Genomic DNA, 144,179 nt, shown 5'->3' on the forward strand with positions numbered 1-144,179 from the left:
TCTATCTATTTATTCAGTTATTCAGGTTTTTTTTTCCTATTTTTTTTTTTGTGACAAAAATAATACTCCCACCCAAATACCCAATTACCTCAAAGTAGTTCAAAATTTTATATAGGCGCATTTTTGCTTACGTCTAACGATTACCTATCTCCTTCTTCATACTTACAAAACAAAAGAAAAAAAAACACTTGTGCCGAAAATGGAGCAAAGTATAATGGAAGGACCTAAAATATGCCTTTAGATTGCTTTAAGGACCTGGAATTTATCTGCGAGGCTTTAAGGACCTCTGTTAAGTTACGCCGCTAACTTTTATGCTTTCCGTCTACTGTCTATACAAATAGCTAACCTTAACAATTTAAGATTAATTAACTTAGTGGACTCAATCCACCCCTATTTCCCGATCCTCTTCATTACTTTTCTCTACATTTCCTCTCACAAACTTATTTAATAATATTCTCCTCTATACTTTATTAACCCTTTATTTTTTATGCATAAATCGTAAACCGTTCGATATTGATCAGGTATAATCTGGACTGTTGATAGGTAATGACCTCTTTATTTCTTTTTAGAAAATGGAGAGGATTTTGACTCCAATTAATGTACAAGTAAAATTGGTGATAGTTTTTCACCAAATAACTAAAATGATTTTTTGTATAGATTATTGATGAAAACAAAATAGTTAGTAAAATGAGATTTGATGAGACATCAACAAATTTTTATATTTTTAAATCAATAATGATGGTAAAGATAATTCAAATTTATTTTTACAGAGAAATTTAGGTCTCTTTTAAATTATTTTACAATAAAATGTTGTAAAATCATTTTCAAATTATTTTGATGCCCTTAACACCAAAACATGCGTATTAGTAGAAATTATTTTAGTGGAATTAAGTCTCCTAATGAGACAATCTCATATGTCATTTGATTATGACTTTCTTTGTATTACGAGACAAATTAAAAGAAACGTTAATAACTAAGTAACTAACCAAAAAGAAAAAATAACCACTTCAAATAATATAAGAGGTCCAACGAGTTCCAAACTCGTCAAACTTTTTTTTCAAATCGTCGGAAAGATGATCGATTTGAAAAAAAAAAAAAAATCTCCACTTTCCGAGTTCGTAAACACGAGTTATGGCCTCTTTAAGTTTTTCGGTTCAAAATTTTGGTTATTTTGTGCAAAGTGACCAACTTCAAGAGTACCGCGTGAATTATCCGTAAATTTTAATTTGTGAAAAAAAATTTACTTAGTGAAATTAACATTAAAAAGAAATATTCACCCCACTTAGAGGAAATTAATGAAAACACAAATTCTCACCTTGGACGGATACTAGATTACTATCCGTCTAAAGCCATAGATGGATAATATCTCTCTCACAAAATAAGAGTGGATAGTGCAAGTGGATGGGCAATGAATACCCCACATACCCTCCTACTTGCATTTTAAGAGGCCACTATCCGTTTATAACTTTAGACGGATAGTATCGTCTAGAATGAAACGGATTGTTAAGCCAAAGTTCTCGCGTGAATCATATTCAACGTGGTACCTTCATTAGCTTTAAACTTTTAAATGAATTTTTGACGGGCTTTTATCTCGGGTCCTCAAAGCTCTCAAAAATTAGTTGGAGTATAGCTACTAAAGTGCATAATTCAGGTCCTACAGTGTAGTAAACTCGCCGAAAATGACAATTATGCGTGTAATAATGAGGATTGAAAAGATCGTGCTTGATGCCGAGTGTTTTAGACTTGCAGTTCACACAGTGTACAGTGGGACGTTGGACAAGACTTGCAGTTCACACAGTGAGAGGTTGGACAAGACGGCACTGTCTCAAAACTGTTTTTTTGTTTAGCTTACATATGACCCATGTATATCACTATTGACCAATAGGTATTACAATGAGTCAAAAGGATACTGATTACAAGAGACAATTCTTTCAGATCACTGGTTTTCAGACATTTTTATCAAGCAAACTCTTTTGTCTCATAAATTCTTATTTAAATAAGTATATCCGTCTTAAACTTAGTACGAGAAAAATAGATAGATGTGACAAGGGCAGATTGCCTAGGGACTAGGAAATAGCTCGTCTCATTTGTCTAAACGGGATACAATTTGACTAATTTCAAGCTTATGTACGGATATACCCGTCTTAAGAAAGACCAAATGCTTTTGTCTTTTACTACTTTTCTTGTTCTAAGAACATCTAATGGTTGGGAAAAAGGGACTTACTTGCAATTTTAAGAAATTGCAAACTAGTGTCTCAACCATTGGAGTAGTCCAAATGGAATAGCTTTGTTCAAAAAAATTTGAGCTAGTTCAAAGGCTTTATAGAAAGCCTACTTTGCTTAATGACCCACAAAAAGAACATAGTCAATAGGAAAATAGTGGTAATAGTGTTTTAATTTTATATTTAGAAATTTAAAATTGAATAAAAAAATAGAAAAGTGTGTTAGGTGGGGTCACATCAAGCTAGTAGGAAATCGGCTTCACCGTTGGAGTAAATTATAGTTTGAAATGATTGTAGCTCAAAAAAATGATGTGACAAAGATAAATTGATATCAACTAACTTACCATTGTAGATGCACTAAGCCGATATTTTTGCCCATGAGTCAAGAACCGTCTGAAAGTTTTCTTCCTCGGAACAAGATTCTTGCTTGCTGCTTATTGTTGCTTGCGTAGCCTCTCCTTCTGGAAATTTTTCTAGAAAAAGCTAAGCAATGAATTAAAGATGAGCCTATAGTCAACTCTTGGGAGTGTAGAGGATAGGCTATGGTCACTACTCACTATCAGCTGAAAATTCTTAATACTATGAACTTGATAATTTTGTTTCATTTATATTGATAAGGAAATGACACAAGCTTAATCATCCATGGTGGGACTAATTTATGTCACCCTTGTTGGATCCTCTTCATTTCTTTCTCTCTATTTCCTCTCTATTTTCTCTCTTAAACTCATTTAATACGGAGTAATATTTTTCCTAAAAAACCTCATTATCCCTTTATTTTTAGCCATAAATTTTGAGCCGTTCGATGATGCCAGAATTCGATCTAGACTGCCGAAAGGAAATGACCTCTCCATTTCTTTTTAGAAAATGGAGAGAAACTCTCCTCATAGATGAGTGAGAAGAGAGAAAATCAAGGGATTTGGAACCAAATTCACCTTGAAAGAGTTGGGTAAGAATATCCTAAGTTAGTCATATTGTTATAAAATTGGCGACTTTTTTAAGATTTATAATAACAACGTGAAAACATAATGCTTCGAAATATAATTAGTCAATTTAACTCTCAAAGTATTAGAAAGAGAATCATAACGCCTTTTCTCTCTTTCTTATTCACTGAAATTATACTACTAATTAAATATATGTGAGCAGTATTTTATTTACGGAAAATTCACGTGGTACCCTTGAATTTTGTCATTTTGCACGCGGTACCCAACTTTTTAAGTTTGTATACATGATACCCTACATGATTGATTTTCATGTACAACATGCCCTTTTTGTCGTTATAAAAAAACTCAATTGCGCATAACTCCTAGATCAGAATTCAGAATCGGACAAATTTTTTTTCTAAAATGATTATCTCCTCATAATCTACGATTTGAGAAAAAAAAATTGCCGACTAACATTTTATAGGTTTTTTTTAAAACGAAAATCTCAAATCAGCCGTATTTTCAATCTTAACAAATCATCCCCTCAAACCAAGGACCATCATCTTGACTCGTACCTTGACCTCCGTGGAGAACTTCAACTTCCACACCCTACAGCTCCAACTTTCTAACTTTCTTCTAGACAGCCCTTAGCATTACCAAGACTTAACTGTGTGCTACACTTGCGTGAGAACTTCAACTTCCACACCCTACAGCTCCAAATTTCTAACTTTCTTCTAGACAGCCCTTAGCATTACCAAGCCTTAACTGTGTGCTACATTTGCGTATCAAACTCCTCCTTTGCATCCAATATAACCCTGGACTGACGATCTTCTCTTAGATTGCCTATCGTCTCTTGCCTCCACTAAGCCTCAACCCTACGGATTTGATACCACTTGACCAAATGTTGCCTCCACTAAGCCTCAACCCTACGACTTTGATACCACTTGTTATGTGGAAGCGTGAATATCCTTCTGTTGGGTCTCTCCTGCATCTGTGTCGACTTTCTATAATAGTACGATATTGTCCGCTCTGGGCCAAGTCCTCACGGATTTACTCTTGGGCTCCTCCCCAAAAGGTCTTGTACTATTATATTCTCTAGACACTTATAAAAATGATCTTTCATCTTTATTCTACCGATGTGGAATATGAGTTTACACCCTAACAAAACACATTTCTTTGTGTTTTTTCATTGTGTGAGTTGATTTTTTTTTTCTAAGCATGCCTATCTATAATTATCATTTGTACGGAGAATTTGTGATTTTGTATGTTCTTGTTACCGTGAAGTATCAGCCCTGTGAAGTACATTAATTGTCGACTAATATTTGACTTTTATGCATAGTTACCACCGGATTAAGGTTGCTTATGTAATAAGATCTATCACAAAATCTCATTGAAGACGGCAATATCCGTCACAAGCTTGTGACGGATACCATTTCCTCTCACAAAATACCCATAAGAGGTGAGTGGGGAAGCACATAGGGGGTGCCCCACCTGTGTCCCTCTCCTTTTTGTGAGAGTGCCTTCACCAGAATTAAATTAAATTCGTCACAAGTTAAAGACGCTTTGAAGATCTATTTAGTATTTACCCGTCATTGTCATTTGTGAGAGCCTTCGAGACATTGGGCCAATATTATTGTATATTTGTATGTATTGACCTAGCTACCTTGTTTAATTATTGGTCCCTTGTCCACTTAACTTCTCTCACTTCTTCTACCCTTATCCTTTTCTCCAAACCTTGTATACTCCCAGTAACTCTCCTTATCTATCTATATATGTATTTGCATTGGTTGTAATTTATCTCCAGGGCCCCACTTATATGCCCTGTGTGTGCCACTTGACTGTTAAGAAAGTAATAATAAGTGGGACTTGACTTTTTTTTTTTTTTTTTTTTTTTTTTTTTAAGCTGAGACTAAGAGAGGCTTGCACTGAAAATAAGGAGGAACAGATGCTATTGATGCAACATGAGATGCGAAAGAAGATGTTGCATTCTGGTGCTCAGAGAACTATGGTCTATATAAAGCGTTAACTAGGCTCTCCACATTTATCATCTTGGCTTCCTTTCATATTTAGTAATTCTCATTATATCCATCATCCAAGAAATAAAGAAATTAATAAACTTGTCCTCCATGCCTAGGGTTGTAAGAGATCCACTTGTTGTAGGTCGAGTCATTGGGGATGTCTTACATCCCTTCAACAGGACTGTTCCCTTAAGAGTCACCTACAATGGTAGGGATGTTTATAATGGATGTGAATTTAGGCCCTCCCAAGTTGTCACCCAACCTAGGGTTGAGGTTGGAGGTGATGACTTCAGGACTTGCTACACTTTGGTATGTTAAACAAAATCACTTATTCAACGTTTTTCGTTTTCTTTTCCATTACAATGTAATTTTCGGCTGCGTACACCTAAAATGCCTTAAGTAATGAATTCGCCATATGCACTTATGGCAGACTCATACCCACGAAAGACTTTAGATCAACTGCGAGGGTTGTTTTTAACAGAGGGAGGTTTCGTGTTTAACGCAGGAAGCGAGTGTTAAAACTCATGAGTGAGAGCTTTACCACCCTAGTGGTCCTACCCGGCTCGAATGACCAAAAAAAAAAAAAAAAAAAAAAAAACTTATGGTAGACTGATAGTACTAATAAGCTAAAGTCCTCTTGTATATAATAATATAGGTGATGGTGGATCCGGATGCTCCAAGCCCAAGTGATCCAAATCTTAGGGAATACTTGCACTGGTAAGCTTCTGGTTGTATGACTGTATCACAGGACACTGCAAAACCTCAAAGGCTTCTGATTTTTTTTTATTAATATCTATTGCATATGCTTCGTTAATTGTGGGGTATGTAGTGACATTTTATGTAAATATTAAATGGGTATAAGAATAATTTGGTAATGTTATGGGCCAAATAAGGAATGTTACCATTGATATGATACGGCCGTATTAGGTAAGTGTTACCATTAGTCTTATACGTGGGAGAGGGAGTATATATATTGACATGTGCATGTACGAGGAATAACAAGTAGGTATACCGTTTACTACTATTTTTGTTCTCCTACCTTTTTTTTATGTCACCGCACCACCTTTTCACTAGTTATGTTTCTTTTTTATATCTTTAGAGGAGGTTCGTAATCAATTAATCATCCTTTTAATTTCCTCCAAAGAGTGAGTATTCCCTCCCCACTTTTTTTTTTTTTTTTTGCGACTTTCCCCTTTTTTGAATGTTTGCTTGACTAAAATTGCTGACCTAATAATGATGTGGTACTAAACGTGTTTGTACGCCATGACAATAACAATTGGAAACGACATTAAATACCGTTAGTAGAATAGTACTCCGTATTAACTTTGTGATGTATTTTTATTTTTGTGGTTGGCGGCTGGCTGTAAGTGCTATCGAGTTTATAATTCTCTTGAATATTTCGCTATTGTTAATAATTGATATATTTGTATTCCGTGGGTTGAAGGTTGGTGACTGATATTCCTGGGACCACGGGTGCAACCTTCGGTGAGTCCTACCTTTCAGTTTCTTCTTCCATATATATACATGCGCATTAAGCTGCTGGTTTTTACGAAGTTCCCTCTCTTTAAATCCAAGTACTCGATCTGATCCCGCTGTTTATGTGACAGGTTTTTTTTTTAAAACATAGGGTACTTGAATTTAAAGGTAAAGAGAAATTTACAAGTGAGCTACTAAATACAAGTATATCTTAGTCCATAAGACCATAACCCACAATATATTGAGTTTTCTTCATTTTTTAGAATTTTTATTGTCATTTATGTCATACGAGTAGTCTATGGGTGACTTAGATTAACAGATTTCTTTTTTCCCCAAAATAGAAATCTAAAATAAAAAATATAGATCTGCCGTCGTGTAGTTCAAAATTTTGGCTCATATTATATTGAACATTTGAGTAAGTAGGATTTGGAATACAGTAACCCCAATCAAAACTTTTAGAATTATGAACAAATACTAGTGCTGAAACACAAATTCTCCCTTATGACGAAGGGTATCCGTCGCAAACTTGCGACGGATACCATATCGTCTCACAAAAAACCCATAAGGGTGAGAGACAAAGCACATGGGGTGGGTGCCACCTGTCCCTCTACCCATTTCCACTCACATAATACCCGCCGCAATATCCGATCCGTCAGCAAGGGAGATCTACTGGTGCTGAAATTACCATAATTTTGAAGATAAAGCGCAACAAACAAGTGTATGGTCTGTGTAGAGATAAACAATAAGGTATCAAAAGTACAAGTAATTTTTTTCAAATAAAAGTTTGTGTTGGGTCCATTGATAATACCGAATTGGAACCAAAAACTGCACACTGATTGGTCACTACACTCCTCTTTTCGTGGTGTCAATGTCAATCATTTCCTTACCTAGTACACTTATCTGGAAAACACTTGTATTAGTCTAATCAATACTTGGTTGATTAATAAACAATTTTCAAACCGTGTTTTTAGTTTTGAAACAGTAGAAACCATTTTAACAATCACAAATTCTCATTATAGACGGACACTATCCGTCTATACGTATAGACGGATACCATTTTCCCTCATAAAATACCCATTTACCATAAAGTGGGAAGCACATGGGGTTGTCCCACCTTATCCCCCCTACCCATTTTATTAGAGGTCTTTACCCGTCTTTTCGCCACACCCGTCTATACCAAGACCTATTGTTTAACAATAACCATGATATTATCAGGTGATTTGAGGATTACAATTTTTTTTTTTTGAGAATTACAAAATTTTGGAATAATGAAGTCACACATAAAGACAAACAACTTTTTATAATCTTTTGAGAAATCCTTCAATTAGACCTGACTAAATAGACTCGGCCCCAATGACTTGACCTGAATAATGCAACCCAAACCCAACCCGACACCCGAAGTGAGGACCCGAGCATGACCTGAAGCAGTATGACTTGACCCGAATGTTTATTGTTGCAAACTGATAAGTGTTTATTATATCTATAAGAAACTTGATAATAATAAGCTCAAAAAATGACTCGAACCCAAATTGACTTAACTCGAATTATTTCAAACCTGAAATTAACCTGCCCCGTTTATCATGTCTAGCCGCTTCAATCTTTTATGTATTGTAATTTAAAGGTAGTAACACATATAGATAAAACAATTACTATTTTTAACTGGTAAGTGTGACCCGAGGTTTCTATGACTACAAAAAAACATGAAATGCCCTTGCGGGGTCCCCATAATATGAGTGAATATGATTCTCTGTGAATCAATTTATTACTAAAAATGAACAAACCACAAGTTGCGGCAAACAATAGATGTTATCGTATTTATCATCCTGTCTTTTACTTGTATAATGAGCACCCACAACCATGAGTATTATATTCTGCTAAAAATTGAGGAAGAGAGAAAAAGGTGGTCCAATGATGAGGATATATCTTCATGTTACTATGTTAGTGAGGATGAAGCGATGCAGCGACAAACCGAGAAAACAAACGCTGCGTGTGAATGTCCGCTATCATGTCCTTTCCATGCATTTTTCAATTTTTTATTCTAAAAAAACGCGGTGTAATTGCATTTTACATATACACACATTTACCTAACTAATTAATTTTACACCGATGAGGTATTATTGTTGGAGAGTGATGAGAAATAAGTGTAAATTATTGTTGCAGAAGTATTTTGGTTGTAAATTAAAAAGTTGAGGAATAATTAGGTGGATGAGTAAGAAGTGATAAGAGAGAGTGAGATGAGGAAGAGTGTTGAGTATGGTTGGAGACGGTCTAAATGTCCGAGTAGTGTGTCTAGTGTATATAGTCTCTTTGTTTCACGTCACAAGCTGGTGACGGATTTTATCCGTCACAAATGAGAATTTGTGTTGATTGATTATATAGGGACTAAACTCTTGTTACTTTGTTGTTGTTGTTGTGACTACTTAATGGTATAGGCCAGGAGGTGGTTTGCTATGAGAGCCCTCGCCCATCAGTCGGGATTCACCGATTCATATTTGTGTTGTTCCGGCAATTGGGTAGGCAAACTGTGTATGCCCCAGGCTGGCGTCAGAACTTCAACACTAGAGACTTTGCTGAGCTCTACAATCTTGGTTTGCCAGTTGCTGCTGTCTACTACAATTGCCAACGTGAGGGTGGTTCCGGTGGTAGGAGGTTGTGCTAATTCTCTTCCCTTTTGCTTTTATAATATAGATATACACTTGTTTCATGTTTAATTCTGTACTTAATTTATGTTGGTAACATTAATTACTCTCTCTGTTTCGGTCATTTCAAACAATGATAACTACAGATAGGGAAGGGGAGGTACTTAAGTAGGATATGACTGAACATATCCTCTTCATACTGGCATTAAGATTAGCTCTATTTGTTGGTCTGAAACAAACTCTGTAACTTTGGTATTTTGACTGAACCAATTGTTTTATGTGTTCCCTTTAAAAATGTGCAACTTTTCTCAAAGATCTAGAAGAGAAAAAAAACTATTTTTGGATATAGACTTTTGTCCTTGACCGTAACGGCATAACATGTAAGATATAAGGACGATGTTATTGTTGTTGTTGACAAACAATTTTATTATTGTTTGTTGCCTTATTTGTTATATTTGATGTTGTGTCAGATTGCGTGACTAAGTATTGTCATTGGAAAAATGGAGCGCCTCACAAATTCTGCCTCATTTATAATCGCAAATGAATAACATAAGTTTTATAGCTTATATGGATTGTAATTCCCTAATATTGATATGAATTGTACTTCTCTTATGTATAATATATATAATTTGAATAAAGCAAACCACATTTTTCTTTTGTAAGACTTGTATCTAATCATTTGAAGGTTGTGGAAAAATATGAAAATGTGACGAAGATATTTTATAATCCATTTTTTGTAGGACGCCGTTGGACAATGATGCATTGTTCCTCGCTAACTCAATTGGGCCATTGGCCCAAAACTATCACAAAAGGAGCAGATGAAGCAACCTCTCACATATTAGCTCATTGGGCCAATCCTCCTTGTGTCACAACCCACAAGGGTAGCTTGATTCTCATGGTCAACAATTCCAACGGAAAAGCCACCTTATTTAAGGAATAATAGTAATAATAAAATAATAATAATATATTATTATTATTATTACTAGTTTGCGGTGAAAACTGAGTCCTAAATATATTATGTAGCTTTTAATGAATTTTAAGAATAAAATTGTTGTATTTGCTTGCTACAAAAGTATTCTGTTTTTTCCCCGCTTTTTAGTAGACAAACTCTTTAATAAACTTAGATGATTAGTGCTTTAAGTAGTGCTGTTCAAATTTGGGCTTGGACCGGGCCGTGAAGAAAAAAAAGTTGCCCTTTAAGACTAGTGTGGGCGGGCCGGGTTAGAATTATGGGCCAATTATCCTTATCCGCCCTTTAGGGTCCGTTTGGATTGAAGAAATTGGAGAGAAGGGGAGGGGAGGGAAAGGGAGGGATTTAATTTCCTTTGTTTGGATAAAAAATATGGGAGAAAGGAAATGGAATGGGAGAGAAATGAGAGGACTTATTTTCCCTCCTATAGAACAAATTATAATCTTTCCAAGGGTGGCAAGATTTGGAAAGAAAACATTATTTGGACTCTAATTATACCACCACCATCCTTCAATCCCCAATCCATTCTTCATCTCCCTCCTTCCTCCCCTTCCATTTCCCTTCATAATTTTTGTTATCCAAACACCCACATTCCATTTGCCCTCCCCTTCTCTCCCCTCCCTTCACCTCCCCTCACTCCCCCTCCCCTCCCTTTCCCTCCTAAAATTGTATCCAAATGGACCCTAGTCAAAAATCGGAATTGTTGGAATAAGGTGGCTTTTCAGTTGGAATTGTTGACCATGCTACCCTTGTGAGTTGTGACACAAGGAGGATGGGCTAATGGGCCGTAACACTAAACTTTATCTGTTAATTACGTATTCGGTATAGAATGACTTCAATTTAAAACTACTTTTTATATCTCATACCTTATTTCAAATTTGAGATAGGTATAGGTAAAGATTGGATGTATATACATTAGTAATTTATTTTCACAGTACGTTTTTTACCCAAATTTTTCATTTGTTTACCCCTTCACTAAAAAAAAAAAAAAACCTTAAACCTAATTCTCTCTAATATTGAAACCTTAACCATCTTCAAGCACATTAAAATTCTTCAATTATGAACGATTATTCAAGTGACGAACGGGTAATTAATTAGTTTATCCTATATTACTTATTAATTTGAATATTTTTTATAATTTAGTTTCTTTTTTAATTAGGGTTTAGAGTGTAACTTAATTAAGGATCTGATTTTTTCAATCATATCAATTTGCGAAAGTTAAACATTTACTCAATTTTCTACCATTACAGTGTACTATTACAAGCAAAAATACTACTGCAAACAATCAATGCAAACAAACAAAATATTCAATGTAGTACTACTACAAACAAAAATAATACTGCAAATAATCCATCGTACTACTCCAAACACAAACCAAATACTCAATGTAGTACATCGTACCCGCCATCACCACACAGAGGTCATGATATCGACGTACCACCACCACGTCATCACCACCGGCGCATTCCCCTCTCCCAACGCACCACCACCGGCGCATTCCCCCTCTCCCGACACATGTATTAGCGCATCTCATCTCCCGACTAACCACCACCGGCGGCGACCAACGGTTGGTATCTACCCTATCCCGATTGTAATTACTCATATCAACAAAATGTGTTGAAAAAGACCATGTTGATAATCCATCGTACTACTCCAAAAGGATTTCTTTTTTCCGCTCTTTAGTAGACAAACTCTTTTTAATAAATTTAAATGACTAGTGCTTAAAGAGATTGTAATTACTCATATCAACAAAATGTGTTGAAAAAGACCATGTTGATTTGATGAGTTATCATGAGTAACCGCTCCAAGTGCACATTATGCTGGGATGTTACAAGTAGAAAGAATATTCTTCCAACTATGTAGTACTCCCTCTATCCCGGTCATTTGTTGTCCTATTCAATTTTGGGAGTCTTAGTTAATTGTTGTCCTTTCTATTTTAAGAATAAATTTAATGAGCAATTTAATTATTCACACAATTTGGTTCACTTGTTATTTAGTAATTGCCCTCTCCTCTTTCGTTGGTCTTTGTGCCAAAATCAAAGGACAACAATTAACCGGAACGGAGGGAGTTCCTTTTTTTATCTAGTGTCTACTATCTAAGCAAGGTAGAGATTCAACAACAATTAAATAAATTTTGCTGGAAAACCCGAAGTAATACATTTTCGAAAGGCGAAACACTGAGGCCCTGTTCTTTTGGACTTGAAGTCACTTAATTTAAGTTTAATTCAGATCCTATAAGTTCGATTCGATTCGATTCGATCGATCCTATAAGTTCAGACATGATCCTATAAGTTCGATTCGAGTTCGAGATCCTATAAGTTCGATTCGAGATCCTATAAGTTGGGATTCGTTTAGTTCAGATCCTATAAGTTCAGTTCAGATCCTATACGTCACTTAATTTAATTTCAGTTCAGATCCTATAAGTTCAGTTCAGATCTTATAAGTTCAGTTCAGATCCTATAAGTTCAGTTAAGTTCAGATCCTATAAGTTCAGTTCAGATCCTATAAGTTCAGTTCAATTCAATTCAGATCTTATAAGTTCAGTTCAGTTCAGATCCTATAAGTTTCAGTCCAAAAGAACAGGGCCTGGGTGCCTTGAATTAGGCACGGAGATGACAAGGAAGATTTGAATAAACTAAGGGTAAAATTATTGGTAGTTTTGAGACAAGACTTTGGTGAGTCTTAAAACAAGACTCACTCAAGATTAACAATAATCTATCATAGTCTTAAATTTTTAATAAAGTCTTGACAAAGTCTTAAGTTGAGTCTTGAAAATCCAAGACTCAGCTTAAGACTCTACATGAGTCTTGACCTCACTATTAAAAGAAGACATCCAATGAAAGAAAGGCAAGTGTTATATTATTTTTTTTTTTCTTAAACCCCACATTTTCTAAAGTAAAGTGAAAAAGTAGAGTATGAGGTGAGTCTGAACAATAATAAATAAATAATAAAAGTTAGTGGAAAATTGATGTGACAGAGTCTTAAGACTTTGGGAAGTCTTACCAATAATCATACCCTAAACATTAATGTCCCATCCTTTTCTCGACATCGTCTGTGGGAAGGTTCATTACTTGCATGGAAATATACTTGCCCTCGAACAATTAACAGTAAAACTGAGAATAAATTCTCAAGGCCTCAAGGGAGAGATAAAGATGATGATAAAAACCGAAAATTAAGACCTCTTTTGTTGCCAAAAGAGAAAATTAAGACTGAGATACTTAAAAAATCAAATACAAGGGAATGTCTTCTGCAAAATTGTCACCAGACAGCAATTGTAAGACCAACTGACCAAGGGAATGTAAAAGTGTAAGCCCATTCAGATGAGATAAAGAGCAAAATTGAGGCGTAACACGAAAAATGAGTCGTGATCCTCTCTAGTAACTGATGGGTCCAGTTCCCATTGTTATATCGTGTAAATGATCCAGGTAAGAATCAGAGTAAAGGGAAAAGTAGTCGGTCTGACACTGAGACACGCACCCTCGTCTGACATCTGTAGTGCAACATAGTCCATCTCTACCTACCAAGAACTCTAGGGTAAAATCCTTTAAAGGTGGGTCAGGCAACGCCACCCAACAAATACCACAAACACTCCTACTAGTAGTAGCCCATACCTCGAAGGTGTACATGGGATTCAGGTTACATTCGACAGGCGGGTTACTCAAAACAAAAACCAATCCATTATAAGCAACAAGGTGAGGATCTGGTTTAACAGACTGCATAGATGGCCCACGTTTCCACGTGTAAGGATAATGTTGGTTCAACAAATCACATACGTGTACATCGGATGGATGGCCGTCACCCACCATGTATAACTTACCGCGGTGGAATAAGAAGGCGATAGTTACAGATTTGACCATAAAGGGACGATGAGTATCAGGGAAGTCCATAACGTCGTACATCTCTAGGGTATCCTTATTAAGTAGGTACACCGTGTACACAACATGGCCTTTCCTCACTTCCTCCATTAGGAAGAATGCCATACTTTTTTCGGATTCGAACTTGCTTGACCAATCGTCTCCTAGTTTTGGCGGTCCCATTATCAAATCAAATCAAATTGAATTCTAAGAGATTGTATTGTATTATTGAATATTGATTGATTGTGTTCCATCATATCAATACGCAAGTCCTTATAGTATAACGCAAAACGGCAATTTACCCTCTTAACTCTGTTCAATGGTAAAATTAGATCCCTTAAGTTTTAATTGAGCCCCTTAACTTTAATAAAAAGTGAAATTTAACCCCGATTTTTATTTTTCAATTAAATCTCAACAAAAATTCATTTTATATTATATTATAACTAATAATACATATAAATTACTAATTTTAACTTTATTAATCTATATAAATTTAATTATTCATCTAAGAATAAGCTTACATTCATCTATAATAAACAAAATAAAAATATCATAATTTTTATGAATTATTCTTACATTTATAATAAATTGTCTAAAAATTGTAAAATTATAAAAAAATACTCGTTATTAAAATTATATTCCCTCCTATTCATTTTAACTCTCCCCTTTCAAAATGGCACGCAAATTAAGGGGAGGATTAATTTATTGTAAAGTATTGTGGTGGTGTAAGATAATTGGAGAGAGGAAGGTATTATTGTGGGTAAGATGATTAAAATAAGTATTGTTGTGGGGTAAGGTAATTAAAATAAGATAAAGTATGAGTATTGTGGGTATTATTGTGGGGTAAGGTGATTAAAATAAGTATAAAACTTTACTAAATAAGGAAAGGGGGAGAGTTATATGAATAGATGAAAAAGGAAAGGGGGAGAGTTAAAATGAATAGGAGGGAGTATATTGTGTAAAAATTATAAGGTTATAAAAATTAAATTTTTTATTTGATTAATTGGATTATAAAAATGAATTTTGGTGGAATTTCATGAAAAATCAAACAATGGGTTTAATTTCACTTTTAACTAAAGTTAAGAAGCTTAAATGCTACAATTGAAACTTAAGGGGTCTAATTTCACCCTTGAACAAAGTTAAGGGGGCAAATTGCCACTTGATAATGATAGTATAGTCTCATGCCTTATGAACTAGGATTCTAACAATATTTCCTAATTCGTAATAAGGAAAATAATTCCAAATCTTATCTTATTTTATAAAATCACAATATTTATTATATTATTATATTGTATATATTTCCTAATCATACTCTAGTTAATTAATAGCGCCATTGCTTTCCACTTTCAATTGGCAATGTTTAGTATGATTCAAAGCCAGATATTCTCCGAGGCTGGAATATGGATTCCGCACATTAGCGACACTACTGAATTTTGACAATGAAGTTGTGTAAGACCATTTATATTGGACTGGGAGTATGAGGTCTCATAGAATAAGACCGTCTCATCCTTGGACTTCATTGTTCAGGATGATAATAACGCTGACACAACAAAAGGTCTGCCCTGTGTTCATGACAGAAGTTACCGAGTTGCTGAAAGAGCTGCATTTTTTACATCATCTGAGATGAGTTTGTATCTTAGAACTAAAGCCTTGATTTTATGTTGAGCGGATTTATGTTGTACATGACTCCGAAGTTGGTTTTTCAGCAGCAAAAAGTCAGGCAATTGCCACTATTCAGATAGCTGCCGTACTTCCATCTCAGCATCGGAAACATGCTCAGAAAGTTTTAAGTAAATACGAGTACTGATCTGTATTACTTAAAGCTGACATCTTACTGATCTGTACAGTTCACAGACTTACAGTAAGATGCCTAATGAAATCCATGGAGTCTCTTAACAATGCGAATGATGCTGCCGTACTGCCATCTCAGCATCGGAAACATGCTCAGAAAGTCTTAAATAATATCTATAAAGCTGACACTGAAGTACTGATATGTACCGATCAGTCGTTCACAGACTGAATCTGATACAAAAATGTACGGAGAATGAAAATATCAGTTACAAATTGAATCTGCAAAATCATTGCATCAATTGTGGTATCATTATTAGTCTGAACATGTCTTAGCATAATCAGCTATTCTCCTATAGGCCGTTTACGCAGAAATTGTGTAAAACAGATATTTTATGCAAATATCATGACCCATTTGAATGAAAAGTTAGTTACTAAAGTACCCGTTTTACAAACTTCTTGTATAAGTCCGTCTTAGATTTTGTGTAGTATAATAATAAACTTAACAATATCTGAACATGAAGAAAAACAAGATAGAATGAAGAAACCACCCAACAGGAAACAGTCACTGGTATTGCGGGAGGATGAGCGTTCAAAAGAAACCTCGCATTACTGGCTTCATGATGATCCCAACCACAGTCATCGTCATTAGTCCACAGTATATACTCATTCGTAAATTTAAAGCCAATACTACACTTTAAATAAGCGAATGCTTCAAATACACAAATTGTTGTATAAGGCGAGTATTAAACGGGTCAGTAATAATAGATGAGACAAAAGCATAATGCATAGAGACCAACCAAAAGTGTGTGACTGTTTATGGTCGGTCAAACTGTGGATATCAGGACTTCTCTCCAAACCAGTTGATGCCTGGTAAAGAACAGTTTACGACTGTTTAGGGTCAAAACTGTGGAAAACAGGACTTCTCGACACACAAAATTAAAAACAGGCGTAGCATAAACCGCGAGGAGAGCAAATGAGCAATCAAAAAGGACATAAATCCAATATAAATTCTCATTTGATTACGATTAGCAAACTTGGAGAATCCAAACAGGCGATTTCTAGGTTTTGCAACTCCCTAATCGCAAGCATTGTATAGCAAAGTCCTTGATCAAGTATATATATATATACTTTTAACTATATACATGGGCATTCTTTGAACATCTAATAACTCAATCTTCACTAAATTTCACTTCATCAACAACAAGAGAACACCCAACAAATTGCAGGAGGGTGGATGTTCTCAAAACCAGTTATCTTCATTGATCCAAGTCTCTGGAATAACACGTCGTTTGTAACATATATATTCATCTAATGAAGTCCGAATACAAGTGAGGGGGATGTGTTGGATGAGGGGCCAATCCTCTCCATTTGGTTGTTGGCATCTTTCCTTGAGCCTCTTCGAACATACTCGGGAGTTGCAGTTTCCGGAGAGAGGTGAGTTTGGGCATCCATTCAGGCAGACATTCCAGCTTTGGGCACCCGGTAATTTTGAGAGATTGGAGGGAAGTGCAGTACTGCATCCCCTCTGGTAGTTCCTCCATCTCTTCAGAAGAAGTCAAAGACAAGAATTTGAGACTCCCAGGGAGGTGTTGCCATGGGATCCCACCCTGCAGCAAATAAGGACAGTTGTAGATACGCCAACCCTCCAAGGCAAAAAGATGCTCCACCCATCCTACCACGCTCCTTAGTTTGGGGCAATGTTCGGTGTTTAGGAATCGCAGGGATGACAATAAGCAGGTTGGTAACAATTCGTTTGTTTCTCCCAAACTCTCCAATTTATCCCCACCCTCTATGTCTATTGCAGCAATAGACTGATTATACTTGGTCAGCAATGACTTGGCCCACTCCAAGTTATTGATTTAGGAGTTCGGAATATGACTGATGGCCAGGTGTAGACCTCATCATTGTCCAACTCAGCTCTCTCACGGAATCGCAAACTACAAGATGTTCAAGACGGGAACAGAGAGGAACATGCGTCATCTTTTCGCAGTAACTTATAAAAAGATTCGTTAATTGAGGGAAACAGGGAGATGATACCCACACTATATGTGGTTCTTGGTTGCTACCCCCATTATCAGGTTTGACCGCATGCAACCCAGATTCTGAGCTCCAACACCAAGCTTTCAACTTAGGCAGAAGACTAAAGTTGATTGCAACAAGGCTGGAGAAGAACAAACCTTCACTTGAGCCAGGCGTTCCTGGGTCCACAGCCACCACGTACTCCAGATTCCCCAATTCCTCAAGATGTAGCCGTTTAAGGTGGGGCATTTTTGCGATCTCCCAAGGCAGCCATTTCAACTTCCCACAACTATAAATATTCAAAGTGGTAAGATTAGGTAGATCAAATAATGTCGAATTATCTCTCCTCCCTAGCCATTTGGGCATTGTCTCACAATGATATCCACTCAAGGTCAAGTTTCTAACATCATGATGAGGCTGCATCTCTTCTAGCAATGCTTGCTCATACTCCTTGCTTCCATACTCTTCGTCCGTTGTAAAATTTATAACTATATTCTTCAGGTGTTCTTTATTTCGTAAGCAGCCCCCTCTGCCGTGTTCTTCCTTGATAAATTTTGCATTTTTTAGAACTGCTATTTCAATCTTCAAACTCCCTTGTAATTTATTCAGGTGCTGTAGGTCTTTCAACCCATTAAAACATTGCTTTGGATTCAAACCTCCTCGCACACCCACCACAAATTGGCATAGAGTACGCAGACAGGTCAACATACCTATGTCTGAAGGCATACGAATGAGCGATTCACATCCAGCTAAATTTAAGGTACTTAGATTAGCTAGCTTGCTCACATCATTTGGTAATTCGTGTAACCTGAAGCATTCTTGTAAATCTAAAGTTTGTAAATTAACAAGTTTAGTTATTGATTTTGGAAGAATTCTGAGCTGGCTACACTCTGAGAGATCTAAACATCTCAGATGCAACAGTTGACCTATTGATTCTGGTAAACTTTCAGCATGTGATCTTCTCAAGTCTAGTGACCTTAAGCATGTCCATTTGAGCACTGATTTACTAGCTAGAAATTGGTCTGCACTACACATACGTGTCACACCATTATCCTCAATAACTTGAAGGTAAGTACGAATATGAGTCTTATTGAAGATATCGTCTGTATAATAGTCATCCATAAGAGAGAGATGGCGAACTCCTTTACCAACATTAGAAGTGTCAAAATCCAATCTAGAAATCTCCTCGCCCGCTACTTGTTCAGCAATATCATGGAAGAGATCATGCATCTTGAACCATTTGATCTCACCATATTCATTTTCAAGGACATCTTGGAAAAAACACCTTTGTAACAACATAAGAAAGTATTCCTCACCCTGATTCTCTAAATTGATATAGCCTTGTGCCATCCAAAGGTAAATCAACATTTGCTTGCTTATCCCCCAATCCTTGGGAAAGATAGCACAGTAGGCAAAACAAATCTTTAAGGAGGGCTCAAGTTGATCGTAACTTAGCTTCAATATGCGAGTCATAGAATCATTACTTTCATTGATAGTCTCTAACCCATTCTCATGAAATGTCAGCCACATAGACTTGGATTGACCACGCAGAAGACTTCCTACTACTCTAATTGCAAGAGGGACATTGGTGCACTTTTTAACTATCTCTTTCCCAAGTTCAACCAACTTATCATCCCTTTCTTTCACATGAAACGCCATCCTTTCAAACAAATGCCATGACTCCGTTTCAGACAAACCTCGAAGCTCATGCACTTGATCACCTCCAATCATTTGGGCTGTTGTTTTTGAACGTGTAGTTACAACTATCCGACTCCCCCTTTGGCCTACCCTCAAAAACGCTTCAAACTGCTGCCATTTATCAAAACTTTCAGTCCACACATCATCTAACACCAGCAAATATTTCTTTCCTCCAAGTTTTTCTCTAACTTCATGATGTATTTGCTCCAAAGACGTTAATTCATGCTTGTTATCAACAGGTAAGTCTTTCACCACCTTCCCTAAAAACTCTCTCAAGTTCCACTTTTCCTATCCTGATCAGCAATGCAAGTCCAACTCTTCAATTCAAATGCATCGGTAATCCTGGGATCATTAAAAACAAGTTGGGCAAGAGCGGTTTTCCCCAAGCCTCCCATTCCCACAATCACTAGAAATGAAACATTTGATTGTTCACCATTATCTGAACCCAATAACATACCAACAATCCTCTCCACATCTTCGCCCCTACCGATGATTTCATCACACAAAAAAGAAGACGTCTCTTCCTTTGTAAACTTGGTCGGCGTATACTCAACCTTAAAACTAAACTTACTACTTTTAGCAGCAATGCCATCTAACCTCTTGTTAACCATTTTAACCTTATTAGAGATACTGTGAGTAAGAAGCTTAAAACGAGAAAAAAAGGACTTGACCTTGTCAGAGACTCTATCACCAGCCTGAATGAGCTGCTTCCGCTTGGCAAGGGTGAGGAACTCATCTAACACATCGTCAGCGTCGTAAACAGCATCTTTGAGCTCTTTGATGTAATGCTTCTCCTGACTGTTCAGCGAGTCCTGCTTGGCATCAGCATCTTCAAGAACAGCTTTGACGGTTTGGACAGTGTTTTGGAGATCTTCAAGCTCGCGCTTGCAGTCAGTTATAGAGCACATTGCCTGCATCTGATTCAAAGTTTGGATAACAGTAAGTATAGTTTGAACTACAGACAAAGTTGTTGACAGGTCCATATTGTGGAACATGAAAGATTACAGTCTTGATTCCTGATGTTTGTAAGGAAGGTTTAAGTAATAGTTAAAGAGAAAATCCTATCAGATTATTAAATAATGGAATAAAGAAAACAAAAGTTACACTAACCCATGTTTTACGCTTGCTTTTCGCAAAAGTATAATTATTTATGTTTAACAAGGAGACCTACAGAAACGACTTAAATGTTCAAATAAAGAAAATGTATGAAATGAAATGATCGGAAGGAAGGGAGTCGTAAAGTATTACTTTATAAAAGATGGGTGCCCCATTTACAAGAAAACCAACCCCAAATGATCCAAAAAGTGTTAAATGAAGCTCCACCCATAATTTCTCAAGCATTTGTTTGAAACTGAATAATAAGGTGAGAAGTTTAGGATTTAGTGCTGAATTAGGCCGGAATCGGGAGTATGGTGTAGGGATGTCAACTTCACCCACCCGATCAAAAACCGATCCATCCGACTTTAAAAGACGGATGAAAACCCGACTTAAATGGATGATGGATGGATGACGGATGGAACGGATGACGGATGACGGATGGGTTGGATGATGAAATTTCACCCGTCATCCATCCATCACCCGATTTAATTACTTTTTATTTAATTTTTTTGAACATATAATACATTATTAAGATACAAAATATTCAATTTTTCAATTTTTTCTATTCTCAAAATATATATTTTGTGAAACTACCCATTAGAAAGTTAAACTAAAATAATTATCTAACATTTTTTTTTGTATAGAATAAAAAATCTATCACTTTTTGTAACTTGAAACCTATAAATACAACACATCCATTTATCACCCGATCCACCCATTTCATCCATGGATGATGGATGGATGGATGACGGATGATAGGTTTCACGGATGACGGACGGGTTGGATGAGATTTTAAAAAGACGGATGGATGGCGGATGAGGCTCCACCCGAACCGAACCCGATCCATTGACATCCCTAGTATGGTGTGACATGTGTAATAGATGACGTAAGATGGTTTCTGTTTTATAATTTTCTAAAAGAAAAGAAATATATAACTACTACCTACTAAACAAGTTTTTGATAACTACTACCTACATAAAAAAATAAAAAATAAATAAATAACTTGAAAAACTACTACCTGACACTTACTCAGGTGATAATCTGCAAGAACATCATCCACATTTGCCGGAAAGCATGCATCTGCGTCTTACATCCATTCAAAGTGCAATCAGATTGCAGTAATAGAGATAAGCATTCATAATATTGATCAAAACAGAGATATCGAAAACCTCACGATGCACAAACTATGAACAACTGTAACTTAATCCACGAAGAGAGCCAAAAAACACAAAACCAGTATAAATTCTCACTAGAATACAATGTGTAATATTCAGGAAATTTAAAGTTTCAAATTATTTATTGCTTTTGCTGCTCTCTAATCACAAGCATTGTACAGAAAGTCAGAAACTATCTTGATCAACTGCACTTTAATTTGTTGCTGAATCACAATGGGAGTTCTGGCTTTGTGATGGTCTCAACACCAATAATTTTCGTTGGTCCAGGGTTCATGATCAGATTTCTTCATCTCCCGTTCTTGTAAAAAGGATAGAATATAAGTGAGGCGGATGTGTTGTATGAGAGACCAGTCCTCCCCATTTGGTTGTTGGCATCTTTTCTCAAGCCTCTTGGAACACATGCGGAGTTGCAGTTTCTCGAGAGAGGTTAGTTTGGGCATCCATTTGGGCAGACATTCAAGCTTTGGGCAGTCTCGGATTTCAAGAGACTGTAAGGAGGTGCAGTACTGCATCCCCTCTGGTAGTTCCTCCATCTCTTTAAAGCTCTCCAAACACAAGGATTGAAGAGTCTCAGGAAAGTGTTGCCATGGGATCCCACCTTGCAGCAGATTAGGACAGTCGTATATACGCAAACACTGCAAGGCAGAAAGATGCTCCAACCATCCTCCCATGTTCCTTAGTTTGGGACAACTTTTGATGCCTAGGAATCGCAGGGAAGACAATAAGCAGGTGTATGTTAAACTCCCCTTGTTTGTGCCCTTCTAAGACAATATTTTCTTTACTTGTTATTTTGACATTTGGTGGTGTATGTTAAACTCTATTTAGCCGTGTTGAACTCTGATTAACTTATGTTTAATCCTTGTTTATGTTGACCTTGTTACCCTGTCACGATTACATGTGTCTTTTTGTGTTTTCTTGTGAATTATTTGCACTCTAATGCTTTTGACATCCCTATCCGTTTGATGATGTCAAGAGGGGAAAAAGGTAAACTCATGCTCGTAATCTCTTTGCATATTGATTAACTAATGTCTTTGTAACGCCCCCGAAAAGCAGACAGGCAGCTCAAAATAGCTCTCTTTATTAAAAACAGACAGCAGCGGAATTACAAGGGCGTCACCGCCGTATTCCCCCTCCGGAGAATACAAGGCTAATACAAAAATAAAGATACATAATTCTTTAAAGATAAAAACTAATAACTCTTTTACTTATTCGTCCTATTAGGTCATCTGAAAATCCTCACACTTGACCTTCCCCGCTACTAATGTACCTGAAAAAGAATGAAAGTAACGGAATCAGCCAACCACAGGCTGAGTATGACTCCGGTCACCTCCACCGGCCCTACTTACCTGCTTTTAATAATTTACTCAATTCACATCTCACAAGTATATAAAATAGGTCATATGAATACAGTCAAATAATTATAAATAGACATGCATAACCTGTCATTTTATCATAATATGCAAAATATAGGTTACCGGTCTACTATTACTGAAATGAGACACATTACGGAGTAAAAACTCCCCGGGCTAAGCCCTCCTCCATGTACACAGGATCCCGAGTCTAAGACTCGTGTAAACCCCCTGACATTTTTACCAGTAATAATCAGAACCGTAGTTCACATGGGGACGTGCCCCCTTCCATGTACACAGGTCAAATTTGTAATGTTGTCCCCCTCCCGTAATCGTATCCCGAATGCTACAATTGGCCAATAGTACATTATAACAGAAGTATTGATATGACAATCATGTGTTCAGATAAAGACAGTTAATATATCATGTGAGTACTATAATGATAAATTAACATGATACGGTTTATAATAGTATAGAATAATCACAATATTATTACTTATTTCTACGACGAAGGGTCTCAAAATCATACCTATATTTATCAAGGTGGACTTAATTGCTATGAACTAATAATGAATTTTGTGTGTTAATTAATAAGAATGGAATGAACGGCGAGGGGCTATTTATAGCCAAAATATTACTTGGCCAACAAGGCATTTCAAATCCTTAAGAGTTAAGGATAGTGCCATACAAAGGCACGTTGCAAGAGATTAGTATGTTGACTCATCATCCATATCTTAAAAGCTTACGTGCCATTCATAAACAAAGCCATCTTTCGATCCGATTAATCATAGAAAAGTCATCTCGATATTAACTATGTTTTCGTGTTAACGGACAATATAAAAATATTTCATCTTAGTAATTTAATAAAATAATATATATTTTTTCCGGGTATTACATTCTACCCTCCTTAAAATAAGTTTCGTCCCGAAACTTGAAAATAGAAAATGGAAAAGCTAAAACTTCCTTTTCTCAAAACGTAAGAAAGTTACTCTATATAAGAATTTACTTTAATAAAAGTTTTGCAATCACATTTATGAAATGAGTAAAAAACGTAGGTCTTATATAATGGAAGACACAAATTCCCGTCGCGAACAAGAATTCGAGTAATCCAATTAAAAGACAAACTCAATTAATTTGTTAGTAGGCGCTGAACCTGTTATTAGATATCTCCAATAACAAGTAATGACATCCCAATAACCGCAAGGTAAGGAAAACAAAAAATTTAAAATTTCATTTTCAACTTCTTTAGGTATTTTTTGTAAATATATATATCAAAGACTAACTTAAAGTAGCGAGAAATTTTCGTATACGTGAAACAGTTAAAACTTCGAAATCGGAGGAAAACAACCAAAATTTAATAAGCATAAAGTAAAGAAAACAAAAATTGAAATTTTATTTCAAAGTTTTAGTAAAGCTAATTTTTTTTTTAAAATATACAACATAAAATTTTGGAAAAATACCAATGACTAACTGGAACAAATTTGAACTTTTCTAATACGAGAAATAGCTTGAGTATAAAAACTTCGAAATTTTCAAAACTATATTAAAATATAATGAGTGGAAGGATAGAGTAAAATCTTGAAGGTAAAATATCCCGAAACTTTCTTAACGTATAGCACACAAATAAATATGCATATATCTCATGAGACTCGCAAGTAGCAACTTCATGCAAAAATGTAATGCACGCACAAGAAAAACAATTAGAACATCCAAGCTATACATTATTAAAGCAATAAAAGAATTAGTAAACAAATCACTTAAACAAGTAATCCGAGACACTTTATATCTACCCCACTCTCTTTTAAACGGTTTCTATGTATGTGTTTGATACGAGTTTTAGACTACACCCAAGAATTTATTCCCCCGCTAGACGTATGGCCGAAGGCTCAACACGCGGTTGCAGAGTTGCTCTGATACCATTTTGTAACGCCCCCGAAAAGCAGACAGGCAGCTCAAAATAGCTCTCTTTATTAAAAACAGACAGCAGCGGAATTACAAGGGCGTCACCGCCGTATTCCCCCTCCGGAGAATACAAGGCTAATACAAAAATAAAGATACATAATTCTTTAAAGATAAAAACTAATAACTCTTTTACTTATTCGTCCTATTAGGTCATCTGAAAATCCTCACACTTGACCTTCCCCGCTACTAATGTACCTGAAAAAGAATGAAAGTAACGGAATCAGCCAACCACAGGCTGAGTATGACTCCGGTCACCTCCACCGGCCCTACTTACCTGCTTTTAATAATTTACTCAATTCACATCTCACAAGTATATAAAATAGGTCATATGAATACAGTCAAATAATTATAAATAGACATGCATAACCTGTCATTTTATCATAATATGCAAAATATAGGTTACCGGTCTACTATTACTGAAATGAGACACATTACGGAGTAAAAACTCCCCGGGCTAAGCCCTCCTCCATGTACACAGGATCCCGAGTCTAAGACTCGTGTAAACCCCCTGACATTTTTACCAGTAATAATCAGAACCGTAGTTCACATGGGGACGTGCCCCCTTCCATGTACACAGGTCAAATTTGTAATGTTGTCCCCCTCCCGTAATCGTATCCCGAATGCTACAATTGGCCAATAGTACATTATAACAGAAGTATTGATATGACAATCATGTGTTCAGATAAAGACAGTTAATATATCATGTGAGTACTATAATGATAAATTAACATGATACGGTTTATAATAGTATAGAATAATCACAATATTATTACTTATTTCTACGACGAAGGGTCTCAAAATCATACCTATATTTATCAAGGTGGACTTAATTGCTATGAACTAATAATGAATTTTGTGTGTTAATTAATAAGAATGGAATGAACGGCGAGGGGCTATTTATAGCCAAAATATTACTTGGCCAACAAGGCATTTCAAATCCTTAAGAGTTAAGGATAGTGCCATACAAAGGCACGTTGCAAGAGATTAGTATGTTGACTCATCATCCATATCTTAAAAGCTTACGTGCCATTCATAAACAAAGCCATCTTTCGATCCGATTAATCATAGAAAAGTCATCTCGATATTAACTATGTTTTCGTGTTAACGGACAATATAAAAATATTTCATCTTAGTAATTTAATAAAATAATATATATTTTTTCCGGGTATTACAGTCTTGTCTAACCTTCTTAGTCTTGAATCTTGTTTTGGGGCAATGTAAAATTGTCTTGGCTAGTTTGATTTTAGCTCTTGCCTTAGGTAAGGTAATATTGTCTCTTCTCTCATTTGATCTTGCTTGCCTAACAATCTTGAATCAAGGTGTTTACATTGCTTATACATTCGTTTGGGGCTTGTCATCATCAAAGGGGGAATTTGTTAGGTTCCTTATGTTGATGATAACATGGCCATTTGATTTGTGTTATCTTAGTTTACCTTTTCAGGATTAATGATTAAATCCAGCATGGATTAAGAAGTGTTGAAGTTGTTAATCATCCTCTTGTATTGAGTCTTATTGTCATCTAATGTACAAGCAAGAAAGTAGAGTATATTAGAGTAATAGAAACAGTCCAGACGACTGTTACTTTTACAAGTAAACAGCTGCTTGGATTATAGCCACAATTCGTAAAACTTGAAGTCCCTTTTATCTTTCAAAATGCTTTCACGTGACTCTTATTTTTCAAAGATAAAATTCAGATTTTTAATAAGGAGTTGGTCTTCAATAAAGAGTGGTTTGAATTATTATTATTTTCAAAATGTTTCCTCTTTATGCAAATTCAACCCTTTGATTCTTTAAGAAAACAAAGAATGCTTTTTGCCTTTTTAGTGTTAACTTGTCATCATGTGACTTGTCTTTTCTCTCTTTGTTTTCTGAATTTGCATGACCTTTTAAGGATATCTTTCAAACCATCTTTCTCTATTCTTGCCTTTGCAAAAGAGCCCTTTTTGGTGCAAGTCTTGGTTGGTTGCTATTGCCCTTCACATGTGTGGTCTTTGACCCTTCAAAACCCTAGCAACCTCCTCACCCATTTCCTCTATAAAAGGCGAGTCCCTCCTTCACAAAATCTCAAGACTTCTTTCTGAATTTATTTTCAAGTTTGCAAATTTGTTTTTCAAAGCTTTAAACCGTGTGTCATTTGCAAAACCTTTAAAAAGTCTTCAAGTTGTTACAGTCGTGGCTACTGTTACTTTTATACTAAACTCTCTTGCTTATGAATTGTTGATCTTGTAAAAGTTGTCCATCTCTATTCTTTGCTAAGAATATGTTAGTGGAAACTTGATCCTATAACATTCTAAGTGTGTTAGTAGAGTTTAGGACGGAGTAGTCTTTAACTCTTGGCAACCGGAGTAGGTTGCGAGTTAGCTTGTCATAAGAACGGAGTAGTTCTTGTACTGGCTTTACAACCGGAGTAAGTTGGTGTCTTTTATTGTAAGGGTCTTTTAGTTGTCGGAGTAGATCACTAAAAGAAAGCAATAAAAAGGTAGATTGGACGTAGGCACTTGAGTTTCTTGCCGAACCAATTCAAAAACTCGTGTTTCATTGTCTCTCTTTATTTCCGCTGCAATTTACTTTGTTTGTTTGTCTTGCTTTGCTTAACCTTAGAAGTAACAGTTCATCATACTGTCACATTTGGTCTGCAGTCGTATTTCACAAACTGAGACAAATAGCTACAGTCAGAACGATTGTTACTTTCATATTTCAGCAAACATTCATCGTGATACTTGTTTAATCTTTCAATATCATTCAAAGTATCTTCTCATCTCTTTTGTCCTCGTAACTCACTTTAATTCAATAAAGTTGAAGTTATAAATTTTTAAATAGTACCTAATTCACCCCCTCCCCCTCTTAGGTACTTGAATCCATAAACTCAACAATTGGTATCAGAGCCTCGTGCTCTTGATCGAGGCTAATCGCCTTAGAGTTTGATTCGTGGGTAATGGATTCCGAGAAACACTCCAAGATCCCGGTCTTTACCGGTTCGAATTTTGGATGGTGGAAACTCAAAATGGAACATTACATCAAAAGTATTGATTCTCAATGTTGGAACATCATCCAAAATGGACCTCTCGTTATTGAGGAAACCGATATTCTAAACGGTTTCACCAAGACAAAAGAGGAAAGAAATTACAATGAGAACGACTTCAAGCTTGCCGAAAAGAATTCCAAAGCAATGTCGATTCTTCAACGTTGTGTTGGTGAGGGGGAAGTTAGTCGAATCTCCGGATGTCCTACGGCAAAAGCTATTTGGGATTCCCTTGTACTTGCCTATGAAGGGACGTCCCAAGTAAGAAAACACCGTATTAACCTTCTCATTCAACAATATGAAATGTTTAGAATGTGAAAGGACGAGTCTTTAAATAGTTTCTCTTCACGTTTTTCTTGTATTATTAATGAGCTTAAAAGTCTAGGAAGGAATTTCGAGTCCGAGGACATCATTCGAAAAATCCTTCGTAGTCTAACCCCTAAATGGCAACCTAAAGTCACCGCCATAGAGGAAGCTAAAGACTTGTCAACCCTATCTCTTCATGAACTAATGGGATCACTAATGGCTCACGAGTTTAACCTCGATAAGCATTCTAGTGAGTCATCAAAGGGAAAGAGTCTCGCCCTCACATCCTCTCCAAGTGATGGAGAAGATGAGGAGGAAGACGAGTTTGCTATGTTCACAAGGAATCTAGCCGGGTTGGTCAATAGACAAGGAAATAAAAGGTTCAATAATAATTACTCGAAAAAACGCTTTCCTAAGAAACGACCTAACTCCACCGTGGGATGCTTTAAATGTGGTGATAAAACTCACCAAATTAAAGAATGTCCCAAGTGGGAAGAAATCAAATCTAAGGAAAGAAGAGAAAAGGTTAAAAAGGACTATAAACATAGAGTCATGAGTGCTATTTGGGGAATGTCCGACTCCGAGGAAGATGAGGAACTCATCGAGGAGGAACTTGAGGCTAAAATGTGTCTTACAAATCATTTTAAAGAAAAAGTCTCAAAAACCTCAAAAATTGAACACTTAAGATTCCTCATGGCTAATCCCGACGATTCCAACTCCGATTCCGACAACGAGGTAAATCATCTAAAGGCCAAGGCTAGAACTTACTCCAAAGAGAAAGTATGTAAGCTTCTTGACCAACTTTTTGATAAGTGTCGGTTTCAAAATGATAAGCTTGAGGTAATGCAAAATGAGATTGAGGAAATTGCTCAAGAGAACTTTAATCTGAAAAATGAGCTAAAAGCAACAGACTGCGTCACTGTCACCTCTGAGGCATATGATGAAGTTAAAAGAGTCAACAAGTTAAACAAACATTTGAATAAAGAACTAGAGCGTCTTAGGTCGACACCCACGGACGTCTCTCACCTTGAAAATGTCAACACTACCTTGGTGATGCAAGTTTCCTCACTAACCAAGGAACGTGATGATCTTTTGAAGGACAAAGATGATCTTGAAAATGAGATCTATGACCTTGTAGTTGAAGTTGTAGACTTAAGAGAAACAAAGTGTCTAAGATCGTTGTTGCTTCGACCATGATTTAGACGAGTCAAAAGAAAGGATTAAATGTTTGGAAAATGAAAACAAGTGTCTAAAAGGTGAGGTTGTTTGTCTCAAGAATGAAATAGAAGTCCTCCATGATAGGCTTACTTTCCTTCAAAAAGGTATGCCCGAATGTAGCACTTCTAGGTCTTCTCCTCATCATAGATCCGATGAAATCGTTGATCTAAACCAAAGACTTGACAAGATGACATCTAAGTATGAAGAGTCCAAAGAAAGAATCATATATCTCGTGTCTAAACTCAATAACCACACCCATGACTTCATTGTTGAGAAAAGATTGTCCATAGAAAGTGTCAACAATGATGAACTCAAAAGAGAAAAAGAAAAGAATTTGCATCTCCTCTCACGTGTCAAAGACTTGACCAATGAACTCGTTAATGCTAAGAACATCACTGAAAAGTGGGAAGGAAGTCAAACCGTGTTGAATTTCCTCACGAATCAAACCGAGAAATGTGATAAAGTTGCGGGTTTGGGCTTCAAATGGAACAGTCAGACTGACTGTTGCATCCAGAAGCTTAAAAACGATTTTAGAGGAAGGAAGTACGTAGGTCTTCCCGAATACATCATTTGCAATTATTGTGGTGAAAATGTGTGGACAAGGCCCTCGGGAAATGCGTCCGCGGGATCCACACTAGGCATAATCGACTCGAGGTTCTTTCGAATCGAATTAAGACAAATTAGAGTCGCCACCAAGTTTTTTGGGAACTTGGAACCGTTCAAGTCAACTTTCCACCTTTCATCGAAAAGCATAAAGTCAATCGACTACGAGTGATTAAAGATAAAGACTTGTACCCTATATCACTCGATTTGAATGACTCTCGTAATCCAATGGTATTTAGACGGATCCACAAACCATAGATTTTGAGTAAGGGGTGAGGGTACGTGTTAGGAAGCCCATAAGGACACCTAACCCCGCCCGTCGATAACGGCCTCTACTAAGTCAAGTGTCGGATTTCAAACAAGGTCATAGCTACTACGATATATGATATGCAAACATCGTTTTTAAAACCCTAACATGTGAAGTTTCTATGTCGATTTAGATGCAACTAAACTAACTTTGTCAAAGTTGTAATTTAGCATGTGGGTTGATTGATCTAACAACATATAAACGAAACAAACAAGGCTTGATGGGAATGGGGGAGCCGTTGGGATCTACCCTATTACAACCCAGGCATTTCATGCCGACACAACGATAAATTAAAGATACAACTCGATCTAAAATACAACGCTATACACAAAACCGTACACGACACATTACACGGCCAATTCGGCCTAGAGAAACGTGCACAAGGGGGGTGGCCCACGGCTTACATGACTCACGGCCTTGGGTCACTCCTCGTGATGCGTGCTTTCACTTAATCTTATCGAATTAGACATAGGGCTACGCACCAAAGCATGCATTAGCATAAATCGGGCCATGTTGCTTTAAACAACATGCGATTTACTACGCTTTTACATGCATTGGGGCACAACCATCTAACCAAACAAGACTAAGGTTTTTGGAAGAAGTTTTGACTCGATAAAAGAAAGCTAACTTGAAAATAAAAAACAAACTACCAAACACGACTCGATAAATTACAAGCGACAAAACAAATAAAGAACGAACGATTTAAAATAAACGAAACAAGAAAAACCAAAGGTCATGGCCAAGCCTCACGGCCTAAAACCACGTCCAACCACAGGTCCTAGGTCAGGTTCATTAGTTAGATCGATTGATTGCGAAACAAGTTCGAAAGCGGGCTAGAAAACAAGTTAGAAACGACGTTGATCGATTTGAAAAGATACCGCGCGAGTGTGCATTCTACACGGCCTAAAGGGGGCGAATTAGGTCACGAAGCTACAAGATTAACGCTACTCATCGAGTGTTAATAGGAAGGTGCTAATCACGCACTCCTATGCTAGCGAGAAATCAAGTGAAAAGAGAGATGCGTTCAATTAGGTTATAGAATTGTTAGTTGATTTTTAAAGCTATGTCGATGTACCCTAACGTGTCTAATTAGGTTATTAAATTGATCTAATATCGTCTAATTGAGTCATATGTTAACAATCAGAGGTCGAACTAACATGTGAATGGTCCTACGGTAGGTCGAATTAAACGAAACAAAAGAGGGGTCAAAAGCGAGGAGCGAAGTTAGAATTCGTTTTATTAATGCCCTACCTTGAACACGAGGATATGTAAATGAGACGGGGGTTACGACCGACTGATGTAGCGGTTTCTTTCCCATCTCAAGTCAACGCGGGTGTTCATGGTGGTACTTTAACTCATACTCGGACTAAACTAGTTTCATAGTTAATTATAACAATCGATAAACAAAATAAAACGAAACAATAAAAAAAACAAACATAAAAAACGAAATAAAAGGGAGAAAGAGGAGGATTTGATGCACCCTCAACCTACATGTATCGTTGACACCATCTTGGGTCGTAATCGATGGTAGATTTTATCTCGAGAGGCCGTCGTCGACGAAGAAACAAAGCAAACAACACGTTTTTATCGAATCTGGACAACAACTTTCAAACAGCGATTTCTCTCTCGTTTCACGATGAAAATTCGATTTAAAAGATGTTTTGAAAACTAGAAAGAGAGTAGAACAGAGATCTTAAAACAACCCCTGCTCGTTTTGAGTTATTGGGCACGAAAAACGAGCACAAACAGAACTGGACAGACAGGAAAAGCCGCGAAAACAGAGTGTATAACACTCTGTTTTTCGAGGGAATTCGTGTACTCTCAAGGGCAATTTGGCTCGTAAATCTTTGTCTAATGTGTAGAGGGATGTTGTATGGTTAATTAGGAACAAGAAACTCGAATTTTGATGGAGGTTTGAAGGGGAACGAATGGTTTCAAAGAGGACACACAAACTGATTCTCTGTTTGTATGTCGGTTTTGTCTAGGGTTTTTGGGAGGCAATTAGGGTTTGTTTATGGGGTTTAAAGATTGTGAGTGACGGGAGGATGTGTGGAGAACTTAGAGGAATGAATGTATGGTGAAGGGGGGGTATTTATAAGGAGTTAAGGTAGGGTTTTTAGAGGGGAGAGGCAGACGGGCTCATTCACGCATAGCTGCTGTCCAGCAGCTTTTGTGAGGGTTTGAGAGGGGTTTTCTTGGTGGTTAATCTAAGGTAATATGGGTAGGATACTAGGGTATGGGTTAGGGTTAATGGGTACGGGTTTTGGTGGTATTTGGAGCGGGTTTTGGGCTCGGAATTTGAGCTGCAAAACAGGGGAGCTGCTCGTGTTTTTGTGCGGCTCTTTGGGGGTGATTTGGGGCATGATTTGGGCCGTGGTTATGGGGTTCGAACTGGGGTTGGATGGGTAGAGGCTTAGGTTGGTTAGTGTACTCGAGATTCGTGTCAACTCGTAAAGAAAACGGGCCCAAAAACCGAGCTATAATCGAGCTCTAAAACACGTGTTTAAAACGAGTTCTTTTCGATTTTTAAATCGATTTTTCAAAACAATTAACACCTTAAAATAAATGATTTTTCAAATCAAATATACTCATAAAATGATTTTTCAAATCAATTATTTATTTTATTTTCAATAAAATAAATTTGAGAAAATAAATTCAAAATAAAGCAATAAAATGAATTTATCTTGAAAAAACTTTAATTTAAATATCATTTAAATTAATGAAATACTCCGTCGACAACGCTCATTCTACATCGTAAAATGAACCCAAATAATGACAATGACAACTAAAGAATACATGTGTCCTATCATCATCGGGTGTTTGTCGGGTTCTCTATAAATTCCAATATCGACGGATACGGGTATCTACAGAGCCCCCACTTTGACTGAGGCTTGGACAAGGCGAAAGTCAAAGTATACCCCAGGTCCCTCTCGACCTGAGGATTATGCGGGTCGTTTATAGTCCATTAGACTTGCGTATATAAGCTCACTTGACCATAAGAAGAGATCATACCCAAACTTCGCCGGGATTGACTCTTGCTTCTGTTGTGTCAAATTATCGTTGTTGGTCGTCGACCCATAAAGTTGCATATATGATGGATTGAGCCTTATCCTTAGGCGCCTACGTATCCGTTTCTGACGGAATCAAACCCGCGTCGTAGTTCAGCCACTGCTGACACTTGCCCAAAGTTTATCATCTGCTGGCATTTGTCCGAAATTCGTATCTGCTGACATTTGCCCAAAGCTTATCATCTGCTGGCAAGTGCTCAAATGGGACGGGACTTTCCGAGGAGGTTGCCGCCACTTTCATCATTTGCTTTCAGCTGCGGAATTCTTCCATTTCATACTCTTGTATTGAATTGAATTCTTGGTGGATGTCATCCTTTATATCTTGATGATGGTCTCTGAAGCCAACCGCGCCAGAGCCCCCTGATTGTAATGGCTCTAAAGTCGAAGACTTTAGAGCCCCGTTGAAGCATATCCTGCTACATTTGAAACACAAAAACGTACTAGCAATAATCATCACATAAGCACATTTGGATCATCGATCTTGAAATTGGATCATTTGAAATACTGGGTCATCGACCCGAAAATTGAATTTGAAAATTTTGAATAATTGGGCCATCGACCCGAAGTTTAAATTTGACATCACTTGGTATGTTGGGCCATCGACCCTTCAAAATTGAATTTGAAATTTTGAATGATTGGGCCATCGACCCGAAAATTGAATTTGAAAATTTTGAATGATTGGGCCATTGACCCGCAAAGATTCTACTACTTGGATCATCTATCCACAATTCGCAAAACGTTTTTGGAATTTTGAAATTTTGAAATTTTTTGAAATCGAACCTTGATGGGTGAGCATGAAACACGACACGGACACTCTGTATGACTTGCAAACAACGTGGACGTAGCCCGCTACCGTAAAACAAAAAAAGAAAATAAAACCGTAAGTGTGCACGGGTTTTAATTCAATTATTGACTTGTTGGGGGTAGAAATGGAAATTGGCCATTCTGGCGCCAAAAGATGGCAAATTGGAATCACAAGGCCATCGGACTTGAGACAGATATATCGTATGGCATGGGCGTGCTCCCAAGGGCACATGGGAATCAAGATCACTTGGCATTGACAAGGTGGATTAAACTCACGGAGCAACAACGTTGGCTTCGCCCAGACACTAAACACAGACTGATTTGATGAGAACACTTAGACATCACACATCATTCTTGTTGGGAACATTCTGCCACTCTTCTCCTCGCCTCCTTTCTTTTCAGCGAGTATTCATCATTTCTTGCCACCGCCTTCTTTCTTTTCAGCGGGCTTTTACTATTTTTCTTCCACGCCTTCTTTCTTTTCAGCGGGTTTTTCATATTTTATGTTCCCAACACAAACCTACATCTATATGACTCAGCGTCTTTGCCTAAACCATTAGATAAAGCTCATTCTGAGACTTGAACTATTCATCCGAACCTATATCCTTATCCTAGCCTGCATCGAGTGCTAAGACTGACTCAAACAAGGGTGGCTTCATTTGGACTTGGTTAAGACCCGTAAGAAACCGACAAGATGACAACTTGGTTGATGAGTGGATTGAATCCCTTATTCTGAAGGACTGCCTACGTATTCGCGTGGAGCGAAATCAAATCCGACGTAGTTCGATCATGGTGCATAAACATGGCATTTTGATTGTGTGTACACACTCAAAGGTTTCACCTAAGGTATCATGTCGTATCCCATTCTAGCCTGTAAGGTACCGTTGTATCCCGTGTCTAGGGTTGGTACAAAAGGTTTTGATTCTTTGGGATGTGGAGCTTGGTAAAAATAGGTTCGTAAGGTAAACCATCATTCTGAAGGTTCGTTTTGTGGTGCTAAGGCTAACGGGTTATGGCTTACATCGTGGTTGGAAAAGGTATCTCGGTTTTGACGAAATCCGAGTGCAAATGGGTTGGAAAACAATGTGGGTTCAAATTTCCATGTCTGGACCCTAAAGGCTTGGGTTTACTAACACAAGCTATCTAATTCTCAGAATCCCTAACTATTCCCTCATAAATGCCTCGGGAAGGACTCAGGGGTAAAGAGGTTACTACTTAAGCTTTTGGGCTTCGCCCATTGAACTTCAACTATGGGTACTTGACTTGACTTCTGGCTTCCGTAACTTCGACATTCAACCAAAAGCGTTCTGCAATGACTTCAACATCTTTTTTCTTTTCCTTTTTTCTTTCATCACTTTTCTTTTTTCATTTTTTCATTTTTTTCATTTTTTCATTTTTCTCTTTTTCTCATTTTTTCATTCTTTTTCATCTTTTTTCCTCTCTTTGAAAATGATATTCTATTCATTCTCTTAGTCATAAATGGATACACCTTGAAAACTGGGCTTCGCCAACTAATTTGGGTTAGAACTAACAATTCCTTGTTAGAATGGGTTGGTCTCTTCTTTCTTCGAGATGGGATGATTTTGTTGGGGATGGGCTTGCCTTCCATCATCGATAGGGAAACCAGGAGCTAGTCCGGGTTCATCATAGAATCATCTAAAGGCTTGTGCTAAGCATTGGTTTTGATGGAGGTTTTCTACCGCCAGACATGGAATAGGTAAAGGAATCAAACACGGGATCCTAGTGTACCTTCCATTTTGAAACGGGACATATTTCTACCCCAGGGATGCCTTTGAGTGTGTTGTGCATTTGGTCATGCTTTCGGAATGATTGAGGATTGAAAACAAGACAAATTTAGAAACAAAACTGCAACTTTTTATTGGAATGGCAAAAGTTTAACAGACTCGAAAGAACGATTCCTAGGACACACCCTAGGTCATCGCGGAACAAACGACTCAATTTCAAGAAAAGAAAGTCCTGGACTCGACTCGACTAAGATAAGAAAACAGATCCGACTCATAATTTTCAAATCTAGTTTTGAGCTTTCCCTTGTTCAGTTGTCAACTTAGATGCTCGGCTCTTGTCCTTGATCCCTGTGATGGTTTGCCTCCATCCCGAGGTAGTCCTCTGAGGATCTACGCTAGTGATGGAGGTTGGTGAATCGAATTGTCTTTTATTAACTTCGTTAATGAGAGGAGTACATTCTAGAGCAAGACTCCCGACTTGAATTTCATTCTTCGGGTTTGGCAAGAATTCAAAGCAATCCACAAATATTTTCCCGATAAACACCCCTTTCAAGTGACATGGGCGGATAAGATGGGAATAATCGACATTGTCTTCGACAGAAACAAAGTTGGCGTGATCGCCAAATGGATTGGTGATGTTATTGGGTTTAACAGTTGGGATCGGGAGTGTTCCACTCTCAATCATGTCTTGGATTTCGTGCTTCAGTCGATAGCACCTTTCAGTATTGTGTCCCTTCCCTTGATGAAAGGCACAGTAGGCATTCGGTTTGTACCATTTGCCTTGTTGTTCAGCAGGTGGATCCGGAGTTGGACCAATGGGCTTCAGCTTTCCTTGGGCCATGAGCCTTTGGAGAGCGTAGGCGTAAGTGCACCCGATATCGGTGAATACCCTCGGAGCTTGGCGCGGAGGTCTTTTTGATTGTCCATCTAAGAGATTGACAGTTTCAACAAAGTGGGCCGTTGCAGGTGCTTTTGCTTTAGATGACGAGGCCCCTTGGTATCCTTTTGGCTTCTCAGCTTCTGCCATTCGGACATCATCTTCTACCTTTATCCCGATTCTTATCAATTCTTTGAAAGAACCGAAATTCTGGTATTTTAGAGCATTGCGGTAAACAGGCCGTAAATTCTTTACGAACTTATCTACCATCTCAACTTCATCAGGCTTTTTGGCTAATTTCACGCTTTCAGCGCGCCATCTTGCGAGGAATTCAGTAAAGCCCTCTTTCTCCTTCTGCGTCATTACTTCCAAAGTCCTTATGTTGGTTTGAATCTCAACATTGTCAGCATAGTGCTTACAGAACTCCACCGTAATATCTTCGAAAGTGGGGAAGTTCTTCAGGTCAAGATTATAGAACCACGCCTTCGGGTGTTCATCCAGAGATTGGGCAAAAATTTCGGAGAGCATATCGCGGTACTCCCTTCGGTGCTAAGTACCCTTTATAGGCCTTAACGTGGTGGATCGGATCTTCTCGTGCCCTTAAACTTTGGGATATCGTGAGTACCATGTTTGTGGGCAACTTATCCGAATCGGGGCATAGGCCCTAGCATTTTCATAGTGGATGTTCTTCCCCTGGGAGAGTTTCAAACGGTCTTCGATGAACTTGAACCATTTCTCCAGATCAGTCAGAGGTGGGGTAGATGGGGGGGGGGGGGAATCTTCACTCAGCTTAGATTCGATTGCATCCATTCGGGTCATCATGAGGTTCACGGCCTCAGTGAGCTTGTTAACAGCATCTTCCATTGCTTGACGTCGGGTTTTTGGCGGCCTTTCTACAAGAAAACCCCGAACTGAGTCAATATTCGAATGTAAGAGCCCCTGCACACTTAAGGACACGACACCAATTTGACTCAAACAAAGACTCGACTTGAGATTGACTAACCAAAAGGTTCGACTCACGGTTGGATTTATACCTTGGTTCATTTTGGGATCGACAAAACGACACGACCCAAACCATCATGACTCAATTCTAAACCGGACTTGGTGCGACTAAACCCGTGATTGGACTAACATAGCCCATAGGTTTAAGTGAAACGCCCTAAATGGCTTAGCTTGGACGTTTCTGTGGACTATCTTAGACCAATTGGTCGACCCACATGACTCGAAGCCCAAGAGGTGAGCTTGGGCGACCCAACAAGGTCGTGTTCTAGACACTTGAGACGAGACACAACTAGCCAAACACGGCCAGGACCTGGACACGACTCGACGCATTTCATGCTTGGTTAAGGTTCGAGAGGCATTTTGGATTGATTTTGAAAAACGAAGGATTGATTTGAAAGTGAGTTTTGAAATGGGCATCATGCCGGCTATAAAAGCTCATTTTGGGCCGAAAAATCTAGTCCTATTTGGGCAGCATTCCGCGTTTTTTAAAACCATGCTATTTTGAAAGTAAGTTGTTCAAAAGTTCGGTTTTGAGATCGATATGGAAAATTTTGAAAAGACTCGGGAAAACACCTTGCACATTGTCATTCTCATGTTATAAGGATGTATGCTCCTAGACATCTCTAAGTCTCGGCAAGTCTTCTACAAGAAGGTCTATGCCCTCCCTCCTTTTGCGGTCTTATAGAGCAAGGGCCTTTAGGTAGAGTACCTAGAAGAGCATCCCCACCATCAAGAACCACGCGAGGCGGAGCGGAAGCAAGCAATGTGCGAGTTCCTGGCATAGTGGGACGTCGCCCCCCACGCATCACAAAGAAACGCATTTGGGGACGGCCCGGGAAAATCCTTAAGGGTTTATGCATGAATCGTAGCACTATGAGTAATGTTTTACTTTCCAATACTTTCTTTTCAAGTTTCACCTCGGAGGAAAAGACCCTAGAAACAAAGTGTAACTAGTCCTCTTTTCCCCAACGGAGTCGCCAAACTGTGGACAAGGCCCTCGGGAACTGCGTCCGCGGGATCCACACTAGGCATAATCGACTCGAGGTTCTTTCGAATCGAATTAAGACAAATTAGAGTCGCCACCAAGTTTTTTGGGAACTTGGAACCGTTCAAGTCAACTTTACACCTTTCATCGAAAAGCATAAAGCCAATCGACTACGAGTGATTAAAGATAAAGACTTGTACCCTATATCACTCGATTTGAATGACTCTCGTAATCCAATGGTATTTAGACGGATCCACAAACCATAGATTTTGAGTAAAGGGTGAGGGTACGTGTTAGGAAGCCCATAAGGACACCTAACCCCGCCCGTCGATAACGGCCTCTACTAAGTCAAGTGTCGGATTTCAAACAAGGTCATAGCTACTACGATATATGATATGCAAACATCGTTTTTAAAACCCTAACATGTGAAGTTTCTATGTCGATTTAGATGCAACTAAACTAACTTTGTCAAAGTTGTAATTTAGCATGTGGGTTGATTGATCTAACAACATATAAACGAAACAAACAAGGCTTGATGGGAATGGGGGAGCCGTTGGGATCTACCCTATTACAACCCAGGCATTTCATGCCGACACAACGATAAATTAAAGATACAACTCGATCTAAAATACAACGCTATACACAAAACCGTACACGACACATTACACGGCCAATTCGGCCTAGAGAAACGTGCACAAGGGGGGTGGCCCACGGCTTACATGACTCACGGCCTTGGGTCACTCCTCGTGATGCGTGCTTTCACTTAATCTTATCGAATTAGACATAGGGCTACGCACCAAAGCATGCATTAGCATAAATCGGGCCATGTTGCTTTAAACAACATGCGATTTACTACGCTTTTACATGCATTGGGGCACAACCATCTAACCAAACAAGACTAAGGTTTTTGGAAGAAGTTTTGACTCGATAAAAGAAAGCTAACTTGAAAATAAAAAACAAACTACCAAACACGACTCGATAAATTACAAGCGACAAAACAAATAAAGAACGAACGATGTAAAATAAACGAAACAAGAAAAACCAAAGGTCATGGCCAAGCCTCACGGCCTAAAGCCACGTCCAACCACAGGTCCTAGGTCAGGTTCATTAGTTAGATCGATTGATTGCGAAACAAGTTCGAAAGCGGGCTAGAAAACAAGTTAGAAACGACGTTGATCGATTTGAAAAGATACCGAGCGAGTGTGCATTCTACACGGCCTAAAGGGGGCGAATTAGGTCACGAAGCTACAAGATTAACGCTACTCATCGAGTGTTAATAGGAAGGTGCTAATCACGCACTCCTATGCTAGCGAGAAATCAAGTGAAAAGAGAGATGCGTTCAATTAGGTTATAGAATTGTTAGTTGATTTTTAAAGCTATGTCGATGTACCCTAACGTGTCTAATTAGGTTATTAAATTGATCTAATATCGTCTAATTGAGTCATATGTTAACAATCAGAGGTCGAACTAACATGTGAATGGTCCTAGGGTAGGTCGAATTAAACGAAACAAAAGAGGGGTCAAAAGCGAGGAGCGAAGTTAGAATTCGTTTTATTAATGCCCTACCTTGAACACGAGGATATGTAAATGAGACGGGGGTTACGACCGACTGATGTAGCGGTTTCTTTCCCATCTCAAGTCAACGCGGGTGTTCATGGTGGTACTTTAACTCATACTCGGACTAAACTAGTTTCATAGTTAATTATAACAATCGATAAACAAAATAAAACGAAACAATAAAAAAAACAAACATAAAAAACGAAATAAAAGGGAGAAAGAGGAGTATTTGATGCACCCTCAACCTACATGTATCGTTGACACCGTCTTGGGTCGTAATCGATGGTATATTTTATCTCGAGAGGCCGTCGTCGACGAAGAAACAAAGCAAACAACACGTTTTTATCGAATCTGGACAGCAACTTTCAAACAGCGATTTCTCTCTCGTTTCACGATGAAAATTCGATTTAAAAGATGTTTTGAAAACTAGAAAGAGAGGAGAACAGAGATCTTAAAACAACCCCTGCTCGTTTTGAGTTATTGGGCACGAAAAATGAGCACAAACAGAACTGGACAGACAGGAAAAGCCGCGAAAACAGAGTGTATAACACTCTGTTTTTCGAGGGAATTCGTGTACTCTCAAGGGCAATTTGGCTCGTAAATCTTTGTCTAATGTGTATAGGGATGTTGTATGGTTAATTAGGAACAAGAAACTCGAATTTTGATGGAGGTTTGAAGGGGGAACGAATGGTTTCAAAGAGGACACACAAACTGATTCTCTGTTTGTATGTCGGTTTTGTCTAGGGTTTTTGGGAGGCAATTAGGGTTTGTTTCTGGGGTTTAAAGCTTGTGAGTGACGGTAGGATGTGTGGAGAACTTAGAGGAATGAATGTATGGTGAAGGGGGGGGGTATTTATAAGGAGTTAAGGTAGGGTTTTTAGAGGGGAGAGGCAGACGGGCTCATTCACGCATAGCTGCTGTCCAGCAGCTTTTGTGAGGGTTTGAGAGGGGTTTTCTTGGTGTTTAATCTAAGGTAATATGGGTAGGATATTAGGGTATGGGTTAGGGTTAATGGGTACGGGTTTTGGTGGTATTTGGAGCGGGTTTTGGGCTCGGAATTTGAGCTGCAAAACAGGGGAGCTGCTCGTGTTTTTGTGCGGGCTGCTGGGGGTGATTTGGGGCATGATTTAGGCCGTGGTTATGGGGTTCGAACTGGGGTTGGTTGGGTAGAGGCTTAGGTTGGTTAGTGTACTCGAGATTCGTGTCAACTCGTAAAGAAAACGGGCCCAAAAACCGAGCTATAATCGAGCTCTAAAACACGTGTTTAAAACGAGTTCTTTTCGATTTTTAAATCGATTTTTCAAAACAATTAACACATTAAAATAAATGATTTTTCAAATCAAATATACTCATAAAATGATTCTTCAAATCAATTATTTATTTTATTTTCAATAAAATAAATTTGAGAAAATAAATTCAAAATAAAGCAATAAAATGAATTTATCTTGAAAAAACTTTAATTTAAATATCATTTAAATTAATGAAATACTCCGTCGACAACGCTCATTCTACATCGTAAAACGAACCCAAATAATGACAATGACAACTAAAGAATACATGTGTCCTATCATCATCGGGTGTTTGTCGGGTTCTCTATAAATTCCAATATCGACGGATACGGGTATCTACACAATGGTCATGTCTTTAATGGATGTACAAAACGGTTTGATGACATTGACAAGAACACCAAAACTTTAAAGCAAATGAGCATTAAGAAAGACACCACAAGTTATGTTGATCACAAAAAGGGACCCAAATTCATTTGGGTTCCTAAACTCAAAAACTAATCTTGTGTAGGGATTGGTGAGAGGCGGCCGCAATTGGTACTTGGATAGTGGATGCTCTCGTCACATGACGGGTGATAGAAGCCAATTCCTCTCACTTAAAGCATATGATGGTGGCACGGTAAGGTTTGGTGACAACAAGAAAGGTGAAGTAATTGGCATTGGAAAGGTTGGTAAGTCATCATTACTTTGTGTCGACAACGTGCGGCTTGTCAAAGGTTTGAAGCATAATCTCCTTAGTATCTCTCAACTTTGTGATAAGGGTAATTTTGTAGAGTTTAGTGCTAATTTGTGTCGAATATTTGATGCCACTACTAATGAACTAATTCTCGAAGGAAGACGTGTCAAAGACGTATACTTGACTAATTTGAACACTCTATCCGGTCACACCATGTCTTGCATGAGTGTAATGAACAATGATCCTTGGTTATGGCATAAAAGGTTTGGTCATGTTAGTACAAAAACTCTTAATACCCTTAAAAGACTTGACTTAGTTGAAGGCATTCCTAATATAAAGTTTGATTTTGATAAAGTATGTGATGAATGTGCTAGAGGAAAACATGTTAAAAGTTCCTTTAAATCCAAAAGAATTATGAGTACATCTCAACCTTTACAACTTTTACATATCGACTTGTGTGGACCAATGAGAACTAGAAGTAGAGGTGGTAGTCGTTATGTGTGTGTCATTGTTGATGATTACTCTAGGTTCGTTTGGGCACTCTTCCTAAGCTCTAAGGATGAGACATTTGATGAGTTTCTAATTTGGTTAAGAAAGATTCAAAATAAACTTGGTTTAAAACTTGTTTCAATGAGAACCGATCACGGAACCGAATTCGAAAACTCATCATTTGGTGCTTATTGTGATGACAATGGTGTAGACCATAACTTCTCGGCTCCTAGAACCCCACAACAAAATGGTGTGGTTGAAAGGATGAATAGAACCCTTGAAGGAATGGCTAGAACAATGTTATTATCTAGTAAGTTGCCTAAGAACTTTTGGGCCGAAGCGGTAAATACCGCTTGCTACATTCATAATCGTGTCATGATAAGGAGTATATTGAATAAAACTCCCTATGAATCGCTACGTGGAAGAAAACCCAACATTTCATATTTTAGATGTTTTGGAAGCAAATGTTTTGTTCATAACAACGGTAAAAACAATTTGGGTAAGTTCGATCCACGTAGTGATGAAGGAGTATTTATTGGGTACTCCGATCATAGCAAGGCCTATAAAGTTTACAATAAACGAACCTTGTTAATTGAAGAAAGCATCCATGTCATTTTTGATGAATCTAGTGTGCTTGGACAGGTACAAAACATGGATGATGATGATGAGGATGAGGATGAGGATGATGAGTTTGAGATTGGTCTTGTTCGAAAGGACTTCGTGTTCGCGGATGAAGAAGCTCCCAGCACTGAATTGCAACAGACACAGAGACTGTCACCTTCAAAGGAGATCAGCAACTCAGGGGGAACACGTAGCACCTCTGCTACTGTTTCTTCTCTGGAAGCAACAGACCCAACGACTGTTGCCTCCACCTCCAGAACTGAAGCAATCCAAAACAGTGAGGATGAAGATCCTTCTAGGCCAATAGAAACAGTCACTGTGACTGATGCTGTTGAGGGAGAACAAGAAACCATTGTTCCAAAGAAGTGGAAACATCAAAGCTCTCATCCACTCACTAACCTTACAAGTGATCTCAACTCGGGAATTCGAACAAGATCATCCCTCAACAATCTCGCTCATCTAAATGAGTATTGTGCCCATAATGCCTTCCTTTCTCAAATTGAACCTTCAAATGTAACAGTCGCCTTGACTGATGCAGACTGGTTGCTTGCCATGCAAGAAGAACTCAATCAATTCAAAAGAAACGAGGTATGACACTTAGTCCCTAGACCGCCTAATCGTACCGTCATTGGTACTAGGTGGGTCTTTCGCAATAAGCTTGATGACTCGGGAGAAATTATAAGGAACAAGGCTAGACTAGTGGTGCAAGGTTATAACCAACAAGAGGGTATTGATTACGATGAAACCTATGCACCGGTAGCTAGACTTGAGGCCATACGATTACTTATAGCTTTTGCGGCTCACAAAGGCATTAAACTCTTCCAAATGGATGTCAAAACCGCTTTCTTAAATGGATATTTGGAAGAAGATGTCTTTGTAGAGCAACCACCGGGTTTTGAGAACAATGACTTGCCTAACCATGTTTTCAAATTAGACAAAGCTCTTTACGGTTTAAAACAAGCACCAAGATGTTGGTATGATAGATTGTCTAAATTTCTTATTGAAAATGGTTTTAAAAGAGGCTCCGTTGACAAAACATTGTTCTTAAAAACAGTCCGTTGAACTGTTGGTTGTACAAGTATATGTTGATGACATTATATTTGGTGCAACAAATGAACTCCTTTACTTATATTTTTCGGAACTAATGAAATCGGAGTTTGAAATGAGCATGATGGGTGAGCTAGGATTCTTCCTTGGGCTCCAAATTAAGCAATCAAAGGATGGAATCATGATCCATCAACAAAAGTATATTAAGGAAATGCTTAAGAAATTTGGGATGACTAATGGTAAGCCTCATGATACACCTATGGTAGCCGGGTCCAAATTGGACAAAGATGAACTCGGTAAGAATGTTAGTGATAAGGTGTATAGAGGTATGATAGGCTCACTTCTCTACTTGACCGCAAGTCGTCCCGACATTCTCTTTAGTGTTTGTTTATGTGCTAGGTTCCAAGCAAATCCGAAAGAATCACATTTCAAAGCCGTTAAACGAATTCTTCGGTATTTGATTGGAACACAAAATCTTTACTTGTGGTATCCCTTATATTGTCCTTTTAATCTCATAGGCTTTTCGGATGCAGACTATGCGGGATGTACGGTTGATAGAAAGAGCACCTCCGGAATTGCAACATTCTTGGGTCCTTGTTTGATCTCTTGGGGCTCAAAGAAACAAAACACGGTAGCTCTTTCAACGGCCGAAAGTGAGTACGTTAGTGCCGCGCATTGTTTTTCTCAATTACTTTGGGTAAGACAACAACTCTTGGATTTTGGTATTATTTTTGACTCCGTGCCCATAATGTGTGATAATACGAGTGCAATAAATATTTCCAAAAATCCTATTCAACACTCTAAAACCAAACATATTGATATTCGTCACCATTTTATTCGTGATCATGTGGAGAAAGGACATGTTAAACTTATCTTTTGCAAGACCGAAAATCAAATTGCCGATATCTTTACTAAGCCACTTGCAAGAGAACATTTTGAGAAATTTAGACTAGAAATTGGGTTAATTAATTGCTTGTGATTCTTAGTATGAGTTTTACAAATTTCCTTAATTGATTAAATTAAAATTGGATATATGTCATTAAGTGTTCTAAGTGCATTGACATCATGTTTGGACCAAAAATTGACACCGTATTTGTGAGTCGGTAATCACTCAACCTCATATCTAAATTTACGTTTATTATATGCTACCTTGCGTTTTTATTTCGAGTAATTAAATGTGTTTAAGTTGGGCCAACTACCTCACCTCCCTCATTTATTGGGCCATTAACTACTTCAACCCATTACCTATCCCTACCCGTCCAAACCTCCTAATCCACTTACCCTTCCATCTCCCAAATCCACAAACTCCCTCATATCTAACCTTCCCTTAACCCACAATGGTAAAAACTTCTTTCAATACTACCATACCCATCAAACCAACAAAATTTACCTCACCACCTGTCACATCAAATCCACCGACATCAACAACTCAAACAATGACTTCACCCAAAATCTCCTACGCATTCCCTCCTCAAACCTCAAACACGACTCCTTCAACTAACCCAGATCCACCAAACCCACAACCATCACCGAACCCCACTGATCCACCATCATCCGACGACATCCCCATCTCCACTATGGTAGGACGTCGCACACGAGGAGGTCGGAAGAAAAGCACCGCCATTCCAAGCTCTTCCTCTGAACCGGTATTGGTGAATGTTGAAGATGTTGAAGAAACCGAGTTCGATTTAAATGAGAATCCAACCAAGTCCGCCGAGTCTGACCCGACTCCGGCGAAGAAAAACAACAAAAGGAAAGAAAAAGCCTCTTCATCCCAATTACCCCCAATTTCAGAGAATGTCGAGCAGAGTAACATCGAAAACCCCCTTGTTGATACTCCCACTGAAACTCCCAGTGAACCTCCCCAGAAAAAAATCGAAACCCTTAAAGAAGAAACCTGTGTACCTTTCTCCCTCTGATCCGGTTTCCCTAACCTCTAAATGGGATTTGGCTATTGTTTGGGATCACCTCGAAAGTATTGATCTTCCCACCTCAATCTACAAAAATTGTGAGAGGCTAATGCATCCCAAGGCAATTCATTCTCCTCGGGTTTACAACCAAACCTGGTTTGAGCCTCCTGCTTTTCATTCGGTCTGTGACATGATATTGGCTCAAGGTTGGGAAAAATTATTGGAAATGCGTGAACCGGTCTTTGTGAGTGAAGTGATTCAATTCTTTGCAACTGTCCGAATTGATAAGTCGGGTGAATTTCTTACGGCTAAGGTGAACGGTAAGCCTCTAAAACTGACTCAATCTGATTTTGCTACCGCCCTTGATATCCCCGTCGGAGTTTATGACAAACTCCCCTCCGAAACATGGGTCGCTTTACCTTATGCCTCACCCCTTAATGTCGCCCAAGTAGTGTGTCCCAAAACTGTCTCTCCTGGTCCAGTGAGCAACACCCAAATACCCCCTCCTCTTCGAATCATTTTTAACATGTTGTGTCGATCAATTTACCCCACGGGTGATCGGGGAAATCTCACCATAGCCTAACAATATTTAATCTATCATATTGCAACTCACAAAAAGGTGAACCTAGTTGGGTTAATGTTTAAGCGTTTTCATCTTATTTCGACCAAACTTTGTAGACCCTCTTCGAGCGTGCTACACTTACCCTATGGAATATGGTTGTCGGTTGTGCTCAAGGCACATGGGGTTTTAGTGAGTACTAGCTTGGGGTCATTGGACATGTGTGATGTTATGAGTGATGGTCAAATGGGGAAGATGCTTATCAAAATTGAAAATGATGAATTAATTTCGGTGAAAATTAAGAAGGACCCGGAGGTTGGGTCATCTAGTCAAGTGAATACGGGTGGTATGCGGGAAGTTCTTAATGCCGTGGCTGAGTTGAGTGCTTGGCTTAAGGAAGATGCTCATCAAAAGGATTTGGCAATCTCGGCCCTTGCTTCTACAGTGGACCTCATCCGTGGTGAGGTGGATATCATTTCCACCCTCGTGTCAACAAAAGAAATTGGTGATGATGCTCATGTGGATGATGATCCTTTGGGTAGTGGCTCGGATGGTGAACAAGCTTCCTCCCCTTAGCCTATCCCTTTTATCTCTCGGCCTCCCTAACCTTTTACCCGTGCCTTTTCATTTTGCCTCCCCTTGTTTGTGCCCTTCTAAGACAATATTTTCTTTACTTGTTATTTTGATATTTGGTGGTGTATGTTAAACTCTATTTAGCCGTGTTGAACTCTGATTAACTTATGTTTAATCCTTGTTTATGTTGACCTTGTTACCCTGTCACGATTACATGTGTTTTTTTGTGTTTTCTTGTGAATTATTTGCACTCTAATGCTTTTGACATCCCTATCCGTTTGATGATGTCAAGAGGGGGAAAAGGTAAACTCATGCTCGTAATCTCTTTGCATATTGATTAACTAATGTCTTGTCTAACCTTCTTAGTCTTGAATCTTGTTTTGGGGCAATGTAAAATTGTCTTGGCTAGTTTGATTTTAGCTCTTGCCTTAGGTAAGGTAATATTGTCCCTTCTCTCATTTGATCTTGCTTGCCTAACAATCTTGAATCAAGGTGTTTACATTGCTTATACATTCGTTTGGGGCTTGTCATCATCAAAGGGGGAATTTGTTAGGTTCCTTATGTTGATGATAACATGGCCATTTGATTTGTGTTATCTTAGTTTACCTTTTCAGGATTAATGATTAAATCCAGCATGGATTAAGAAGTGTTGAAGTTGTTAATCATCCTCTTGTATTGAGTCTTATTGTCATCTAATGTACAAGCAAGAAAGTAGAGTATATTAGAGTAATAGAAACAGTCCAGACGACTGTTACTTTTACAAGTAAACAGCTGCTTGGATTATAGCCAGAATTCGTAAAACTTGAAGTCCCTTTTATCTTTCAAAATGCTTTCACGTGACTCTTATTTTTCAAAGATAAAATTCAGATTTTTAATAAGGAGTTGGTCTTCAATAAAGAGTGGTTTGAATTATTATTATTTTCAAAATGTTTCCTCTTTATGCAAATTCAACCCTTTGGTTCTTTAAGAAAACAAAGAATGCTTTTTGCCTTTTTAGTGTTAACTTGTCATCATGTGACTTGTCCTTTCTCTCTTTGTTTTCTGAATTTGCATGACCTTTTAAGGATATCTTTCAAACCATCTTTCTCTATTCTTGCCTTTGCAAAAGAGCCCTTTTTGGTGCAAGTCTTGGGTGGTTGCTATTGCCCTTCACATGTGTGGTCTTTGACCCTTCAAAACCCTAGCAACCTCCTCACCCATTTCCTCTATAAAAGGCGAGTCCCTCCTTCACAAAATCTCAAGACTTCTTTCTGAATTTATTTTCAAGTTTGCAAATTTGTTTTTCAAAGCTTTAAACCGTGTGTCATTTGCAAAACCTTTAAAAAGTCTTCAAGTTGTTACAGTCGTGGCTACTGTTACTTTTATACTAAACTCTCTTACTTATGAATTGTTGATCTTGTAAAAGTTGTCCATCTCTATTCTTTGCTAAGAATATGTTAGTGGAAACTTGATCCTATAACATTCTAAGTGTGTTAGTAGAGTTTAGGACGGAGTAGTTTTTAACTCTTGGCAACCGGAGTAGGTTTCGAGTTAGCTTGTCATAAGAACGGAGTAGTTCTTGTACTAGCTTTACAACCGGAGTAGGTTGGTGTCTTTTATTGTAAGGGTCTTTTAGTTGTCGGAGTAGATCACTAAAAGAAAGCAATAAAAAGGTAGATTGGACGTAGGCACTTGAGTTTCTTGCCGAACCAATTCAAAAACTCGTGTTTCATTGTCTCTCTTTATTTCCGCTGCAATTTACTTTGTTTGTTTGCCTTGCTTTGCTTAACCTTAGAAGTAACAGTTCATCAAACTGTCACATTTGGTCTGCAGTCGTATTTCACAAACTGAGACAAATAGCTACAGTCAGAACGATTGTTACTTTCATACTTCAGCAAACATTCATCGTGATACTTGTTTAATCTTTCAATATCATTCAAAGTATCTTCTCATCTCTTTTGTCCTCGTAACTCACTTTAATTCAATAAAGTTGAAGTTATAAATTTTTAAATAGTACCTAATTCACCCCCTCCCCCTCTTAGGTACTTGAATCCATAAACTCAACAGAAAAGAAGACAGCTGCGGCATTATCACAGTAAATTTTCAGCGGCCTTGCAACAGAATTCATAATGCTAATCCCTGAAAGAAAGTTCTGCACCCATAAAGCTTGAATAGTAGCCTCAAAGCACGCTACAAATTCAACTTCCATAGTGGATGAGGCAATAATTGTCTGTTTAGCACTCTTCCAGGAGATTGCCCCCCCAGCTAACGTAAACACATAACCAAAGGTGTTTTTCCTTGAGTCCACACATCCTCCAAAATCTGAGTCAGCATATCCAATAACCTCAAGCTGATCAGTATGTCTATAAGTGAACATTTTGTCCCTTGTTCCCTTTAAGTACCTTAAAACTTTCTTAGCCGCACTCCAATGACCCATTCCAGGATTGGACTGATATCGACCCAACATACCCACTTTGCAAAACTTATGTCGGGTCTTACGGACACTGCGCATACATTAAGCTTCCAACTAGAGATGCATAAGGAAAGTTTTTCATGGCATTTCGTTCTAGTTCAGTCTTAGGACACATACTTAAGCTGAACTTATCCCCTTTCTGAATAGGAACATCATTGGGATTACATTTTACCATGTTAAATCTTTCTAAGACCCTCATGATATAGGCTTTCTGAGACAACCCTAATGTCCTTTGTGATCTGTCTCGAGATATTTCCACCCCGGTCACATAGGACGCCTCTCCCATATCTTTCATCTCAAAGTTGCTTGATAGGAAATCTTTAGTTTGATGTAATAGTCCCAAATCACTGCTTGCGATGAGTATATCATCGGCATATAAGACCAAAAATGCAAACTTACTCCCACTGATCTTCAGGTATATACACTGATCAACAGTGTTTTCTTGAAACCCAAAGGAGGTGATGGTATTATGGAACTTAATATACCATTGCCGAGAAGCTTGCTTAAGCCCATAAATGGACTTCTTTAATATACAGACTTTGTCCTCTTTGTCATCAATAATGAAGCCTTCAGGCTGAGCCATATAGACTTCTTCTTCCAAACTCCCATTCAAGAATGCCGTTTTCACATCCATTTGATGTAGCTCTAAGTCAAAATGAGCTACTAAAGCTAAAATGATCCGTAAAGAATCCTTCTTAGAAAACGGAGAGAAGGTTTCATTATAATCAATGCATTCTTTCGATTAAAGCCTTTAGCTACGGGTCCGGCTTTATGTCGTTCAATATTACCTAAGGAGTCGCGCTTGGTCTTAAAGACCCACTTGCAGCCGACATCCTTATGACCTCTTTGGTAAATTGACCAACTCCCGGACCTCATTCTTAGCCATAGACTCCATCTCTTCTTTCATGGCATTAATCCATTTATCGGAATCATCACTATTCATAGCTTGTGAAAACGTGAATTAGGATCATTATCCACACAAATGTCAAATTCACATTGATATACTTCATAGTCATCTGAAATAGCTGGCCTTCTAGGTCTTGTGGACCTTCTTAATGTTATTTCAGGTCTTTGTATCAACAACCTCGGTGGCGATGTTATCATTCGGAAGTGGAGGATCATCAACATTAGGTTCCACAATATTGACTGAGTCAACATTATCATTATGTGGAACTTCATCAATAGAAATTGGGGGCAAAGGAACTGGAATTGCCACCCTAACCTCATTGATGACGACATCTCTTACCTGATCACTCCCACTAACTTCGCCATTCTCAAGGAATTTGGCATTTCCGGTTTCAACAATTCTTGTCTTGTGTGTAGGACAGTAAAACCTATACCCTTTGGACTTTTCTGGATAGCCGATAAAGAAACCAATAATGGTTCTAGGATCAAGCTTCCTTTCAAGTGGATTATAAATGCGTGCCTCTGCTGGGCATCCCCATACATGTAAGTGTTGAAGACTCGGTTTCCATCCTCTCCACAGTTCAAATGGTGTCTTTGAAACTGCTTTACTGGGAACCCGATTTCCAACATACACAGCAGTCATAAGGGCATGCATCCACAACCTCATGGGTAGATTGGTATTACTCATCATTGTCCTCACAGCCTCTAATAGGGTTCGATTACGCCTCTCAGCAACACCATTCATCCATGGAGAACCAGGAGTTGTGTACTCAGGGACAATACCCAAACTTTCAAGGAGTTTTGCAAAAGGACCAGGATGTTGTCCTGATTCATCATATTTGCCATAATATTCACCACCCCTATCTGACCTTACGATTTTCACTTTCTTTCCCAATTGCCTTTCCACCTCCTTAATGTAAACCTCTAAAGCGTTTACTGATTGAGATTTTTCATGCAAAAGGTAAAGATAACAATAACTTGAATAATCATCAATAAAGGTGATGAAATATTTCTCTCCGCTCATGGAGGGAACATCAAATGGACCACATATGTCTGTATGTATAATTTCTAAAAAAGCAGTGCTTCTTGTGGACCCTTTCTTGGTGTGTTTGGTTTGCTTACCCTTAATGCATTCCACACACGTCTCAAAATCCGTAAAATCAAGAGAAGGTAGTATATTGTCTTTAACCAATATGCTCATTCTTTCTCTTGAAATATGGGCCAACCGTTTATGCCACAAGAAGGAGGAACTTTCATTAGACCTTCCACGTTTCGAACTAACATTATTATGCAGGGAAACATTATGAGAAACACAAAGAGATTCTGAAAACAATTTATCTAAATAAATTCGATACAATCCGTTTTCCAAAATTCCAGAACCAACAAAAATATTGTCTCGAAACATACTGAAACAACCTTGTCCAAAACTTAATTTAAAACCATCATTATCTAACTTAGAGACTGAAATTAAATTGCGTCCGAAGGAGGGAACATAAAGGGTATCCTCCAACTTCAACTTAAATCCAGTGCTTAATTCCAAGCTAAACCTTCCAATGGCTTCTACGGAGGCTTTATCTTTATTCCCCATGTATAAGGAGGCCTCATTTGGATTTATGGTTCTTGTCGTAAGGAATCCCCTTCTTTTCGAACCAATTCTTACGCTTTATGCAGTCATTCTGAAAGTGCCAGGTTTCTTACGGAAAAAACAACTTTCCGCTTCTTAATATCCTTCTTTATGCCAGATCCAGATGACTTATCGAATGGCCGGACTTCATGCCCTTTCTGTTTCCAAACTTACCCTTAGATTTCCCGCTTACATGATGCACATGATGTGCCTGGGATAAGCCAAGATTCTTACTTGAGGCATCACCTCATCTTTCGATTTGATTCTTTCACGCTTCTGAACCAGTTTATTGGTCAATTCATTAACACTCCAAATTTCCTTAACAGTGTTGTAATGAAGATGGAAAGCATCAAACTTATCGGCAAAGAGTTGATGATAAACTGGGCGAGGAACGGATCCTCAACTTTCATGCCCAGTTTTCCCAACTTAGTTCCCAGATTCGTCATGTGTAACACATGCCTTTGCATGGTGGTTACACTCTCATTATACTTAGCAGTGGTAAGTTCGGACATAAGCCTTCCAGCTACCGCTTTATCGGTAGTCCGAAAGCGTTCTTAATGATTTCCATGTACTTACGGGTGTGTTACACTGTCTCCGAAATGGAGGACTTAATGTTTGGTGCGGTGGTAAGACGCAAAAACTTTAGGCAAAGACTATCAGATTTATTCCACCAGTTATACTCTTCAAGTACTTCTTTACTCGCATCGGAAATTTGGTTGGTGGAGTGACCCAGTAAGCACTTGATCGAGTTCAAGGATCCCTAAATAGAACTCGAGATGCTCTTTCCATTCTCAGTAATTAGTACCATCAAGTTGTGGAACAACTTGGACACGATTATTGAGAGAGCTTTGCAATGGTACTGCATTATGAACAATGCTCAAAACATTAGGCTTTGAGTTTAACACACAATAGCAATTATGACTAAGACTTGAAACTTAAATGAGTAACTCATAAACATTTATCAGGCAAGTATAGTATATGTGGACAACCTACACATGCTTAATTACATAATAGAGTATACTCTCCTTAATGAGTGTTTCACTTTAATGTCAGGTTACCTGTGGGTATAACCTTAATACAAGTTACTTTACTCTCCTTAATGGGTGTTTTACTTTAATGTCAGGTTACCTGTGGGTAAAACCTTAATACAAGTTACTTTACCCCATTAGATGCTTAGTCGGAAATTCACTACATAATTTGAGTCCACTGTGGCGAACCTCAACCTAATGTGAATGTTCAATATGATTCCATTATGAGATTTGATCGCGTACGAGATGAAATCCCTGTGGTGAATTTCAACTTGTCATAATGCGAAAGTCTCTTACATTCGATATCAAATGATATATTTACACAAATAATATGTAGGCTTACAACAACAATATGATAATTATATTAACTTATGTACTTAATAACATAAATATCACATGAGCATACATAATCAAACATAAGGTATCGTAAACTATAATGCGAGAAGGAACTTATTCATGCTTAAGAGCTTCGATCGAGTGAAACATTAGCTCGATCGAGAACTATTATGAATAAAACAAAAATCATAATTTTTAACCAAAAACGTCTTGAAACTCAATGAAGACGCGAGAATTAGGCTTAAAACGCTAACCCTGCTATGCATCTGGTTTAGAACGCCGTTTACACTCGAAAAACATTATTATAACATCAAAATCCGACACTCAAAACGATGAACAAGTAATTTTCTGCGTGAACGATTAGTTGCTCGTGAATAGTCTTTGACGGTGAACAGTGTAGATGTGCGATTAAGAACCATAAACAATAAAATACAAACATCATACGAATTGAAATAATTCGATTAGGACATCATAAGAATTGAAATAATTCAATTAGGGCATCATAAGAATTGAAATAATTCAATTAGGGCAGCATAAGAATTGAAATAATTCAATTAGGGCATCATAAGAATTGAAATAATTCAATTAGGCCAGCGGAAACAATCATAATCAAACGAGTAAACAATCAACCATGAATGAAAATAATATCATAATTAAACATTAATTTCATTCAAAAGACATAATTGAAACATTAATAATCAGAACTATAACTGCAATCACAATCCTGCTCTGATACCACATGTAAACATAAATTTAGAGGATCTTGATTGCAGTGATAATTACAGATGAGTACTTACGTGGAGTAGTCATTAGATCTGATAAGGAGATTCCTTGAAATCAACAAGAAGATAAACTCCAATCTTTTGCCTTCTCCTGCCTTCCTTATTCTCTAATTCTCTTCTTGTGTGTTTCTCTTAATGAATATGAATTAGGTTAAAACCACAAACGGGTGTAGCTTTTATTATATAGGTGGCAGGAGGGGCATAATTAGATAAGTGGGCCTAATATGTTAATGGCCTGTAAACATTAACCGTAATCCACTTAGTCTATTACTCCGACTAAAAACCGGAAACATCATATTTAGCTATTATCTATTAGAGTGACTGACGTCAGTAATTAGGTCCACATAATAGAGAATTAATATGATAATTCTAACATTCTCCCACTTGGACCATATTACTGACCTAAACATAATGTCACGTGCAAACGAGTCATAAGTCGCGTGAGAAAACTAAATGAATACATAATGGGTTTATCTTAATTACCCTGGTCATTCCGAACAACTGGTTGAGTCATGGCGGAAACACTACTATACAAGAGAAGTGGTCCTTGCATGTACTACGGACCAATCATTTAGAATAATCGATCGTACAAGGAGCAAACATAATCCCCGATAATGTCCTTGAGGAAAAGGACTGATTACATTAATTGTGCAATAATAATGTATACAATAACAATAATACGATACAGAAAATCGTTCGTAAACCATCATCATAAGAAAACATAAGTTGATTAATCAAAACATAAGTGTCATCATTACAAAACACTAGCATGATCCAAACACAAACGAAAAGTCTTAATGATTATCCTCCGGACCCATATCGTAGCATGCTTTAAAAATGTCTTTGGAGGTAACCCCTTAGTTAAAGGATATGCTATATTGGCACTAGTCGTGATGTGCTCAATTGACACAGTGTTTTTCCGAACTTCCTCCTTAAGCGATAGGTATTTCATTTCCATGTGTTTTATACCTTTAGAATACCTATCATTCTTCGAAAAAGAAGACAATTTGCGACATTATCACAAAGTAAATTTTCAGCGGCCTTGCAAAGAATTCATAATGCTAATCCCGAAAGAAAGTTCGCAACCATAAAGCTTGAATAGTAGCCTCAAAGCACGCTACAAATTCAGCTTCCATAGTGGATGAGGCAATAATTGTCTGTTTAGCACTCTTCCAGGAGATTGCCCCCCCAGCTAACGTAAACACATAACCAAAGGTGTTTTTCCTTGAGTCCACACATCCTCCAAAATCTGAGTCAGCATATCCAATAACCTCAAGCTGATAAGTATGTCTATAAGTGAACATTTTGTCCCTTGTTCCCTTTAAGTACCTTAAAAATTTCTTAGCCGCACTCCAATGACCCATTCCAGGATTGGACTGATATCGACCCAACATACCCACTGCAAAACTTATGTCAGGTCTTGTACAGACCTGCGCATACATTAAGCTTCCAACTAGAGATGCATAAGGAAAGTTTTTCATGGCATTTCGTTCTAGTTCTGTCTTAGGACACATACTTAAGCTGAACTTATCCCCTTCTCGAATAGGAACATCATTGGGATTACATTTTACCATGTTAAATCTTTCTAAGACCCTCATGATATAGGCTTTCTGAGACAACCCTAATGTCCTTTGTGATTTGTCTCGAGATATTTCCACCCCGATCACATAGGACGCCTCTCCCATATCTTTCATCTCAAAGTTGCTTGATAGGAAATCTTTAGTTTGATGTAATAGTCTCAAATCACTGCTTGCGATGAGTATATCATCGGCATATAAGACCAAAAATGCAAACTTACTCCCACTGATCTTCAGGTATATACACTGATCAACAGTGTTTTCTTGAAACCCAAAGGAGGTGATGGTATTATGGAACTTAATATACCATTGCCGAGAAGCTTGCTTAAGCCCATAAATGGACTTCTTTAATATGAGACTTTGTCCTCTTTGTCATCAATAATGAAGCCTTCAGGTTGAGCCATATAGACTTCTTCTTCCAAACTCCCATTCAAGAATGCCGTTTTCACATCCATTTGATGTAGCTCTAAGTCAAAATGAGCTACTAAAGCTAAAATGATCCGTAAAGAATCCTTCTTAGAAACTGGAGAGAAGGTTTCATTATAATCAATGCATTCTTTTCGATTAAAGCCTTTAGCTACCGGTCGGCTTTATGTCGTTCAATATTACCTAAGGAGTCGCGCTTGGTCTTAAAGACCCACTTGCGTGGCTTGACCTTATGACCCTACTGGTAAATTGACCAACTCCCGGACCTCATTCTTAGCCATAGACTCCATCTCTTCTTTCATGGCATTAATCCATTTATCGGAATCATCACTATTCATAGCTTGTGAAAACGTAATAGGATCATTATCCACACTAATGTCAAATTCACATTGATATACTTCATAGTCATCTGAAATAGCTGGCCTTCTAGGTCTTGTGGACCTTCTTAATGTTATTTCGGGTCTTTGTATCAACAACCTCGTGGCGATGTTATCATTCGGGAGTGGAGGATCATCAACATTAGGTTCCACAATATTGACTGAGTCAACATTATCATTATGTGGAACTTCATCAATAGAAATTGGGGGCAAAGAAACTGGAATTGCCACCCTAACCTCATTGATGACGACATCCCTTACCTGATCACTCCCACTAACTTCGCCATTCTCAAGGAATTTGGCATTTCCGGTTTCAACAATTCTTGTCTTGTGTGTAGGACAGTAAAACCTATACCCTTTGGACTTTTCTGGATAGCCGATAAAGAAACCACTAATGGTTCTAGGATCAAGCTTCCTTTCAAGTGGATTATAAATGCGTGCCTCTGCTGGGCATCCCCATACATGTAAGTGTTGAAGACTCGGTTTCCATGCTTTCCACAGTTCAAATGGTGTCTTTGAAACTGCTTTACTGGGAACCCGATTTCCAACATACACAGCAGTCATAAGTGATGGGGCATATTCTGCACCCGCTGACCGAGTTAACATATTGAGCAAGGTCAAAGATATCCACAAGCAAGTCAACGACTTAGACATCCTAACCGACGCAGCCTGTCGGCCTGTCACCTGGGTCTCGGCTGGGACAACTAGCCAGCCGGGGCACACATCCGCGAACTCATATCCAAGACCCCTCGGCGGCGAGTCAACAGGGCCCGCCGGCCTGCCATGGGTCCCTCGACCGAGGGTAGATAGGTCTTTCCACCTGCTAGCCACTTGGCCACTTGGCCACTACGTGACAAAAGGTGAAAGTCTATAAATACTCCTCAACTCTCATTGAGGAGAGGATCCACAATTTAACCTAAGAATCACTATTCATCTGGTAATATCTTCCTTATCTCTCTACAAAATATACTTCACCAAGTAACAACAACTTATCTCTTAAGTTTACTGACTTGAGTGTCGGAGTGAGTTCGCTCGGTCCAAAGTCGAGCCCTCAGTTTGTTCATTGTTTCAGGAGACCGCAAGGGAGATTCAATCAAGGACGTCATTCTACAAGCACGGGTGGTAACAAGAAACTGCTCTGGAATTACACCCGGAACAATAAAGGCATGCATCCACAACTTCATGGGTAGATTGATATTACTCATCATTGTCCTCACAGCCTCTAATAGGGTTCGATTACGCCTCTCAGCAACACCATTCATCCATGGAGAACCAGGAGTTGTGTACTCAGGGACAATACCCAAACTTTCAAGGAGTTTTGCAAAAGGACCAGGATGTTGTCCTGATTTATCATATTTGCCATAATATTCACCACCCCTATCTGACTTTACGATTTTCACTTTCTTTCCCAATTGCCTTTCCACCTCCTTAATGTAAACCTCTAAAGCGTTTACTGATTGAGATTTTTCATGCAAAAGGTAAAGATAACAATAACGTGAATAATCATCAATAAACGTGATGAAATATTTCTCTCCGCTCATGGAGGGAACATCAAATGGACCACATATGTCTGTATGTATAATTTCTAAAAGAGCTGTGCTTCTTGTGGACCCTTTCTTGGTGTGTTTGGTTTGCTTACCCTTAATGCATTCCACACACGTCTCAAAATCCGTAAAATCAAGAGAAGGTAGTATATTGTCTTTAACCAATATGCTCATTCTTTCTCTTGAAATATGGGCCAACCGTTTATGCCACAAGAAGGAGGAACTTTCATTAGACCTTCCACGTTTCGAACTAACATTATTATGCAGGGAAACATTATGAGAAACACAAAGAGATTCTGAAAACAATTTATCTAAATAAATTCGATACAATCCGTTTTCCAAAATTCCAGAACCAACAAAAATATTGTCTCGAAACATACTGAAACAACCTTATCCAAAACTTAATTTAAAACCATAATTATCTAACTTAGAGACTGAAATTAAATTGCGTCCGAAGGAGGGAACATAAAGGGTATCCTCCAACTTCAACTTAAATCCAGTGCTTAATTCCAAGCTAAACCTTCCAATGGCTTCTACGGAGGCTTTATCTTTATTCCCCTATAAGGAGGCCTCATTTGGATTTATGGTTCTTGTTGTAAGGAATGAATGGTGGTCCCAGTTGAAGACAGATAATTATGTCACCATAGCGCTTCTAGTTGGAGATTTTGATACGTAGAATCAAAATCTTGATAATTTTGTATTTGCATTGCACTTTTCTTTACACTTTTCACTTTTCACTTTGAGAGAGAATGATTTCTGGCGTTATGTCTACCAAGTATTTGATTTAGCTTAGAGTCATTGATTTCAAGTGTGATATGTACCAAGGGGTTTGATTTCACATAAAGATGATGATTCTTGGTGATATATCTACCAAGTATTTGATTTCTCTAAAAGATATAGAGGTGGTCCTTTATATTTTTATGTTGATAATGTGATTGAACATGCGTCAGTTGATAATATTCTTGACTAATACATAAGACATATTCTCTTTGTCCCGATAAAAAATACTTGTTAGGAGTAGCCTTTCCTCGCTTAGTTTTGTCCTAGTTTCTTTTTTTATTTCGGAGCTACGCCCCTCATATGTACCAAAAAAAAATTGTTTCAGACGTAAAATTGTCTCGTAAATTATTGTAGAAGTGCTATCAAGCCATAGCAATAATGGCAAACCCAGATTTTTTGGCGAGCTTCAAAGATTTTTTTATGGAGTTATAATGTGATATGTATCTTAAAGACGGTCAATTTGGAAAAAACAATTATCGTATTCTGAACTTGTAGCCAAAAGTTATTGACGGTCAAAATTTTTTTTGCAAGAAAAAAAAGTTTATATCTTAGAAAATGAAAAAGTTGAGGAATACATAGGAGAATAACCCTTTTTTTCTTAATCTTTCTGGCAAAAATAATACTCCCTCCTATTCGATATATTTTTCTCTATTTATTTATTCGGTTATTCAGGTTTTTTTCCCTTGTGACAAAAATAATATTCCCACCCAATTACGTCAAAGTAGTTCAAAATTTTATATAGGCGCATTTTTGCTTACGTCTAACGATGACCTATCTCCTTCTTCATACTTACAAAACAAAAGAAAAAAAAAAAAAAAACACTTGTGCCGAAAATGACAATTATGCGTGTAATAATGAGGATTGAAAAGATCGTGCTTGATGCCGAGTGTTTTAGACTTGCAGTTCACACAGTGGGAGGTTGGACAAGACTTGCAGTTCACACAGTAGGAGGTTGGACAAGACGGCACTGTCTCAAAACTGTTTTTTTGTTTAGCTTACATATGACCCATGTATATCACTATTGACCAATAGGTATTACAATGAGTCAAAAGGATACTGATTACAAGAGACAATTCTTTCAGATCACTGGTTTTAGTAGACCTGGCAAACGGGTCAACCGGGTCGGGTCAGTTCATTTCGGGTTACGGGTCTATTTCGGGTTTGTTGGTCGGGTGTGTTTCGGGCAAGCGGGTCGGGTTAATTCGGGTCAGGCTATTTTCGGGTCAAAGATTAAGAGAAGAGAGGCATTTCAAGTCTATTAGGGTCAATTAAAGTTATATTTGGTCGGGTCATTTTCGGGTTGAGTGGTTTCGGATTGGTCATTTCGGGTCGGGTTTATTACGGGTCCATGAAAGCTCGGGTCATTTTCGGGTCGGGTCGGGTCACTTCGGGCTTCGGGTGTCATTCGGGTTCAGCCATTCAGGTCGATTTCGGGTCTCGGGTCATCCTTTTCGGGTCGGGTCAACCGGGTCGGGTTGATTTTGCCAGGTCTAGTTTTCAGACATTTTTATCAAGCAAACTCTTTTGTCTCATAAATTCTTATTTAAAATAAGTATATCTGTCTTAAACTTAGTACGAGAAAAATAGATAGATGTGACAAGAGCAGATTGCCTAGGGACTAGGAAATAGCTCGTCTCATCTGTCTAAACGGGATACAATTTGACTAATTTCAAGCTTATGTATGGATATACCCGTCTTAAAAAAGACCAAATGCTTTTGTCTTTTACTGCTTTTCTTGCTCTTAGACCATCCCCAAGCAAAGGTCGCGCTAATTAGGTCGCGACTTGGTTTTACTCTTAATCCCACTTTATTTATCTCGACCTACTTTTACCCTCCCAAGCAGAAGGTCGCGACCTAGCTCATCAACTCAATCATTTTTTACTTTCCAACCAATTACATCTCTTCACATTATATCACATTTTCATATATATATTTTTTTATTAATTATTAATATTGTCAACCAATCACATATCGCCACCTATAGGTCATGAGTTGGGTCAATTTACTCCACCAAAGGTCACAAATTGACCTCCTAAGGTCACAAATTGACCTCCTCTTTCCAAAGGTCGCCATAATTTTTTGGTTAATTAGTGATTAGTGTGACCAAGCAAGGTCATGACCTAGCAATTGACCTTGTTTGGGGATGGTCTAAGCTGGTTTTTTAGCCCATGAGTCAAGAACCGTCTGAAAGTTTTCTTCCTCGGAACAAGATTCTTGCTTAATGCTTAGAGTATCTCCAAGACTCCAACCATGAGTTTTTCTTCTTCTCCTCATCTCACTCTCTCTTATCACTTCTTACTTATCCACCTCATTATTCCTCATCTCAATCTTTTTTATTATTTATCTCTCTTACTTTACGGTCCGTTTTTCTTAAGACCATTGTTTTTGGTCTGAAATAAGACGGGTAACATGTCATCATTTTACAATAAAATGTTGTTATTTTCTGATAACATGTTACCATTATTGTTCACATCATTTTCAGGGTAAAAAATGACACCTTCAGTCATAACATTTTGTGAATTAATTGGTTACATTTTCTTAAAAAATGAGAACATTTTATCCGTCTGACAAATAAGACCAAAAGTATACGTCTGAAACAAGAATTTGTGCTTACTTTAACCTACCCCACCGATTAAAATATTACTCAAATACCCACTTTTTGATACGTGTCATTATGTTTCAATTAAATGCAAGTTGTAAAAGTATGGTGTGGAATGCAATTTGATGCAAGTGGGCTTTGTTCCTCTACAAACAGCGGAGCTCTTTCTTCCTCGTTAATATGAGGCCACATCCTCATGGTTGGAAGCCCCACTTTTCACATCCTCAATTTTTCGCTGCAAGTCATCCGCATCGTTGGGGATGCTCTTATTGTTGCTTGTGTAGCCTCTCCTTCTGGAAATTTTTCTAGAAAAAGCTAAGCAAGGAATTAAAGATAAGCCTATGCCCTATAGTCAACTCTTGGGATTATAGAGGATAGGCTATGGTCACTATCAGCTGAAAATTCTTAATACTATGAACTTGATAATTTTGTTTCATTTATATTAATAAGGAAATGACACAAGCTTAATCACCAATGGTGGGACTAACTTATGTCACCCTTGTAGTAGATGAGTGAGAAGAGAGAAAGTATTAGAAAGAGAATCATAACGCTTTTTCTCTCTTTCTTATTTGCTGAAATTATACTACTAATTAAATATATGTGAGCAGTATTTTATTTACGGAAAATTGACGTGGTACCCTCGAACTTTGTCATTTTGCACGCGGTACTCAACTTTTTAAGTTTGTATACATGATACCCTACATGTTTGATTTTCATGTACAACATGCCCTTTTTGTCGTTATAAAAAAACTCAATTGCGCATAACTCCTAGATCAGAATTCAGAATCGGACAATTTTTTTTTCTAAAATGATTATCTCCTCATAATCTACGATTTGAGAAAAAAAAAAATTGCCGGCTGACATTTTATAGGGTTTTTTTAAAACGAAAATCTCAAATCAGCCATATTTTCGATCTTAAATTTCCGAATGACCATTTTCATTCGTTTTATCAATCTATAGATTAAGAAGAGATAATCAATTTGAAAAAAAAAATTAGTCAATTCTAATTTCTGGTATATGATTTATGCTCAATTGAAAATTTTAAAAACGATAAAAAGGGTACGTTGTGCTTCAAAATCAAATCTCAAGGATAACATGTGTATGATATCGGGGTAGAGGTTGTCGTACCCGATCAAACAAATTCTCAACTAGTAAAGGGTAGTCGAGCTCGAACCACAAGGAGCATGGGTGAGTACTAATTGTTTTGATTCTTATGTTTAGCTAACTCATGCAATAAGCGAGTTTGAGATTTTAGACTAAACAACTACTAATTAAAGTAAAATGTAAATAAACTAAAAAAATGCAAATAGAACAAGTGAAAATAAGAAGTTGTAATTCAAGATAAGAAAAGTCTAGGACCCGATTCTCCCACCAACAATTCGGGTTTACTATCATGATTCCATTTGACTAGCCATTGGGGTGATACAAAGAGGGAGATGCCTCTAATTCGCCTAATACCTTCCTCTCGGGTTTGCATTAGGACACTTGTCCTCCCAATCCCCCTCCCTTTCGGTCTCGGAGGTCAGAATCCTAAGATAGAAACCCGACTATCCTAGAGATGTGCACTTCTCAGAGGTACCCTAGCCTCTCCTAAGTCCAAAAGCCCTATTAGAAACGTAGCCCAGACTTTCGTTTCAATGGCGAGAGAACAAAATGAAATAAGCTCGCCAAAATGAAATAAGGGGCAAAGCAGTACGTGTGACTTTGATGAAATAATTGGTCAACTTTGATTTTGTTGCTCATGATTTAACATTTTCTTTTACTTATCTCCGTCTTCACCCGCTCTCACTTGACTCGGTACCTACAAATACAAAAAAAACACGGAAGCAATACCAAAATCTCGACAAATAATATAAATCGACACAAATTAACATAAAATTAATAATACCATATTTTTATTTTAATTATACTAACTTAATCCATTTATTCCCACTAAATAAGAGATAAAATATGGGTTTAAAGAAGGTAAAATATCGAGTTATCAGTGTACAAACTTAAAAAGTTGGGTACCACATGCAAAATGACAAAATTTAAGGGTATCACGTGAATTTTCCGTTTTATTTAAATATAGTATGATTCTAGTGAATTGGTAAGAGTATAACTAACTATACTTGACCTTCGAGTCTTCGACAATGATTTTCAGAACACCTACGACTTTCTTTAGAGTCAAAGTCCATGTCACTAAAATACTAACATGACCACAATGCACCAAGTAATTACTGCTAAGTGCTATCCCCTTAAACCCCAATATAATTCAGCTTTGTCATTCTTTACTTTGATCTATCAAATTCTTCAACAATTCCTAGTGATAATTTGTTTCAATGGAGTTATGGATACCGTCATTAACATACATTATTAATAGGAGTAGGAGTATGGTCACATAAAACAATTTTAATTTAGATTACTAATTGAAATAGCCAATAACACACACATTTCTTTGTGTTTTTTCATTGTATCAGGCCTGTGAAGTACAGTAATTGTCGGCTAATATTTGTTATTCGTCATCCACATTTACTTCCTCCCATCCAAACCAAAGGTTACATTTGACTTTTTGGTACTATTCATGATTGTAGAGAATCTTTGGTATTACCAGTAATGTATAAGAGAAAACATAGTCATGCGAGATCTTGTTTGATTCATCGTCATGAATGCTATAAGAATATCAAGTTTTTATAATTTTTAATAATGTGTAAGTAAAGATATTCACGTTGAAAAACGCGCATCGGCAAGCGTAATAAAGTCAAATGTAACCTTTGGTTTGGATGGGAGGGAGTAACTTTTATGCATAGTTACCACCGGATTAAGGTTGCTTATGTAAGATCTATTTAGTATTTAATTACACGTCATTGTCATTTGTGAGAGCCTTTGAGACATTGGGCTCACTTTTATTCAACTAATGTTCCCACTTTCCCGAAACGGATTATTCAACTAATGTTCTCATTTCCTTTTTTGGTAACTTTTACTCTTATTTTATTCATTGCTCTCTCCTATCACCAAACCCCACACAACTCTTTTACTCCTATTTTATTACTTTCCTTTATGTTTTGGCCCCACAATTCTTTATTTAACTACTAATAATTCATCCCTCTCTCCTATCACCAATCCCACACAACTCTTTTACTCATATTTTAATACTTTTCCTTAAGTATTGTGTCCATATCAAATGGGAACAATATAGTGACTGGGAGGGAGTATATTTGTATGTATTGACCTACCTTCTTTAATTATTGTTCCCTTGTCCACTTAACTTCTCTCACTTCTACTACCCTTATCCTTTTCTCCAGACCTTTCTACTACCCTTATCCTTTTCTCCAGACCTTGTATACACCCAGTAACTCTCCCCTCTTAATTAAGCACCAAGTATCTCTATATGTATTTGCATTGGTTGTAATTTATCTCCAGGGCCCCACTTATATGCCCTGGGCCACTTGACAGTTAAGAAAGTAATATGTGGGACTTGACTGTTTTTTATCCTTGGTTTTTTTTTTTTTTTTTTTTTTTATTTAAACCTGAGACTAAGAGAGGAACATCAGATGCTATTGAAGCAACATGAGATGCGAAAGAAGATGTTGCATTCTGGTACTCAGACCTATGTCTATTATATAAAGCGTTAACTAGGCTCTCTCCACATTTATCATCTTGGCTTCCTTTCAATCTTTCATATTTATATCCAAGAAAGAAAGAAATTAAACTTGTCCTCATATATGTCTAGGGTTTCAAGAGATCCACTTGTGGTAGGTCGAGTCATTGGGGATGTCTTACATCCCTTCAACAGGACTGTTCCCTTAAGAGTCACCTACAATGGTAGGGATGTTTATAATGGATGTGAATTTAGGCCCTCCCAAGTTGTCACCCAACCTAGGGTTCAGGTTGGAGGTGATGACCTCAGGACTTGCTACACTTTGGTATGTTAAACAAAATGACTTATTAAACGTTTTTCGTTTTCTTTTCCTTTCCATTACAAACAGGCCTTAATTAATTACAATGTAATTTTCGGCTCAATTTTTATTATATTTGAAACATGGGGTGAGGCTGCGTACACCTAAAATACCTAAAATGCACTTATGGTAGACTGATAGTAATAAGCTAAAGTCCTGTTGTATATAATATAGGTGATGGTGGATCCGGATGCTCCTAGCCCAAGTGATCCAAATATTAGGGAATACTTACACTGGTAAGCTTCTGGTTGTATCACAGCATTCACAGGCCACTGCAAAACCTCAAAGCCTTCTGATTTTTTTATTATTAATTGTTAATATTCTCTATTCCATATGCTTCGTTACAATGTGTGTTGTATGATAGATCGTCTCATACGTCATTTACATAAGACTGAGATCAATGACAGGTTATAATAATATAATATGGTATTAAAGGTCATTGTAACCATATTTTGAGGTGGTATTATCAGGGAGCCACAACTGATTTTTGGATCAAGAAACCGATATTATACCATGTTTGTAATGACGCGATAATATCGAGTTTATAATTCTCTTGAATATTCAAGAGAATTATAAACTCAATATTATATCATATTTTGTAACCATAATATCGAGTTTATAATTCTCTTGAATATTTCGCTATTGTTAATAACTGATATATTTGTATTTCGTGGGTTGAAGGTTGGTGACTGATATTCCTGGGACCACGGGTGCAACCTTCGGTGAGTCCTACCTTTCAGTTTCTTCTTCCATATATACATGCGCATTAGAGCACTCACAATAGAGAGGATGAGAGAACCTCTTAACACTCTATTTCCTCTAAGAGGACATCCTCTCTATTGTGAGGCACATGTTACATATCCTCTTAGCAAGAGGAAGATGCTTACTTCCTCTATCTTCCTCTAGTTTTAGAGGATAGCTTACATTGGCCCTAGTGCCCACAAACCAATCACTATTTGTCTATTGCATAATAATTCTTTTATTTTTATCTTTTATAGAATTTTAAGATTATTTAAAGTAAGAGAGGTAATATGAGAGGATCATCTCTATTGTAGGAAAAAATAATGGAAGAGGATGGTAATGGTGAGAAATGAGATTGATGAAAGAGAAAATGAGGTGTCGAAAAAATAGAGGAAGAGTGGGAAAATAGGAGGAAGATAACATCCTCTCTATTGTGGATGCTCTTAAGCTGCTGGTTTTTACGGAGTTCCCTCTCTTTAAATCCAAGTACTCGATCTGATCCCGCTGTTTATGTGACATGTTTTTTTTTAAACATAGGGTACTTGGATTTAAAGGTAAAGAGAAATTTACAAGTGAGCTACGGAATACAAGTATATCTTAGTCCATAAGATTATAACCCACAATATATTGAGTTTTCTTCGTTTTTTAGAATTTTTATTGTCATTATGTCATACGAGTAGTTTATGGGTGACTTAGATTAACAGATTTCTTTTTTCCCCAAAATAGAAATTCAAAATAAAAAATATAGATCTGCCGTCGTGTGTTCAAAATTTTGGCTCATACTCCCTCCTATTCACCATTTTCTTCCCTATTTCCTTATTCGGGTTTTCTTCTCTATTTCCTTTTTTGGGTTGATTTGTGTGGTCCAAATTAAATTTCATGTGGGGTAGTGTGTTTTGTGTGGTCCAAAATAGGTTTCTTATTCCTTGTGCAAAAAAGAAAGGGGAAGAATATAGTGAATAAGAGGGGTATTATATTGAACATTTGAGTAACTAGGAATTGGAATACAGTAACCCCAGTAGGAGCTAATTTACGTGCATAAACCTTTCAATCAAAACTTTTAGAATTATTATTTCTTCTTCACATGAACAAATACTAGTGCTGAAATTACCATAAGAATAGTGATAGGCGTCATCGGGTGACGTCCAAATTGGGTGCCACCCTCTTACAACAATTGTTTATTGAAGGGGTCCTCACTCACCCCATGTGAGAGGGTGGCGCCCAAATTGAACGTCACCCGGTGACGCCCTTTCATTTTCATTATCTTGAAGATAAAGCGCAACAAACAAGTGTATGGTCTGTGTACGTGGAGATAAACAATAAAGGTATCAAAAGTAATTTTTTTCAAATAAAAGTTTGTGTTGGGTCCATTGATAATACCGAATTGGAACCAAAGTGCAGACTTGATTGGTCACTACACTCCTCTTTTCGTGGTGACATGATCAATCATTTCCTTACCTAGTACACTATTTGGAAGACACATAAATGGTTGATACTTCGTACTTGTATTAGTCTAATCAATACTTGGTTCACTAAGATCATCCCCAAGCAGAAGGTCGAGTTAATCGAGTCACCAATTATCACACCTTAATTATTTTGGCCCACTTTCATCCTCCCAAGCAGAAGGTCACGACCTAGGTCACCAACCCAATTATTTTTCACTTTTTAACCAATGAGAGAGTGCCACCTACCGGGTCATCATACTCAACCAAAGGCCACATTCTCTTTATTTTGACGGTTGTCCTTTTTTTTTGTTTCCAGCCAATGGGAGTGTGCCACCTAGCGGGTCACCAACAAGGTCACCAACTCAACTTAAGGTCACCAATTGACCCTGAGTAGTTGAAGGTCACCAAAATTAACCCCTTAATCCTAATTTAAGGTGTCATTAAGGTGATCCAACAAGGTCACGAATGGTCTAACTAAACCATATAGTTTTACAGTAAGTCCTTTATGACGGGTATAGCCCTCGTAAGCTTGTGACCGGTCAAATATTACCCATATGGGTAGACACGACAAAATTAGAGTGCGTAGAAAGTCGCAAATGATTTGTCCTTATCTACACATGTGTATTTTATTTGACTCGTCATAAGCTTGTGACGTATACTGTTCGTCACAAATGAGAATTTGGTGATAGTTTTATATTATAGGGAGTAGAACATTTTTTAATTACCGTGAAAGATGATATTTTGTGTTGCTTTTACTTGGTTGATTAATAAACAATTTTCAAACCGTGTTATTAGTTTTGAAACAGTAGAAACCTTTTTAACAATAACCATGATATTATCAGGTGATTTGAGGATTACAAAATTTTGGAATAATGAAGTCACACATAAAGACAAACAACTTTTTATCTTTTGAGAAACCCTTCAATTAGACCTGGCCAAATAGACTCGGCCCCAATAACTTGACTTGAATAATACAACCCAAACCCAACCCGACACCCAAAGTGAGGACCCGAGCATGACCTGAAGCAGTATGACTTGACCCGAATGTTTATTGTTGCAAACTGTTAAGTGTTTATTATATCTATAATGTTTATTAGGGTTATGATGCTTTGTTTGGTATGAAAATTGGTATGTAGGTAGAGGGGAGTGCAAGGCAGGTCGTAGTTGTGGTGGTTGCGGTGGTTGTTGCTTGCAAGTGGTGGTTCGAGAGGAGTAAATTGACTCACGAATAAGTCATACTTTAACATTTTTTTATTTGTATTTACCTCCACTTCGCACCTCCATCCCTACTTTACACACCGATAGACACCATATAAAGCCACCATATATATAACCCCTGGAAAGCTTACACTCCCACCTTTCCAACGAGTCTAAAAACACCTCAAACCGACCTCGTTTGCTATCTCAAACATTGATTGAAAATCACCCCATTACAAGTGATCAAACTTTGGCCAAAAGGTTGTGTTTGACAAAAAAAAAATTATTAAAGGTTGTGTTTGACAAACTTTTTTTTAAAGGTGGTGTTTGAGAAAACAAGTTTTTTAAAGGTTGTGTTTGACAAAAAACCCATAAAACAATTACTACTTTTAACTGGTAAGTGTCACCCGAGGTTTCTATTGACTACAAAAATCATGAAATGCCCATGCGGGTCCCCATAATATGAGTGAATATGATTCTATTTTAGTTGTGTGAATCAATTTATTACTTAAAATGAACAAACCACAAGTAGCGGCAAACAATAGATGTTATCGTATTTTATCATCCTGTCTTTTACTTGTATAATACTGTAAATGTCCGAGTAGTGTATATAGTCTCTTTGTGTCACGTCACAAGCTGGTCACAAATGAGAATTTGTGTTGATTGATTATATAGGGACTAAACTCTTGTTACTTTTGTTGTTGTTGTTGTTGTTGTTGTTGTTGTTGTTGTTGTTGTTGTTGTTGTTGTTGTTGTTGTTGTTGTTGTTGTGACTACTTAATGGTATAGGCCAGGAGGTGGTTTGCTATGAGAGCCCTCGCCCATCAGTCGGGATTCACCGATTCATATTTGTGTTGTTAAAAGCAATTGGGTAGGCAAACCGTGTATGCCCAGTCAAGGCGTCGAACTTCAACACTAGAGACTTTGCTGAGCTCTACAATCTTGGTTTGCCAGTTGCTGCTGTCTACTACAATTGCCAACGTGAGGGTGGTTCCGGTGGTAGGAGGTTGTGCTAATTCTCTTCCCTTTTGCTTTTATAATATAGATGATATACACTTGTTTCATGTTCAATTCTGAATTAATTTATGCTGGTAACATTAATTACTCTCTCTGTTTCGGTCATTTCAAACAATGATAACTACAGATAGGGAAGGGGAGGTACTTAAGTAGGATATGACTGAACTTATCCTCCTCATACTGGCATTAAGATTAGCTCTATTTGTTGGTCTGAAACAAACTTTGTAACTTTGGTATTTTGACTGAACCAATTGTTTTATGTGTTCCATTTAAAAATATGCAACTTTTCTCAAAAATCTAGAAAAAAAAAACTATTTTTGGATATAGACTTTTGTCCTTGACCGTAACGGCATAACATATTAACATGTAAGATATAAGGACGATGTTATTGTTGTTGTTGACAAACAATTTTATTATTGTTTGTTGCCTTATTTGTTATATTTGATGTTGTGTCAGATTGCGTGACTAAGTATTGTCATTGGAAAAATGGAGCGCCTCACAAATTCTGCCTCATTTATATTCGCAAATGTATAACATAAGCTTTATAGCCTATATGGATTGTAATTCCCTAATATTGATATGAATTGTACTTCTCTTATATACTTCCTCCGTTCTTATATGATGTACCAATTTGTTGAATATATGAGTGTAGTATTTTAATAAAATGGGTACATCATATTAGAATGGAGGAAGTATAATATATATATATATATATATATATATATATATATATATATATATATAATATATATATATATAATTTGAATAAAGCAAACCACCTTTTTTTTTTTTGACAGCAGTAAAGAAAGGTAAACCTACATAAAGTTCGGGCATACAATGCCCTTATTACACTCGTAAGTAAACTTCATAATGATAGAACTATAAAAAACTAGCAAAAGACAATGTCGAGAATTAAAATCAGGTTGGTGGAGTACGAAAAAGTTGGGGCGAGCCTCCTTATCCACGTCTTGCAAGCATCTAAAATCTCCTGAAAACCCCCGATGCGAGTGAGTAGCGGAGTGACGATGTCGCGGTGTACTTACGCCACAAGACCGTAGAAAAGAAAGGTGGATAACATACAACAAGCTGCTTCCGATGGAGCATAGACTCCTACACCAAGACAAACAAACTCGACTATCACAGGACCGGCGGATCAACAAACCCAGCATGCACACAAACCACATCAAGGAAAACCTCGCATCCAATCTTCTGTCCATTTTTGCTTTTAAGCAACGTCTACCGACGGATCCAACCCGAACCAGACACCAATCTTCCTTAAGAATAACCAAAACCCCAGGGATACTGGGACAGGACACCCGAGACATCCGTGAAGAGCCAGGTATCGCCAAAAACCCAAGGATACAGGGACAGGACACCCAAAACATCCTTGAATGAACGGCTAAAATTATTTGGACTAACATAAAACAACTTAAAGAAATTTTAAACACCATAAGTTTGCAAAAGTGACCACCGCATCCGACCAAACCAACACAGCTACCATGCCCCTACACAACCCAACCGTGACTACTTCACATACCCATAGAGAAACTTCAACCGCAGACTCAAGACAAAAGGTCAGACGGACCCAACGACCAAAACAAGACCACCGAAACTGGTCGATCAGACAAAGGGACCACACGAAAGCCTAGACCAAACCACAATTCTCAAAGGCAGCCTCCCGAGACCACAACCTGGCATGCAACAAGACCAACAAAGTCCAACAAATAAACTGACCCGACACCCGAAAACATCAACCTAACACCGGACTAGTGACAAACTGCAACAGACAGGGCAGATAACCGATAGGTGGGGGAAATGGGGGGATCACCAATCGGTCCCAAACTGCAACTGACACAAGGGTCTCACCAGACAACGGACCGATTGGTGGGAGAAATGGGGGGATCACCAATCGGTCCCAAACAGACCCGAAAAGCAAGCTTAAAGACAAAACACAACAAAAGCTTGCCTGACACCAACAACACCACAATCGATCTCCAAGACAGTAGAAAACCATGGACAAAGGGCCTTACCAGAGGGTGGGGAAAGGGGCGAGGGGAAGGGGAAACACCCCCTGACCAAGGATGCATGCAAGACCGGCGCAGACAAGGCAGAGAATCGGAAGAAAGGGACGCCATATGGATCAACAAGCCCGATCATTACAACCAAACGGTCAATCAACACGGTCGTTCATCAGAAAGCGCGATTGAAAGAGAGCCTTTGGAGGAAGAAGAATGGGAAGAGTCGATTTCACCGGAGATAAGCCCAGTGAAGAGCCCATCTCTGGCAAAAGGTCAGGGGAGGATAAGGGAGGTAGTGTGTGGAATGGGGAGGCGGCGGATCAAGGTCTAGGTTTAGGGTTTGTTTTTGTGTAGAGAGAAGGGAGAGAAAACTAGGGAGAGATACAGTTGGAAACTTCCACCTTTTTCTTTTGTAAGAATTGTATCTAATCATTTGAAGGTTGAGGAAAAATATGAAAATGTGACGAAGATATTTTATAATCCATTTTTTGTAGGAGGCCTTTGGACAATGATGCATTGTTCCTCGCTAACTCAATTGGGCCATTGGCCCAAAACTATCACAAAAGGAGCAGATGAAGCAACCTCTCACAGATTAGCCCATTGGGCCAATCCTCCTTGTGTCACAACCCACAAGGGTAGCTTGATTCTCATGGTCAACAATTCCAACGGAAAAGCCACCTTATTTAAGGAATACACAACAAGTTGTGGTTAGGCGGTCTCTTAGCATAAGATCGGCCCATTAACTAAAAATTAGCCCAACTTCTCTTCATATGTCACCTCAATAGTCTTTCAACTCCCTTGTGCAGTTTTACGTCTTTGATCTCTCCTTTCCTCCATTCTTCCTAACTCTTAATACCCCAAAGCTGAAATCATCCTTCTTATTTGAATCTGGCAATAACCGACTCGACCAACAACGACAATTCGAATCCTTGCAACACCCTAGGTATTCATTTGAAAACAGCAAGTTTTTAACGTAAAAGACGCTAAAAGTCATATGAAGTACTTCATAAAACTGAAACAAAACTTTTAAAACAATAATTTGTCAAACTAAAAAGACTAGTTAGTAAACTATAAATCTCAGAATTCCGCACCAAAGAGCATCTTAAAACAACTCGAGGTATGAACGCCCTAGCCCAGAATTTGCATCTTCATCTCAGCCAGACCACCTAACCCACTTATGAACGACAACCTCCAATTCCGCACCAAAGAACGGCCATATTATGCCCACACGAATATCCATCTTAAAGGCCGAGGCGGAGGAGGTGATGGTGGGGGGAGATTACCTGACTTTTGTGCTTAAGAATCTAGGATAGTGGTTTTCAGTTTTTTGTTTTAATTGGTTTATATCTTATCTTAGTGGGCTAATTTCCTCTATTGGACCCGTCCTATCTTATAGGACAGTCCTATAGGAGAGTAGCTGTAAGGAATCGATCTATATATATAAAAAAAGGCTTTTTTCAGGCACTCTGAGAGACTCCAACTATTCTAAAACACTAAAATAAATAATTAGTAAATCAAACTATTTTTTATCATTCATAATATACACTAAAATAAATAATTAGTAAATCAAACTATTTTTTATCATTCATAATATATTTGCATGAGTTTTAGTGAATAAAAAACTCAAAATAAATATAATAAATAAATATAAATAAATAATGTATGATTAAAACTAAACCAAACACTCCAATATTACCTTATTCTATATCATAAATTCTTATTTCAGACCGCAAGATCCGTCTGAAATAATAAGACGGACCGTTTCCTCTCACAAAATACCCATTTAGGAAGTGAGTGGGAAAGCACATAGGGTGTCCCACCACTCATGTGATTTCCACTCGTGAGAGATCTTATTGTTTCAGACGTATTTTGCTATTCAAGCAAGACGGATCGATTATATATATATATATATATATATATATATATATATATATATATATATATATATATATATATATATATATATATATATATATATATATATATATATATATATATATACCCTATGTACCTATCTATTCCAACAAACATACGCATGTACAACTTTCACATTGTGATCTTTGTTATTTTTATTGTGCTTCAATTTTTATTTTTTTTTGTATTTTTTTCATCTATGACGTACATGACACATGGTTTTAACTTTTATTGCTTGCAATCATAAGTTTTTTAACCTTCTGTTTATTTTCTTTTGACAGAGTGATCGAAAAGAAGAATAACGATCGATCATGGTTATTAAGTAGAAGTGCTTATATTTGGTACGGAGTAATACGAAAGTGATCAGCGTCATATATATATCTTTGTATACGCAATTGGTATGAATTTCATGGGATCTTATTAAAAGCCATGTTATTACTATACGTATCTTACGATTTTACCGGCATGCAGGTCAGAGACGATTATTCACAAATTTGCTGCATTATTGATAAGACGAAGTATAAGATAGAGTCTTGCCCCACTTCAATTATTTGTTATTGTAACACCCCGTATTTTATAATAACATTTTATTATAAAAGTATTTTATTAAATTAATTATTTTGAAGTTTAATAATATATTTTGGAAATATATATTTATAGCTTCCGTTCTCTATTTTATTATTTCCCGTTTTAATCTACTTTTGATTTGGTTAAAATGTCCGTGGACGATTTTAATATTTTAATTTAATAAATACTTTTATATTATAAGGCCTCTTTGCGTTTTAATATGGTCCAATCCGATTTATAATCAGATAATCCATTGTATGAGCTAATGAACCCAAAGCTTACTTGTTAAACCCCTATAAATAGATTTAACCTAACAAGCAACTAGGTCAACCTATTTGTTTCGCGCGTGACAACGTGCGGCAGCCTCCTCTCTTTTCCTCTCTTTTGTTCTTCTTTTCTCCCTTTGACTTTATTGTTGAATATCTTTCCTTCTTCCAAACTCACACACAAATTATATTTTCATAATCATTGCTCTTATCGTTACAACATATTCATCTCCAAATAATTTTATGGGAATTATTTGTATGGACCTTTAAACCTACGTTTTGGGTCTCTTATTTTTACGGGTAAAGAAGAATATCTTTTCATGGTGTTTTCAAGAGTTTGTTTTGTGTCATCCCTTTGACGTTTTAAAAGAGGATCTGCATGCACGACTTCTTGCACATGGGTTCGTGCGTCCTTAAAGGCGGTTTTGGGTAGTTGACATGTGCGTTGGAGACAAGGATTTGATGGTCGTGTCTTTCATGGAGTTTTCATTTTTATTTGCATCATTAAAATTGCTAAAAAGGTAACTAGGTGTTTTCCTTTAATTGTGTTTATGCCAATTGGTGTAATTAATGTGATTTAATGATTGATTTGTATGATTAGTACATGTTTTGATTGTTTATTATCATGTTACTTATGTTTTCGAATGTTCGTATATGATTTAATGCTTTAATTATGTCTCGTATATTGTTACATGTTTATTATGGGTGTCATGAGCGCAATTGGGGTTTACGAATCAAACCCTAGTGGCGGGATGGTAGGCGGCCAAGAGTTATCTCCAAAGTTATAGCTAAAGCTAGTGTAACCTTGATGATGATTCAAGTGTTATAGCTAAAGTTAATACAACTTTGGGTAGTCACTCTAGTTATGGCTGAAGCTACTATAACATTGAAGTACGAGTTAAGGTTATAGCTGGAACTAACGTACCCTGAGATTTATGGCTCAAGGTTATGGTTGGAACTAGTATAACTTTGAGTTTCGTGTCAAGGTTGTAGTTGAGGTAATTATAACTTCAAGTCGTATATGTTGAAGTTATAGTCGAGGTTACTATAACCTCGCATCCAGAGTTTATGTTATGGTTAGGGTTACTATAACATTGAATGGTTAATGTTAAAGTTATAGCTGAAGTTACTATAACATTGGTTGCTTATACTTGTTTCATATGTTGTATTGTGTTCAACGTGTAATGTCCTTGTGTTGCATATATCTTTGGCTACTCTTGTTCATATGATAAGTAGGATGGTCAGTTATACTATCCTATAAGTTAAGTCGTGATGTTGTTCACGCATGTTAGTACAGTCGATTATACTGTGCATTTGTTTGTCGGCTAGTTTGAATAGATTACGGTAGTTACGGTTATGTGCTATCGGAATGAACCAAAGCCACCCGTTGATGCGGGATTTATTTGGTCTATGTTCGGGATTGGGCAGAGGCAGTGGTTATACGCTCTGTTCCCCGAGTGTCGTTCGGTGTACAATTATTGCACCGAGAGTCTGGCCAGGTCTTAGAGATATAGGCAGTGGTTATACGCTATACATAGTACCGTGGAGGCAGTGGTTATACGCTACACACCGATGGAGGCAGTGGTTATACGCTCCGTCGGCTAGAGGCAGTGGTTATACGCTCTGGCAAGTTAGAGGCAGTGGTTATACGCTCTAACGGGCGTTCGCTCTATTCGCTATGCTTTGTTGCTAGCTTTGTGCCTTCTGTTGCTGTGGATTGTGTGTCACCGTGTTTGCTATGCTTCAATGCTAGCTTTGTGCCTTAGGTTGTTGTGGGTCGTTTGTCACTACTGGTCTTGTAAGTGTTCATGGTCTAGTGGTTGCATATGGTCTAGGTTTGCATGTTTGCATTCGTCTAAGGTTGATTAAGTCATGGTAAGCTGAATTGGGTTTTCATGAGTATAGATGGTCTCACATGTTTACTGGTTTTACATTTCAATTGTTATTGATTGTTGATTATATTCAATTGTTGTAAACATGACTGGGAGAGCATCTAGTTACTCCCAACTGATTGTCGACCCCCATTCTCAGGTTGTTCAGATTGTTGCTGACTGGTTGATGTTGCTTGGGATGCATCGAGGGGCGAGACGAATAATAAATTAGGAGTTTGTTTTCATGTTATGAGAACCTTTGAATAATGTATTAGTTTGTTTTGGTTTTAGTAGCGAACCGGATTGGTCAGGTGTTTCCGCCACCTTGACCCTTTTATCAGTATCGTACTCTGATATTTACTTTATATTACGTTTTCCCTTTGTTTTATCATCCGGGTTGTTACAGTTATCTTTATTTTCTTTTTCTTGGTGAGGGAAATATAGTTAATCTTCTATTATCATTTTTAGTTATCAATCGTATTGTTTCTTTTAGCATGAAACTTCGAGTGTAAGTATTTATCATCCTTTCAAATTTAATTCTTCAAATAATATACTTGTTCCGTTTCAATTTTAAGGGTACAGGATACCTTTTGGTAGATTGGCTTCTGATTAGTTCCTTCATATAGCATCTAATCATCATTATAAGGTAGACATGTGGCTTGCCATCTCTGATTGTATGCTTATATGGCCATATTGCCTGCTTCATTGTGTGCGTGCATGTGGGGTCATGGTTTTCTTGGTATTGTCTTCTTAGCGAAATGTTATCTGATATTTCAGGAGTCCCGTTACAGCAGCAACTGCAATGATGTTCTGCCATCGATTTTATATGCGCCAATCGCTTGCCAAGAATGATTGGCAGGTAAATGGAGTAACCCTGGCTCAAGACGCTTTTGTAATTAATGCTTTAATTATGTTCTTTGAGTTTCTCAAAGTTAGAAAAAAAAAACGATACCTTTATCTCCATGAAATAGCCTTTAAGCAGTTGTGAGTTTTGTTCATGATAAAATACTTCGACTTTGCAAATTTTTCCAGTTAAGAACAACGTTTAATTTTTACTGTTAAGGGACTCTAAATTTATGTCGTTAACTTTTCTGGTATAAAGATTTTTGGGCCCAACAGAAATTACAGTTTTTATAATAAAGAACCTGGCATTCCTAAAAGGATAACCACATAGTATATCATTAACCTGAGCAAAATTTCTTCGCCGTTCTCCATCGAAACTGTAAGCCTGCAATTAAGGCTTCTATAATTCCATCTACTTCAATTTTGAGCCAAAAGGTCATCTTGATCATTACAAAGTAGTGCGTAATTTACAACGTATGCTTAAAGTTCAATTTATGCTAAAAGTTCACCTCTTATTTGAGAACTATGATTTGATAAAAAAATTTAAGGAGCTTGGAACTCGTGACCAAGAGATATGATCACTCAAAGTTTGTTCGGTCGGAAAAACTTTGATGCACAATAACTCCTAGCAACGGATCCAAATGCGACAATTTTTTTTTTTCAAAATTGTAGTTCTCGGAAAGATAAGCGATTTGGAAAAAATTGTCACTTTCTGAACTCGTAAACACGAGTTATGACCTCTTTAAGTTTTTCGGATCAAAAATTTGGGTATTTGGTGCAAAAGTGGCAAACTTCAGGGGTACCGCGTGAATTATCCGTTTACATTTTCCATAAGTTCGATTTAAAAAAATATTTTTTAATTACCCGTGCAACGCACGGGCACAAAATCTAGTAATAGTAATAATAAAATAATAATAATATTTATTATTATTATTATTATTACTAATTTGCGGTGAAAACTGAGTCCTAAATATCGTGTATTATGCTTATTATGTGGCTTTTAATGAATTTTAAGAATAAAATTGTTGTATTTGCTTGCTACAAAAGTATTCTGTTTTTTTCCCCGCTTTTCAGTAGACAAACTCTTTAATAAACTTAGATGATTAGTGCTTTAAGTAGTGTTGTTCAAATTTGGGCTTGGACCGGGCCGTGAAGAAAAAAAATTGCCCTTTAAGACTAGTGTGGGCGGGCCGGGTTAGAATTATGGGCCAATTATCCTTACCCGCCCTTTAGTCAAAAATCGGAATTGTTGGAATAAGGTGGCTTTTCAGTTGGAATTGTTGACCATGTAAAACACTTTCTTTACAGCTGTCCAAAAAAAAAAAAAATATATATACAAAGGTATAGAGGACATCATACTAGGGCTTTCTCTGACCATTTGATACCTCAATCTTAACCAGCATGGACTGCTTCAACAACAAGAGACACCCCGACAGGCGACAGTCACTGGTATTGCGGGAAAGCGGAGGAATACAAGAATCCTCTTAGTACTGACTTTGTGATAATCTCAGTTCCACACATCTTCAGTCCCGGTTTCATGACCAATTGTATTGTATGGCCACCCTACAGTCACCGGTAGTGCGGGAGGGCAAGGGTTCAAAAGAAACCTCGGAGTTCTGGCTTTGTGACGGTCTCAACACCAATAATTTTCGTTGGTCCAGGGTTCATGATCAGATTTCTTCTTCTCTCGTTCTTGTAAGACGGATAGAATACAAGTGAGGGGGATGTGTTGTATGAGAGACCAGTCCTCCCCATTTGGTTGTTGGCATCTTTTCTCAAGCCTCTTGGAGCACATGCGAAGTTGCAGTTTCTCGAGAGAGGTTAGTTTGGGCATCCATTTGGGCAGACATTCAAGCTTTGGGCAGTCTCGGATTTCAAGAGACTGTAAGGAGGTGCAGTACTGCATCCCCTCTGGTAGTTCCTCCATCTCTTTAAAGCTCTCCAAACACAAGGATTGAAGAGTCTCAGGAAAGTGTTGCCATGGGATCCCACTCTGCAGCAGATTAGGACAGTCGTATATACGCAAACACTGCAAGGCAGAAAGATGCTCCAACCATCCTCCCATGCTCCTTAGTTTGGGACAACTTCTGATGCCTAGGAATCGCAGGGAAGACAATAAGCAGGTCGGCAACAATTCAGTTATGTCTCCTAAGGTCTCCAATGTCTCCTCACTCTCTATCTCTATCGCTGCAATAAATTGAAAATACTCAGCTGGCATTGACTTTGGCCACTCCAAGTTATTGACTCTCAGAATCATAGGTTTGGAATATGAAGGTGATAAAGACGGCTGATGGCGAGGTGTGCACCTCATATTTTTCCAGAGCAGTCTTCGGGAATCATACACTATCAAATATTCAAGACGGGGACATACAGGAACATATGTCATCTTTTGGCAATTTTTTATTACGAGCCACTTTAGTAGAGGGAAACAGGGAGATGATACCCACACTAGACCAGCTTCTTGATTGCTGCCACCGTCATCAGGTTTGACCACATGCAACCCTGATTCAGATCTCCACCACCACCCTTTCAATTTAGGCAACTCAAAAATAGTGAGCTCATCAAGGCTCGGAAAAAAGGATGATCGTTCCCCTGAGACATGCGTTTCTGACTCCACGTCCACCACATATTCCATATTCAACAATCTTGAAATTCGTAGATATATAAGGTGGGGCAGTTTCCCGACCTGCCAAGGCAGACATACCAGCTCCCTGCAATCATGGATAATTAAACTGACAAGATTGGGGAGATCAAATAATATCGAGTTATCTCCTCTCCTCGGCCATTTTGGCAATGTTTCACCATGATACCCTTTTAACTTTAACTTCATCAGATCATGATGTGGCTGCATCTCTTCTAGCAATGCTTGATCGTTCTCCTTGCTTTCATATTCCGGTCCCCTTTTAAATTCAATATCAATCTCCTTCAGGTGTTCTTTCCTCCTCAAATAGGCTCCCCTGACATGTTCTTCCTTCACAAATTTTGCATTTTTAAGCACACCAATTTGGATATCTAAACTCCCTTTTAATTTATTCAGGTGCCGTAGGTCTTCCAACCCACCAAAACATTGCTTTGAACTTGAACTTGCTTGAACACCCACTACAAACTGGCCTAGAGTGTGCAAACAGGTCAACATACCTATGCCTGAAGGCATACAACTCAGCGCATCACATTCGGCTACATTTAAAGTGCTTAAATCAACGAGCTTGCTCACATCATTTGGCAATTGCTTTAAACTACTGCAGCGGTGTAAATCTATTGTTTGTAGATTAACTAGTTTTGTTATTGATTTGGGAAGCATTTTCAGATGGCCACTCCAGGAAAGGTCTAAACACCTCAGATGCAATAGTTGACCGATTGATTCTGGTAAACTTTCAGCCCGTGTATTTCTCAAGTCTAGTGACCGTAAGCATGTCCATTTTGGTATTGATTTACTTGCTAGTAATTGGTCCGAACTACCAATACAAGTATACTTTTTAACTTGAAGGTAAGTACGAATTTGAGTTTTATCCGAGACATGTTGTGTATAACAATTATTCACAAGAGAGAGATGGCGAACTCCTTTACCCACATTGGAAGTGTTATTGTTGCATATCCAAATCTCCTCTCCCGCTACTTGTTCAGCAATATCATGCAAGAGATCGTGCATCTTGAACCATTTGATCTCACCGAGTTTATTTTCGTGGACATCTTGAAAAAAACATCTTTGTAACAACATAAGAAAGTACTCCTCACCCAAATTCTCTAAGTTAATGTAGCCTTGTGCCATCCAAAGGTTAATCAACATTTGCTTACTAATCTCCCAATCCTTGGGAAAGATAGCACAGTAAGCAAAACAAGTCTTCAAAGGCGGGCTAAGTTGATCGTAACTTAGCTTCAGTATGGTGGTCAAGGTATCATTCCTTTCACTAATATTGTCTAACCCACTGTTCTGAAATGACAGCCACTTAGACTTGGATTGACCACGCAGAAGACTTCCAACTACTCTAATAGCAAGCGGGACATTAGTGCACTTTTTAACAATCTCTTTCCCAAGTTTAACAAAATCATCCTCTCTTTCTTTCGCTTGAAATGCTATCCTTTCAAACAAATTCCATGACTCCACTTCTGACAAACCTCGCAACTCATGCACTTGATCACCTCCAATCATTTGGGCGGTTGTTCTGGAACGTGTAGTTACAATTATCCAACTCCCCCTCTGACCTACCTTCAAAAACCCTTCAAGTTGCTGCCATTTATGATAACTTTCTGTCCATAGATCATCTAGAACTAGCAAATATTTTTTCCCTCCCATTTTTTCTGTAACTTCATGATGAATCTCCTCCAAAGAGGTTAAATTATTAATAGGTGACCCTTTCACCACCTTCCCTAAAAACCCTTTTAAGTCCCACTGTTCCTGATTCTGATCAGCAATGCAAGTCCAACTCTTCATTTCAAATGCCTCGCTAATCCTAGGATCATTAAAGACAAGTTGGGCAAGAGCGGTTTTACCCAAGCCTCCCATCCCCACAATGGCTAAGAATGAAACACCAGAAGTATCCACATTATTATCACATCCCAATAGCATACCTACAATCTTTTCCACATCTTCATCCCTTCCGATGATTTTATCACACAAAAAAGAAGACGTCTCCTCCTTTGTAAATTTGACAGGCTTATACTCTACCTTAAAGCTAAACTTACTACTCTTAGTAGCAATGGCGTCCAACTTTTTGTTAACCATTTTAACCTTACTAGACAAATTGTGAGTAAGAAGCTTAAAACGAGAAAAAAAGGATTTCACTTTATCAGAAACTTTACCACCAGCCTCAATGAGTTTCTTCTGCTTGGCTAGAGTGAGGAACTCATCTAACACATTGTCCGCGTCATAAACAGCATCTCTGAGCTCTTTGATGTAATGCTTCTCCTGGCTATTGAGAGAGTCTTGCTTAGCGTCAGCATCCTCAAGAACAGCTTTGACGGTTTCGACAGTGTTATGGAGGTCATCAAGCTCGCGCTTGCAGTCGGAAATAAAGAACATTGGTTGGAGCTGAACCAAAGTCTGGATTGCAGTAAGGATAGTCTGAACAACAGATAGCACAGTTGCCAGGTCCATATTGGAGGGTTTTTTTTCAAAGGGATGTGAAATATAAAAGATAAGAGATGAGTTGATAGTTGGGTAATTGTTGAATTAAGTAGACCATGTAGATAAAGTCAGCACTAAAACTGATTTAGATCCAAAAAATGTCAATGTACACTTTTGAAGACTTTGTATGTGGGCAAGATTGTAGTGAAATCATATTCAAACACAACCGGCCAAAGACTTTCTGACGACCGACATATAGTAACCACTAACCAGTTGGTCCGTCTTAAGACAGACAACTTCATCTTAAAATTAGAACGGGTCATAGCACCCCACTTGGATATGGTAACGGATTAGACAGACAACTTCATCTTAAGATGAATTTGTGTATGGTAATGGATTCAAGAAACTTTATTCAAGGGTACCTTTTTTTTAATCAGTAAGGCTCCCTTAAGACGGGTGGTATCTGTCTTAAGTTAAGATAGGTAAAATGTGACCATTTTACGATAAAACGTGACCACCATTTTATTCTTAGTAAGTGACAAGTTTAATTGCAACTTTTTATCATTAAATAATCACTTTTTATTATAAAATGACGACGTTTTTCCCGTCTTTAAGTTGAGACTGTCTGAAATGAGAATTTGTGTTTTTTTTATTATAAAATGGTGACGTTTTTCTTGTCTTTAAGTTAAGTCTGTCTGAATTGAGAATTTGTGTTTTTTTAAATTTTAAATAGATTCTTACTTATTTTGATCTTTTATCACCACAGTCCACAAATAATGTCCAAAATGCACAAAAAAATATTAGCTGTGTGATATTGTACTTTTACATACAAGTAGTCAAGTAGACACCACAAAATGCAAAAGTACATTCTTGAAGACTTTTCAACTGATATTATACGGAGTAAGTCTGAAATACTTCTCAACTGCTAAGACTATTTTTCTGACTTTAAGTAGCAACCTGGAAGCTATTTTCACACAGTATACAACAGTTCACACAATATTTAGTACAGTATTTGGATCAATCAAACAAGACAAATTTTGAAAGATTAATGGTGAAACTTGAGAATCAAAGTAACAATAGAGTACCTGATTGATCAATACAGTTGCTTGACAATGCAAACCATGTTGTCCGACCATATCGCTCTTCAACTGATCCAACTCTGCAAAATACGAAGGATAAATTAGTACTCGTAATTATTAGAAGCAATAAGGTTAATTATAATCAGACATTTTGGAGCAGCAACCTAACACAATATAACTAGGGAGAAAAGATGAAAAATAATAATCAGAAATAGCAGCATTCTGTGTATTGCTATATTTAATTATGGAACTAAATTTCTGGCACTGCATTTGGATTAAACCCTAATTTTACCGGTCAAGCGCACTGTTACTGATTCTTGCACAGCATCACTTTCATGATATTTCAAGTGAACTGCAACTATGGATGATTATTGATTTGAATTAAAAAAAACTATAATGTTAATGTGCTTCATCCATTAATGACGTTAACATATAATGAACAAGTTTAATCTGTTAAAACCATTGCATCCACTCTGGTACTAAATATCGATAACAACAAAAGAACATTCAATAGTCCTGATATTTGCAGAAGGGTGGATGTCATACCCCGTATTATCGGTTTCTTAATGGTCTCAAAACCAGAAATCTTCTTTAGTCCATGCATCAGGATCAGGCCTGTGGTCCTCCAATTCCTCTGATTGAGTTAGAATACAAGTGAGGGGAATGTGTTGGATGAGAGACCAATCCTCTCCATTTGGTTGTTGGCATCTTTCCTTGAGCCTCTCGGAACATACTCGGAGTTGCAGTTTCCGAAGAGAGGTGAGTTTGGGCATCCATTCAGGCAGACATTCCAGTTTGTGGCAATTCCAAAGGGAGAGAGATTGGAGGGAAGTGCAGTACTGCATCCCCTCTGGTATTTCTTCCATCTCTTGAAATCTCATCAAACCCAAGGATTGGAGGCTGCCGGAAAGGTGTTGCCATGGGATCTCTCGCAGCTCAACATTAGGACAGTCGATTATATACAAATACTGCAACTCAGAAAGATGCTCCAACCATCCACCCACACTCCTTAGCTTGGGGCACCTCATGATTCCTAGGAAACGCAGGGAAGACAAAAAGCAGGTCTGCATCAACTCCCTTACTTCTCCTAAATTCGACTCTCTATCCTCATCCTGTATCACAATCGCTGCAAGGGACTGAAAAAATTCAGTTGGCATTTTTGCGAGCCATTTCACGTGGTTGATTCTCAAAATCGTTGGTTTGGAATAATGTTGTGGCAATGATGGATGACCATGAGGTATGCGCTTCATATTATTCCAGGTCAGTTTTCTCCCGGAATCATATATTACGAGATTTTCAAGACAGGGACATAAAGGAACATACGTCAGCTTTAGGCAAGATTTTATAACAAGACTCGTCAGTTGAGGAAAACAGGGCGATGATACCCACTCTAGACGCGGTTCTTTGCTGCTAACACCATTATCGGCCGATTCTGATCTCCGCCACCATCCTTTTAGCTTAGGCAACTCATCAATACTGAGTTCTTCAAGGCTGGAAAAGAAGGACAGTCCTTCACCCGAGCCAGGCATTTGTAGGTCCACATTTACCAAGTACTCCATATTCGGCAACCCCACGAGCCATAGCTTTTTAAGGTTGGGCAGTTTCCCAATCTGCCAAGGCAGATTTAGCAACTCCTGGCATTTATAGATCTTCAAAGAAACAAGATTGGGGAGATCAATTATTCCCGAGTTATCTCCCCTCTTCGGCCAACTGGGCATTTTTTCACCATGATACCCTTCTAACTTTAACTTCCACAAATTTTGATGTGGCTGCATCTCTTCCAACAACTTTTGCTCATACTCCTTGCTTTCAGACTCATCTTGCTTTTGAAATTCAATAGCAATCTTCTTCAGGAGTCCTTTATTCTTTAAATAGGCTCCCTCACCCAGGTCTTCCTTCACAAATTTCGCATTTTTCAACGCCCCAACTTTGATCTTCAGACTCCCTTTTAAATTATTAAGGAGTTGTAGGTCTCCCAACCCATCAAAATATCGATTTGCACCTGCACTTACCTGAACACATACTATAAATTGGCCCAAAGTATGCAAACCACTTAACATACCGATGGCTGAAGGCATACGACTCAGCAAGTTGCATCCAGCTACATTTAACGTGCTTAGATTAACTAGCCTGCTAACATCATTCGGCAATTCTCCTAATCTATAGCAGTGATGTAAATCTAAAGTCTGTAGGTTAACTAGTTTTGTTAATGATTTGGGAAGAATTTCCAGTCGGCTACTCCCTGAGAGATCTAAGCACCTCAAATGCAACAGTTGACCTATTGATTCTGGTAAACTTTCAGCACATGTTTGTCTCAAGTCTAATGACCTTAAGCATGTCCATTTTTGTATTGATTTGCTTGCTAGTATCTGGTTTGCAGTACCCATACTAAAACGCTTCTTAACTTGAAGAAACGTGCGAATAAGAGTCTTATCGAAGATATCCTGTGTGTAACAGTCATACATAAGAGAGAGATGACGAACTCCAATACCCACATTGAGAGTATCATAATCGAATCTACAAATCTCATTGCCCGCTACTTGTTCAGCAATATCATGAAAGAGATCATGCATCTTGAACCACTCAACCTCACCAAATTCATTCTTGCGAACATCTTGGAAAAAACACCTTTGTAGCAACATAAAAATATATTCCTCTCCCAAATTCTCTAAGTTGATGTAACCTTGTGCCATCCAAAGCTGAATTAACATTTGCTTACTAATATTCCAATCTTTGGGAAAGATAGCACAGTAGGCAAAGCAAGACTTCAAGGAAGGGTCGAGTTGATGGTAACTTATCTTCAATATGCGGGTCATGGTATCATTACTTTGACTAAGATTGGCTAGCCCATTGTTGTGAAATGACTGCCACTTAGTCTTGGGTTGACCACGCAAAAGACTTCCGACTACTCTAATAGCAAGCGGGGAACCAGCACATCGTTTAACAATCTCTTTGCCAATTATTACAAAGTCTTCATCTCGTTGTTTAGGCAGAAACGCCATCCTTTCAAACAAACGCCACGACTCCATTTCAGGCAAACCTCGCAACTCAAGCACTTGATCACCTCCAATCATTTGGGCGGTTGTTTTCGAACGTGTAGTTACAACTATCCGACTACCCTTTTGCCCTAACTTGAAAAACCCTTCAAGTTGTTGCCAATTATCATAATTTTCAGTCCACACATCATCTAACACCAGCAAATATTTTTTTCCGGCTAAATGCTTCTTAATTGCCCAATGCATCTTCTCCAAAGAAGTTAAATCACGATTATTGATCCCAGGTAGTTCTCTCACCACCTTGCCTAGGATTTCAGTCAAGTTCCACTGTTCTTGATCGTGATCTGCAATGCAAGTCCAATTCTTTAATTGGAATGCGCTAATGACCCTAGGATCATTAAAAACAAGTTGGGCAAGAGCAGTTTTCCCCAACCCTCCCATCCCCGCAATGGCTAAGAAAGAAACATCTAGCTCATCAGGCTCATCAACAACAAGAGAGTTCAGTATCATATCTACAATCTTATCCACATCTTCATCCCTCCCGATGATTTCATCGCACACAAAAGAAGATGTGTCTTCTTTTCTAAACCTCATAGGCTTATTCTCAACCTTGAAGCTAAACTTGCTACTCTTCGCCGCAATGGCATCCAACTTCTTATTAACCTTCTTGACCTTGTTAGAGAGATTATGAGTAAGAAACTTAAAGCGAGAAAGAAAAGCTCTCACCTTGTCAGAAACTTTATCACCAGCCTCACTGAGTTTCCTCTGCTTGGCTAGTGTGAGGAACTCATCTATCACGTCATCTGCGTCATACACAGCATCTTTGAGCTCTTTGATGTAGTTCTTTTCCTGACTGTTGAGCGCATCTTGCTTGGCATCAGCATCCTCAAGAACAGCTTTTACAGTTTCGACAGTGCTTTGAAGATCTACAAGCTGACGCCTGCAATCAGAAATGGAGCAAATTGCTTGGAGCTGAACCAGAGTTTGGATTGCAGTAAGGATAGTTTGCACAATAGACATTGTCGTTGCCAAGTCCATTTTCGGGTTTCAGGTGTCAGATTTTTTTTTTCTTAGAATGTGAAAATTCAGATATCAAACTGTTGAGTTAAGTTGATGATTACAATCCATCTCAAATGATTGAGCATCATTTAATGCAAATGCACACCTTTAAGAATTTTAAGTTACTGGTGGGCCATGCGACCATGCTGCAGGACTAAGAAGTTTAGCACCTAAAAATGCCCTGAAAATTTCTTCAAAGTAAGTAATTTAATTTGACTTTGTGCTAAGCAATTAGAGTTATAAATCTTTTTTGACAGGACACTTGAGTATATGGATTGATAATTTTTACCAAACCCTTATAAGTTAAGAAAGTCTTGTGATTATCAACAACTGCAAGACTTGTGATTAGTCAAATTTCTCAAAGTTGCGAACTCAAGTAACATTGCTGGTGTGCCATGGCTGCAGGAGAGTGACGTTTTAAGCCCACAAATATGTGTTGAAATCTAAAAGAATATCATTGAAATTTTAATAATATAACAATGAAGTCGATGATGAGTAGTTGAGTACCGTTCCCAGTAAGATATCTGATGAAATCAATGGAGCCTCTTAACAATGCAAACAACGCTGCCTGCCGATACTAATCAACCTCTGCGGACAAAAAGAAAAAAAAAAAACATAATGGAAACATAATTAGTAATGAAATTATAGATCGCGATAAACTGGTAGCATGAAATAAGAAATGTTGTATGGAGTATCTCTGCAGTACTGAGGTTCCACAAAGTTATACATTCTGCAGAAATAGGATTTCAGCATAGGGAACTCTCCACAAACTTCACTGTCTGATGCAATTGTTCAATTCAATTCTCGGAATTGATAGGTTTCTAATACTATAATCTGCAGTGGGTTACAAAAATTACAGACGTATCCTCCTATTTACGTTTAGCGTGTATCATATGTTGGATTTGGACTTCCATTAGTCGGTTTTTATTGTTTGTGAAAACGGGTTGAATAAGACCGGTAAAGCCCTATACAACGATCCTCTATTATATTTCTTACACCATAAGCTTGCAATTGAGGTTTGTGGGGGTTTCAGAGACTACTGAAAATAGAATTTCACAGATAATGATGAGTTGCAGGTGAATCAATCAATTACTGAGCACGACGAGTAAATCATGAAGACGACGATTCAGTCATGTAACGGGTAAATCATGAAGACGACGATTCAGTAATTCAGATAAAATCCGCCACAAATGACAAACGAAACAAAATTGCAGATGGATATCCTTGAACATCGTTGGGTCAATCATCAATGGTGTGCCAAAATTACATAAATCCGTCATAATCATTTGTTTATCTTTGATTAAAATATTTTGTATTAATCCGTAAAACGGTAAATAAATAAATGAGACGGAGGGGGTAATATGCCTGATGAAATCAGTGGAGTCTCTGAACAATGCAAATGATGCTGCCTGCTCATATTAATCAAACTATCAAAGTCTGCGAAAAAAAAAAAATCAAGCATATGAATATGAATATATGATTAAGGAAATTAATAATTAACTGGAAAATAAGTACTACGGAGTAAGTAACAGTTGATAAACCGAAAAAATTGATAACATACTCTGTATAATCTTCGCAATTGGTTTTGCTTGAGACCGTCTTAATTCAAGACCTCTCCTAAAGTCAGATTTCCCAATTTCCGTTTATTTTCAACTTTATTTTGGTTAGAGGTGAGAGTCGTCTTAAATTAAGACGGTCTTGAACAAAAAAACGGGGGAATCTTTAAAATGGTGCTGAAAAAAGGTCTTGTACGCACACAATTGGGTCATCTCGTTTAGTAAATTTTCCAGAAGAAGTAAGCGAAAGCCAGACTTGAAAGACGTGAATGTTTCAGGTAAAACTGTGAAATGTGGTTTAACTTTCAATTGCACGACCATGGTGTGTCATGTGTAATAATTACATGGTTCAATACAAATGAAAGCCCAAGAGCTGCCCAGCCTGCCAAAGTGATCCAAGTAGCAACCCGACCCACTTAGTGACTGAAATTAGAGCTGGTAAGTCTGACTTGAGTCGAGTGACCCGACCCAAACCTGAGCAAACCTGACCCAATAGAACCCGAGAATATTGCAACCCAAAACCGACCCGACCTGGTTCGATGACGACATGTAACCCGACATGACCCGAACCCGACCCAGACCCGATCTGATACTGACCCGATTAAATCGGTTACTCGACAATTATTAAAGTTTAATATTGATCAAAATGGAATGGAAGTGATTTTGTGTTTAAATTGATACGTTTGACTTAATAATGAAGTAATTAAATTAAATAGTGGTTAAAATTAAATTTAATGGTCAAAATTGAAGTAATGTGATAGAGTAATCGTCAATCGGACCCGATAATGACCCAACCCGAACCCACCTCGACCTGATACATCATTTTACCCGGAATGACCCGAACCCGATATGATCTGACTCGTCTTGACCCGACCTAAACCCGATCCAACAGTCACGTAATAGTGAAATTTGAAAGTGAGAATATGTTCCTTTTACAAATTCTTATTTTTGACGGTCTTAAATTAAGCTGTACTCGGGTTTCGATTTAAATAATGTTAAATAAATGGGGGATTGTGATAGCGCTCTTAACATAACACCATTTTAAGCAAGACGTGGTTATTTTTTAGGAGAAGTGCAAGATATTTGAAAAATTGTAAAAAGTACATGAAAGAGCTTGTAAATGTAAAACAATAAAGAGTCCAGTCCTATTATAGACAGTTTACCCTAATAGTTACTCCTCCGTAAATTAATGTTGTCATTCTTTCGTTTTTAGCAAAAGAGGAATGAGGAAAAGGCCAATAACTAAATGACAAGTGGAACAAATTGAATGAGAATGATCAAATTACTCATCAAGTTCATTCTTAAAATAGAAAGGACAACAAATGACTGAGACACCCCAAAATGGAAAAGGACAACAATTGACCGGGACAGAGGGAATATAATGGATTCAAATAGAATTTTATTAGTGGCTAGTAGATAATATAATACCGTTTTATACTACTAATTCAGTAAAGAGTTAGCCATGTATAAGACGATTTTAAAGTAATATAGTTATAAAAATGGATTCAAGTAGAACCTTATTTGTATGTAAAAGTGGTTGCTAAAAGATTGTTGGCGTACAAAAGTTCTTAGTAGGCGGTTGTACTTAAAAGTACGTGTTAAGAAGCTCTCTTTAATTAAGCAACCAACCCCGACCACTTCATTAGCGACCTCAACTAGAAATCGTACTGAAAGTGTACGATTGAATTTAACGATGCTATGCATGAATGCGCAATTGCACAAACAACATTTTGTGTCCTAAAATTATAAACTTAATCGGGTGATTTAGCAATCAACACGCAAGTTATCAAGTATGATTGATCTTTGATTAAGAGCTACGTACGTCATGTAAGTGAAAGTACGTCCTCTAATATGTCCATGTGCAAAGGCAATGACTTATTGACTACGTCCTCTAATTAGTAATCACATTAGTTTAAGTCAAGAAGTCAGATTAGTTGTATTAATAGTTACTGATATTACTCGAATACACGGACAAATTAATAAAATGTATGGTCTTGGTGAACTCGATCTTATGATCTAAGTCAATACATTTTAGACTTCGAGCCTATCATCCTGACTTCAAGCCTATCACCCTCGGACGGATTACCTGATATACGTCATCGTTTGCAGGCTATTAGCTAGGTATAGTCAAAGGGTATCGGTTGCGCACCGAAGGTAGCGGCCACCGGTTTCCTTGTAAAAAAGTTATTCTACGTGATAACCCTGTTTTTTTTATTTTCTAAATCATATCCTCATTCTCACCAAAAACGCCTTTCGCTGGTTACAACTCACAACCATGAGTTCCGAAAGCGACCAATTTTTTTTCAAATCAAAGATATCATAGATCAATTTGAAAAAAAAAATGTTGCATTCGGAACTCGCTACAAAGAGCCAAAGAGGTAGCGCACTAGCGCCAGTCGAAGTTTAAAGTTTGACTGACCGTATGGAATTTTTGCCACGAGTTCAGAAATTTTTTTTTCCGAATCAAAGATCTCGTAAAAAGGTAGCGCACTAGCGCCAGTCGAAGTTTAAAGTTTGACTGACCGTATGGAATTTTTGCCACGAGTTCAGAAATTTTTTTTTCCCGATCAAAGATCTCGTAAAGCCGGTTTATTTGAAAAAAATCGCTGCTTTCAAATGTTTTGATCGTAAGTTATGGCTAGTTAAAAGCGTTTTTGTTAAAAACGAGGTTACCGTGTAAAAAAAAAAACACGAGGTTACCCGTAGAATATCAAAAAAAAGAAAGGCACGTTCTGAATGAAAAGTACCAAAGAAAACATCAAATTAAAAGTAGCATTAACAAACATAAAAACTCAAAAACTACATGCATTTCCCCCTCTTTCAGTTCCAAACACCAAAGTTATTACAACACCAAACAAAATAAACAACTACTTGCATTCTTCACCATAATACACAGTACACACACAGTCTAGTCCAGTCATTCTAAGTACTACTAGTAGTAGTCTGATGAACACGTGTAGTAGTAGTATCACGTCCACCACCACTAGTATGACGCGTACCCACATCTCGATCTCCACCACCAACACCTTCCATAGCCTGCTGACCATAATGTTGAGCCGTGTCCTTAACATCCCTTGCTTTCCCAGCCAACTTCATCCTAGCCATCTCTAGCTGATCCGCCCCGACCGGGTGTTGCCCGGTCATGAACCGGTAAATCCAAGCTAAAACCGACAGAGCCGCAATCCCAAACGCCCCAGAGGATAAAAACCCTGTGGTGAGAAGGAAGACTGTGATCGCAGCCGGGACCAGAACCGGGCTGAAGATCACTAGTAGTGGTGTGGCGATTGTGAGTGCAATGACGGTTCCGGTTAGGGTTAATCCTGAGAGGACTAAGAGAGATCCGCCTGCTGTTGCTGCTGTTGCTGCTTTGACCATTTGGTGGGCCCTAGGGTTTTGTTGCTGACCGTATGGGGTTGTGGTCAGCTGACCGCGGTGGGTTAGTTGCTGCCCCTGCAGACCGCCGTGTTGTTGCAAGTAATCTGCCATTGTTGTTGTATATGAAGGTTGTTTTGTTTTGGTTGTGAGTTTTGTGTGTATGAGTTGGGAGATTAAGGAAGGTGAGTTTATAAAGGAGAGAGGTAGGGCACGTGTAGGAGGGTGTTATGGCACGTGTTGGGTTGGTTTTTCATGCATGAGTGCATGCAAATGACGTTGTGTTAGTATGTGGCACGTAGCCTTTTGTTTGTCAAGGTGTTTGTTGGTGTCATACTTGATTCTACTATGTTACTGTGATGTTAAGAAATGGGAGAGTACGAGTACAAATTGTATTCAGCGTAATTTGGGGTAACCAAAACCGTTTTTACTGCAGCGGACTACTTCAAACAAATTTGACGACGTCAATGGAAAATAAGATGGCGTTGGATAATATAGAGTTTACATATCGGTATATAAGATCCATTAAAAATAATACGGAATAGATTTTACATAAGAATATAAGATCGTACAGCAACTCTCTTATAGGACCGTCCTATAGCATAGGACTGGCCCAAAAAGAGAGAAGTCCAAAGAAAACAATTATATTTATTTATATTTTAATTTTATTTTAACGACCCGACATTTTATAATAAAAACAAACATATCTAAATATATAATTTATCAATATAAAATTTTAGGTTATCAAAATAAAATAATTTTTTACATGTTTATTAATTAATTAATTTCGGCTTTTAGTTATTGGGCTAGTCTTATTGATAAATTGGTCCTATACAACAATTTGTGAAGATCGTATATGAGGGATTGAGGGTGGTGTCGAGACTCGAGACTAACTAGCACCCGCTAGCGCCTTAGATTGTTGGTGAAGGAAATAGCGTGAATAACAGATTTTACTTAGATTGTTGGTGAAGGAAATAGCGTGAATAACAGATTTTACGTTTGAATTTCCTACCTTAATTGATTTACGGAAAAAAAACATTCATTTAACGTAAGACCACCAAATTAGAATTTGAGGTACCTTTAATAAAGTCCAGAAGTTGAAATTTAATGCAAGACCTAAAATTAGAATTTTAAATACCTCATTAAGGATGCAGGAGTTGAAATTTAAGGTGAGACAACTTAGAATTTTAGATACCGCTAAAATCAAAAGCGTTACGAGTACTTCCTTGTCTCATAATAATCTTCCCAGTTTAACTTTAGTGGTAACCCTAACTAATGTTAACTACGGAGTAACATAAATCATAACATACATTTCACATCACGAAAAAATATTCACAATAATATATGTTTGAAATCACGAAAAAAATATTCACAATAATATATGTTTGAAAAAAAAGATCGATGAAAAAAAATTGAACTAAAATGGACAAATAGGGCCTCAGGGATACACAAATCAAAAGAAAAGATTATTTTGGGATAGAGAGAGAGCCCTAAGATGCACCCTAAATAACAGTTTCAAGGAAATGAATGAAGTAGTAATCAAGAATTTTGGTAATCATAAAATTCCAAGAAAGAAATTTTTTAGGCTTTATTAATCTCATATTCTCATGTATAGAGTATGGGAGTGTATGATATATTGATATAGACATTATATGCAATAATTCCAACTGTAACATATTCATATTCATTATTATGAAATTCATTTACATTTGAGCTAAAATGAATGATCGAAATTATAAAAAAACAATAGTCTACATTGACCGACCGGCGAGGGTGAGTGCCTGCTCCCCCTTGAAGCTGGAGACTGGAGACTGGAGACTGGATAATTGTTCTCCGACCGGCAACACAATGAACGCGACATGAGAGATCAAGAGCCAACCTGACTTTAAAATTAATTGGACTCGAAACGATATATAGCAATTCTTCTCTCACAAGATGAAATGATCAATCATATGTTGAATTACATCAGCTCCTTCTGCATGCATGTAATGGTCTTTCACCTGTATTTAACAACACAGATTTACTGTAATTAGTTCAATTCACTACAATGTATTCCCTGAAGTCCCGATACTCCCGAACAATAAGTGGCATGTTTTCCGAGTTTTAGTTCAATTAATCTCCTAATGAATTAATGATCGTCTCTATTAATATAAAGTGAGACAAACTAGATGAACTAAATTCTCTGCGTAACTAAATAACTGGTAAACTACCTCATATGTGTTAGTGTCAGTCATATCAATCTCATATAAAATCGTCTCACACGATAAATATAAAACTTGACAACAGGGATCCACAATTAGTTGCTTTGGTTCAAAATGAAGGACTAGAATTCCATTTTATGGAAGGAAGAGAACTGAGAAGCAACTACAACAAAAACCTAGTCGCTACAAAAACCACCCCAATGCGTCAAAAGGTCCCGCTTAGGGTGAAGTAAGGAAATCCAGTGCGGACAGGGGCAAACCCAGAATTTTTCAACTTGGGGTAGCAAATATTCTGAAATTTTTTGAGGTCTTATAATTATCGATACTCCGGTTAACTCTTAGTTTGAAGAGGCGCAAGGCGCACCGAGGCGATAAGGGGCTGAAGCGATGAGGCGCAAGGTGAAGGCGCGCGCCTTTTTGACGCGAGGCGCCTTATTTTTTTAGCTTTTTTTTTATTTCCGAAATAAAATTTTGGGCAACAATACTCCTTTTAGGAGTTTTCAAGTTGACTAACATCTAAAGGAGTAAAGTTTAGGAATGATGGTGCAAAGAAAAGGCATATCTAAAGATTTAGACGTGGTAATGAACCTCGCTTAGTGAGCCTTGTCCAAAAGGCGCGCACCTAAAGTGCACCGAGGCGTTTCGGATAGTGCCTCATCCAAGGCGCACCTTAGGCGCACTTGAGGCGCGCCTTTTCAAACTAAGGGTTAACTTACTTATATATTCCTTCAATGTATTTTTAGCGACATTATTATCCTTATATCAAAAGATAAATTTCGTATAACAAAGACGATGAAAACAAATATTGTTGTTTCTAATAGAACGCTCGGCGGAAGATTCTATCATAGTAAGATCGTTTGAAGAAAAACAATTAAAAGCTAATTAAAAAAATAACAATTTGAAGACACCTTTTTGTTTAGGATCTTTTTAATCCCTTAGTTGAGGAATAATAGAGTTGAGCAATACTTTTAATAAATAAAAAAATTCAAAAGTAATTTTATATGTTTTGAAGTATTGTGAAAGGATACAAGGATAATAATGAGATGGCAATCCAAATGATAGAGCACGGAAATTAGAAATGCAAAAAATGCATCTAACAAGGCTTGAACACGAGTCACCTAACTAAATAACTAAAGCATTTGCCGCTAGGGCCTAGGCCCATTAAGGCTTGTATGACAATTGTATGCACTGGTTTTTAGTTAACTTAAGCAGATATTTGGGGTTGCACACAATAAACATTCTGACCAATATTTTTCGGTTTGGGGTAGCGGTTCCCACCCTTTGAACCTACGTAGGTTCGCCCCTGAGTGCGGAAAACTTACACTCGAGTGGAAAATATCGACTTGAATGGATGACCCATAATGAGAAACTGAGTCAGACAAGTGTATAGACAAACTGCTACAGAGTACTATATACTTCACAATGTAGGGAGTTTACAGCTCCATAAAAATGGCAATGGGGGTAGCAAATGACCTCAACCAGCAACGCTCACAAAAGGCGAGTAACAACCACACAGTTCTCATATCTCAAAAGGAGAAACTAATATTGCGCAATCGCCAGTACCAGTGAACCCTACGTCTTTAACGTCATCCTCCCCCTAAACATCCAAAATCCTAAATTTGATACCAACTGTAGATTACGCTAACTAAATTTCATTTACAAGGCACCAAAACAAGTAAATTTGAAGATATTCTGAGAAAAAGAAAATTTCACTAAAATGCATGCACGCATACATGAACTTAGCCATTCCAGTTAGCTCACTGCTTATTTATATATTCTAGAATATTTCACTACGATGCATGCACGCATGAAACCAAATACAAAAAAAAAGTGTGAAGAGTGGGACCTGGATCACGCTATGAGCAGAAAACCTACTCCTGCTGGTATGAAAGCTCACATCTACCTTCTCCCACGAGACTCGAGATAAGCCTGTTACAAGCTCCTCTGCACACACAGAAACCGAGAGTCAAATGACTGTCAACTGTCAACTCGTAAGGGAGCTGCAAATAAGAACCATACAAGCGCATAGGGAGCCAGCTGGTTAAACTTCTTAATTAACAAGATTCCTTATTATTTTACCAGCTGTGTTGTGTACCAAAATTTATAGGCATTGAGTAAAAGCTCATCTTAATGTCAACAATACTAAACAAGAAAGCCTTCAGCTGCAATTGCTTTCAATTATGGAGTTATATTTTCAGTGAATCAATGTTCAAACTACCATTTACGAAGAATTCTAAATAAGCGTCATTTAAGGTATCACTTTCATCACAGTTAACAAAATAGCAAGTAATTACCTGAAAGAGTAAACTAGCCAAATAGGTATTTCTATCTAGCGATTATTTCCGATCATTAGGAGTAATTGATCAACGGGATCTAGCAAGTCTGAATATTTTTATTATTTTAAATTATTTAGGCATGCTTCATGTCACTTGTACTTCAAAGCCCCACACATGCCATTTTTTGTGCATGTTTTAGTTGAAGGTTATCTTGCAAAGTATGGGAAGAGGACTAGCAAAGAACAAACAGCGCCAACGAACAAAAAAAGAAAAGAGTTATTAACCTTCTATTTTGTCAGAGTTTTCATCTGCCCTCAACGCAGATTCATCTGGTTCACATGCATTGCTGTGCTCTTCATAGACTATATGTGGATATTTCTCATTTAGAGCATCTTCCCACTGCCAACACAGATGATTATGTCAGGACAATGCCAAAGCAAAAATAGAAACAAGACTCGAGAATCAATAAACGACAATACCTTAGGCAATTCACTCATACGTCTGATGCAGGACGTTCTCCAGCCAACGATATCTTTAAAATGTTCAGTGAAAGAAAACAGAAACACACTAAAAATAATCATACAAGGCAAGAACATTGCAGTCTTGTAGATATAATATCAGAGCAAGAAAAAAAAACAAAAAGATACGATCATATCCAACATTTGAATATGCCACTCTGCGCTTAAATACCCGTAGGGCTGACCTGCATCAGAAGAGCAGCGTAGCAAATGAATTTCAGAGTAATCTAAAGTGCAAATTAGCAGACAAATAGTAAAAGTTTGTGTTTTTAAACATACAGGAAGCAATATTCATTATCGTCATCCACCATCCTTTTTAGCAATGGAGGCTTCCCTTCATCAATATCAGTCAAGAAAAGATGTCGGCCTGTTCTTCTAAATATCCAATGAATCACAAGACTAGCAACTTTTTCAACTGCAGTGAAACCGAACAGGAATGGTACCTAAGACCAAAACAATTAGCCACAACCCGCGTTAAAATAGGTCCGAGTTGAAGCCACTTAGCAAACTGTGGTGCACGTGCCCAGCTGTCAGCTGTAAATTTGCGAAAAGATTCTTAGAAGCTTATATCCATTATCAGGTAGATCAACAACCACCCTGAACCCTAGCCGTCAATACCCTTCAAGGAAAGGGCAATTTCCTACTGGGAGTTGTATCCCTTAGAGAACCTAATAAAAGGCCTAAACATACCAAACTATAACTTTATTTCTTAAGAGACCACTGAAGAGTTGCATCTAAACATAGAACTAGTACGTGACTGAAAGCATGCATGCCATGCATATCGGCAGGAAAATAATAGAATCACTGAATAAAAAACTTATCCGTCATATTCAATTCACTTAGACACTTCTACAGACACATAATACACATCTTGTGCAACAAATCTCCATAAAGATGCAAAAACTTTATCAGCCTGTAACTTTCTGAAGAAAGCAAAAAAAAAACTTCATCACAGCTTTTAGAACGGGTCTAACCTCTAACCTTCACTCCCTTTTTCTCAAATTATTATCCAATTCATAATCTACTGAACCAAACCTAAGATGAAGTGATCCTTTTAGAAACAAGTGCAATAAAGACGAGAAGAGATTTTCTAAAAGCCCTATCCAGAAAAAAAAAATCAAGCCAGTTACTAGCTAGTAGCTATCACTATATTACCATAGAACTGCTTTGATGTTTAAAAGGCAGACACAAGAGGAAGCCACATAACAATGGCATAATACTTCACTGCCAGTACAATTAAGTTACACCTTTGACACGCTCGTATTAGACCCTATACAATACAACGCTGAATTTTTGCTTGACTGGTGATCTTCCAACATCTTCTAGAGGTTTCATTTTCTCTAAGACCGCCTCCAACACCGATCTCATCCATTTTATAACTAATGATTTCCATAATTTTCCTTACTATCTTAATATCAACAATTCTACAAAAATAATTTCAATCAATCCTTGTAGCTTGTTTAGGACAAAAGGATTACTACCTTAGCGTTCGTCTTGATTATATCCTTCAATTTCCTCACAAACCTAAACCCAGTAGTAACTCCCACTACGTATTCATTATGTAATGCTTCAGCACTTCATTTTCAATATTATGCAAGTTCAAAGACTGGCGTAAGAGAAAAAAAAGGGAAACTCCATAGTCACAATTGACAGCAAACGAGGGACCAAAACTACCAAATAAATCAGATTCACACCTATTATTACTGACAAAGGAGAAATCAACCTCAAGCCAACAACTTTAATAATGGCAACTAATAATGCAAAAGCCTATCCATTCTAGAAATAACCCACCGTTGAATGCACGAAACGATGAGTTAGAGCCCAATAACACTAAAAGCCTATTTGGAAAGGCCGAAAGGGTAGGCTTCATAGGGAACATGGGAAAGGGGGGAAGAGGATGAAAGGATACAAAATCCCTTGTTTGGGTAGCAAATAAGATAGGAGGGAAATGGAGGGGAGGGGAATGGAGGGATTCATTTTTACTCCTCCAAGTCTAATCGGAATCCCACCCACATAGCAAATATTTGGAGGAATCTCTCTTGCTCCATTCCTCGTCCCCCTTCCCTTCCCTCTCTTTCCCTCCCCTCCATCCCCCTCTCCTCCCTTCCCCTCGTATTTTTGTATCCAAATACACCTCAAATATGACAAAGCAAAGCAAAAGACACATGATTAGTAGTTATGCAAAGAAGGAAAAATGCAAAATCACGGTGATTATAACTTTATAAGGCTATGAATCAATACCAATCATTTCAGATTTCTCACGAACCTAAAAGGCTAGAAATAGGACTCAACTTAATTGTAAAATCATTCTAACGCTTTAGCTCCCCAGAATTATTGCTATTATGATAGCTCAAATATTTACCCCAAAACAACTGTAAGTTACTCGAACATATCATTCAGGACCCAACTACAGCGAGGTAGTTAACTTTGCATATTATCAACAGACAGAGAAACCACCCTCAACCAAACACGAAATTCAATAACCAGCAATGTGATTACGATAAGCCATCGTAAATACAAAAACCTACTCATGCTAGCAATAAACCACAATAACACCGCATGGGCAAAATAAAGAGTTAGGATCAGATCCAACCACTAAAATATGGCCCAAGTATGAGTACAATTACTACTCACACAAAACACATATAGGAATAATTTACCTGTTTGTTACCACGTGAACCAAGATGAGGAGTAGCTACAGTGACAAAATTCATTGCTTGAAGACCTCCGATTGTCCCTCTTGAATTCTCATTATCACCCTTAGGTGGTTGATACAGAATACCAATTGCATATCTTGCGACTAAACCACCAACTGAATGTGCAACAAAGGAAATTTTACGAAGCTCTGGCTTGTTTTCAATAATTTCCTGAACCTGAAATTGATGATCTCGCTTAACCCAATGAAACCAACATAATGTTTCTTTAACAAATTAGAAAAGCAGAACAACAGAGGGTAAGTTAGCTACTAAATTATTTTGTATTTTTAACAAAGGTCCAAGTTAACCAACCTCGGCTGCCAATCTCTGAGCCATGACATCTACCCCATCTAACGTCAGCTTTGACCCGTTCCGTTCACTGCCTGTTACATTTTATTATAGTATATCAAGCAAAAGTGCAAAATTACCTTATAAGAAAGATCCACCAAGGACAATTTTCCATACAAGAAACGCTGTTAGGAGATTGTTATATGACCAATCAGACATAACATAATTTTTTGCCGAAAACAGAACTTTACTCACTAATTAATGATAAAGAAGGATAGAGAAAGCATGTGCACCACAAAACATAATTTTTTGCTATACAGATTACATCCATAAATTCAACTCTTGTTTTAATAAAGTCACTAACATGGAAGATGGAAAAAGAGTTTACGGCCGATGCTTTCATGACTAAAAAATCACAACTTGATGAATCCACAATCCCGAACAACTCACAATTTACGGATGTAACAACCAGAAATATGACATGGTTGAGAACATCTATCACTACTATTTTTGAAAGAAAATCAAGTACACAATATTTTTAACATAACATTAAGCTTAAAGACCATAAAAACCAAGTGGAGAAAAAGAAGTTTCCTTACAGTGAACAAATACTTTATCTGGAAGCATTTTAACAAACTGTTCTGCACCAAACTTCCAATCTGCGGCACTGCAGCCAGACACAAGCAATTACTCATTTAAACACATGCAACAACCATCAAGAACATTACATAGCACCTCAAACGACCTCCTCTCTATGGCGGAGTAAGAGCGGGTATACACATCTTCGATCCTATCTCTAGATAACCAATAATGAAAATTGCATGGACTTACTACTAATTTGCAATATAACAAGTGCAGGAAATTTAATGAGCTAATTTGCTTATTCCAATGTTTCCATCATGTCTCATAACCAAAATTAGAGTCTTGGGATTAATCGGAAATGGAGAAAGTCACAATCAAAACGACGACTATCAAAATTTAACCCTACATCAGGCACACAGCATACCAACATTAACCTTACATGAAACTATCATAAGCCCTAACTAAAAATTCAAACTTTACTACAACCAACAATTACCATTTTTCAACCACAACTGAATTAAACAAACAAAACACCCAAACAACAACAAAAAGAACACAAATTTCACTTAAAACACTCAATAACAACAAAAGAACATAAACTTCACTATAATCAACCCAACAAAAACCCGGATAACAATTCAATCAATTCCCCCTAATCACTGGCTTTAAGGAACAAAATGACAAACAAAAATTGACCCAAATGAACAGTAAATAAACAGAGACAAAAGATCAACCTTCCTAAAATGCCATGAACCATAACAACAAGATGATCAGCAAAATTGGAAGCACCATTTTCACAGCTCCAAACATCATGACCTCCATTCACTGAATCTTTGTGACATACCCCATTTTCTACAATAACCGTATTCTCATCCATTTATTAAAATCAATCAAAAACCCAATTTTTGAGGTTAAAACATCAATTCAATTCAAACCCAATTAATCCTATTATTTAAAGATGATGATAATTGAATAAAATCAAACAATAATAAAGTTGCAATCTTTGGATAATAAATTGAATTTGAATTCAAACCCAACAAATCCAAATATGTAGGAAGTAATTTGAATTTGAATATGATGGTAATTGAATAGAATCAAACAAAATATAAAGTTGCAATCTTTTATTTTGGGTTCAAAATTCAATTCAATTCAATTCAATTAAAATTAATTCATGTATTTAGGAAAGTAATTGGAATATGTTTAAAATCAAAAATAAAAAAATGAAAGTTTTTTTGAGTGAAATTAGAAATGAAGATCTGGGTGATTCTCAGAAAATGATGGGATTTTATTATTTTATCTGGAAAATGTGCAATAATTTAGAGGCCTAATTCCGGATATTTATTTATTTATTTTACTCGTGATAAAAATAATGTCGACAAAGAAGGAGAGAAATGTCGAGAAACGGTTGAGGGTGTGAAGTAAAAGCAATGGATTTGTGACCTCTTTGGGTCTTTACAAAGGAATGGAAAGGAAGCATAACGAAACAGACGTATCGACAGGATTACACTAGTACGTGTATGTTTCCCCGCAATAATTCTCGTGAATTTTTTGGATTTCAATGTTTGTAATCCCAAGGGATGTCTTATCTAGCAACGTGATTTGTAGGAAAGACCAAAAACGAGACACGGATCACGATCTAAGATCCCATTTAAATTTAGACACTTTACACGTTATTTAAATTCAATAAAATATACTCCTCCCAAATACTATAATGTTCTCTTTCCCAAAACGGATTATTCAAGTAATGTTTTCTATTTTTAAACTTTTACTCTTATTTTATTCATTCTTTCTCCTATCACCAAACCCCACACAACTCTTTTACTCCTATTTTATTATTTTCCTTTATGTTTTGGCCCCACAATTCTTTATTTAACTACTAATAATTCATCCCTCTCTCCTATCACCAACCCCACACAACTCTTTACTAATATTTTAATACTTTTCCTTAAGTATCGTGCCCATATCAAAGGGGAACATTATAACGACTGGGAGGGAGTATATTTTATGGTTAAAAATAACGTATAATTTTATTATTGTGATGTATTTGATATTAAATTTAAATAGGCGAAGGTAAAATTTGACCTTGACTATAACTAATTCTCATTTCCCACCCAAACTCATCTTCAAATCAATCTCTTTTGACATTTTATTCCTCGTTTAAACTATAACATGTTTAGGCGTGTGTCTGACGAGTGTCGGATGTCCGAGTGTCCCACAAAGCGTCGGACACGAGACGGCTAGTTAGGAGAAGTGTTTGTGCTACTGCTACCTAAATAAGAAATGAATCCTCTCCATTTCCTTTCTCTCCATTTCCTCTCACAATCTATTTAAATAATAATTACTCCTTTCATTCTCATTTTTTCTTTATTTTTATACGTAAATTTAGAACCGTTAGATGTTGCCAAATGCAATCTGGACCATTAATAGGTATTTGCCTCCCCATTTCTTTTTAGGAAATGGTCACAATTCACAATTCACAATCGAATCCCCCTTCCTTAGTTCCCTTGTATTATAAGGGTTTCACGCCTCATTTAACACCAACAAAAATTAATATAGTTCAAGTTCTATAGTAAGGGATAAGATCATATATATTATTTCATTTTTGTGTAATAAGGGCAACGATAATTATAGGTGGCATTCAGTTGAGTCGTGGTTTAGTTTGGGTCGAGTCAAGATGGGTACGATCGGTCGATCGTATTGGGTTCAGGTCATACGGAGTAATCATACCCTTTCGAGTCGAGTTGGGTTATTTGACTTATTTCTGGTCAATTGTTGGGTCGAATTCGGGAGGGTTTATTATTTAGTTTAGGTATTTTGTTAGGGTGGTGCTCATTCATGTACGAGTTTTACTCATTCATGTACTAAGTCAAACGTTAAATCGGTTGCATTCAATCAATATTAAGCTTAATATCCGTCGAGCCATCAATCTTATTGGTTCAATATCAAGTCGGTTTATATTACGGGTTTGGATAACTGATCATCTAGTTATATCGGGGTCGGGTCGCTAATTTTCGTGTTATGCTAAAATTGCTGGCGAATGTCTCGATCACGGTAACTTTTCTGGAATACATTTACCCCAAAAATTAACTTTTCGTCGTTACTACTCTTTTGCTCAAACCAATTTGTACAATTCCAGATTAATCAATTTCTTATTTTGCAATTCTGAAATTTTCCAGTTTTCGCAACGTTGACGAAATGTACGAAATATGTTGCTCATATAGTCATATATCTAAAGTAGAATCACGAGGTAAAATCTTAGGGTTACTGAGCGGTCAAATTAATTTTTTCCATCAAAATTATGCAAAAAATGTGGCATTTCCGTTGGTTGAAATCGTTGATTTCAAGGGTTTTGATGATAGTCTTGTTGATGTGAATTGGCTAGAATAATTGCGAAAATTGTAATCCTTAAATCAATTAATTAAGTTTGATTACTGAATTCGATTTAGTCGAAAGTATGGTAGATAATAATTTGTGGTAGTAGATGATTAGGTTATTTTGTAAGCGGAGTGGCGTAGCTAGAATTTATTGTGTAATTGTTACGAGTATTTTATTTTTAATCGTTTCTACCCACGAAATTCTCAAAGCATGCAAATTTAACAATTGTTACGAGTATTTTAATTGTGTGTTGATTTGCTGAAAATGTAGTTTGTGTAGACTGTAGAGGATCCGTTTCACACTTAAGACGGTCTTAAGATAGACTTACTATAGTGTTATAGGATTTGACTACAAGGGTTTTATACATTTTATTTATGAAGGGAAAGATTCATGTGATATACGTGTAATCGTGTATGCAGGCACTTCACATTCAGTAGCGATGTGATGGTGATAACCTGCAGTGTTCTCCTTTCTATTTTCTCGAAAGGACTTCAACTCGGTTAAGGTTATGTACTTGTGTAGTTATGTTATAGGGTGTCTAATAGGCGATAGGTGATTACATGAAGTTTTTTAATTTGGATAGGACTTCGAAAACTACATTTTCCCTCCTTGTGCTTCATATGTGGATGTGTTTGTGACAGTTGAAAAAGGAAGGCAAAGAAGGCGTTGATTTTGGACCGTATGTCTTATGAGATTTACAATCATGACTTGGAGCTGAAAGTCTTAAAAGACGGGGTGTCATTCATGTTTGTTTCTGTTGTGAGAGAAAGAATAGTCGAGGATAATGCACACAGGCTGTGGTACCTTGTTCAGTCAATTGTACAATGACTTTCTTTAAAGACATCATCAAACCGAATTATCAGGGACTGCAGAGTGCAGACTGCAGAAGGTTTTTTTATAGGGTTTTTGCCGATCCCAACTCTTTGGTGGGGCTCTTTGTTCAAAGTGATGTCCGAATGTTCAATTATCCTTATCTTATGCTGGTAATCTGATGAAATATCCGATGTTTTTGCTGGAGCGCTCGTTCTGAATCTGGAATCACCCCCCGTGGTTATCATTCTGCACTTCTGTACGTGTCTTGCTAGCATATTATGTATCAGGAATTTTCGTCATATTTATCAATCAGTTCTGCAAGACAGTTGCTTTACTGTTATCTTATTTACTCTTCTTCTCAGTCAATTGTTTACCTTTGATTAAAATACCCTCACAGAATAAAAAAGGTACACAAATGATTGAGACGAAGTCACAGAGGGAGCATAAGTTACCACTTACCTGTCCTGACTTCTCTATGTATTTGAACTGTTGCACGTTACAGGAATGTGTTCACTGATGATCCTGCATCAGAGCCAAGTGACGCTGTCAGACAGGCTGCTCAGGTAGGTTATCTTTGTTGATCATATCCTTATATTCAGTCACAAAAGCGTGTCAGACGACTTGAATTTCTTACAGTCCCATACCCAAGATGTGATTAAAATCTACAGGATTGGAATTTGAAATAGTTGTTTTACTGTTTGATTGATACACCACTAGCCAAAATTAAGTCTGTAGCGTTGCTGTATGATGATTAACGTCTTATTGGCGTTGTCCTTAAAAGGGACGTACTTAGCAGATCAGTGAGCGCGTGGGAGGGGATGAGGAAGTTAAAGTGTAATAAGTTCATTGTAAGAGAACAGTAGGCTTGTCTATTTTTTACAAGCTATGTCTCATCGATGTTTTATTTCCTCTGCAGGCTATGGCTCGATATGTTCGTCATGAAGTTAGTTATCTTTCACTGGCTGGTATGTAATTGGTGCTTTAGTTCGATCTTTATTGGTTATCGTACACCCTAACTAATAAGAAAATTGGAATGAACGATATTTGCCATAAATAACTAAGCATAATTCAAAATCTAAATAGAAAAGAAGATGAGACTTCTTATTGGTTAGGGTGTACGATGACATGGTACATAGGAGGGACCCGTAGTATCGGTTGGCACAGTGGCCGCATACTAATCTTGCCAAATGAGGCCATTTCGCCTCAAATTTGGTAAAATGCAGTCTAGATAATCTTCAAAACCTTGATAACTCGGTCGTTAATTGATTTTGTGTCCAGTATTTAAAACCATGGGTCCATGTCTGAGTTAATTAATAAACTTATAATCAGACAGTTCGGTAGGAGATTAAATGTTTGATTAGATTAATTGGCTGTTGTTGAAGACATGTAATAATCTTTAGAGCCTCAAACTGTTCAAGAGTGACATTAGATCATGGATTGCTGGATCTGGCCCAATTTGCATCTTGTATTCTTGCCTTGTCCCACCTTTTCTCTATAATGAAAAAAATATTCTACTGGAAAATGTTCCATAATTTTTTGTAATATGCTGAGGTTTTAATGTAGGATTAGTTTGAGTACTTTTAAATAATTTTAAGATTACCCTTTATTTTGTATATATACAAAATATATTTAATTTTTCACCAATAAATAGAAATACAAGAGAGTGGAAATAAACATATTATGGAAGTAGATTAACATACGTAGTTGGGAGTAGCTGTTCTACGGGACCATGGCTAATCCACGGACATATGACTGAGACATAGGTCCGTGGATTAGTCACAGGGCCTAAAACACTTCTCACCTATAAAACAAAAATGTAGGGAATCATCAACATAAATGGAAGTTGATGTTGAGAAGACTTGTGTGGACATCACAACTGTTATAACATTAACAACACCAAATCAAATTTAAATAGGAACAATCAATTGGTCTCGCTTAAGACCTGGGTATTCGTCTTAACTTTAAAACACGTCCAGTATACCCCACTCGATTATTTAAGATAAATCTATTGTTTTTCGCTATGCATTATGCTTTTGTCTTATTCATACTATTTGACCGGTTTTAAGCTTAAGATGAATATACCCATCTTAAACAAGAATTTGCGGGGAATAATATATTCTGACCAAGGCAACAAAATGTCCCCATCTATATCAGTACACAGAAGTCTTAGATCTCAAACCTCTTTTCCCACCTTTATGGTCTTATTATTAGTTATTACAAACATTTACACAACTCCTACATCCTTACAAATTGTGATGTGCTCCTCTTTTTAACTCTATTCTACATACATTAGTACATGACCCCTCCAAACATCGACCCCTGCTACACTAACATCTCGAAAATAATTTAGAAAACATGGAGGACACACATAGAATGTTGAAACTGTTCTTGGGTGTACTCATCCCATTATCAGTCATAATCTCCTTATATTTGTTCTACTTATACCGAAAAAGAAATACAGCAGGTGACAGTACAGGAATTGCAGCATCAGATGATACAGAATCAGGAAACAGTAACAGTGATCAAGAAGGATTGATGTGTTTTCAGGGTGGTGAAGATCTGACAGTTGCAGACATTTTAGATGCACCAGGTGAAGTTATTGGAAAATCAAGCTATGGTACATTGTATAAGGCTTGTTTATCGAAAAATGACAGTAATTTGTTGCTTAGATTTTTGAGGCCTGCTTGTAGTGGGAATATCAGAGAAGTGATTCCTGTTGTACATTCTATTGGGTTAGTTAGACATCCAAATTTGGTCCCTCTTCAGGCATTTTATATGGGTCCGAGAGGCGAAAAGCTACTGGTTTATCCTTATTTTGTTCATGGCAATCTTGCTCAATTCATCAAAGGTATGAACTTTGATTCTTTTTTTGCTGTTCTGCATTTTTGGGTTTATCTTAGATTGTTGTTTAGTGTTGCTGATGATGTGGGTCCTCTCGCACGTATTCTTGTATAAGACCGTCTTATAATGAGAAAATAAGACCGTCTTACTGGAGACATACATGATACATGTTCTTTTGTTGATCTGTCTCTGTTGAACTGTTGTCTGTTGGAGAATTCATAAATCATTTTTGTGAATAAAATATCTGCCACTGGAAGATAATCTTATTTTTTTTTTTGTCTTTTGATAGTTGTGTGTTGTGTTGAAAATGTGTGATTAAGGTTAATTGCAGATCATTTTTCTGTAACTTAAATGGTACTGTAAATTCCAACATTTACTTTTAAATTAGTAGAAATATAATAATGATAGTACATCCGACCCCCTTTACCCCGTAATTTGCGGGAGCCATTGAGGCACTGGAGTAATGTTGTTGTTGTTGTTGTATAATAATGATAGTGCATGGTTAGCTTTTAATTTCTATAAAAAAATTGTCCTTTTTTCTTGTTTCAGATTTTTTGAACCTTGATTTTGCTTAAAATTTTGCTATGCTAAATCAGTACTAAACTAAGGGTACATATATGTTTCAAATAACTGTAAAGTTTTTACCTCCTGAAATGTTTGTAATCTCTACTTACCAAATGCTAATTCATGAAGAATGGCATATTTTACGGCATTACCCTAGTGCTTCTGTCTACAGAAAGAGCTATGTTACCGATCTTCTCTTTTCTACCTTTTATTCGACTTTCTCTTCATACAAGACAATAATATTATATTTACTCATATGTCATATCTTTTTGCTCCCTTTAGTGGACATCCAAGTGGGACAAAATTAACGTTCCCTAATAGTTTATTAGCCCATGTAAGGAAGTCGGAGAAGGTATAAAAAAAGAATGTCGATAGCATTGCTCCTGAATAAAACCGTGCTCCAAGTAAGGTTGGGCTCGAATCTACACAACATTTCTCTTCAAATAACAAAGACAGATGTTATCTTTATTATAATTTATTAATTGATAAAATCAAAACAAGTTGACAATGTTAAGTGATAGTAACTAAACTGCTTGCTACTCTGGTGTGGTCCTATTTATCTATGTAATGTTCATCTGTCCTATTCATTTCATTAATTAATTTAGATATCATGTGTGCCTTAACTCCATCTAACCCTTGTATTTAAGTCTATCAGATTTTTTAATTTAGTCTCTTTGATTTTTTTTCGGCCGTTCGTTTAGATATTCTTTACCTTCTATTACCTGATCTATGGAATGATAGTTGAGTTATTCTTAAGTAGAATTTATGTAATATAATGATTTGCAGGCAAGCCGGTTTATAATGTCAACATTCCCTGTACTTTGCCAGTTTCTGAATCTTCTATATCCTTTCACTCTAAAAATATAAAATGTGTGCATTAGAGATAAGAGAGTCATCCATCCTTCTGAATTTGGACGGCTCAAGTAGTTGCGAGGATGAAACATTTGATTAAAATTTCAAAGCATTCTGCTTAGTAATTTAGTGTATTAGTATATCCTCGACAGGCCGATGCTATAGCCAGCCTTCTTTTCTATTATTCATGACTGTACTTTGCAAAATCACGACTTAGTCCTTTCGCTTTGACTCTTCTCCTTTTTTTTTCAATGATAATGCTGGTCTGATTTCCCAAATCGGTCAAAACGATATTTATTTGCGCTTGACTTCAGTAATCATCATGTCTATTTTATGTTCTGTGTCTATGCATTCAAGTGAAGCAATGCATGATTGATCATTCTTTGCATACACGAGTTTTTTAGTATATTTTTTTCTCATGAACAGATGGAAACAGTGAGTCTCACAAATGGGATGTGATATACAACATTGCCCTCGGCTTAGTAAAGGGATTAGCTTATCTTCACTCTGGATTACACAAACCAATGATACACGGCAATCTGAAGTCCAAAAACATTCTATTAACTCCAGACTTTCAGCCATATATTTCTGATTACGGCCTACATTTGCTTCTGAACCCGACTGCTGGACAAGAAATGCTCGAAACTTCAGCAAATCAGGGATACAAAGCTCCTGAACTGATAAAAATCAAAGATTCCTGTGAAAGTACTGATATATACAGTCTAGGAATCGTCTTGTTAGAACTACTGACTGGCAGAGAACCTGTCAACGACAATTCCTCGGATTCTCAAGAAATCTACTTGCCAAATGTGATCAGGAAGGCAATCCTGGATCACAGGATTAAGGATATGTATCATCCTGACATAGTACTGAATCTAACAGACAAGCAAAGACATCGGACAGAAGATCGTGCCCTTAAGTTGGTTCAACTCGCGATGTCTTGTTGTTCTACATCTCCTTCCCTAAGACCGTTAGCCAATGAGGTTGTCAGGAAGGTCGAGGATTTAAGCAAGGAGCCAGCATTACAAAGCCGAAGAACTTGATTTTGATTTATCAATGATGAATGACAGCATTTGTTTATTTGCCGAGAATTCGGAATGCTGGAAATTGGTGGGGCTCAAAGAGTGATCTTCATGTCTGATGATAATTATTTATAGGATTTGTCAAAAGAGAAACTTAACAAGAGGTTGAAAATGATGATGTTCAAAAGGTGTTTTATTTGTTAGGAACTAGGAAGAGCCTAAAACTATACTCTGGGCCTCTGGCTAGAAAAGAAGCTGAAAGTTAGGAAAAAAAAATGGATTTGGTGTACAATTGTACAAAGGCAATGTTATAAATCATTAGTTGCTTACATTTTGAGAAAATAGCTCATTTAGATCGGGTCTATTTCTCGCATGTGCTACCAAGTACCAATGCCACTTAAAGACTTAAAGTGTCACTCGTTTTTATGCTTGAGTTAGATAAATTATTAATTAATAGTAAACAATTATAACTCCTATCTATACCACTTTTTCAAACTTTTCTAATTTTTTTTTCAAAGCTTGGCCTTTTATGAAGATTTCTTCCAAAACTCCCACTAGAATCTCATTTTTACTAAAAACAAACATTTCGAGATAAATAGTAGTTTGATCGATTAATCCACTAATTTCATGTGTTTGGTAAATGACATGTTCTGATAGCTTATTAGTCAGAATTTACTGTTATTAGCAGCATGTTGTAAGAGCTTATTCAATTTGTACATGAAATGATGTACCGTAATTGTTCCTCCTTCCGTCCTAGTCATTTGTTGTCTTATTCTATTTTAGGTGTCTCAGTTAATTGTTGTCCTTCCTATTTTAGGACTGCATTTGATGAGTAATGTGATCTTTTACAACCAATTTGATCCATTTGTCATCTTATAATTGACCCATTCCCTTTTCCTTTTTTTTGGTGTCAAAAGCCCAAAACCAAAGGCCAACAATTGACCAGGGTGGAAGGAGTATATAATAGAGAAAAAAGAACATACATCGGATGTAATACCTCTAACTTTTTTGTTTTTTGAGCATATATGTATTTTTTTTAGCTTATTACCTCAAACTTTATTTGTTTTTGAGTATATGCGTATTTTTTTAAGCATATTAAAGTTTATAAGTTAGATTTTAATATTTTTTCCGTCAAAACTAAAATTTAACTAAACTTATCTTATATATATATATATATATAAAACTGGGTTGAGAAAATGTGGATGTGACATGTGTCATCAATTTTTTTTTAAAAAGAAATTCTCTCATAAATATTAGTATATAAAATATGTTTCCCATGTGAATGTATATGATTATAAGAGGCTAACTTAAACTTATATTCTCAACAAAAATAAAATTAAACTTAGTCAAAGCCAAAGTTACATATTCGGATGATACAAAGAATTATACTCTATGTATACATACATATTCAAAGTAGAAAAGAAAATTAATGATCATTACACAAACTCTTGAGCACATATTCGACCCTTTATTCTCACAATGTTTAACATTAATTAATATAATTGGAAAAAATGAATGTGGTAGAGTGGTAGTCCCAAGACAATATAGAGAGTGAATTTCTTGCATATACATACTCCGTACCATGAATTTGTATATACATAAAAGTTTATTTCATATGTATTTCCAAGATACATACCACACACTCTTCTGATCTATCTAATTGCTTGCTACTAAGTATTATGTACACACCCTATAAATATAAGAGTTTTCCATCCCCTCACAACAAATTGACTTAACATGGAATAGTACTTTACATTTCTACAATTTGTTCTTGCTATAATTCTAATAAGGACAATCTGGGAAAAAAAAAGGTGAGAATAAAAAATGTAACTACGTAAGCTTTTCATTTGTTACATTTACATGTAAATTATGGAGTATGATATAATAACTTGATTTGCAGTTCCGACTTGCTTGCCAAACTCGAAAATATGCTCAAACTAAAAATTCAAACCGGTGAAGGTTGCTACAAGGTGAAAATTCAAGTACCCATATGATACGATGTTGAAGCGGTAAGTATATATAATATGAGTATGGAGTACTCTGTAATGGATAACCCTGATTCTTTTGTTCACAAATCCTTATATGAACCACGAAATTGATTCTCCTACTGCCAAAAGTTGTGCAATAATTATCTACTCAAATATTATGACATCAGTGATTAGACAAATTGCTCCTACTTCATTCAACGGTTGATAGGATTTGTTACTCTAAATCAGAAATGCAACTTACGAGTTTTTTCTTTATTCTTTCCTTTGCAGCTACTACTTACAACAATACTATGAGAACATCAAAAGACATTGCACCAGTACAATTTCTTATTCATCATCGAAAGACATCGCACCCGTACAAGTTGCAAATAAAGTGTATTATAGATCGCAAATGGTAACCTTTCTTAATTGCCGAGTGGTGATCGTCGTCAAGATAGTACAAATCGGAGCACTAAGAAATTATTTAATTGTTGGATCTTGCAGAAAAGATAATTGATGTAGTAGAGCGTGAAGTGATAGATAACGGTGGAAGATCTACTACCGCAAGTCCGCAACGATGGGTGTAAGAGAGAGATCTAGGACGAGAATCATAACGATATGGATATGGAGGTGATTGTAAAGAAATCGAGATGGGTAAGAACTGGGGAAGGCCGAAAGGGGAAATGAGTACCTTCAAATCCTAGGAATTATGCATGATGGGATTTGCTCATATCGCAACTTCACGAGAATAGGATACAGAGTATTTTGTAATGGGTTTCCCATTAGTACAGGGTTTATATGTTTAGGAAATGTAGATGGTTTTGATACACACATAAACAACATATATGTTTACTCTTTGACTTCATAAAATTTAATTACAAAGAAAGAAAGTTATATCCAATGTGTTTTAGGAATAAATAGTCATTATAAAAGCCTTAAAGAGAGATGCTAAAATTGGATGAGAATAAATAGTACACCCTCAATTTCATTTGATTTTGTACAGAGATATGCTAAATCCCATCCAACATTTGTGGAGTATATATGTGAGTTACATTTTAACCAAATGATTTGATTATATCCATTATGAAATATACATAACATATATTTTAATCAAATGTATAAAATCGAATAGATAAGTGAGCAACTTAACATCACTTTCTAATTAGTTAGTTGAATCAATAATGGAAATAAATAAAAAAGGCATACTAAAAAGTGATATGGAATTAACAAAAGAAACAAGTGTACCACTCTCTCCTTTATAATGAATATACTTTATAGTTGTATGTTTTGTTTTTGTGTGTCAATTAATGATTTATAAATTATGTTATGGGTTAATTATGTTCAACTCTTACTTTTCCAAAATCTCAAATTTTTTTCTGTAAGAGTAACTAAATATCTCCCATCTTTATTTCAAACATTCACTTTTATCCCAAATTCAAAATTCGTTTATGAATATTGCTAAAAAAGGAGGTTTATTTTTTGAAAAATTGGCTTTTAACACAAGGGAAATATCTTTTATAATTAATACATGAGAAAAATATCTATTAATTTGACAAAAAGACATTTCATTGAATATAATATGATGTTTTTATAAAAAGGTAAGAGTTATGAGTCAACATATTTAATAGAGAATAAAAGATAAGAGTATTCACCCAACAACATCACATTTTATTATTAGAATACGAAAGTATTAAAACCGGCCGTGCGAAGCACGGGATGCTCCCTAGTATGTAATGTTTTTGAGTTTTATTGTAATTTTTTAGAGCTTAATGTTTAAGTGAATAAACTCGGAAACTTCATAGTGAAACTCAGAAACTTTAAAACAAAACTCAAAAACTTTATTATAATGCTCAGAAACTATAGAATTGGAGGTAGTACATCAGATGTATAATCCTCTTATTGGTATATAATATGCTAGTTACCGAATACCTTTACTCAAATCTGCTAATTTAATATTCAAACCTACTACTAAAATAAATTAACCGTATTGTGATAACGTTATCCACTATTATAAACCTACTTCAGCCGTTTGCCAAACATAGTCTATATCCATATTTATAATTCTATAGTCATTCAACAAATTTTCATCTATTTGTATTCACATCTATTAAATATTTTCTTCGTCTATTCATATCAATATCCATATCCACATACCACAAGGTGAAATGGATATGCTCCGGATATTTTATTCCTCGATAATTCCGGTTTTAAAATTAGTAAATCGTTAATTTGAATGAAGTTAAAACTTATAATTTTTTAGCTTAATGTTTAAGTAAACGAACTCAGAAACTTTATAATAAAGCTCATAAAATCTTAAAAAACAAAACCCGAAAACTTTCTTATAAAACTCAAAAACTACACAACTAGTTATATCTTAATACCTCAGATGTATAATATACTTACTAGTGTGAGTATGAATAGATGAGGATTTGTTGAATGGATATAGATTCATGTAGTCAACCCACTAGCTTTGTTCTTTCAGGTTTAATTTGAGCTCATTTCACTTCAGCTTAATTGTAGAGTAGTTTAGTTCAGTTCAACTCATTTCTTCACAAATTAACTTTTACTTTAGCTATATTAAGTTCAACTCTGCTCCATTCAGTTCAATTCAGGGGCGGAACCAGGCGGAGGCTTCTTGGGCTGTAGCTAGACCTGGCAAAATCAACCCGACCCGATTGACCCGACCCGAAAAGGTTGACCCGAGACCCGAAATCGACCCGAACTGCCGCACCCGAATGACACCCGAAGTCCGAATTGACCCGACCCGACCCGAAAATGACCCGAGCTTTCATGGACCGTAATGCAGACCGACCAAATGCCCGGGCCGAAACCACTCAACCCGAAAATGACCCGATAAAATATAACCCTAATTGACCCCAAAAGTCTTGAAATGCCTTTTTCTCTCTTAATTATTGACCGAAAATGACGACCCAAAATAACCCGACCCTTGACCGAAATAGACCCGACAAACAAACCGAAACAGGACCTTTAATCCGAAATGACCCGCCCCGACCCGAGCTAACCCGAAAATTTGAGAAACCTGAAATGGCCCGACCCGAAATGGCCTGACCCGAACCCGACCCGTTAACCCGATTTGCCAGGTCTAGTAGCCCGAGATCAAATGTAAAAACCGATTAAGTGAACTAGAATAACATGACTGAACTCCAGCTTAGATGGCTTGTATTTTGCCTACCAAACGAAATTCCAGGGTTCGACTCCCACTTGGGACAATTTTTTCACTTTGATATTTATTGTCAGGAAGATCACTAGAGCAGTACCTTATTTCTCGCCTAATACGGAGTATGCAACTTCATGTTACCCAACGTTCAATTTTATTGGACAATCTATTATAGATAATTTTTGGGATATTCTGACCCCTTAATTTTTTTGGTTTGTAAGGTCTATCCCTCGTTTTCCACAAAAAAATTCGACCGTCAATAATTCTTGGTTACGAGTTCAGAAAACAGTAATTTTTTTTCAAACCAATTATCTCGTCAAGGTCTTAAACTTGGAAAAAAATTCACCGCTTTTTAAACTTGTAGCCGGTAATTATGGTTGATCAAACTTTTTTAACGAATAAACTTTGACCGACTATAATTCCCGACTATGAGTAGAGACAACGGTAAATTCTTTTTCAAACTGAAGACCTCTTAAAGATGGTCCATTTGAAAAAAAAAGTCTCGTATTCTGAACTTCTAGAGCTGTTGACGGTCAAAGTTTTTTTTTTTCTTTTTTTTTTTTTTTGCAAGAAATGAATATTACATCTTAGAAAATGAAAAAGTTGAGGGTACTACCGAAATAAAAGTAATTTTGTAGAGCACCATTCTTTTTGTTAATCTTTACTATTGATTTGTCTTATCATTCTAGTTTTTTTTCAATTGATCATACGTTATTAATTAAAAATTTAAAATAATAAACATCCGCCTCGTTAGAAAGGTATGTAGCGGGTTGAATTTTTTTTTACCCAATCCGGTTTAGTTGTCTATCAATCTAGCCCTAGATACTTTTCAATCCTGGTTCCGCCCCTGGTTCAATTTAGCTGATTTCAGCTCCTTGCACTCGAAAGAACATGGCCTATAATCCTATATCCTCATCATCATCAATCGTAAACGTAATAAACTAATAGCGCTACAAAACAATCTATTTGCATATTAAATTTTATTTCGACATCGATACAATTATACTGAAAAAATTATTTCATCAAAACCCTAGTACCAAATGTTTGATCTCAGAGATTTTGAATCTTGCTCCAAACTTTCATTGGTTTTCAATTTCGTTTATTTCACGTAATTTGAATAAATGGCGTACAGATTAGTTGTTTCTGCTGTAGTCTTTATTTTGTCACATATACTAGTTTTCCACTTGGCAAAAAATAAAACAAAATGTCTTCTATTTTAATTTTCTTTTGTACAAATAAAACAACCAACCAAAATTAATTCAAGTGTTTTACTACTACCATGATGAATGGCTGAATGCTCGTCTTATAACTTTAATTTGTATAGAATTAGGAAAATGTAATAACCACGTTGTTAAAAGACGCCCTTTTCTAACCAAATTTGGAAACAAAATCTTAAGAAAATTTATAAACTAAACTCAAAACAAATAAATTAAATAATTAAAACTACAGAAAAATTACCGAATTTAATTTCAGATTTCAATACTTGACAGTCAAGTTAATTACTCCGTAACACTTAGACAGTTGTTTCCTAATCAACTTACCCTTGCCATTACAATTATATATACGGTTTTTCTAACGTATACCCTAATACCACCAACATTGTTATTTGTTAAATCATTACCATTACAATACAAATTTCTTGCATTAGTTTAATATTAATATAATATAATTCTCTTGAATTCCTTCACAAATTTCATTTCGTATATTGATAACAGTAGAAGATTCTATGTTGGAAGAAATAGATACAATGAAATATTACTTAAGCAAGGAAGAATTTCAAGATACAATGCTTCATCTTGAGGATCACAAATCCAAGTATATTAATAATAACGGATTTAATTTCGGAAAAACGGTTGAATTTGTGACAATTAAGAGAAGGGTTTCTAATTATAGTAGTAAAGAAAACCCTAATCCTGGTAAAAAGAAGCAGCTTGCATTGGAAGCTATTGAGAAGTATTATGATCATCGTGGTTTGAAAAGAAAACTCGGGTTTGCTGGACTTGGTATTGATGAGGATCGTCGACAGTGTCCGAGAAAAAAGATTGCGATTGAGGATACGTATAATTTGAATTTACTTGCAGATGCTTGCTGTTCTATAGAAAAAATGGCGAAAGTAAAATCAAGAAAATCTTTAAGAAAAGCTGTGAAAATGAAGAAGAGTGGCAACAATGGCAAGAGGAAGAAAGGTAAAGATACGAGAGACTATGATTTAACGAAAGTTGATTATAAACTGCCACCGGAGTACCTTGAGAAAATAAAGAAGTTGAATAATGGTAGGAATGAACAGCTGATTGCGCAGAAGCAATTGACGGCTTCAGATATTAATCCGAATTTGGGCAGATTATTACTAAATCAAAAGAATATAATTACGGAGGAATTCTTGAGAGACGACGAAGAAAAGAAGATAAGGAGAAAGGATAATAATAAATATATAAAAGCAAAACTGCTCGAGCCCATGGGTCGTATTCAGGATATCCATGTGACGAATTGGGATATGGTTCGTAATTCATACTATGTCCTGTTGAATACATGGAAGGATTTGGTTGCTAGTAATGGGTTTGGTAAAAATGATGTGGTTCAAGTTTGGACTTTTCGATTTGATGGCGAAGTGTCTGATCAACTCGGAGTCGCTGTTGTTCGCATATTTACTGCCCCTAGGGAGATAGATGAAACATCTCAACCAAAATCTTAAGATGATGGTTGATGTCCAACTATTATATTTATTCCTATTACGTCCCTTCACTCGAGTGCTCATTGGGCTCGAAGAGATGTGTTAAATTTCCACTTCCTGAGTTATTTGAGCCTGTCAGGATTTGAACACGTGACCTCTTGGTCACACTGACTCTGATACCATGATAGATGAACTATCTCAACCAAAGGATGGTTGAGGCCAAACTATTATATTTATTCCTATTAGGTAATGGTACCGGTTGTTTGTGCTCGTCTTAGCAGGTCATTTACCCTTCGTCTGCTCGGGGATTAATGTTATATAGTTCTTGTTATTAATTGAGATTATATGTAATGTAAGTCGTCTCCGAAATTTTGAAGCCCTGGTGAGAAATTTCAAAATGGTTCTCAAGTAATTAACTAATGCAAAATTTTATTTACATTGTCTCCTTTTTCTAACGAATTTCTTCATATGTTGCCTGCCCTTCTTCCCTTAAAAGACCCTTTTTCTAACGAATTTTTTCATATGTTGCTTGCCCTTCTCCAGGGAAGAAAAAATAATCTATTACAGAGTAATAAGTAGTTTTCTTGCCCGTGCGTTGCACGGATATTAAAATAATGTGTGATAAATTTCACAATAAAATGGAATATAGACATATAGTACATCGTTCATGTCTAAAATTTTATGTATGCCGCATGACCAACAAATAAATCCCGTTAATATAATATTGACATAAGAATAAAAGAGTGTTTGATTAATATATACTTTTTTTAAGGAAAATAAACCAATATGAAGTTTATATATATGATATTTGGACTGATAGTTTTTAGAATTTGTTCATTAATACCCGTTTGTTTTTAATTGGTCAAGGAAAACAATAATATCTATCCTGCATAATCAACTCAATGATGCAACAAATCTCCTTTCGAATAACAACCATAATTTAATCATTGCTGGATCAAATTGTAATTATGTAAAAACATTTAGAGGTAGTTAGAAATCTTAGAATGTTATATCTCCCTGTCAAATTATAGAAGTACGTTTGAATGTGAACCAAATTCCGACGCAATACTACATAGCTACGGTTGCTTATGACACCCCCCCCCCCAGCAATAGTCTTGACCCCAATCTTCTCATTTGAAACAAAATCTTTCATGCAGACCCCTATTTTTCTTCCCTATTCACACACATGATCTAAACAATCTCATCCCTTGAAAGATCGATCCTTATCTCTGAAACTTATTTGAAATTTATCCAACCAAGTGAAAAACTAAACCCCTACTTTTAGAAAAATCCACCATCCAATGGAAACTAACCCTTGCTCTCGACATGTGTTGTTTTTTTAAGAAAATAAACCAATATGAAGTTTATATATATGATATTTGGGACTGAGAGTTTTTAGATTTTGTTCATTAATAGCTGTTTGTTTTTCAATTGGTTAAGGAAAACAATAATATCTACTTTGCATAATCAATTCAATGATGCAACAAATCTCCTTCTTTAGAATAACAACCATAACTTAATCATTATTGGGTCAAATGGTAGTTACGTAAAAACATTTACAGGTAGTTAAATATTATATCTCCCGGTCAAACTATAGACGTACATTTAAATATGAATCAAATTCCAATGTAATACATGGGTAGGGCTGCTTATGACACCCCCTATAACAATAGTCTTGCCCCCATCTTCTCATTTGAAACAAAATCCTTCACGCAGACCCTTATTTTTTTTCCCTATTCACACACATGATCTAAAACAATCTCATCCCTCGAAAGATCGATCCTTGTCTTCGAAATTTCTCTCAAATTTATCCAATCAAGTGAAAAATTAAACCCTACTTCTAGAAAAATCCACAATCCAATGGAAATTAACCCTTGCTCTTGACAATGTTGTTAGAATTAAGATTTTACTTTAATTTCGATTGATGGGGTATTAAGTTTATCAGTATGATCTTTTGAGGTTTGTTGTTATTATTCATGTTACTTATATGTTTTAATGCAAGCGATATTTTGCTGATAAATAACCTTATTTATTATCACTATCTTCGTTAAACTCATCACCCTTCACAAATGCACCCTCCCTCCACCCCACTAATTTACCCACAAAATAAAACAGCAGCAACTGTGATTAGTTCTTACTACTTGAAACAACCTCCAATCCACTACCATTATCACTACCTTTCTTCCACGTTTTACATCTAAGAAGTCATTAATCACATTCACCTCCATGAAACACCAATCTTTACTCCTGATGATATGTATCCTCGTCTCCCTTATCGAAGACAATTTATTTATCCTTCAACAAAGAAAAGTTTAAGAAACAATCTTCCCTCTTATCTCTCTCCCTTCCTTTCCTAGCCTTTTTCTCGTCCCCTCCCCTACCTCCATTCTAGATACTCAAACAAAGTGTTTGGGTGCTATGTTTGTAAACTGAATAAGTTTGAATACTATATATATACACGAACTTTGCTATTTATTTAATTTTGCATAAATAAATCTTACTACCTCCATCTCATTTTTATTGTTTTTTTTTTCTTCAAATTTTATTATCTCATAATTATTATCCCCTTTTTAGATCTAGTAAGGAAAAACTTTAGTCAACCAACTTGTCGCAATCAACCTCATTCCCACTCGAAACAACCTTTAGCCCACTACTTAATCCCTTCGGTTCACACATAAAACGGTGTAAAATGCAAAGCTTTTATCTCTCTCTTGAAAAGTCCATCTAACTAACAGAAAACTAACCTCTACTTTGTGAACTTCATCATTTTTACATCCCGTAAAGATTAAGTTGAACATGACAAAAAAAAATGCATAAACTTAGGTTTTTTTTTTATAACGACAGATTGAACATTTTTTTTTAGCATTTTGAGAGTTTTTACACTATTTAAATAAAAAATATGCTATTTTGAGTTTTGATCATCGACATATTGAAATAGTAGATTGTGGTGTAATTTCCTGTTTTACATTATGACCTTTAATTAGTATATTATTAGAAAATAAAAATTGAGTTTTTTTATCTCTGAGGAAATTAAAGATCAAACTTTATCTTTATCATATTTATAATTAATATTCTTCACTTAAAATATATAAATTTAAGCAAGTTCAAATAAGTTAGCTAAAAGTTATAAATCACAAATTGTAGGAAGCAGTATAATCATTTTTTTATTAATATGAAATAAATGTCATAAACTTCATGAGAATATTAATTTGGCAGAGAACTATAGAAAAGTTGGCAAGTACGTGACCCCCTTTTACGTTTAAATTTTTCCCTTTATTTTTATATTTTTGCCTAAAGGTGGTTAAAGTTTCGTATTATGCATGACGAATATGTCTCACCCTTCCCCAATTCATATCTCTCCCTAAATTATAGTGATGATGTGCTCAATTTACACAAAAAAAAATATATAGCATCAACAATAATTAGTTTGCTCAATATAATTGAATAGTACCATTTTTTATGCATGTAAATTTGTCAGAAGAAAAGCTGGAGAGAGACGGTCTTCACTATGTTAGGGAAAGACTACTCTTACCCTTTTATGTGTTTTTCATGACTTTTTTTTTATTGTTGATTGTTGCTTGAATTGAATCTTAACCTTATACATATTTCTATAATAAGTGTATCTAATTTACCTTCAAGCCTCATTCAAATCTATTTTATTACTCGTGATACCATTTTTACTTTAAATTGTAAAACAATCGCACAATAAAGTTTTTCAAAACATTTCGATTTGTCATAATATGATATTTTGATTCGCAAATTAGCATCAACTTTCTTTATCTTTTAATACTCCTTGAAAAATAGATATAAAACTTTGTACTTATCAATAATTTGTGAATATCTTATTTAAATTTTAATTAATATACTTTTATATAATGACAAATGAATGTAAATAATATAATAATAAATTATCAATAGAAGTTCAAGTGTATTGTGAGGGAAATAACTTTAAAATTAGTAGGAGAAATACATACGACATTTGAAAAATAAACTTCGTATTATGTATAATTAAATATGGCATTAGCAATAACAAAAGACGTAGGGGCATATTTCAGCGTTCATTTTACTCTTTACATGAGTAAATTCCATGTAGTACGTATTACGCATGCACATTTGTCACAACTCAGTTCGGTCTAGGGCCTTTAGCCTCATAACACCTCATTTTTTTAATCGGAAGTTGTTATAAAATTAGATATTATAAATATATCAAAGGTTTTTTTCCTACTAATTTAATAAAAAGTTAACAAATACTAATAAATAATTTTTTAATATTAATAAATTGTAGATAATTAAATTATTTCCTGTTTCTAATAATAAAATTGTAAAATAATTAATTAATTCTCATTTCTATTAGGAAAATCATAATCCTAATTATAATAGAAAATTTTTAAATAATTATTATCTCCTAATTCTAATAGTATAATTAGGAAAAAAAGCCTTAATAAATTGTTAATTTATTTCCTATTTCTAATAGGAAAATGGTAAAATAATTAATTAATTCTCATTTCTAATAGAAAACTTACATTCCTAATTATAATAGAAAAATTGTAAATAATTAATTATCTCCTAATTCTAATGCTAATAGTATAATTAGAAAAAAAAAGCCTCCTTTAGTTATATATATTGATTCTTTTATAATTATTTTCGCCAAGAGGTCATTATCGGTAACTTTCATAGTTAAGATTCGTTCAAAGTCGTTTTTTTTTTTTTTTTTTTTTTTTTTTTTTTGGTACAAAAGAGGGGCAAGCCCCATGAATTAACTAATGACTAGACGAGGAAACAAAACGCCTAAGATATCATTGCGAAGGATAGATCTTAGCTCATAAGGAGGACTAGAGTCGATTATAGTGGTAGATGTGGACGAAAGAATCCATTCGTTATCTAACCAATCCGCGGCTCGATTGGCTTCTCTGTATACGTGATCAATATGAACTACCCACCCGTCCATGGCAATCAAAGCTTTGCTTTGATGAACTAGCGATCGAAGATCATTACTCAACAGCTGGTCGTTCTTGAAAAAGTCCACACACGGACTGTTGTCCATATGCACAAGAAGACGTGGTACCTGAAGTAGTCTAGCGTTGTGAAAAACAAAGAACGTAAGGAACGATGGTGAAGCTTATTTTCTTATTACTCAAGGGAAGGATACATCGTACATATATACTACCATACACAAGATCGTAATCTTCGACTATCCTAAATCGAACCCTACAAACCAGGTAACTAAATTATTCATATAACTAAAACACAAGATTACATATCATACATAATATACCATACCCGAATAATATCTTAGATATTATTCTTTCACTCTCCCTCAAGTTGGAGCACTTGGTAAACCGAGTCCCAACTTGTATTGCAAATGATCATAAGTCTCTCCTCCTAATGCCTTGGTGAACAAATCTGCTATCTGTTCTTTGCTTCGGACATGAAACGTGTTGATCACCTTAGAGACTAAATATTGACGCACAAAATGACAATCTATCTCAATGTGCTTTGTTCGATCGTGAAACACCGGGTTCTTTGCTATATGTATCGCTGCCTGATTATCACAATAAACATGCATTGGTTTTGAGTGAAAAACACCTAAAGACGCAAGGAAGGCTTTTACCCATATCAATTCACTAGTAACGGCTCCCATGGCACGATACTCTGCTTCAGCTGTCGATTTGGCCACCGTCATTTGCTTCTTTGCTCTCCACGAAATTGGTGACTCCCCTATCGACACAAAATATCCACTCAACGACCTCCTAGTTAGTGGACAGCTAGCATAATCTGAGTCGCAATAACCTTTAACTAGTAATTCGCAATTCTTCTTGAAAGTTATTCCTTTACTTGGATTTCGCTTGATATAGCGAACGATGCTCAATGCTGCCTCCCAATGTTCCTTTCTTGGCTCATTCACAAACTGCGATAGGATATGCACTGCATAGACGAGGTATGGTCTTGTGATGGTCAGGTATACCAACCTTCCGACTAAGCGACGATACTTCATAATATCTTTCAAAACATATCCTTTTGCCAATGCCAAATTGTGCCTTTGTGGGATAGGCGTGTAGGCCGTTTTAGCCCCCTGCATTCCCGTCTCCTCGATAATGCTTGTTGCATATTTACGCTGGTTCAAAAATAACCCATCTCTGCCGTGTGCAACTTCTATTCCTAGGAAGTATTTGAGCCTTCCTAGGTCTTTGATACCAAAGCTTTTATCGAGAAAATTCTTGAAATTCGCACATGCTATATTATCGTTACTCACTACAATCATATCATCGACATACACCAAAACTCCAATAAAAATTCCGTTTCGATTGTATGTGAATAACGAGTAATCTGCCAATGATTGCAGAACCCATAGTTCTTCATCGATATGGTCAATTTCGCGAACCAATTTCTCGATGCTTGCTTCAGTCCGTAAATAGACTTCAATAATTTGCACACTTTATTTTCTCCCTTCTTTTCGTATCCTTGTGGAATTTCCATATAGACTTCCTCGTCAAGGTCTCCATGTAAAAAGGCGTTATTTACGTCCAATTGTTCAATGCACCACCCTTTAATGACCGCCACTGCCAGCATACAACGCACGCTAGTCATTTTCGCCACTGGTGCATACGTTTCGTGAAAGTCTATCCCTTCCACTTGTGTTAACCCTTGTGCTACAAGCCTCGCTTTGTATCGCTCTATTGATCCATCAGCTTGATATTTGATTTTATAAACCCATTTACAACCGATGGCTTTCTTCCCTTTAGGAAAAGGAACAATTTTCCATGTTCCATTCTTCTCTAATGCATCAATCTCTTTGTTCATTGCTTCTTGCCACTTTCGGTTTTTCGCAGCTTCATGATAGTAATTTGGTTCACGATTTTCATCAATTGCAGCCAACAATGCCCTGTGGGAATGCGAAAAACAATCGGTAATAACATAGTTAACTAATGGGTAACGCGTACCTGACTGTGAGGACTTCGCTTGGGCAGTGTGAGCATCGATGTTGGGCTTTATTATTCTTGTCGATTTACAATAGTAATCCTTCTTCCATGCGGGTTCAAATTTTTCTCGTGCTCCGCGACCAAGCCTTTCCTCAACTCCGCTTTCACTCCTGTCTTCCTCTCGTGGTCTCCCTTCATCATCTAAATCACCATTATTCACCTCATTGTCATCATTTCGTGGTGAATCAACTCCATCATCCGTCACATGAATTTCCTCATCATCCAATTCGGTCTCGTGTGGTTCCTGTATTCGTTCACTCCCCCTCACAACATGGGGTGTCTCATTACTTATGCTATGGTCAAAATCAACATCCCCATTTCGGTTAATGAGCTGCTCTTCCTCCCCATGCTGTGTGATAGTATCATCAGCCGAGACCAGATAAGGATAGACATTTTCGTAAAAAATTATATCACGTGACACAAATACCCGTTTTTCTTTCAAGTCGAACACCTTCCACCCTTTATTGCTATGAGGATAGCCAATAAAAATACACCGCTTGCCCCGTTCTCCAAATTTATCTCTCGGTTTCTCTTTATTATGTGCGTAACATAGACAACCGAAAACCTTTAAATTATCTAGGTTGGGTTCTTACGGTACAATATTTCGTATGGTGTTTGTCCATCTAGCAGTGGTGTGGGTGTACGATTGGTTAAGTACGCAGCGCTCAATATACACTCTCCCCAAAATTGGATTGGTAGACCCGCTTGAAAACGCAATGCTCGTGCCTTTTCAAGAATATGACGATGTTTTCTCTCGACCCGTCCATTTTGTTGTGGTGTATCTACATTACTAGTTTGAAACAAAATCCCATTTTCTTCATAATAATTTTGTATAGACATAGACAACAATTCCGTCCCATTGTCACTCTGAATTGTCTTAACACATGTTTCAAACTGTGTTTTAACCATTTGACAGAAAATTTTTAACAAATCACCCGCCTCGCTCTTTTCTTTCATGAGGTACACCCACACTCCCCTACTTCGGTCGTCAACTATGGTCAAAAAATAATGTGCACGTGTCAAACTAGCAACCCGGTATGGTCCCCAAATATCACAATGTATCAAACCAAATAACTTAGCACATCTTTTATTATTATGCTTAAATAAAGTACGGGATTGTTTTGCCCTACAACATGAGTCACAAACCTCATCTGAAGTCCAATTTAAATTGCAACCTACTAAATCAGAAAAACGAGGGAAAATGCCTTTGGAAGGATGTCCAAGTCTGTTGTGCCATAGTCGACTTTCCTTGGAAACGCTCACTCCAGCCGCCAATTCCGTTTTATTCGACTTGTAATAATAAACCCCTTGTCGATGCTCAGCCCGTCCAATCTCCATCCTCGTAGTCCGGTCCTACATTTCACAAAAGTCGGGATAAAATGTTATTACACAATTGTTTTCATGTATTAACTGTTGAACAGAGATTAAATCACAAGTGAGCGATGGCACAAATAGGACATCTCGCAGCACGAAATTCTTGCTCAATCTGACTTCTCCATGGACGCAAGCCTCAACTCGTCTCCCATCGGGTAAGCTCACGGTTGATGGTTCATCAGTCCATGTATTCATTAAATATTCCCGCTTTCCGGTCATATGATGTGAAGCTCCGCTATCTATCAACCATTCAACGTTAATATTTAATTCCATACCTTGTAATTTTTCTTTACCCTCGGGACTGGCCATTAGCAAACTTCTTATCTTTTCAATCTCGTCATTCGTGAATGGCGAGTTCTGTCTCGATGCTTCTCCTTCCTTCGCTCCTGAAGTACTTCCTACTGCATTTGCTTGATAGTAACCACGGCCTCTGCCTCTTCCACGGCCACCAGTACCGCGGCCTGTATTTCCTCCTCTGCGACCTCGTCCTCTCTCAAGTGCTTTAACTTCCTCATATCCGTGCTTGTCGTAACAGTCTTCTTCTTTGTGGTAATATTTCCCACAGTAAGTGCACTTGGGTGGCTTCTTTTCTTCTTCGACTTCGGACTTGAAGTTAGCACCTCTTCCTCTGCCATATGCTTTGGTCGCCATCGCTGCTTCGTTATGTTCCTTTTTGACTTTGGTCAGAGAGGCATGTCTTTCTTCCCTTAAAACTAGGGCATATGCTCGAGTCAAGGAAGTGATCGGGTCCTCCATTAATAGGTTGGATCGTATGTTTCCATAAAGTTTTGAATCCAATCCCATTAAAAATTGGTGAACCTTTTCTTCCTCCCGTTCTTTGATTATGGACGCGGCTGCTCCACAAGTACAATTCTTCACTTTGCTGTAATTAGCCAACTCGTCCCAAATCGTTTTTAGACGAGTGTAGTATTCGACTACTGAATCCCTTCCTTGCTTACATTCATTCAATTCACCTTTCAATTGGTGAACCCTAGGAGCATTCCCAGCCGAGTACCTATCTCGTAGCTCTTCCCAAATCTCCGCTATAGGCTGCGAGAAGGTGATACTCGGGTGCAGCTTAGGATCGATTACATTCCTAAGCCATGCCCTCAACATGGCGTTGCATTGTCGCCATGCCACCATTTCAACAGTGTCTTCGTCTCCATCGCTTTCCGGTTTATGAACCTTCCCTTCGATGAAACCCAATTTGTTTTTTGCGTCTAGTCCATTCTTGACGGCATCTGCCCACATATCGTAATTGTCACCATTAAAAATAATTTGCGTAACTTTTAAATTTGGATTATCGGAAGGGTGTAGGTAAAGGGGCGATGTCATGGGGATAGTCTTTGGACCATCGGATTTTCCCTTGAGTTTCCCATCATCTCCTGTCATGGTGAGGTTGATTGATTTGTTGATTTTCGTTTTGAATGATTTGTAATTACGATTGGATCGTCTTTAGCTCACGATACCATGTGAAAAACAAAGAACGTAAGGAACGATGGTGAAGCTTATTTTCTTATTACTCAAGGGAAGGATACATCGTACATATATACTACCATACACAAGATCGTAATCTTCGACTATCCTAAACCGAACCCTACAAACAAGGTAACTAAATTATTCACACAACTAAAACACAAGATTACATATCATACATAATATACCATACCCGAATAATATCGTAGATATTATTCTTTCAAGCGTGTTCAAGCCCGGCCAACAACACTCTCATTTCTGCCCTCATGGATGAACATATACCACTAGAGAATAGGAAGGCCGAAACAAAGTTACCCGAATCATCACGAATGATACCTCCACAACCGGCTGGACCCGGATTGCCTCGAGAGGCACCATCAGTATTAAGGAGCATCCAATTGAAAGGAGGAGGATGCCATCTAATGTATCGTTCCACGCGGGTAGTACCAGGACTGGGTATAAAGAGGGAAAATGGGTCGAAAGCTTGTTTCGATAATTCAAATTGACGATGAAGGAAGGATATACGATCCGTTGGATTCTCCATAGCTTTGCCAAAAACGATATTATTCCTCCATCTCCATAGCCACCAACACGTAATAGCATATTTCATCGACCAATTGGAATAGACAAGAGCTGACCCATTGCTCGCGTTTTTGGACACCCAAGAGCTAAATGGTTCTGTATAGAAATACTCTGAGTTGGCGCCGTCCCCAAGCTCTTTCCAAATATCCATTGACACCTGACAATGACGTAGAAGGTGGTCGGCAGTTTCACCTTCTGTAAGACAACGTGGACAAATAGGATCGTCTGATAAATTTCGTCGAACTCTATTATAATTAGTCATAAGACGATCATGTGCTGCGAGCCTATCAAATTTATAAAGGAGGAGACATCTTCGTTTCTGTGTGATAAAATGGTTAACAAAAAGTTGGATGCCGTTGCCACTAAGAGTAGTAAGTTTAGCTTTAAGGTAGAGTATAAGCCTATCAAATTTATAAAGGAGGAGACATCTTCGTTTCTGTGTGATAAAATTATCGGGAGGGATGAAGATGTGGAAAAGATTGTAGGTATGTTATTGGGATGTGATAATAATGTGGATACTTCCGGTGTTTCATTCCTCGCCATTGTGGGGATGGGAGGCTTGGGTAAAACCGCTCTTGCCCAACTTGTCTTTAATGATCCTAGGATTAGCGAGGCATTTGAAATGAAGACTTGGACTTACATTGCTGATCAGAATCAGCAGGAACAGTGGGACTTAAAAGGGTTTTTAGGGAAGGTGGTGAAAGGGTCACCCATTGATAATTTAACCTCTTTGGAGCAGATTCATCATGAAGTTGTAGAAAAATTGGGAGGGAAAAAATATTTGCTGGTTCTCGATGATCTATGGACTGAAAGTTATCATAAATGGCAGCAATTTGAAGGGTTTTTGAAGATAGGTCAGAGGGGGAGTTGGATAATTGTAACTACTGTAGTTCGTAAATTCACTAGCAGCAAGAATTACGAAATGGAAAAGAATGCAGTAGCGAAATAAATGCCAGAGATTAGATATACCGACAGATGTAAGGTAGTGACACGGTACGAAACCGTTGCCTTAAAAACTATTTCTCGGTGCGACCGTGGTGGCGATCGCGACGACCAGGTAGTCCCCAAGGATTACACTATCGCGCCTCACAAACACGCCCACTCGAGTTTGTAAGACCTGGAACGGATTTAAGCAGAACCCAGAAATCATATAGCAGAGAGGAAGATGTGGAGAACAGAAGAGAGAAAGAGTTTTTGTTGTTGTGTTGAACTGATGTGAGGACCTCGGTATTTATAGCTGAAGAGAGCCATAAACCGTCCCCTAAAAAGCAGCAGTCAATGACTGGTGGGGAGTAAACTTCTCACCCACTAACAGTGTTGACTGACTCAATCAACAGCACAAACAAACTCAGCCAAAAAACTCTCAAAACGCAAAAAGCCCAAGAAGGTAAAATCGGGCCTTCAGCCCGCCCCGCAGGGGCTCTACCCAAACCCGAGCCCGAGCTCGAGCCGGGCCGGGCCGGCGCGCGCGCGCGTGTGTGTGTTGGACCCAAACCCACTGGCCCAACAAACACACACAAAAGCCTCCTTGGTCCACACAATTAACCAACCAATGGAAGGGACAAATATAAACCCCTCAAAGAGGAGTTTCCCCACCAATGTGGGATAGAAGCAAAACCAAAAAATTGGTTTTTCCCTTGTTTTCAAGTCATCACTTCCAACAATCCCCCACAGATGGCGAAGAAAAGAACTAAAAGATTTCTAGGTAAAGGAAGGGTTGGATACTTAGGTATCAATATCTTTCGATTTGAATTGATACTTTAGTGAAATGAGGAAACAACTTACTTACTGACTAGAGAATATCTTGCGATTTGAATTCTAGGCGAGCTTGGTCGATACCCCCACAACACATATCATACCTTCTAATTAAGACCGTCCCGCGATTTCAGAGTGCAACGCGCTCTTTTAGAGCTTCATGCGTTACCTTGGTACTAATAGGGTGACCTTAAGACTTCTCATAGTCTTAGAATCATCACACCTACGTAGGTGGCTCAAGTGCTTCTCAGTAGCACTTGTCACACGAGCCATTAAGGACATGAGTCCAACCTGGTGTATAATTCATCAAGTGCGTCTCAAAAGCACCACCATAAAGGCTATGAATCATACTACGCCATAGGAATGAAACTTTGGACCTAGTCAATCTCAACCTTGACTTAAGGGCCTAAGCCCCATTCCCCTCGACGTATTAACGACTAATCTCTTAGTCAACCCCTTAGTAAAGGGATCAGCAAGATTACTCTCGGACTTCACATAGTCCACAGTAATCACTCCATTCTCAAGGAGTTGTTTAACTGCAGCGTGCCTTATTCGCATGTGTCTCTTTTTCGAATTGTAGACACTATTCTTTGCAACGCCAATAGCAGCTTTCGAGTCACACAGCATGGAGACCGGTGTCAGCCGTCCTCCCCATACTGGTACATCAGCCAATAGGTTTTTCAGCCAATCGCTTCTTGTCCCGCCAACTCAAGAGCTATGAACTCCGACTCCATGGTAGAGCGTGCAATACAAGTCTGTTTAGAAGACTTCCACGATATCGCACCTCCACCCATGGTGAAGACATAACCACTAGTAGAACAAATCTCATCGTTACCTGCAACCCAGTTTGCATCACAATATCCTTCTAACACAGCAGGAAATTTACCATAATGCAAACACAGATCAACTGTTCCTCTTAGGTATTTTAGCAAACGACGAAGAGCATTCCAATGTTCGTTACCAGGGTTATGTGTATAACGACTCAGTCTACTAACCGCATATGCAATATCTGGTCGAGTACAGTTCATAAGAAACATCACACTCCCTAGGATTTTAGCATACTCTTCCTGGGAAACACTGTCACCCAAGTTTTTACTCAAATGTATACTAGAATCATAGGGTGTTCTAGAGCACAACATCAAAGCAGTTAAACTTTTTCAACACTTTTTCAACATAATGAGATTGACTCAAAGAAATTCCATTGGAGTTTCGGATAACCTTAACTCCTAGGATAACATCAGCTTCTCCTAAGTCCTTCATCTCAAAGTGTGATGACAGAAATTCTTTGGTTTTAATTATCACATCTAAATTGTTACCAAAAATAAGCATGTCATCCACATATAGGCATATAATAACACAATCAGATTCTATCACTTTGGAATAAACACATGAATCAGAATTGTTAATTATAAAGCCATTACTCATCAAAGTAGTGTTGAATTTCTCATACCCCTTTGTTTAGGTGCTTGTTTGGACCATAAAGTGACTTGTTCAGTTTACACACTTTATTCTCTTGACCCTTAATCACAAACCCTTCAGGTTGCGACATATAGATCTCTTCCTTTAGCTCACCATTCAAGAAAGCAGTTTTAACATCCATCTGATGTATAATAAGGTTATGAATAGCAGCTAAAGCGACAAGAGTTCTTATAGTCGAAATTTTGGTCACGGGAGAATAGGTATCAAAGTAATCAATGCCCTTCTTTTGTGTAAAGCCTCTAACTACAAGTCTAGCTTTGAACCTTTCTATTGTACCGTCAGGTCTCATTTTCTTTTTAAAGATCCATTTACTCGTAATGGGTTTACTACCTTTAGGTAAATCGATCAACTCCAAGTCCGATTAGAAACAATAGAATCAAGTTCACTTTTAATAGCATCTTTCCAAAAATTAGCATCAATGGATTTCATTGCCTCACTATATGTTTTTGGGTCATCCTCTATTAAAAAAGCTGAAACAAACTCATCACTTGCACAAACAGAGTATCCATATTCAGATAAATGTGTTGTAACATAATCACTGTAATCCTTTGGACATCTAGGTCTTTTACTCCTTCTAGGTTCAACAGCATGATCAATAGGAGTGCTACTACAACTAGCATGTGAAGACATATCAATAGATGCAACAGGTAGTGAAGTAGATGAAACAACATTTTTCTGAAAAGGGAAAACATGCTCAAAAAATTCGGCATCTCTAGCCTCAGATATAGAACGGTCACTCAAAGACATAAATCTATAGGCAGAGCTATTTTGAGCATAACCTATAAAAACACAATCATAGGTCTTAGGTCCAACGGTAGGTCTCCTAAAGTCAGGTAAACCCACTTTAGCCAAACACCCCCACACTCTAAGATAACTCAGGTTAGGAGGATAGCCCTTCCAAATATCGTAGGGTGTCTTGTCAATTTTCTTATGAGGTACACGGTTAAGAATGTGACAAGCAGAAAGTATTGCTTCCCCCCACATATCGTCAGATAGGCCAGAACTTAAAAGCATAGCATTCATCATTTCTTTTAAAGTTCTATTTTTACGTTCAGCTACACCATTGGATTGGGGTAAGTAAGGTGGACTAGTCTCATGTATTAAACCGTTTGCAGTACAAAAGTCTGCTAAATAATCGGATTTATACTCACCACCTCTATCGACCTTACCCTTTTAATCTTCTGTCGAGTTGATTTTCGACCTCATTTTTAAAGTTTATAAACGATTGTTCTGCTTCATCTTTAGTCTTAAGCAAATAAACTCGGGTGTACCTCGAACGATCGTCTATAAAAGTCACATAATAATTCTTGCCACCTCTACTTGCAACATTTTTGAAGTCAGCTAGGTCGGTGTGAATTAACTCAAGAAGACTCGTATTCCTAGTTGTCACTGGTTTACTAGGTTTCTTTGTGAATTTAGCCTCAACACAAAGCTACTACCACATTTAGAGAATTCTTGACTCGACAAACTTGGAATTAAACTCATGGTTTTAAGTTTTTTAATGTAGTCGATATTCACATGACCTAATCTACCATGCCAAACATCAATAGACTCGGCGATATAAGCGAAGTAGATTCAATATTATTAAAAAACAGAATCGGTGTTCGGTCAAAAGACCCCAGACAGATAACCCTTGCCCACAAATTCCCCATTGCGCGACATTACGACCTTGTCAGCCTCAAAAACAAGTTTCAAACCGGACTTTGTTCAATAAGGCACCGGACACGAGGTTTCGACGCAATGTGGGTACAAATAAAACATTATTGAGAGCAAGTATTTTCCCCGAGGTGAGTTTGAGAAAGATCTTGCCTTTGCTCGTGATCTTTGCGGTGAAGAATTACCCATGTAGACGCATTCCCCATCGCCTATCTCCTCGAACTCAAACAAATAACCCCTTATCGACAGAGAGGTGTCTCTGGAAGCGCCGATATCAAGACCCATTCAAGAAGATTACCCACCAGATTAGCTTCAACAACCACGGCGGCAATGACATCATCACCACAAGATTGGCTTGACTTCACCAGTCTTCTTATCGGTGCCTTTGGTAGGCTTTGTGACCCGGTTTCCCACAAACATAGCAAACCAAAGGACCCTTAGGCTTCTGAATCTTTGCAACCGGCTTGGTGTACTTCCCTGGATCAGTCTTCTTTCCTTTACCCTTACCCTGACCAACCTTGGCCTTACCCTTACCCTTGAACTTTTCAAAGACATTTGACGGACCACCGGACTCAACCAAATTAGCTTTGACAAAGAAGAACGGATGCATTCACAGACCGGGTAAACGCGGGGTTGTCTTTGAGGCGATTTGCCTCTTCGGTCCTCATATGACTGATAAGTTCCATAAGGGACATGTCTTTCTTTTTGTGTTTTAGCTGATTTCTATACTCGGACGGGGAGGGAGGGAATTTTTCCAACAAAGACATTAGCAACAAAAAGGTCGTCTAATTTCATGCCCTCACTAACAATATCAAAGACACAAATTTTCATAGACATGAACCTGTTCCATAATAGACTTCCCATCCACTATCTTAAATTGCAGCCACTTACCCACAACATATTTCTTTTTCCCAGTCATCATCCCCATATTTTTTGATAAGGACTCCCAAATGACTTTCGCCGATTTATTATCGCAAATAAATCGAACGGCGGGTTAACCATGTTATTAAGTATGTGACACCTAGCAGTTTTGTTGTCCTTAACAAATTTAGCAATGTCATCTTCATTTGACTTAACTGCCTTAGCCGCAGGAGGGGTAGTCTCAGCATCAGACGGAACAACAGGTTTTGGCGGGTCATTAAATAAAACATAATCAATTTCTAATCGCTCAAAAAACATCAGTTTCGGGACCAACGCTTATAATTCTGACCATCTAATTGCTCAATTTTCGAAATATCAGGTACAATTTTCGAAATCACAGACATGGCTACTGCACTAAATAAATAGTTTTTAAATTGTAGTTCGTAAATTCACTAGCAGCAAGAATTACGAAATGGAAAAGAATGCAGTAGCGAAATAAATGCCAGAGATTAGATATACCGACAGATGTAAGGTAGTGACACGGTGACGAAACCGTTGCCTTAAAAACTATTTCTCCGGTGCGACCGTGGTGGCGATCAACGACGACCGGTAGTCCCCAAGGATTACACTATCTGCGCCTCACAAACACGCCCACTCGAGTTTGTAAGACTGAACAGTTTAAGCGGTAACCCGAAATCATATAGCAGAGAGGAAGATGTGGAGAACAGAAGAGAGAAAGAGTTTTTGTTGTTGTGTTGAACTGATGTGAGGACCTCGGTATTTATAGCTGAAGAGAGCCATAAACCGTCCCCTAAAAAGCAGCAGTCAATGACTGGTGGGGAGTAAACTTCTCACCCACTAACAGTGTTGACTGACTCAATCAACAGCACAAACAAACTCAGCCAAAAAACTCTCAAAACGCAAAAAGCCCAAGAAGGTAGAATCGGGCCTTCAGCCCGCCCCCCAGGGGCTCTACCCGAACCCGAGCCCGAGCTCGCGCCGGGCCGGGCCGGCGCGCGTGTGTGTTGGACCCGAACCCACTGGCCCAACAAACACACACAAAAGCCTCCTTGGTCCACACAATTAACCAACCAATGGAAGGGACAAATATAAACCCCTCAAAGAGGAGTTTCCCCACCAATGTGGGATAGAAGCAAAACCAAAAAATTGGTTTTTCCCTTGTTTTCAAGTCATCACTTCCAACAACTACACGTTCCAGAACAACCGCCCAAATGATTGGAGGTGATCAAGTGCATGAGTTGCGTGGGTTGTCAGAAATGGAGTCATGGAATTTGTTTGAAAGGATGGCATTTCAAGCGAAAGAAAGAGATGCCAACAACCTCTCTCGAGACTGCCCAAAGCTTGAATGTCTGCCCATATGGATGCCCAAACTAACCTCTCTCGAGAAACTGCAACTTCGTATGTGTTCCAAGAGGCTTGAGAAAAGATGCCAACAACCAAATGGGGAGGACTGGTCTCTCATACAACACATCCCCCTCACTTATATTCTATCATTTTTAAAAGAACGGGAGATGAAGAAATCTGATCATGAAACCTGGACCAACGAAAATTATTGGTGTTGAGACCATCACAAAGCCAGAACTCCCATTGTGATTCAGCAACAAATTAAAGTGCAGTTGATCAAGATAGTTTCTGACTTTCTGTACAATGCTTGTGATTAGAGAGCAGCAAAAGCAAGAAATAATGAGTTTGAAACTTTAATGGGGGTAGCAACCAAGAACCACATATAGTGTGGGTATCATCTCCCTGTTTCCCTCAATTAACGAATCTTTTTATAAGTTACTGCGAAAAGATGACGCATGTTCCTCTCTGTTCCCGTCTTGAACATCTTGTAGTTTGTGATTCCGTGAGAGAGCTGAGTTGGACAATGATGAGGTCTACACCTGGCCATCAGTCATATTCCAAACTGTGGATACTAAAAATCAATAACTTGGAGTGGGCCAAGTCATTGCTGACCAAGTATAATCAGTCTATTGCTGCATTAGACATAGAGGGTGGGGATAAATTAGAGAGTTTGGGAGAAGCAGACGAATTGTTACCAACCTGCTTATTGTCATCCCTGCGATTCCTAAACACCGAACATTGCCCCAAACTAAGGAGCGTGGTAGGATGGGTGGAGCATCTTTTTGCCTTGGAGGGTTGGCGTATCTACAACTGTCCTTCTTCTGAAGAGATGGAGGAACTACCAGAGAGGATGCAGTACTGCACTAGCTTCTCTCCAATCTCTCGAAATTATGGGGTGCCCAAAGCTGGAATGTCTGCCTGAATGGATGCCCAAACTCACGTCTCTCCGGAAACTGCAACTTCGAGTATGTTCGAAGAGGCTCAAGGAAAGATGCCAACAGCCAAATGGAGAGTCACACACTTTCGGTTGGTCTCTATATATGCATTATGCTTTTGTCTCGACTCTCGTCTATTATTACTTCCCGTTTAATACTCGCCTTATACAAGAATTTGTGTATTTGAAGCATTCACTTGTTTAAAGTGTAGTATTGGCTTTAAATTTACGAATGAGTATACACTGTGTACTCATTAGTTAATCTGAAAATGTCTTTAATTTCATCAATGTAGCCTATATGATGACAGTCGACATCAAACTGACTGTTAACTGTTCCATGGCATTTTGATTGGAGCTCACCATATCATTTTTAAATATATATTTTTTTTCTAAAAGATGCTATGACTGATAGTTAACTGTTTCATTTACTTGCAATAATTACTAACTGTGCTTTCATTACTCAGTACATTTTTGTATCAGGGAGATTGTTATTATGCTGGATGCCCTCTGACATGTCGGTCCGTCTCGGGTTAGATTGTGTCTTTCTTGGTGATTCGCCCGTCTCTTGGAAGACCAAGAAGCAACATACCGTTTCCCTATCTTTCTCAGAAGCCGAGTATAGGTCCATGGCTAATGTTCTGTGCGAATTAAAGTGGCTAGTGGGTCTGCTCTCGAACTTGGGTGTTTCGGTGTCCTTTCCCATGAAGATTTCCTGTGATAATCAGTCGGCGCTTAATATCGCTCATAATTCCTATTTCATGAGCACACGAAACATATCGAGGTGGACTGTCATTTTATTCGAGATGCTATTAATGACGGATTGGTGACTACTTCTCACGTGGATACGAGTTCTCAACTTGCCGATAAGATATTTTCACTAAGGCTCTCGGCTCAGCTCAGTTTCATTCTCTTCTTGGCAAACTTAGCGTTCTTGATCCCCACGTTCCAGTTTGAGGGAGGGTATTAGGCCGAATTTGGCCCGTTTATTAAGGCCAAATTAAGGCCCGTTTATGTTAGGGTTAATTTCCCTTATCATTTGTTTAATTTGTATTTAAATGATGGAGAATGAATGAAAGACACACAATCACACATACACTTTCATTTAACACAATCAATAAATATTTCAATAATACAATACAATCTCTTAGAATTTGATCTGATTTGATTTGATTTGATTGATAATGGCACCGCCAAAACTAGGAAACGATTGGTCAAGCAAATTTGAATCCGAAAAAAGTATGGCATTCTTCCTGATGGAGGAAGTGAGGAAAGGGTATGTTGTATACACGGTATACCTACTTAATAAGGATACCCTAGAGATATACCACGTTATGGACTTCCCTGATACTCATCGTCCCTTTATGGTCAAATCTGTAACTATCGCCTTCTTATTCCACCGCGGTAAGTTATACATGGTGGGTGACGGCCATCCATCCGATGTACACGTATGTGATTTGTTGAACCAACATTATCCTTACACATGGAAACGTGGGCCATCTATGCGGTCTGTTAAGCCGGATCCTCACCTTGTTGCTTATAATGGATTGGTTTTTGTTTTGAGTAACCCGCCTGTCGAATGTAACCTGAATCCCATGTACACCTTCGAGGTATGGGATACTACTACTAGCAGTGGTTGTTGGGTGGCTTTGCCTGACCCGCCTTTAAAGGATTTTAATTTAATTACCGGTTTGTATAAAGTCGTGTCTCACACTATTTTAGACGGACTTATTTACTTTGTGTTTGATTATACTGATACTACCGAGTCAGTGATAGAGATGGTTGGTAATATTGCCACTCGCACAAGGCCTCGTTTTCGTAGTACTAGAGTTGAGGCCTTCGATCCCATCCTCAGACAATGGATCCCTTCGTCCAGTACCATCAACATCAACGTCGCGTCTGATGATGACGACAATGACATTGATTACAAAAACTATAATTTTGAGGACGAGGAGACCCATGACATGTTATCCTTGTATATTGATTTCTCAGCTCGTAGACACGAAGGAGGGGTTAAGGTGATGGAGTTTTTCGAGGGGGACCCGTCACTAAGGATGTTTCTAATTGACCCTACAGGTGGTTCGGGATTGACCACGCCCTGCTTCTACACGTACGACCTCTCAAATTTCGACCCTAAAGAAATGCTAAGAGCTGTGAGAGATTTCTGGCCTCCCTGTCTGTCTGACATAAGATCCTGCGAATACTTAAGCTGGTTCCAGGAGTTGGTGAGACCGTACCTATCGAGTGTCACCGGATTAGCCAGCCTGGTTCAGATTCTCAAGGGACAACCCAAAAGGGCTGCTCATTGCTTTGTCTTGCCTTCCTCATATGACCATAATAATTCTTGGACTTTCTGCGTTGTTGCATTTACAGAAGATTGTCACAGATGGTCTTGTGTTATCACCAAGTTTCGCCTCAACATGATTAACTCGTTTCGCGCCACTGTTGATGACGTTCAAATGCGGATACAGAATATACCCAATTGCAACACCTCTCCTTTTCCACAATTTTTTTCCAGGATCCCATGAAAACTGGTAGTATTTTCAGATTTCAGTTTGAAACTTCATCTCAGACATTTTTTAATGCTTTTTAATTTAGTAATTTTTATATTTAACTGTTGGTTTTGTTGTTTAACTCTTGGTTTGATTGGCCCAAGTCGATCGAGAGAAATCACCATTGATGGTTAAAAAATACGTGGATCCACATGACTCATTTTCGGAATAAGAACCCCATATTCCAATGAATTAAATCAAAAATAGATGTAGCATTATCCGGACTTAAATAAAAACGTTCACGAGTTTGTTTTGCACGAAGGCAAATGTCACACGTTTTGCTATGAAAAGAAGAATTAGTTCGAGGTTTATTATGCGAAATTGGAAGAAAAGAAGTAACATTGGAAGAAGGGTGCCCCAATCTTCGATGCCAAAGTTTGGTTGTATCGACTGAACCCACCATGAGAACTTTAGCCTCGTCATTTCGGACACTTTGTAAATAGTAGAGTCCCTCGCGCTGCTCATTCTCACCAATCACTATCTTCGAGGAACGGTCCTATATTAAACAGAAGTTCTGCGGAAATTGTACATTAGACTATCATCAAGAAGAAGGCTAGATACATAAATTAATTAAACTAGGTAGTATCCCGCGATTCGCGCGGCTTGTTTTAATATTTTATGATTATAATTGAAGAAAAATTATATAATTCATATATGACCTTCATTATTTCCTCTTATAAATAATTTTTTCTCAAATTTAATATGTTTAGGTTTAAATTCAATATTTTAAAATAAAATACATAAGAATCTACCTAGTATTAAAGTTAGGTTTTTTAAAAGCTTTTTGATTGGTCAATAATTTTTAGGATTTAAAAAACTTTTATTTAAGTAGGGCCCTCCATGTTCATCACAATCTTTAATTACTCTCTCTCTCCAAAAAAGTGAAATCCTCACATATTCATAAAAACACTTCACATTAACAGTAAAAAAAATAACTTAAAAACATGCAAGTACCAGATCTCAATCTTTTCACTCATTAAAATCTAAAAATAAAAAGGTATTCTAAAAACAAATATTACTAACCATTGAAATAGAAGGTTTGGGCACAATTATATTTTTTTTCATGTGCTTCAATTTGCTTTATAAAGAAATTTTTGTAAAACAAGAAAAAAATGAAAAAGAAAACATCCACCGAGAAAGAAAACATCCATCAAAAATATACTCCGTAACATAATTAGTAAGCAATATTAAATCTAGAAAAAGTATTAAGTCCGTTTTAGGATTGGTATTATGGGAATTTTTTTTATAATGAACCAAGTTAAATTGGGTGAAAAGAATTAAGAAATGGACTAAGGATGATAATAGCAGTGAATAGAAGGGCAATAAGATGATCAGGAGTGGTATTATTATCAAGGGTTTTTTCTCTTATCAAAACAATTGAAATGCGTGTGTTTTATTGCTTATCTATAAGGTGGATCAACTAGGTTTTATAGTGGGTAAGTGCTGGCAAATTCGACCCATTGTTTAAGTGATGTTTCATTATTGTTTCGATTCTAGCCCCTGACTTATCCGACTTAATTAACCCATTGTTTATTTTTAGAATGGACAAGTACATATGTTAGGGTTTTACCTAAACATATAATTATTGCCTTAAATAAATGAGGTTATATAGGCCGGGTGAAAGTATAAGTAAGATTATACGAGTTACGAGTCGAGTTAGGATCGGTGTACGGGTCAAAATGAGTTTTTGATACTATTTTTTGGATCGAATTTAAAAAAAAAATTGCACTAAATTTAATATTAATAATTAAATCATATTTATATCTTACGTTTTTTTAGTGAAATAAATATAAAAATTAAGTTTTTCTTATTTTCATTTATAAGATACATATTTTGATTATCTCATAATAACCGCATTGGGTATATGGGGTTGGGGAATTTTATTTTCGGGAATTGTTTGATTAGTCAGTACTCTTATTAATTAAGAGAAATATACCGCCGAGTAATATGTGAAAAAAATATTATTTTGTAGTATTGTTTGATTAATCAGTACTCTTATTCATTTGATTTTTTAGAATTATCATAAAACTGAATTTTTAATTGTACAATTTAAAGTATTATTATTAATATTTATATATTATATCAATTAGATTATATAAATATTAGCTTTTTAAAAATTATGTTAGTGACTTATATGTTTTACATTCATATTTAAGATACATTTATCTTTGATCCAGGGAGTCGGTGGTGTTTCAACCTAAATTAACATATTATTTCGGCCTAATTGGGTCCTAAGTCAAGATTTGTTGGACGTGACCTTCAAAATGACAGGTTGGGCTAGGTCAAACTTTAACAGGTATACACGGTTCAGCGTTTACCAAATTTCAAATTTATTTTATTAACTTACACGGTACTTATCTTTCGTACATATAACCCGTATTAAATGCATTAAATTTTATATTAATAGTGATAAATTTAGGGACTCGCGTAGTTAGGTGTATAGTTTTAACTGGAGCCATGACGGGGATAGACTGCATATTGCCTGCATGACACTTATCTTTCAGATTCCAGTGAATTTTATATCCATTTCAATAGAAGGCAATCCTCATCGTTATTTGTTTTGCGATGACAATATGCAAAAGTCATGACCAGTTCTTACCTAAAGTGAGCATTTATATTCCAAAATCGGTCTTCAATCATGGACACTTTTATGTGCCTATCTCCAGGGTTACAAACAAACAAGGCTTGAAACTATTGATATGTGACAATAATAGGAGTACATCAAGTACGACAACATGAAATTTCTGAGTATTTAATAAAGTTTTAAATTAATACATTTGTAGCACATAATTTGCATCGTATGGTAGTGATTAGTAAATAGCAATTGAAATTATATGTACGTCGAATTTCCAATAGTGAACTATTTATATTGTCACGACATTGCACATTTGATCACGCTCATTTTAATGCGCATGTATTTAATAATAACAATTGCTATACGACCCGTGCATTTTTTGCACGGGTTTAAAACTAGTTTTAATTAAAACTAATAACTGATAATTAATTATGCATGATCTTTTATAAAAAAAATTTGTGACTGGTGAAATATCTTACTAATCAAAATAAAATTTATTCGAATAATACAACAATCAACAATAAGTTCTCAAATTATGTCATTTCACGATATTTTGTCTCAAATCAATTAATATTTATTCAAAATGATTTAAACATAATTTTATGTAATTTTTAATTTTTTATGTATAACATGTGACATTTATCTATCAAACATATAGAGTTCAAACTCAACTTATTCAAATGTTTTGATTGTGTCTTGCATGTATATGTGTCAAACATATCTATGACAAATTTGCACTTTTATTTTTTAAACAATTATATATAATGATGTTTAAGAGTTTATTACCTGTAAATATAGCTTGAACTTTCTCAAATATTATTTTTTGATGTTTAACTTCACAGTATTTAAAAGATAACATATAAAATATTTAACTAAAAGTTATACGGAGTTTTGGTTAGTCATTATCAATATTTTATATTTGACTTATACAAATTTAATTAAAGATATTAATGAAAAATGTAACGTCCTTTTTACTTTTTCATTTCGTTTATAATACTATACTACTTAATACTCCCTCTGGCTTTTAATTTTCTTCCCGTTTCTCTAATATATGTAAGGAGTATTATAATGAAATGGGAAGAAAACAGCAAGCCGGAGGGAGTAGTCATTACTTTTGTTTTGATTATTCAAATGCACTCGCGATCACTATGTACATACACACTCGTACACATACTCGTTATCATACTATTGAAACCTATCAAAATCTCATATGTATTCAATTTGTCCAATATAATTTTTTTCATTCCTAGACTATAAAAACTTATCTCTTAGTAGTTTTTTTAAAGTTATATTTTTAATATGTACAATGACTCTTCCAAAAATATTTTTCTTAATGGATTTAATAGTCTAAGTTTTATAACTTTCTCAAAATGTTTTTTTACGTAAATGTAAAAACATTGTGAGACATTCACTTTAATCATCTCTACTTATCAAAATAAATATTTCAATAAATATAATGAAAATTATACTCAATTGAAAGCATTTTTCACAATGAACGTAATTATTTACATTTTAGAATTTTTACCAA

General features: G+C 37.1%; 9 protein-coding genes, 1 long non-coding RNA gene and 1 pseudogene across 13 annotated transcripts; 5 read left to right on the top strand and 6 right to left on the bottom strand.

Moving 5' to 3' along the window:
* Window positions 1-4,748: 4,748 nt before the first annotated feature.
* On the top strand, window positions 4,749-10,528 carry LOC141656533 (protein VERNALIZATION 3-like). 3 transcript variants are annotated; one of them, XM_074463469.1, is made up of 6 exons: window positions 4,749-4,890; window positions 5,046-5,469; window positions 5,816-5,877; window positions 6,605-6,645; window positions 9,069-9,285; window positions 10,016-10,528. In XM_074463469.1, exons 2-6 carry the CDS (start codon window positions 5,269-5,271, stop codon window positions 10,095-10,097), a joined length of 603 nt encoding a protein of 200 aa, XP_074319570.1. In that variant the 5' UTR covers window positions 4,749-4,890; window positions 5,046-5,268; the 3' UTR covers window positions 10,098-10,528. The 3 variants fall into 3 exon arrangements, with proteins under 3 accessions (XP_074319570.1, XP_074319569.1, XP_074319571.1); XM_074463468.1 differs by having other exon boundaries at window positions 4,749-4,879; XM_074463470.1 differs by lacking the exon at window positions 10,016-10,528 and adding an exon at window positions 9,746-10,003 and having other exon boundaries at window positions 4,749-4,879.
* Window positions 10,529-17,194: 6,666 nt separating this feature from the next.
* On the bottom strand, window positions 17,195-22,551 carry LOC141654731 (disease resistance protein RGA2-like). Its single transcript, XM_074461848.1, has 6 exons — window positions 22,335-22,551; window positions 21,724-21,791; window positions 20,718-20,774; window positions 20,015-20,524; window positions 17,928-19,895; window positions 17,195-17,497 (listed from the first exon to the last, which is right to left on the bottom strand). Exons 1-6 carry the CDS (start codon window positions 22,549-22,551, stop codon window positions 17,195-17,197), a joined length of 3,123 nt encoding a protein of 1,040 aa, XP_074317949.1.
* LOC141656534 (putative disease resistance protein RGA1) lies at window positions 20,505-88,327 on the bottom strand. 2 transcript variants are annotated; one of them, XR_012548523.1, is made up of 4 exons: window positions 84,785-88,327; window positions 84,245-84,318; window positions 21,724-21,791; window positions 20,505-20,524 (listed from the first exon to the last, which is right to left on the bottom strand). XR_012548523.1 is itself a non-coding variant. In XM_074463471.1 (2 exons), the coding sequence occupies exon 1, from the start codon at window positions 88,270-88,272 to the stop codon at window positions 84,811-84,813; it is 3,462 nt and encodes a 1,153-aa protein (XP_074319572.1). In that variant the 5' UTR covers window positions 88,273-88,327; the 3' UTR covers window positions 84,107-84,318; window positions 84,785-84,810. The 2 variants fall into 2 exon arrangements, 1 of the variants encoding a protein (XP_074319572.1); XM_074463471.1 differs by lacking the exons at window positions 20,505-20,524; window positions 21,724-21,791 and having other exon boundaries at window positions 84,107-84,318.
* On the bottom strand, window positions 49,074-50,262 carry LOC141654732 (secreted RxLR effector protein 161-like). Its single transcript, XM_074461849.1, has 2 exons — window positions 49,872-50,262; window positions 49,074-49,096 (listed from the first exon to the last, which is right to left on the bottom strand). The coding sequence occupies exons 1-2, from the start codon at window positions 50,260-50,262 to the stop codon at window positions 49,074-49,076; spliced, it is 414 nt and encodes a 137-aa protein (XP_074317950.1).
* LOC141655836 (protein VERNALIZATION 3-like) lies at window positions 65,982-71,143 on the top strand (annotated as a pseudogene).
* Window positions 79,728-83,189, bottom strand: LOC141654733 (putative disease resistance protein RGA1). The gene has a single exon (XM_074461850.1). It carries the CDS (start codon window positions 83,187-83,189, stop codon window positions 79,728-79,730), a length of 3,462 nt encoding a protein of 1,153 aa, XP_074317951.1.
* Window positions 88,328-92,628: 4,301 nt separating the features above from the next.
* LOC141655837 (oleosin L-like) lies at window positions 92,629-93,380 on the bottom strand. The gene has a single exon (XM_074462865.1). It carries the CDS (start codon window positions 93,333-93,335, stop codon window positions 92,772-92,774), a length of 564 nt encoding a protein of 187 aa, XP_074318966.1. The 5' UTR covers window positions 93,336-93,380; the 3' UTR covers window positions 92,629-92,771.
* A 1,500-nt stretch (window positions 93,381-94,880) lies between these two features.
* LOC141656535 (lipid droplet phospholipase 1-like) lies at window positions 94,881-103,312 on the bottom strand. Its single transcript, XM_074463472.1, has 10 exons — window positions 102,517-103,312; window positions 101,800-101,867; window positions 101,225-101,295; window positions 100,877-101,089; window positions 98,496-98,659; window positions 98,346-98,401; window positions 98,178-98,230; window positions 97,983-98,097; window positions 97,269-97,366; window positions 94,881-95,221 (listed from the first exon to the last, which is right to left on the bottom strand). Exons 1-10 carry the CDS (start codon window positions 102,657-102,659, stop codon window positions 95,150-95,152), a joined length of 1,053 nt encoding a protein of 350 aa, XP_074319573.1. The 5' UTR covers window positions 102,660-103,312; the 3' UTR covers window positions 94,881-95,149.
* A 2,722-nt stretch (window positions 103,313-106,034) lies between these two features.
* On the top strand, window positions 106,035-107,060 carry LOC141655839 (uncharacterized). The gene is made up of 3 exons (XR_012548205.1): window positions 106,035-106,207; window positions 106,473-106,533; window positions 106,887-107,060. It is a non-coding gene; the product is annotated as an uncharacterized LOC141655839 (long non-coding RNA).
* A 1,136-nt stretch (window positions 107,061-108,196) lies between these two features.
* LOC141656536 (putative kinase-like protein TMKL1) lies at window positions 108,197-111,613 on the top strand. The gene is made up of 2 exons (XM_074463473.1): window positions 108,197-108,818; window positions 110,654-111,613. The coding sequence occupies exons 1-2, from the start codon at window positions 108,326-108,328 to the stop codon at window positions 111,268-111,270; spliced, it is 1,110 nt and encodes a 369-aa protein (XP_074319574.1). The 5' UTR covers window positions 108,197-108,325; the 3' UTR covers window positions 111,271-111,613.
* Window positions 111,614-118,141: 6,528 nt separating this feature from the next.
* Window positions 118,142-119,086, top strand: LOC141654734 (putative B3 domain-containing protein At5g35780). The gene has a single exon (XM_074461851.1). The coding sequence runs from the start codon at window positions 118,142-118,144 to the stop codon at window positions 119,084-119,086; it is 945 nt and encodes a 314-aa protein (XP_074317952.1).
* The last annotated feature ends 25,093 nt before the right edge of the window (window positions 119,087-144,179 follow it).

Source organism: Silene latifolia, chromosome 5, assembly GCF_048544455.1.
Source record: "Silene latifolia isolate original U9 population chromosome 5, ASM4854445v1, whole genome shotgun sequence".
Lineage (NCBI taxonomy): Eukaryota > Viridiplantae > Streptophyta > Magnoliopsida > Caryophyllales > Caryophyllaceae > Silene > Silene latifolia.

What these genes read in the sequence shown, in the direction of transcription:
- LOC141656533 (XM_074463469.1), top strand. Translation starts at nt 5,269, where the DNA reads ATGCCTAGGGTTGTAAGAGATCCACTTGTTGTAGGTCGAGTCATTGGG. An exon ending in TCAGGACTTGCTACACTTTG is followed by an intron (nt 5,470 to 5,815) that starts GTATGTTAAACA and finishes ATAATAATATAG; the next exon opens with GTGATGGTGGATCCGGATGC. An exon ending in GGTGGTTCCGGTGGTAGGAG is followed by an intron (nt 9,286 to 10,015) that starts GTTGTGCTAATT and finishes CATTTTTTGTAG; the next exon opens with GACGCCGTTGGACAATGATG.
- LOC141654731 (XM_074461848.1), bottom strand. Translation starts at nt 22,551, where the DNA reads ATGGGAGGATGGTTGGAGCATCTTTCTGCCTTGCAGTGTTTGCGTATA. An exon ending in AGACTGCCCAAAGCTTGAAT is followed by an intron (nt 21,792 to 22,334) that starts GTCTGCCCAAAT and finishes AATGGATGTAAG; the next exon opens with ACGCAGATGCATGCTTTCCG. An exon ending in AAAGCAAGCGTAAAACATGG is followed by an intron (nt 20,525 to 20,717) that starts GTTAGTGTAACT and finishes ACTTTGAATCAG; the next exon opens with ATGCAGGCAATGTGCTCTAT.
- LOC141654732 (XM_074461849.1), bottom strand. Translation starts at nt 50,262, where the DNA reads ATGGGTCATTGGAGTGCGGCTAAGAAAGTTTTAAGGTACTTAAAGGGA. An exon ending in TGTTGAGTTTATGGATTCAA is followed by an intron (nt 49,097 to 49,871) that starts GTACCTAAGAGG and finishes AAATAAATTCAG; the next exon opens with AAAGAAGTCTTGAGATTTTG.
- LOC141654733 (XM_074461850.1), bottom strand. Translation starts at nt 83,189, where the DNA reads ATGGACCTGGCAACTGTGCTATCTGTTGTTCAGACTATCCTTACTGCA.
- LOC141656534 (XM_074463471.1), bottom strand. Translation starts at nt 88,272, where the DNA reads ATGGACTTGGCAACGACAATGTCTATTGTGCAAACTATCCTTACTGCA.
- LOC141655837 (XM_074462865.1), bottom strand. Translation starts at nt 93,335, where the DNA reads ATGGCAGATTACTTGCAACAACACGGCGGTCTGCAGGGGCAGCAACTA.
- LOC141656535 (XM_074463472.1), bottom strand. Translation starts at nt 102,659, where the DNA reads ATGGATGAGAATACGGTTATTGTAGAAAATGGGGTATGTCACAAAGAT. An exon ending in CTCAGAGATTGGCAGCCGAG is followed by an intron (nt 101,090 to 101,224) that starts GTTGGTTAACTT and finishes CATCAATTTCAG; the next exon opens with GTTCAGGAAATTATTGAAAA. An exon ending in CTGCTCATAGCGTGATCCAG is followed by an intron (nt 95,222 to 97,268) that starts GTCCCACTCTTC and finishes TGTTAAATACAG; the next exon opens with GTGAAAGACCATTACATGCA.
- LOC141656536 (XM_074463473.1), top strand. Translation starts at nt 108,326, where the DNA reads ATGGAGGACACACATAGAATGTTGAAACTGTTCTTGGGTGTACTCATC. An exon ending in TCTTGCTCAATTCATCAAAG is followed by an intron (nt 108,819 to 110,653) that starts GTATGAACTTTG and finishes TCTCATGAACAG; the next exon opens with ATGGAAACAGTGAGTCTCAC.
- LOC141654734 (XM_074461851.1), top strand. Translation starts at nt 118,142, where the DNA reads ATGAAATATTACTTAAGCAAGGAAGAATTTCAAGATACAATGCTTCAT.